General features: G+C 45.8%; 2 protein-coding genes and 1 pseudogene across 5 annotated transcripts in view; 1 reads left to right on the top strand and 2 right to left on the bottom strand.

Annotated features, from left to right (window-relative positions):
• The first annotated feature begins 28293 nt into the window (after positions 1–28293).
• On the top strand, positions 28294–97825 carry SBK1 (SH3 domain binding kinase 1). 4 transcript variants are annotated; one of them, XM_036992481.2, is made up of 5 exons: positions 28294–29098; positions 86127–86292; positions 91559–91791; positions 93222–93424; positions 94250–97825. In XM_036992481.2, the coding sequence occupies exons 3-5, from the start codon at positions 91566–91568 to the stop codon at positions 95063–95065; spliced, it is 1245 nt and encodes a 414-aa protein (XP_036848376.1). In that variant the 5' UTR covers positions 28294–29098; positions 86127–86292; positions 91559–91565; the 3' UTR covers positions 95066–97825. The 4 variants fall into 4 exon arrangements, 3 of the variants coding, with proteins under 3 accessions (XP_036848376.1, XP_036848375.1, XP_017532629.1); XR_001855779.3 differs by lacking the exons at positions 28294–29098; positions 86127–86292 and adding an exon at positions 74334–75146 and having other exon boundaries at positions 94250–96467; positions 96918–97825; XM_036992480.2 differs by lacking the exon at positions 86127–86292.
• LOC108407642 (cyclin-dependent kinases regulatory subunit 2 pseudogene) lies at positions 96459–112139 on the bottom strand (annotated as a pseudogene).
• Positions 112140–142798: 30659 nt separating this feature from the next.
• Positions 142799–144179, bottom strand: part of LAT (linker for activation of T cells) — a 5912-nt gene continuing 4531 nt past the window's right edge. Inside the window, 1 exon segment of the mRNA XM_036992382.2 lies at positions 142799–144036. The gene's annotated coding sequence lies outside the window, so the exon portion shown is untranslated.

Raw genomic sequence — 144179 nt, 5'->3', positions numbered from 1 at the left:
CCTTAAAAGACAGGAAGTACCTGAAGCTATCATCATGTGAGACCACCTCCTATCCAACCCTGAGACACAACCAGGTCTCCCAACTTCAGTGAGCCCAGGCAACCTTCAGATTGGAGGTACTCTAGCCAGAACCCAGCCCCCCACCTTCATCGTTAGCTGCTGCTGAAATGGATTTCTGTTGGCATGGCAAACCTTGGAAGAAATTCTGAAGTGATAAATCAGGGCATAGGTATTATTAAGAGAAAAAAAAATCTGTGAAATTGCACTACCTGAATTCTGAACAGTGAATGTAACAGTTATTTTTATGTAAATTATTTCCCAAACAACATCTAAATTTAGGAAATTCAGTGTTACTGAATGATAATTACTTTTTTAACGGCAAATGAGAATAGAGAGGATAATAAAAGATCACAAATGGATCCAAAAATATAGTGCTGACAAAAGAGAAGGTGAGCAGTGGTCTGTTGACAAATAAACACAAACTGAGTGCAAAATACGTGTATTTTATATGTAGATTAGAATGAATAAAAAATAAATATAAAATGCAGGAAATTTAAAGGACAACTTATTACAAAGCAAATGACAAATGAGAAAATAAACGTAGGGCTGTAATGAAGGAAGATATAAAAAGACTCACTAAGTGATGTAGATGCACTATAATCTTAAATACAGGTGGGACCCAGGTGTCAGCTATTCCTTTGTCCTTTGGCTCCATATGTTCTTTACGCCCCTGCCCTCAATATCAATCCAAGTACAAAACTCCAAACATCTTTTAAGTTTCCAAAACAATCCACTCACACCAAAGCAGTGTCTCTAATGGGGGCACTAGTAGCCTCGTGCAAGAGACATCGCACCAGTTGGCATGATCCTGCTGGTCACCAAGTCAGCAATGACCATGCCCCACCCCCAGTAGTCATTGTGACAGGTTAAACCAGCCCACATGTTTCCAATGCTCCTGGGGACAGTACCACCCTCACCAACAGAGACACCCTGCACCAAAGCTGTAGGGACCCATCATCTTTGCTGAAGATTTAATAAGGATACAGAAGAGAGGACTTAACATCACACATCCCACAGCAAACAACCTAGAACTTTCATTCATGCTTTGCTTTTTCCACAATCCATCAGCTAGGCTGCTGCTAGCTCATTTTTTCCTTAGCCCCTCATCTCTCATAATGCCTGGCTGTCTAATGCATCTCTCCTCCCTCCAGACTTCCTAGAAGGTGGGTTAGCCACCATCAACTGGCTACCTTGAAATCTCACCCCAAGTACTGTATCACCTGTGTTTGCTCTTGAGCTTCTGAAGAATGAAGTTGTCTCTATCTTGTTACTTAGAAAAACTATAGATGATTGTGGATAAAGTGAAGGTTCCTATGACCAGGATGCTCACCTGGGCCTGCGTGTGGGCAATATGTTGCTATTGACTCTATACAAAGAGCTCCACCCAGCACTCTGGGCGACACTGTGGCATGGCCGCATGGCTGCTATACAGCTGCAGGGCTGCAAGGCTGCAGGAGAGCAGAGACTGAAGTGGTGGCAACGCCGAGGACAGACTGAGATGGCTGTGAGGGCAGAGAGGCCCAGAGGCAGAAACAAGCTTGCGACATGCAGAGTCGTTCTGAGTGGACAGTATTCTAGTGATTGACCTGCCATGGTGGGAATAAAGTTGGGTATAACCCTTTCACCCCAAATACATTCCATTGTCATTCCTTGGTCTCACTAAATCCATAGTGAAACTTGCCTGGGGCTAAAACCCACTGGCAAGACAATGATGAAGAGGACATCTATTTTTTTTTCCTATCCCTTCTGATGGCTCCAGTTTTGCTCTGAAGGACCCCTCTCCTCCACACTTAGTTCTTGAAGTTTGGGTGGGGCTGATCCCACTCCTCAGTGTCAGGAGTAAGCATGTATAGTATGGTTTCATTCTTTTATTAACAAAACCAGTGCTGTAAAAAATAACTTTATGCATATGCACACACAAGTGTGCAGGTGTGTCTATAGTATAAACTCAAATTACTAGGTCAAAAGGTAAATGCCTTTGTGCTTTTGATGGACTGTTCTAAATTGCCCTCCATAGGAATTGTCCACTCCTACATGCTACACAGAGTGTTTATTTCCACACAGGCCAGTAGGATATATTGTCAAACTTCTGGATTTTTGCCAATCTGAGAGGTAACATTAAAATATTTTGTGAACCGTTTATGTACTTTGCCCCTCTCTGCTATTGAATTGTTGGGCTCCTTGTCTATGTTTCTAGGAGTTCCTTGCATAATAAGGAGACTAACTCTTTGTGATATTGACTTGCAAATATTTTTCTGAAATTGTCATTTATCTTTTGACTTTGCCTGTGGTTTTACTTTTCCATGAAGAAGTTTTAAATGTTTTGTAGTTGAATTAATCTATCTTTTATGGTTTCTGGATTTTGATGAAGGTGCCTCTATGCCAATGTTTAAAGGAATTTGTATATGCTTTCTTCATGTACTTTTATAGCTTTGGGGGGGAAAAAAAGGTCAATCTTTGATCTAATTGAAGTTTACTTTGCTGTACAGTATGAGGTGTGAATCCCAACTATTGTCTGGAGAAGCCAAACCCAGATCAGGCACAGCATGAGGTGACTTAGTTCTCAGAAGGAGGCCAGACCTGGTGCCAGGATCTGACCAATTAAATGAAAGAAGTGCCCAGAACTGGCCAAGTTTAGGCTTTAGAACAACTGGAAGCATCATCACGTCCTAGCAGGATGATAGCAAGAAGCAGAATCAGATGGCAAGACCAGAGTCCCAGCCAAAAGAGGGACAAGAAGACTAGGAGAAGGATCTGGGAAGCTGCTTTCAAACTCTAGACAAAGCCTGTACATGGCCTGACTTGTGAGATATCCTGTGGCTACAGGCCTCCCAAGCCTCACGGTCATCATTACCCTGAACCCTTTCTAACATGGTACATGGAGACAGATGGAAGAGAGTCCTCATCTTCAACAAATACACATTCTTAAGGGACAGTCACAGGTATCTGCCACCAATCCTAATGAAAGATCCGAAGGAGAATAGAGGTCAAGGGACATGGAGCAATAAATTCTGACCAGGAGGACTTCCTGTAGGAAGTGATAGCAATTTGAGATGAGCCTTAAAAGAACTAGTGAGCTCTAAACAGGTAGACTTTTTTTTATTTCAATAGCATTAATTGTACAGATCAGCTTTGGGAGAAGTGACATCTTTCTTCTGTAGACTTTTCTTTCAAGAATAAGTCTGCCATTCCATGAGTTCAGTCTTCTTTTGCATCATTCAGCAGTATTTTAGAGTTTCTTTCCTATGGATTTTATGCATTTCTTATTACGTTTATCCTAAATGGGGTCATCACTTCCATTATACCTTTTAAGTGGCTGTTGCTGGTATAAATAGGGGAGATACTGATTTCTGTAGTTTAATTTAGACCCAAACAACTAACTGAATATTTTTATTGTTTTTCTTTTGTCAACAGATTCAACTGGGCTTCCCAGGTATAAAACTGTATCATCTGTAAATCATATTAATTTTACCACCTTTTTTCCATTTTCTATAGATGACTGAAAAGCAAGGAGGGCATGCCTCCTGAATTCAAGCTCTGATGTTCATTGAAGAGGAAGAGGAGAGAAATTGCATCTATTTTAGTTCCTCATGGCCTTTCAATCGGTTCTTTCCTTAGCCACCCCTCCTCTCCCTTTACATAGTAGATCCCTATTACTCTTCAAACCCTTTCTCTGAGAAGTTCTTCTTGACTCTTGGCCCAAATCTGGTTCACCTGTACTTCTCTGTCGTGGAGGCCACCCCAGCACACTGCAGCGCCTCGCACCATGGAAGGATGGGATGAGTGGGGGCCTCCCCCAGGCTGGAGTGAAGTGTGCTTATTTGGGAGAACACTTGTTTCAGCCCACCCAACATCCATCTGCTTCTCAATTCTCTTTTGAGGTTTTCCTCCTCTCATTAAATGGGGTTAGTAGGAATTGAAAACAAAGGTTTTCTCTCCCCTAGCCAAAACTAGGCCAACTGGATGCTCACTCTCCACCACCCACCAGGAATTTGAATATCAAAACAAAGAGATTAATATGTCTGGACTATGGTTCCAGATGCATGTCCACTCTATACAACCAGTCCTCCTTTGTAGCCTCTGCAGCTGGCCATTTCTAGGTCTCCTGTTGACTCCATAAGCAGCCCATTTCCTTCCAAGAAATTAACTTTTGCTTAAGTTGGCCACAGCGGATATCAGGGTAGGCTATGGTGCAGTTAACGATCTAAAATCTCAGTAGCCTAACACCGAGGAAGTTCATTTCTTGTTCATGTCACAGTCACAGTGGGTTGGCAGGGAGACTGTGTGCCACAGTCATTCAAAGCCCCAGGCCTTTTCCATCTTGGGTCTCCACCCTCCTTTATGTCCCTCAAGTCATCAAATCTTCTACATCTGCTGACAAACAAAAAAGAAATACTCAGGGAGATTCTGGTGGAGGTGCTTTAGGAGAAAAACTTGGAAATGTCATGTCATACCACTTCTGCCCCAAATTTCATTGGCCAGAACTTAGTTATTTGTCTCCACCCACTGCAAGAGGGCCTAAGAAATGCAGTCTAACTGTATGCCAGAATAAAAAAAGAAACAGGATTTGCCACTATTGTTTGCCACCAAGCAAAGTATATCTCAATTGATCTACTCACCACTGTATTTTCAGCCGCTGGCCCCATGCCTGACACAGAGTATGTGGCTCAATAAATATTTATGGAGTGAGTAAGCAAACAAATGGAATGTTATATTGTTTAGTCTCCACAATAACCCTCATAAAGCTCAGAATAGTTAAGTAACTTGCTGAAGGTCACCCAGCTAGTAAGTGGCAGAGCCAGGATTCAAAGCCAGCACTCCTTCCATTGTCCCCTGGTGCCAACCAAAATTTCCATCTGTGTGCCGAGCCCTGAGCTGAGTAGGAAAAGTACATCAATAAGAGCAAGCCCCTGGCCTGGAGGGGTAACATCAAAAGAAAAGTTGAAGAGCAGCCCAAGTTTGACAAGATTTAAAGACCAGCTCAGGACAACAACAGATGACATAGCACAGATTTCAGTGCCAAATGCACCACACAGACAAATGTGGAAAGCAAAGAGATGCACTTTGGGCTGAACCCAATGGTTCTGGGAAATCCTCAGAGACAAGGCAGAGCTCAAATATCAAAAGAAGCTACATTCACACAAATTCTCCCAGGAACACGTTGGATTCAGGTTCTGGTCAATCATTGCACTGAATCTGACAACAGGCAATTTGAGCTTTAGATGTTAGCCTAGCTGCCTACATGCTACAGTATTTGTCATGGACTAAGATTCTCTAGTCTGTTTCAGTTTGTATAAGAGAAAAACAATTCAAATTGAATTTAACAAAACAGGTATATATTCTTATTCACATATATTAAAAGTGTAGGTGTAGGTGGCCTTCAGACATAGCGTGATCCAGAGGCTTCTACCAAGTCCTTGGAACTTGGCCTCTCTATCTTTTAGTTTTTCCTATGCTCTTGGCCCTAGTAATGGGCCCCAGCTACTCTGGATTATTATCCTCTCAAGAATGAGTCTAATAGAAAGAATGATTTTCTTCCTGAATTGTTCTGGAAAGAGTCCTAGGAATTATTCTACGTTGGCTTGGATTGGACCATCAATTTGAGCTGAAAGGAATCTGATTTAAAGTCCTGGGTGGTATGCATGCTCCACACTCCATCCATATCTGTACTCTGTCTCCCCCACCATTTCCAGGCCATGGTGTCTTTAGATGAGGGAGGACACAGATGGGAGGGACTAGCAAAGGAACTTTTCCTCAGAGAAAGGGAGAGCTCAGCTGGGCATCTCCCATTGGAGCAGTCAGGAACCTGCCCAATGTATCATGACACACCCTTTAGAAGACCTCCAGTATACAGGTCTGAATTTCCTTCAACCTCTCAGTGAATGGAGGTTCTGCTGCCCAGAAAGGGATTTAAAGAGATGTGGTAGGCGGCAAAGTTGACAATAGTTGATGGACTCTCTCCATCCTCCAACCTGCTGGAAGGAACAAGATTTTCTGCTCCATACCCCTGAACAGCAATACATTATCCATGTGACTCACTTTGAAAAATAGAACCTGGCACAGAGACCACCAGGACAGAACTGGTGGCTGGGCCTGGGCTGAGTAGGATGGAGGGCAGTTAGAACTGTCGGGCATCCACATGGTCTCGAAATCAAGACAGTGTCATTGTTTAGGCATAGTTTGTGACAATAAAGAGAAACCATTTATGCTAATTTAAATAAAGTAATAGTATTTACACTAGGAATCCTTTCAGTGGCAAGTAAGGAAGACTTAAAAATTAGGACTTTTTTTTTTTTTTTGCTTAATAGTAAATAAGTGATATTGTGTAGACTCAGTTGCTCAACGATGTCAAGGCATCTCTGTGATTCTCTTAGCCTTGCCCTTGTGATAGTAAGATGGCTGTTGCAGCTCCAGACACTGTGTTCACATTCTAAGTAGGAAGCAGAGAGAAAGAAATGATGCCAGCCACACCTGACCCCTTTTTTTGGACAAAGTAAAAGCCTTCGTGTACACCTTGAGCAGCCTTCTGCTCCCATATTATTGGTCAGAACTGCGAAATACAGCTTCCCTAAGCTGTAAGCAAGGCTGGGCAAGGAAACATTTAGCTGTTCTAGAGTATATAGGGGCAGTAGCAAGAAAGAAGGAAATGAATGCCAAATAGCGTCAGCCACAGAAAAGTTTATTATAAATATAGTAGAATAATATTGTGGGGACATTAACCTATGTTCTTTTCAATTTCCTGATATTTTCTTTTTCTTCCCTGCTATCAAGCCAAAACCTGTGCATATCACATCAACAGAGGAATGTGAGAGGGTGGAAAGGAGAAAAAAGCCATTGAGACAGGGACCTTGGATGTAGTCAGAGTAGGGTGAGAGGCTCCAGGAAAAGCAAGGCAGGATATTTAGAGTCAAAGCAATGTAACGATGTAAAAAAGTCCCTATTGAAACTCTGTGTTAAGCATTATGCAAAGTCAAGGTCACACTACTTCTCTAAGGTAAAGATACCAGACTAGGAATACAGACATCTTCAGTGAGATCAGTTAAAGGCCAAAAGGCCAAGAGCAACTTGGCCTGGAATGTTTGAGTGTTCCGCAAATAAAGAAGGATATCTCAACATAACCTGTGACTTCACTGTAAACAGCCCTAGCATATAGACAACAACCCAGCCCACCTCAGGGGCAGGGCAGGTGGTACAAGTCCACACCCTAAGCCCTCAGTTCCCAAAAATCCTCAACTGCCTGTATATCCCCTAGACAACGCACCACCCCAGGCTCCCTTGTCCCCTCCTGGCATGAGCCAGGAACTCTGTCCTCTCACTGTATCTCTAATAAAAGCCTCTCCCTGGGTCTCCTACCTTGGGTGTTTGCTATGTTCATTCTTCGACTCCACAAACAAGAACCCCAGCATCACCATGAGTCTGAACTTTTTGTTCCAATAACTTAAGTCCTTAATGGAGAAATATAAAGGCCAAAAATAGAGTTTGCCACCTTCAGATCAGGAATATTCACCTTAGGTATGGGGGGAAAGAGATAGGCATAGGAGAGGTAATGATGAAAGAGAGAGTTTGGGAGGTCTTGAGGGTGAGGCCCTGAACCCTGCATCTTGTAGGAGAAGCAGCAAGATCCAGAGAAAGGTCTGAGAAGCCCAAGAGCAGATGGAAAGAACGCTTCACAGAATACCCTTGCTCCCAGGCAGCCTGGGGCAGCAGAATAACCCCTGAGCCTGAGGATGGACCAGAAGAGGCCAAAGGAGTTGGCTGCACAGAAACAATGTGGTCTGTGTGAGCTTATGGCCAGGGACATATGGCTGAGGGCTGATGTCTTGGGCACATCTGCATGGACAGAGGACTTCAGGACAGACCCTGCTCACATAGCTGGGCACATCAAAAGACACCCAGGAGTTAGAGATATTCACACAGACAAGTGCAAGTGACCTCTTGATTTGCAACAGGATTATGCTGAGTTATGGAAAATATTTTAAAAGTCCTTCATGCACCCTTAACTATGAGACTTAAGTCTGAGGTCGTAGTCTGTGGCAGACAGCTGGTTGCCTCTCTCAGCATCCACACTCCCTTGCTCTTTAGGAATAAACCCTTGCTTTTAGCTAAGCATATTTCCCAGATGCCCTTGCAGTGAGGTGTGATCATATGACTAAGTGGTGGCCAATAAGATGTTAGCAAAACTGTTCTATGGGACTTGCTGAAAATCGCTTTAAAAGGTGGAGTTTGGGGGGGTGAAGTTCAAAAAACACCAGGGAGGGACCCACTCTTTGTCCCTTTGTCCTTGTTGCTGCTGGTATAAGGCAGCTCCAGAAGCCATGTTGGTCCAAGAAGTGACCTTGAAAATAGAAAACAGAGCCTGAGTCTCAGTGACATGGGTTTACCATCCTAGTCTGCCCACCTCCAGATATTTTTTTTTTCTGTTCTTCTGAAATAGACTTTATTTCTCTTTCAATTTTTTTTTTGAGAGGGCATCTCTCATATTTATTGATCAAATGGTTGTTAACAACAATAAAATTCAGTATAGGGGGGTCAATGCTCAATGTACAATCATTAATCCATCTCAAGTCTAATTCTCGTCAGTCTCCAATCTTCTGAAGCATAACGAACAAGTTCTTACATGGTGAACGAATTCTTACATAGTGAATAAATTCTTACATGGTGAACAGTACAAGGGCATTCATCACAGAAACTTTCGGTTTTGATCACACATTATGACCTATAAACAATCAGGTCAAATATGAATATTCGTTTGATTTTTGTACTTGATTTATATGTTGATCCCACATTTCTCCCTTTATTATTATTATTATTTTTATTTTTAATAAAGTGCTGAAGTGGTAGGTAGATGCAAGATAAAGGTAGAAAACATAGTTTAGTGCTGTAAGAGGGCAAATGTAGATGATCAGATGATCAGGTGTGTGCCTATGGACTAAGTATTAATCCAGGCTAGACAAGGGCAGCAAAACATCCACGGATGCGGAAGATTTCTCTCAAAGCAGGGGGGGGTGAGGTTCTGAGCCTCACCTCTGTTGATCCCCAAATTCTCACCTGATGGCCCCCCTGTGACTGTGCCTGTCTTAGGTTGTTCCTCCCTTGAGGAATCTTACCCGTCTCTGGCTAACCAGTCATCTTCCGGGGCCATACAGGGAAATGTAAAGTTGGTAAGTGAGAGAGAAGCCATATTGTTTGAAAAGGTTAGCTTTTTACTTCTTTGCAGATTTATGCCCTGTGGCTTCTATGCCCAGCACTTGTCTCGAGGTATCTTTACCACCTGGAGGAATTATGATACTCGGTAAATTCGATATGAGGCACAAATTCTATTTAAGGGTTGTAATTAGGAAGAAAGAAGAAAAGCTACAGATGTAGCATATGGAAGGAAACATGGGAGGATTGATTATTTCTTTGACATATCTTCTTGTAGAGTACCTTAAGTATGTATAGGTTTTAAACTACTAACTAATTTGCACACACATATTAACATAATAGGAATACGGTGACATAAACAAAGCAAATCTATAATTACCATCCATCTCCAGTGAAGCCAAGAAAACCATTTAGGCACCCTAGGCATTTGTGAAAATTTGTCTATGATATGATGGATATTGTCCAACTGTACTTGAACAGTCTGAGAGAAATCAGACAAATTAAAGCAGCCCATTTCTGGGATCTGTTCACATCCCATATGTTCTTTTAACCGTAGATAGTCTACAGTCATAAGATTTTGGAGTGCTGCACCTTGCACGCCTCCCAACTCCTAGTTGAGTTCCAACAGTACAGATCCGGTCAAATTCGTTGTCTCACTGTATGCACATGCCAGCCTAGACATCTCCCTCCTCATTCCTATGGCAAGTCCAGGAGACGGTGGGCTGGATGCAGCCACAACCGCAGCATCGTCCGGATCCCTGTGGAGGCTTTTTGATGATCATCCCCCGGCACAAGTCCTCCAGAGAGTGCTGATGCCGGAAGCTCCTCCTCATATCGTATCTTAGTTCATTTTCTGGGTATCCAAGGTAGGCCTTGATCTTCTGTATAGAAACAAACAGACCCTTTGCCCACACTTTGACATGCCCTCTATACCACTGTGCAGAACTCATTGGAGGTCAGCACACAGTAACTGCTTTTTTTTTTTTTATTAAGAGAAAGGAATATTATCAGAAAAGAGTACCTCCATAGCTGATCATCTGACACCCTTTAAGTGATCAACATTAAGGATATTTAAAGCATGCATTGATCTTTGATTTACCAATAGTTTTATCCTATCAAGGAGTAATCCCCCTTTTCTTTCTTTCTTTCTTTCTTTCTTTCTTTCTTTCTTTCTTTCTTTCTTTCTTTCTTTCTTTCTTTCTTTCTTTCTTTCTTTTTTTCTTCTTTCTTTTTTTCTTTCTTTTTTAATTTTTAATCTATACTTACATGAAGAATACTATGTTTACTATGCTCTCCCCTATATCAGGTCCCCCCTAACAACCACATTACGGTTACTGTCCATCAGCTTAGCAAAATGGTGTAGAGTCACTATTTGTCCTCTCTGTGTTGTGAAGCCCACCCTCCCCTTTCTCCCTCCCCACCATGCATGCTAATCTTAATAACCCCCTTCTTCTTCCGCCCCCCTTATCCCTCCCTGCCCACCCATCCTCCCCAGTTCCTTTCCCTTTGCTACCTGTTAGTCCATTTTTGGGTTCTGTAATTCTGCTGCTGTTTTGTTCCTTCAGTTTTTCCTTTGTTCTTATACTCCTCAGATGAGTGAAATCATGTGGTATTTCTCTTTCTCCGCTTGGCTTATTTCACTGAGCATAACTCTCCAGCTCCATCCATGTTGCTGCAAATGGTTGGATTTTTCCACTTCTTATGGCTGAGTAGTATTCCATTGTGTATATGTACCACATCTTCTTTATCCATTCATCTACCGGTGGACATTTAGGTTGCTTCCAATTCTTGGCTATTGTAAATAGTGCTGCAATAAACATAGGGGTGCATCTGTCTTTCTCAAACTTGATTGCTGCATTCTTAGGGTAAATTCCTAGGAGTGGAATTCCTGGGTCAAATGGTAGGTCTGTTTTGAGCATTTTGATGAACCTCCATACTGCTTTCCACAATGGTTGAACTAATTTACATTCCCACCAGCAGTGTAGGAGGGTTCCCCTTTCTCCACAGCCTCGCCAACATTTGTTGTTGTTTGTCTTTTGGATGGCAGCTATCCTTATTGGTGTGAGGTGATACCTCATTGTAGTTTTAATTTGCATTTCTCTGATAATTAGCGATGTGGAGCATCTTTTCATGTGTCTGTTGGCCATCTGTATTTCTTTTTTAGAGAACTGTCTGTTCAGTTCCTCTGCCCATTTTTTAATTGGGTTATTTGTTTTTTGTTTGTTAAGGCGTGTGAGCTCTTTATATATTCTGGACGTCAAGCCTTTATCGGATCTGTCATTTTCAAATATATTCTCCCATACTGTAGGGTTCCTTTTTGTTCTATTGATGGTGTCTTTCGCTGTACAGAAGCTTTTCAGCTTAATGTAGTCCCACTCGCTCATTTTTGCTGTTGTTTTCCTTGCCCGGGGAGATATGTTCAAGAAGAGGTCACTCATGTTTATGTCTAAGAGGTTTTTGCCTATGTTTTTTTCCAAGAGTTTAATGGTTTCATGACTTATATTTAGGTCTTTGATCCATTTTGAGTTTACCTTTGTATATGGGGTTAGACAATGGTCGAGTTTCATTCTCCTACATGTAGCTGTCCAGTTTTGCCAGCACCATCTGTTGAAGAGACTGTCATTTTGCCATTGTATGTCCATGGCTCCTTTATCAAATATTAATTGACCACATATGTTTGGGTTAATGTCTGGAGTCTCTAATCTGTTCTACTGGTCTGTGGCTCTGTTCTTGTGCCCGTTCCAAATTGTCTTGATTACTATGGCTTTGTAGTAGAGCTTGAAGTTGGGGAGTGAGATCCCCCCTACTTTATTCTTCTTTTTCAGGATTGCTTTGGCTATTCGGGGTCTTTGGTGTTTCCATATGAATTTTTGAATTATTTGTTCCAATTCATTGAAGAATGTTGCTGGTAATTTGAGAGGGATTGCATCAAATCTGTATATTGCTTTGGGCAGGATGGCCATTTTGACGATATTAATTCTTCCTAGCCATGAGCATGGGATGAGTTTCCATTTATTAGTGTCCCTTTTAATTTCTCTTAAGAGTGACTTGTAGTTTTCAGAGTATAAGTCTTTCACTTCTTTGGTTAGGTTTATTCCTAGGTATTTTATTCTTTTTGATGCAATGGTGAATGGAATTGTTTTCCTGATTTCTCTTTCTATTGATTCATTGTTAGTGTATAGGAAAGCTACAGATTTCTGTGTGTTAATTTTGTATCCTGCAACTTTGCTGTATTCCGATATCAGTTCTAGTAGTTTTGGAGTGGAGTCTTTAGGGTTTTTTTATGTACAGTATCATATCATCTGCAAATAGTGACAGTTTAACTTCTTCTTTACCAATCTGGATTCCTTGTATTTCTTTGTTTTGTCTGATTGCCGTGGCTAGGACCTCCAGTACTATGTTAAATAACAGTGGGGAGAGTGGGCATCCCTGTCTGGTTCCCGATCTCAGAGGAAATGCTTTCAGCTTCTCACTGTTCAGTATAATGCTGGCTGTGGGTTTATCATATATGGCCTTTATTATGTTGAGGTACTTGCCCTCTATTCCCATTTTGCTGAGAGTTTTTATCATGAATGGATGTTGAATTTTGTCAAATGCTTTTTCAGCATCTATGGAGATGATCATGTGGTTTTTGTCTTTCTTTTTGTTGATGTGGTGGATGATGTTGATGGATTTTCGAATGTTGTACCATCCTTGCATCCCTGGGATGAATCCCACTTGGTCATGGTGTATGATCCTTTTGATATACTGTTGAATTTTGTTTGCTAATATTTTATTGAGTATTTTTGCATCTACATTCATCAGGGATATTGGTCTGTAATTTTCTTTTTTGGTGAGGTCTTTGCCTGGTTTTGGTATTAGGGTGATGTTGGCTTCATAGAATGAGTTTGGGAGTATTCCCTCTTCTTCTATTTTTTGGAACACTTTAAGGAGAATGGGTATTATGTCTTCTCTGTGTGTCTGATAAAATTCCGAGGTAAATCCGTCCGGCCCCGGGGTTTTGTTCTTGGGTAGTTTTTTGATTACCATTTCAATTTCTTTGCTCGTAATTGGTTTGTTTAACTTTTGTGTTTCTTCCTTGGTCAGTCTTGGGAGGTTGTATTTTTCTAGGAAGTTGTCCATTTCTTCTAGGTTTTCCAGCTTGTTGGCATATAGGTTTTCATAGTAGTCTTTAATAATTCTTTGTATTTCTGTGGAGTCTGTCGTGATTTTTCCATTCTCATTTCTGATTATGTTGATTTTTGTTGATTCTCTTTTTCTCTTAATAAGTTGGGCTAGAGGCTTATCTATTTTGTTTATTTTCTCAAAGAACCAGCTCTTGGTTTTGTTGATTTTTGCTACTGTTTTATTCTTCTCAATTTTGTTTATTTCTTCTCTGATCTTTATTATGTCCCTCCTTCTGCTGACTTTAGGCCTCATTTGTTCTTCTTTTTCCAGTTTTGATAATTGTGATGTTAGACTATTCATTTGGGATTGTTCTTCCTTCTTCAAGTGTGCCTGGATTGCTATATACTTTCCTCTTAAGACTGCTTTCGCTGCATCCCACAGAAGTTGGGGCTTAGTGTTGTTGTTGTCATTTGTTTCTATATATTCCTTGATCTCTATTTTGATTTGTTCATTGATCCATTGATTATTTAGTAGCATGTTGTTAAGCCTCCATGTGTTTGTGAGCCTTTTTGTTTTCTTTGTAGAATTTATTTCTACTTTTATACCTTTGTGGTCTGAAAAATTGGTTGGTAGAATTTCAATATTTTGGAGTTTACTGAGGCTCTTTTTGTGAGCTAGTATGTGGTCTATTCTGGAGAATGTTCCATGTGCACTTGAGAAGAATGTATATCCTGTTGCTTTTGGATGTAGAGTTCTATAGATGTCTATTAGGTCCATCTGTTCTAGGGTGTTGTTCAGTGCCTCCATGTCCTTACTTATTTTCTGCCCGGTGGATCTATCCTTCAGGGTGAGTGGTGTGTTGAAGTCTCCTAAAATGAATGCATTGCAGTCTATTTCCCTCTTTAGTTCTCTTAGTATTTGCTTCACATATGCTGGTGCTCCTGTATTGGGTGCATATATATTTAGAATGGTTATATCCTCTTGTTGGACTGAGCCCTTTATCATTATGTAGTGTCCTTCTTTATCTCTTGTTACTTTCTTTGTTTTGAAGTCTATTTTGTCTGATATTAGTACTGCAACCCCTGCTTTCTTCTCACTGTTGTTTGCCTGAAGTATGTTTTTCCATCCCTTGACTTTTAGTCTATGCTTATGTTTGGGTTTAAGGTGAGTTTCTTGTAAGCAGCATATAGATGGGTCTTGCTTTTTTGTCCATTCTATTACTCTGTGTCTTTTGATTGGTGCGTTAAGTCCATTTACATTTAGGGTGACTATTGAGAGATATGTACTTATTGCCATTGCAGGCTTTAGATTCGTGGTTACCAAAGGTTCAAGGTTAGCTTCTTTAGTATCTTACTGCCTAACTTAGCTCGCTTATTGAGCTGTTATATACACTGTCTGGAGATTCTTTTCTTCTCTCCCTTCTTATTCCTCCTCCTCCATTCTTCATATGTTGTGTGTTTTGTTCTGTGCTCTTTCTAGGGGTGCTCCCATTTAGAGCAGTCCCTGTAGGATGCCCTGTAGAGGTGGTTTGTGGGAAGCAAATTCTCTCAGCTTTTGCTTGTCTGGGAATTGTTTAATCCCGCCATCATATTTAAATGATAGTCATGCTGGATACAGTATCCTTGGTTCAAGGCCCTTCTGTTTCATTGCATTAAGTATATCATGCCATTCTCTTCTGGCCTGTAGGGTTTCTGTCGAGAAGTCTGATGTTAGCCTGATTGGTTTTCCTTTATAGGTGACCTTTTTCTCTCTAGCTGCCTTTAAAACTCTTTCCTTGTCCTTGATCCTTGCCATTTTAATTACTATGTGTCTTGGTGTTGTTCTCCTTGGATCCTTTCTATTGGGGGTTCTGTGTAATTCCATGGTCTGTTCGATTATTTCCTCCCCCAGTTTGGGGAAGTTTTCAGCAATTATTTCTTCAAAGAGACTTTCTATCCCTTTTCCTCTTTCTTCTTCTTCTGGTATCCCTATAATACGAATATTATTCCTTTTGGCTTGGTCACATAGTTCTCTTAGTGTTGTTTCATTCCTGGAGATCCTTTTATCTCTCTCTATGTCAGCTTCTATACGTTCCTGTTCTCTGGCTTCTATTCCTTCAATGGCCTCTTGCATCTTATCCATTCTGCTTATGAATCCTTCCAGGGATTGTTTCACCTCTGCGATCTCCTTCCTGACATCTGTGATCTCCCTCCAGACTTCATCCCACTGCTCTTGCATTTTTCTCTGCATCTCATCCCATTGCTCTTGCATTTTTCTCTGCATCTCTGTCAGCATGTTCATGATTTTTATTTTGAATTCTTTTTCGGGAGGACTGGTTAGGTCTGTCTCCTTCTCAGGTGTTGTCTCTGTGATCTTTGTCTGTCTGTAGTTTTGCCTTTTCATGGTGATAGAGATAGTGTGCAGAGCTGGTACAAGAAGGGAAGAGCTTCCCTTCTTGTTGGTTTGTGGCCTTCCTCTCCTGGGAGAATAGCGACCTCTAGTGGCTTGTGCTGGGCAGCTGTGTGCAGACAGGGCTTCTGCTTCTTGCCTGGTTGCTATGGGGTTTATCTCTGCTGTTGCTGTGGGCATGGCCTGGCTGGGGCTGCTCCTCCAAAATGGTGGAGCCCCATTGGAGGGGGAGCGGCTGGGAGGCTATTCATCTCCGTAAGGGGCCTCTGTGCTCCCTGCTGCCCAGGGGGTTAGAGTGCCCAGAGATCCCCAGATTCCCTGCCTCTGGTCTAAGTGACCTGTCCTGCCCCTTTAAGACTTCCAAAAAGCACTCTCCAAACCAAAACAACAACAGCAACAATGAGAGAGGGAACAGGAAAAAAAAAAAAAAAGAAAAAACACTTGATTTTTTTTTTGTCCTCAGGCCCCGGTCCCAGGCACCCGCTCACTGGTCCTGCTGCCCTGCCTCCCTAGCACCAGGGTCCCTGTCCCTTAAAGGCTTCCAAAAAGCACCGACCCACTGGTCCCGCAGGGAAAAACGCGCGATATTCTTTGTCCTCAGGCGCCGGTCCCAGGCACCCGCTCACCAGTCCCGCCGCCCTGCCTCCCTAGCACCAGGGTCCCTGTCCCTTTAAGGCTTCCAAAAAGCACTCGCCAAAGAGAGGGAAAAAAAAGGGGAAAAACGCGCGATTTCCTCCGTCCTCAGGTGCCGGTCTCAGGCACCCGCCCACTGGTCCCACAAGGAAAAACGCGGGATAGTCTTTGTCCTCAGGTGCCGGTCCCAGGCACCCTCTCACCAGTCCCACCGCCCTGCCTCCCTAGCACCGGGTCCCTGTCCCTTTAAAGCTTCCAAAAAGCACTCACCAAAAAGAGGGAAAAAAAGGGGAAAAACGCGTGATTTCCTCCGTCCTCAAGTGCCGGTCTCAGGCACCCGCCCACCGGTCCCACAGGGAAAAATGCGGGATATTCTTTATCCTCAGGCACTGGTCCCAGGCACCCGCTCACCAATCCCGCCACCCTGCCTCCCTAGCACCGGGGTCCCTGTCCCTTTAAGGCTTCCAAAAAGCACTCACCAAAAAGAGGGGAAAAAAGGGGGAAAACGTGCGATTTCCTCCGTCCTCAAGTGCCGGTCCCAGGCACCTGCTCACCGGTCCCGCCACCCTGCCTCCCTAGCAATGGGGTCCCTGTCCCTTTAAGGCTTCCAAAAAGCACTCGCCAAAAAAAAAAAAAACCGCTCCAGTTTCTTTCCACCCGCCGGGAGCTGGGGGAGGGGAGCTCGGGTCCCGCCAGGCCGGGGCTTGTATCTTACCCCCTTCGCAAGGCACTGGGTTCTTGCAGGTGTGGATGTGGTCTGGATGTTGTCTTGTGTCCTGTGGTCTCTATTTTAGGAAGATTTTTCTTTGTTATATTTTCATAGCTCTATGTGTTTTTGGGAGGAGATTTCCACTGCTCTACTCACGCCGCCATCTTGGCTCCGCCTTCTACCTCCAGATATTTTTGACATGAATGCATGATATTTGTCTGCTCAGGCTGCTATAACAAAGTACTGCAGAGTGGGTAGCTTAAACAACAGAAACATATTTTTGCATGATTCTGGAGGCTAGAAATTCAAGATCAAGGTATCAGCATGCCTCTCTCCTTGGTTTGTTGATGGCCAGCTTCTCCCTGTCTTTGTGGTCTTTTCTCTGTAAGCCTCAGTCTCCTCATCTCCTCTTCTTGCAAGGACACCAGTCATGTTGGACTAGGGCCCACCTTAATGACTTCATTTTACCTTATTACATCTTTAAAGACACCGTCTCCAAATATGGTCTCATTCTGAGGTACTGGGGTTAGGACTTCACCATATTACTTGGAGGAGGAGACACCACTCAGCCCACACAAACACTTGCTAGCAGGAGCCAGACCTACCTTGTGGAGCAGTTCTGGGTAAATAATACCCCTGCCCTTCCTGAGCCTCAGTTTCCTCTTTTGTGAAGCAAGAGGCTTTATAGATTGATGACTACTGCTGTGCATGTTGCTTCTCAGCTCCCTCTGGGACTGCTTTTCAGCTAAATTTAGGGCCAATCTGTCCCCATTGTGGGCTGCTTGGTATAGCTGAAGAAGGGTATGGGTGGACTCACAAAGGACGGCTGCCAGCCTGCAGCCTCACTCCTGGACTTCTTCCCTGCCCCACAGTGAAGCTTGGGACTGGCCCAGGCCCTCCACCAACCACTGACTTACCCCCTAGGATACACTGAGAACAGTTGTGGACAATGCCTTTTCTTGCCGCCCACATCTGCACCCAGCCTGCCCTGGGCCTCAGAAAAGGGATGAGAGTCACAGCTGACAAAAGCCAGTGCTAGGTGCTTTCATGGTTAGCTTGAGAACCCTCATTTTACAGATGGAGAAACTGAGGCAAAGCCCTACACTTATGCCTGGGCCTAGATTCCCACCCCATCCATCTTCTTGAGAATGTCTCTCTTCTGTATTTCAACTACTTTCAACAGGATCCATCCCATTAACTTTTAAGAGTGGATAATTCACCAATTAAAAAAAAAAACCTTAAAGCAAGAATAAAGTCACATTTTTCATTCCTGTTCCCATCCTCCCTGTGCCCCAGCCCCTTTGTGGTAAACATATTTTGCCATTTTTACCCAGTATTTTTTATGCAAATATGAACAAATGCAAATATTTTCATATTTCCCATTTTACCCAAGTCTTACACAAAAGATGGCACACTAAATATACTATTCTTCCTCTGGGTTTTTTTTCACCTAACAGTATATCCTTGTGATCTTTCAATCACAGTACATAAAAAACTTCTTGATTTTTTTTATAGCAGCAAAATATTTCATTTATGTGTGTACCATAGTTATTTAATTGGTCACCTATTGATGGCCTCTTGGGCTATTTCCAGTCTTGTGGATAACTTTTTAAGGTCCACAACACAAATATACACACACACTTCATCCATGCCAGGTAGCTTTTATAGCACAAGTTCCGGAAGTGAGACTGCTGAGTCAAAGGATAATACATTTGTAATTTTGATAGACAATGACAAATTACCAATCACAACAATTTTAGGAATTTGCAAAACCTGTCAGAAATGTATACCCATGCCTGTGCTTCTTTAGCCTCACGAACGTCAAAAGAAAAATGACAAAGGAAAATACATGTATGACTCACTTGATAAATGAAGGTCTCTTCTGCCTAAAACACAGATTTCTTAAAATCAATAAGAAAAAGACCAATGAGCCAATTGAAAAATACATTAAAAACATTAAAAAAGACAGTCTCCAAAGAAAATTTTCCCCTAGACCTGTGAAAAGATGCCAAGTTCACTCATAATTTAAAGAAATGTACATCAAAACCGTACTGAGAGGCTATTTTACCTCGATCAAAGAGTGGAGAAAAAAATCCAGAAGTTTGAGACTTCATCATTGTTTATACCTCTTCAAAGTTCTCTCCCTTGCCTTCTCCAGGTACTATCTTATTTCTCTCCTCTTCTCCATAAGCAAACTTCTAGAAGCAACTATCTAATGTCGCTGCCCTCTGTCTGTATACTTACCCAAAATACTGACAGGGTAGAAATTCTCAACTGGGGTTGATTTTGCCCTCCAGAGGACAGCAGGCAACACCTGGAAATAATTTTGGTTGTCACAGTTGGAGGGTGTGGTGGTACTAGACTCAAGTGAGTAAAGGCCAGGGATGCTGCTAGACATCCTCCAAGGCACAGGACGGCCCCCACGAGGCAGAATTATCCAGTCCAAACATCAACAGTGCGATGTGGAGAATCTCATCATTCAGGGCCCCTCTGACATCAACATTAAGTCCAGCGAACTTTGGCTAAGTCTTCAGCTATCTTGACCCCTTAGCAGCACTCAGCACTGTTGATCCTCGCTTCCTCCTTCTGGAAAAACTGACTTCTGTGACACTGGCTTCCCCTCCACCATTGGTTTTACTGGCTCATCCTCATCTATGTGGCAGTTAAAATGTTGGGATTCCTCAGGGCTGAGTCCTTGACCTTCTTCTTCTCTCTTTTTATACTAACCATAGTGGATGTCACCCACACCCTTGACTCTAATCACCATCTGCCCATGGTTTTGCTTGACTCTAATCACCATCTGCCCATGGTTTTGCAAATCTAACTTCCGGTTTCATGATTCCACCTGGATGTTTCCAAGACTCTGCAGCCCATCAAGCCAGGCTTGCCCTCCTGATGCCCCATACCACCCTTTTTTGGTGTTCCCTATTTCAGTGACTGGCAAAGCCATCAGTGCAGACCAGAAGCCTTGGAGCCCGCAGAACTATTGTAGTACGGGCCACAGCTAAAGAAGCCTGGTGGCTTCAGAGAGAGGCTGGACTCCCAGCCCAGCAGGGTCAGTCCCTGGCACAAGGGACTCTGCCTCCAGGCCTGGGTCCTTATTCCAGAGCGGTGTGTGGCAGGGAGCAAGAACCGGAGAGTGAGGAGCTGGAAATGTCATCTCTGAGTCAATACACCTGGGTGGGCTCAGCTTTGTGAGGAGATGTTCCATGGACTGGGTGAGCTGTGTGCAGATCTCAGCAAGGCAGTCTTGGATCTAAGGGAGCAAACCCCTTTGGCTTTGTTGATCTCTTCTTCTGAATCCAAGTAAGATCAGTTCCAGAATTTCTCTGTAGACATCTTTGGGAAGCAATTTGATTGGAAGAGCAAGAGGAAGAACAGTTGTTTTGAGACAGTGATGGAGAGCAAGGGTGTTGTTGAACTTAGAGTATATTTATTAGGGATGACTCTGGGGGCCACTCATGAAGTGGCAAGAAGACTAAAGATCCTCAGTCCGTCCCTTAGCATCACCATGGCCCCAGGGTCACAGGAGCAGAGCAGGGAGATCCTCCTCAGCCACCAGCCTCGAAATCTAGGGCCCCCTATGGGAAGAGTCTACCAGGGAAGAAAGGTGGTTTGCAGAGCACCTTCCCTCACATTACAAAGGCAAGTATAGGAGGGTAGGTTAGAGCTCATGATGGCACAAGGGCATTTCAAATGAGTGAGGAAAAGATAACCTATTCTATAGCCTTTGAAAACATAAATCAGGATTCTCACTCTTTAAAACATAGGAAACAACAGATAGATAAAAGATTTCAGAGTTAAAAATTCAATTATAGAAGAATTGAAAGAAAACATGAATGAATTTTTTAAACAATCTCAATGGGAAAGTGTTTTCCAGGTGAGAAACTGAATTCATCAGTCATGAATTTGACTTTAAAAGATTAAAATTTTCTACAGAGCAAAAACTACCACAAACAAAATAAACACAAATGGCCAACTATTTTGAAAGTCTGTAATATAAATGACAGATAAAGGCTAATATCTTTAATGCAAAATTAGCTCTTACAAATCATAAGAACAGGACCATGAACTCAATAGGACAAAGAACAGAGGCTGTGAACTGGCAGCTGCAAAACAAATACAAATAGTAAGTTTGTGGGGAAAGATGTTCAACTTGTCTCATTCTTAAAGGGTCTTTGCACTCCCTGGTCCTTTGTCTGGAATATTTCCCCCAGGTAGCAACAGGGGCTTGAATTACAGGATATCTTGGGTGGGAAAGTCATCTAGGACAGGGATCTTCTCTGCCTCTGTGAGATAAGGCTGGCAGGGACCAGGCCATGCCAGTAGGTTAGGGATTTTGATTTGACCCTAAGAGTAAGCAGTGGCAATGACAGCAAGGGAGAGACATGATCAGTATTGTGATTTGAAAAGCTCTCTGTGGCTGCTGGAGGGCAGAGTTGTGAGGAAGCCATGCAGGAGATGGCACGGTGGTCCAGGGTAAAGGTGACAGTGGCCTGGTGCAGACTGGTGGTAGTGGAAATTGGGGGAAGTGGATGGATTAGAAAGATATTTAGGGCCTAAGGACTTGGTGAAGCCTGTGGAAGAGGAAGGGGCACAGGTCACATGGCAGCTGCAGCTCTCTTACTGCATCTGACAGAGGGGCTGCTGTGCACAGGAGAGTGATTCTACTTTCACATGGGTTCCCAAGGCCAGACTTAGGGCTAGCAGGCAGAAGGCACAGGGGCCCTTTCCATTGCCAGCAGTCATCTTGGAGAGTAGTGAGTTTCCCATCCCTGATCCTTTGTCCAGAGTGCTTTACCCCCAAGTATTATCATCACTTACCACTTATCTCCTTCAAGTCTGTGTCACTCAAGTATCACTTTATTAGTGATCTGCAACCATCTTATCTAAAACTGCAAACCTCCCACTCCATCCTTCTTTCCTCTTTCACTTCCTTATCATTTATCATCCTATATTTCATTAATTTATCTTGCTTATTATCTATTTCCCACCATGAGACTATAAGCTCCACAAGGGCAGGGATGTTTACCTGTTTTTTCCATTACTGAATCTCTTGTGTCTAAAAGGGTAGGTGCTCATATTATGAGCACACATAGTAGGTGGTCAACAAATATCTGTTGAACAAATTCCTACAACTGCCTCCAGATATAAATAGTATTTTATCCCCATTTCACAGCAATAGAAACTGAGGCACATAAAGATGAAATAACTGGCCTTAGCAGCAGCCCTGGATTTACAGTCCCAGGCCTTCTATATCCAGGGCCTGTGCAATTAACTCTACATGGTATTGCAGCTACAAAATGCTTATTACAGCACTGTCTGTAACAGAGGAAGCCTGGAAACAACCTAATTTCCAATCAGTAGGGGAGCAGTAAAATAAATTCCAGTACTAGGCATCCTGTAATAGCCTATAAAAGCAGCCTATAAACAAATTAAGCAGATCTATATGCACTTCTTTGAAACAATCTCTAAGATATTGTTGACTGAAAATAGCTAGATGCAGAACAGTATATTACATGTGCTCTTATCTATAAAAAATAAACAGGATAATCTATATACTGTATATATATACCTATATACACATAGGTTGGATATGCAGGAAAATGTTCAGAATGGATACTCAAGAAATTGTTAACAAAGCAAAGGGGAGCTTAGGGGTCCCTAGTAGGAAGAAGGGTTTGCATTCCATTTTGTATTGTTGGGATTTTAAGTTATGCACAAGATTTACTTTTTCCAGCAACGTAATCTCCCATCACATAGTTTTAAAACTCAAAAAAAAGAAAAAAAGCTGCAGGATTTGTATTAAAAATTAACAGCTCCCTACCCTATCCCTTGGTTCTCGAGGTCTATCCCTAAAGGTAGTAAATCCAACTCTTTCAGCTGTTCTGTTTGCCATTCTCTTTTTACGTCAGGGTTTCTCAAACTTTAAAAAGCATGTGAATCAACTGGATCTTGTTAAAATACAGATTCTGACTCAGCAGATTTGGCGTGAGATGGTGGGTGTTCCAAAATTCTGCATTTCTAATAAGTTCCCAGATGATGCTGATGCTGCTGGTCCATGAATCACTCTTTAAATAGAAAGATTCTAACTTAGATGCTAATACATCTATTTCTTTATTTTTCTGTTTTTGGTCATACTTCCTAATATAGGAAGTGAAAATTTTTTCCCCTCTCCCATCACATGCATCCTGTCCTCATCCTCCACTATTGTTATATACCCTTTTTGGTTAAAATAGTTTTTAGTATTATATTAGTATGCCTTTGTAGATGACAGTCACAGCACAGCCACATAGTATACTTACATTACATAGTATAATTACACTTCTCTTCTTGTGCAACTTTTTGTTTTTCCTGGAGTTAATAATTGCTTCAATTTTTTTCATTTCACCTTTATTCATACAATCTTCAACCTTCCTCTCAAAACTGAAAATTCAAATGTATAATAAATGCTTTGGAGCCTCTGTCCTCCTGGCCCAATATAGATTGGTTGTTCCATATAATTCTTCAATTAAAAAGACCCCAAAAATGGGCTGGTAAACAGAATTTATGACTGGAAGCAGAGAGGAGGACTCAGATCTTCAGCTACAAATTAGGCCTTCATGACTAATCCTAATCTCTCTTCTTCCTTTCACATTTACCCTATCCCTACCCTGGGTTTTAGCAATGTACATGGCTGTGCAGATAGAGACTGAATTTCCCAGTCTCACTTGGAACTAGGGGACTAAATACTTGCTGCCAGAATGTGAATGGAAGGGAGGAATGCCACTTCTGCTTCACTCCATCTTTTTTCCTTCTTAAGGACTAAAATGTGAATATGGTGCTTATTAGCCAGCTTCAACCAAGAGGATCACTCACCTCTGGACTGTTACCTGATGAGAAATTAAATTCCACCTGTGATAGAGAAAACTTGGACCAAAGTAGGTTTGACACAAAACTTTTTTTCCACATGATTAGTTCACAAACTACTCCTGGGAAAATGCTAGCATTCTTGACAAAATGTCTAAGCAGCATTTTGATAAACTTTAATTCAAGTAAGACTTCTTCTAGGAAACGAGCTTCCCATCCACACAGCTGTCAGTCAGTCACTCAAGGCACTAATGATTAGGAATCAGATATTCTTTTCTCTTGTGGCTGGTTGAACTAGCCAGGCCTCATGTGTCCTCTTTGAGCCACCTATTGCTGGCCTCTTTGTTACAGCAGCTTAGCTTCACCCTGATTGATAGAGAGAGAAAGTCCTACTCCCACCAGCCCCCACTGGGCAGAAAATCTCCACAGATGGGATCCTTTCCTCTTAGGCTTGTCTGGGTCCCCACATGCACTGCCTAGCCTGTGGGCTGGCCTCAGGTGTCCACCCAGTAACAACTGAATTTGAATTTGAAGTGGAAGCTAGTTCTGTCCATCTTTGCTTCCCCATCAGACTATGAGCACATTAAATTCATCCCATTGATCATTCAGGTCTTTAGTGAAGGACTTTGAAAAACACCAGCCATGCTCAGATGTGCCAAAAGGGAAGATATTTTGTCAAAGCTTCAGAGGCCTCTGGGGAAGAAAGCCAGTCCAGCCGATGGAACAAGACCTTCACTGACCAGTCATTGTGTGCCAAGCATTTTACATGTTCTGTCACTGACCTAGGTGTCATGACTCTGGGTGTTCATATTATTCTCCCAACGAGTCCATGAGGTTGTGTTTGGAGTAAACCTTGATAGCTTTTGCCTGCCCACCATCCATGGGGATAAAAGGGAATAGAGAAATGAATAAAAACAAGGGTGGGATCTTGCATGGACCAAGAATAACAACATACCATGAATTGAAGAGAAGGATTAACCCCACCTTCTGCATACCTGAGTTGAACATGGAAAATAAGGGGATTTCAGGGAGTATCCTCTGGGGCCTGGGTCAGGGAGGGGACAAGGCCAGGCTGTGGACAGGGTAGACGGGACACGTGAGCCTGGAAGTCACCATTCTCCATGTCCTGGTTCCTGGGTTCTGGAGGGCCATAGTGCTAAGCTAAGAACCCAGCAGATAGCTCCTTTCAATGGCCTGAGTGTTTCCAGCCAGCCGGGTGTGGGCCTTGGGTCAATCAAGAAAGGCCTGGGTTCTTGGGGAAGCAGGGAGGGCCTTTCCAAGGCTCCTTTTTTGGAGGCTCATGGTGTTCTAGAAACATAGAAATGACAAAACAGCATTATGAAGACCACAGTGTATCCTAAGTGGTTACACTTGCCTAATTAACATTTTTAACACACATACAAATACAGCGCAATATAGCCATCCATTCACAAGACAATTACAGGATCCATAAAGGATATTGACTCCAGGGAAGCCCATGGAATATTGGGGGGATGTGGTCTGAGATGTGGCATGCTCTTACTATCCTATGAATGTTCTTGGCTCTCAATCCTGTCAGGGAAATGGTCATGCCTTAATGTATAACTGCACACAGAAATAATATCAGAAGCTTACATTTAAACCTCTTCAGGAATGTGAGGCCTGGATCAGATACCCCCCTACTCCTAAGACAGTGAGCTAGGCCTGGGCCCAAGAGGGTGACTGGGGCGGCCCCTGAGCACTGGACAGGGGTAGGCTCGTCCAGGCCACAGACCACTGGGCCCAAGGGTCACAGTTCTGATTCCAGCCCCTAAAAGCTTGTGGGGCTGTCTCTGCTGGCACATTTCTGGCCAGTAGGTCTGGGACAGGAGCCATCCCTCTTGGAGGGGCTTGGCTGGAGGGTGATGGAGAATGGCTGAGATGTAACGGCTCAAACCCTCCAAGATGCTTGGGGCATAGTTTGGAGCTGCCTGGTGACTCTAATCCCCCCTCTCCAGGCTGGAGTCAGAAAGTGAGGAGTATGGGACAGAGAAAGGTAGATTCTCAGGCTCCTGAGAACTGGTCTGAGCCCCCACCCCCACCTCCAGCCCAGAGCCAGGCCCAGCCACCCAAAGAACAGACAGACAGAGCTTCACAGCCACCAAGAATTAAACCTATTGATTTTCCCCATTAGCTAGAGAACGCCATCAAAGTGCATTAAACCCAGGCAGAGCACCAGCCCTGTGAATAATTAACATCCACAAATGACAACCCATGGGGCCCCCAAGAGGGGAGAAGGGGCGCCTAGAGGCCTGGGGTAGCCTGACCCCTTCGACTCCCACCCAAGCGAGACAGAGTATTGCCGGCCCTTTCTTGTTCCTCCCTGAATCCTGTTCCCTCTCATTTCCTGTCCTCTCCTCAAAGAAACACCAAGTCTCCGAGGAAAGCAGCCCAGGATGAGTCAGAGAAGCAAGGACAGAGCACTGGGAAAGAGTTGAAAGTGCTGTGTGGCACGGTGTGACCCCAGCGGATTCCGCCCCTTTCTGGGCTCAGTCCTCCTCTGTGTGGGGAAAGAGCTGTATTACCTGGCCTCTGGCGAAGTCTGCAGGTCTGTGGTTCTAGAGAGGGACAGTGGCTGGCCCAAAGCACACAGCAGGTTTGTAGCAGAGCCCACACTAGAACCTGGGGCCCCAGGTCATCCCCACTGGGGCCTTTGTGCAAACCAGAAAAAGGTCACCCCCTTTTGGATAGACCAGTTCGAAAAGGCACCCCTGTGGATGGACCAATTAGATGAAAGCATGCCATCTGAACAGACCAATTCAAAAGAGGGACCCCTCTAGGCAGACTAATTTTTGAAAAGGCCCTCTTCAGACCGACCAGTAAGAAAAAGGCACCCTTTTGGGTAGACCAATTGGAAAAGAGCGACACCCTCCTTCCCCACCATGCTGTCACAGTTCTAAAGGTTGCAAGGCTTGGCAGAGCAGAGGAAGCACTGGCTATAGGCCCCCACTCACCATCTGCCAGGCTGCCCTGTGCAGCCTGAACAACTCTATGTTGGGGCTGTGTACCCACACCCCCCACCTTTTCTTGGCCAAAGAGGCCCAGATCTGTCCTTTCCACCAGTGGAATTCAATTCAATAATGTAGATGTTTACTTCCAAGTCTCTCTGCCCTGACCCACCTCCTCAGCCTTCAGCTGATGCAAGTTCCCACTTGCATCCTCCTCCCACCCATTCTTCCTCCTCAGAGCCCTGGGAGAGGCAACTCTAGAATGAATACCTCCTATGTCTCTGACCACATCACCTCCACCTTCCTCCTGCCTTGCAGGGCTTCATCCAGCCTTTTGTGCCTCTGAGCTTTTGCATATATATATACTCTGTTCTCTGTGCTGGTACCACCTCCTGAGCCCCCTCGAAAACTCCACTCACTCTTTAAGACCCAGCTTAAAGACCTCCTCCTCTGCTCCTCCTGCTACGCCTCAAACATGCCAGTTAGTTCTTGCCTCTGGGCCCTTGCACCTGCTGATCCCTCTTCCCCATCCTGTTCTCCCTCCAGGTCTTCTGACTGGCTTCTCTTCCTGCAGGTCACAGCTCCAATGTCAGGTCCTCAGAGGTCTTCTCTGAGCACCCTATCAAACTGCCTCCCCATCATCAGCCTCTCTCACATCTCTCTGTTTTATTTTTCCATAGCACTTTTCACAGTCTGAATTTATTTTTTCATTTGTTTATTGGTGCCTCCACTGTGAATGGCTGTGCATGTTGTAAATTGCAGAGGAGTTGTGTGGGGCTGAAACCCAGCCTGGAATCCACACCACATACTGGTGTCCGGGGCTGTCCTTGTCTGGAGGGGGAGGATTTGGTCCCCTGCCATGATACACAAGCCTACCAAGGCAGGAAGTGCCCACCCTGTTCATTGCTGGGTGTCCAGGCACCCAGCACAGTGCCTGGCATAGTCCATCTCTGGGTCCCACCCGGGCTGCATGCAGTTCATCTGGCGGTGGGTTGAAGGGGTCTGACAGGAAGCCAGTGATGGAACTGGACCCAAAGCTAGCAATAGTGACTGTTTGTTAAGGGAACATGGTCGGGGAGGGAGCATCTAGTGAGTTGAGGGGTGGATGTGTAAGCTCAGAGCCCTTCCCATCCAGGGATGTTGCCCTGAGCCTTCAGTCCCACCCAGCTCCCTGGAGATGCCCTTGGCAATCTGACCAAGATCCAGATGCCCAGTGCTGCACAAAGACTCCTGTGAGGAGGTGGCATCTGAGGGTCTTATGGAGGCAGGCCAGGCACAGGTGGGGGCCAGGCTGAGTGCCCTTCCCTGTGCTCCCTGTGGCCACCCACCTGCCCTGCTGGCCTCCCCAGTTATGGCAGTGAAGGAGTTAACTTCCCCGCTTCTCAGCGTGAATGCGGAGCTATTAATACCCACAGCCAAGCCAGTCTGCCAGAGCAGCCACTGGAGTTGGAGGGAGCAGGAGCAGAGGGAGCAAGCTCCAGTAGGAGCCAGGACTCCAGGGGCCAGAAGTTTTCTAGGGAACAGCGTGGATGCTGCACCAGCCTCTTCCGGTTGTCACCCACCTCTCAGCTTCAGGTCCTAACCCTCTCTCCTGGAGGCCATCCATGCCACCTTCCCCAGGAGGGGAGGACAAACTTTCTTAGGGAAACCACCTCCACTGCTGTGCTGGCTGGACAGGGAGGAGCAAACGCCTGGACAGACAGATGAACAGATGGCCGGGGCATCTGCAAGCCTGCCCTCCCAGGCCCAACCCTGACAGGCATGGCTGAGCGGGCAGCCAAGGGGCTGAGTGCTCCATAAAGGACAGCGAGGGGCCCTGTGGGACCTTTGTCCAACAGCAAGCCACCTGAGGCCAGGCGGCTGGAAGCTGCTTTCTGAGGCCCAGCCCTGTGGCTGCAAGTGCTGTGGCCAGGACAGGAGTCCCCATCAGGCAGGCAGAGCCACCGGCTCTTCCACACACGGAGGAGACGGGAAACTTGAGTGAAAAGGCGCAGGTGGCAGGGGGGCAGGCACAGGGCCCCGAGGCCAGCAGGCTGCTGACCCTGGAGCACTCAAGCTCGGGGACTCCTGCCCAGGCTGGGGATGATGCTGCCGAGACCACCAGCAGCCACCCCTGCCCCATCCTGCCGCTGCCCCCAGCCTGGTCCCTGGGCTGCGGAGTGGAGGATGCACCCCCCTTCTGCTTCGTCTGCTTTCACCAGGAGGAGGAGGAGCTACTGCTGGAAGACAGCCCACTGCAGAGGTCAGTGCCCAGGTGGGCAGGGGGAGGGCACAGGGCTCAGACCTGGGGCCCCTCGTTGCCTGGCAGACCTGCTGCTGAGTCTCTCTGTCCACCACTCACTGCCCACCCCCCTGCATCAGACTCTTGGATCTCCCACCTGATTGTCACCAAGGCCTACCCCGTGTCTCTCCCACCCTGGCCCCAAAGTGACCTTCCTATCCTCTCCCACAGTGGTCCCTCTGCTCAGAGCCCTCTGTGATTCCCAGCTCCCACAGGACAAAGTTGACACTCAGCTGGGCATTCAAGTCCTGCTTTATTGAGCCAACCCCACCTACCTCATCTCACTCTGCTCCCCTGTATTCACCCCCACTGAAACTGCCCAGATTTTCCTTCTCCTGGCTCATCTGTGGTACCTCTTCCTCCAGGAAGCCCTCCAGGAAGCCCCCACCCCATCCTAAGGCCCAGCTACAGTGCCTCCAGCCATAGGGCTGGGCCTTGGGAAAGAGCCACCTTTCCCCACTGAGCTCCACTGACACGTAACAACATTCAGTCTTTGTTGAATTGTGAGTCTGCATGTAAATATGCACGTGTGTGTGTGTGTGTGTGTGTGTGTGTGTGCCCACGTGTGTGTGTGAAAGAAAGGGCGAGAGTGGGGGCAAGGGGAGGGAATGGTTTCTGTGGCTGTGCGGGTATTTGGGAATGAGTATGTGTGATTGTGAGTGTGCATACATGTTTGTAGCAGTGGGTGTGAGTTCAGGGTACTTATGTAGGAGAGGTATTGTGCAGTGTGTCGTGGGGGAGGTTCATGCCCTAGGAACCATTGTCCCTTTTGCCAGCTCTCCCCAACCCCCACCTCCAGGGAAACCCAGACTCCAGCCAAGTGCATTACCCAAGCTGTGACCACAGGCTCCAGGAATGGATGGAAAATCTGCAGGGAAGACAGGGGTCACCTCTGCTCTAGCCCAGCCCTCCCACGTCTCCATCAACACCTGAATCAGCATTGCCCTAAGTGAGGAGAAGGGCAGTCTCAGAGCCAGCCCAGTGCCCCCTCCAGGCCCCCTCAGGAGGCTGAGGATGTGGGCTTCTGCAGCCTGGGCCAGATTCCTCCCTGAATTTCTCTGTTGGACCTCAGGTCTATTATTTTCCCTCTGTGAGCCTCTGTCTCCTCATCTGTGAAATGGGGGGATGCTCCGTGCCACAGTTACCGTTCTTTATTCAGCAAACAGTGACTGAGCACCCACCGAGTGCCAGGGCCTAAGCTGGGGGCTGGAGCCCCAGCCCTCACAGGGTCACTGCCTGCTAAGAACACAGACAAGCAAACAGATCAGGTTCCAGAATGGTGGGCACCACGATGGGCGTGGGTGCACTTGCTAGGGAGTCAGGAGGAAAGTCTGCTTCTGGATCCCCTGCTGGGGCTGCCTTAGAGCCCAAGTCCTCTCCCTGGTGGTGAGTGAAGTGGAGGAAAGGACATGGCAGGCGGCAGGAAGGCCAGGAGCAAAGGCCCTGTGGTATGAAAAAGAAATTGCATAAAGATAGGGGAGATGAGGCTGGTAAGGGCCCACAGGGGCCAGACAGCAAGAAGCCTTGGCTACTGAGGCAAGGACTTGATCCACAGGCAATGGAGCAGGCGCTGGGGTTGGGAATTAAAGCAAAACAGAGCTAAATTAGGAGAGTTAATGGGATTACAGGTGTGGAAGTACTTCTTGAACCCCGAAGAATAGACTCCTGAGAAAATCATTTTTGTAGTAGGAGGTAGAAATACTATCGAATAAATGAATGACTATGACATGGGGAGTTAGGACATTGGGATCATCTGAGTTGAGTGTTTAAAAATACATGCTCCTAGGCCTTGCCCTGGAAAGGGGATGGCTGTGTGATTTAACTAGTGCCCCATGTGAGCAGCTCCAGCAAACCAGCATTTGGGAAGCCCCAGAATGAGAGAGGCCCAAGCCTTAGGGTCAGGCACCCAGGAGAGATCCTGCTTTCCTCCCCTCCCACTCGTCTCCCACCTCCGACTTTAGGGAGCCCCCCAATAGGGGATGCTCCTCCACTTCTGCCCTGGGGATAGAGTGGCCTGTGTTTGCAGGAGCCAGCATCCAGCTGGTAGGTGCTGGCCCTTTAAGGTCTGGGGTGGAGACACCACCAGGCTGGGCAGACAGTGACCACAGGTGCCAGGTGGTGAAGCTAAAAATACTGAGTGATGTGGACACCCAGGCTGTGGGAGCCAGGCAATGCTAGCTGGGGAGGGTAGGAGGGAAGGTTCTGGAGCATTCCTTTCCTACTGCAGGGAGGTTTGTGCCCACTTGGGGGCTTAAAGGAAATGACCCTCACTCCTGCCCTCCTCAGCCTTTCTCCAGCCCCTGGAAGGTGCCAGGATTCACTACTAATAGCGGCTTGCCCTGGGTCACTCTGATTCTGCAGCATCTTGTCTCTCCATGACTCCAGAGAAGTGATTTTCTTCTCTTTGCGCTTCTGTCAGATTAAAGAGTTGGACTTTATTGGGCACTTTTAGGGACAGAGAGGCAGTGAGGGGTGCAGGCTACCAGCCCACTCATTTGTAGATTCAACAAGCTTTCCCTGAGGCCCCTTGGATACTGAGGCCACAGAGGAGCATGACACAAGCACTTCCCTGGAGGAGCTTACAGCTTCGTGAGGCCAGGACAGCGTACATGTAGCGCAATGTGCTCTTCCAGAGGTGTGAGCACAGAGCCTTTGGCTTCTGTTGTGGATGAGGGAAGAAGCTGCCCCACAGAGTACATCTGCATTTGATAAAAGCTTGTCAGCCAAAGTGTCACCCACAGGGCTGCTCGCCAGCCACCTACACAGAGTGCTTTGATGTATTAATGAAGATGAGGTGAGCTGTTGTAACAAATAAGCCTGGAAATCACCAGGACTTGAAACAGGAACACCTCTGCCCTGTTTACATAAAGTCTAGAGGGGCCTAGGTGTGGGGAAGGCTCTGCTCCACTCAGTCTTTTGGGGACCCAGGCTCCTCCCATGTGATGCAGTTGTCACCCAGGGCTTCTGAATCCACTGCTGACAGCCACTGGCAGATGAAGAAGAAGGAGAACAGTGATCACACGTGAGGTTTTTATGAGCCAAAGCTGGAAGTGGCCCACTTGGCTTCTGCCCATGCTCATTGGCCAGAACAGCTCATTGTAAGAGAAACTGGGAAATGTAGTCCAATTGTGACAACCTCATAAGTTGTGAAAGTGAAATCTTTGGTATACATGAAAGCACCTGGCACATAATAGGTGCCCAGTGTGTTCATTCATTCACGCATTCATTCATTCCACAGAGGGCTAGCACTAGGGACTATATGGTGAAAATACCATCTCTGCTCTCATGGGGCTTCTCTGCAATGGGGAAGCCAAACAAAATACAAACAAACAAACAAATAAATATGATCATTAATTTTCAAAACCCACTGTTAAGGAAATAACCTGAGGTATGGTCTGGGAGAGACCCTGTTAGCATGAGGTGAACTGAGGAGGTACAGACATTCCATCTGAGACCTAAAGAATGAGAAGGAGCTAGGTGGAGTAGAGCAAGAGTATCCCGGACACAAGAGCAGAGAGTGCAAATGCCCAGAGGCAACTAGAGTTTGGGGAGCGGGAGGACATTTCAGGTCAGTGTGGCTAGAGGATGGAGAGTGATGGAGAGACAGGAAGGCCTGGATCATATTGACCTAGTGGGCCATGGTAAAGAGGATGAATTTTATTCCAGATGGGATTGGGAGCCTTTGGAGGATTTTCAGTGGGGGAAGAGGGTAAATCTGATTGACATTTGAAACGATCTCCAGGGCAGCTCTGGGGAGAATTGATGGCAGCTGGGCCAGAGTGGACTCAGGCTACCAGTGTGGTCCTGGTGATAACGGAGGGGGTCATGGCAGTGGTCTGCACCAAGGAGCACCTAGAGATGGAGGAAGTAGATGCCTTCTAGAAAGAGTTAGGAGGCAGAATTTTCCAGTGGGTTAAAGGAAGAAAGGAATTGAGGATGAATCTGAGGTTCCTGGGTTGGATAAATGCATGGATAATGATGGGAAAGCTCATAGGAGAGAAGGGTATAGTGAGAAAATCAAGAATTCTGTCAACTGAAGAAGCATGTGAGATGTCCAAATGAAGGTGTCAAGTGAGGGATTGATCCTAAGCATCTGGAGCTCAAAAGGGGAGTCCCTTGGCTGGCAATAGAATATCAGAGACATCAGCATAAAGATGGCATTGGAAGCCATGTGTGTACCATCACAGAAACCAAGAGAAGAGTTTCTCAAGGAGGAGGGACAGAGTAGACAACTAGCTTCAAAATGTCAAACAGTCAAGGAAAACAAGAATGGATTTAACAGCATAGAAGGTGAAAGTGACTCAAACATTTCTTGAAGGAGTGGAGACAAAATAGGTGTGAATGGAAACTTCTGGTTAAAGATGGTGGGTTGAATGCACACATTTAACTTCTCTATGTCCTGGAACCTCACTAAAAGGAAATGAGTGGATTTTTTTAAAGGCATTTAATGCATATTAGTCTTCAGTTCTGTCATAACAAATAACCACAAACTTAATTGCTTATGACCAAACAAATTTATATTCTTACAGACCATAGGTCAGAAGTCCCACACAGGTCTCAATGGCAAAAATCAAGGGTTGAGAAGGGAGCCAAGATGGCGGCATGAGTAGTTCAGCAAAAATCTCCTCCCAAAAATATATATAGTTTTGAAAATACAACAAATACAACTATTCCTAAAAGAGACACCAGAGGACACAGTACAACAGCCAGGCTACATCTACACCTGCGAGAACTCAGCATCACACGAAGTGGGTAAGATATAAGCCATGGCCTGGTGGGACCCGAACACCCACCTACCCCAGACCCCAGGGGGAAGAAAGGAATCAGAGCGGGAAGGGAGTGAAAGCCCAGGACTGCTAAACAACCAGCTCTAGAAATCTGCACCAAGAGCACAGACACACGGTGCACAGGGTGCTGGATATTAGAGAAATGGAAAAGCAAAACCTGTGACCAGGTCCCCGCAACTGGCGCCCCTGAGACAAAAGAAAAGTGAGTGCTTTTTGCAAGTCTTAAAGGGACAGGGACCCCACAGCTGGACGAAGTCATCCTGGCACACTCAGCCCAGCACATGGGAATCCCAGGGAACTCTAGGCTACCTAACCCCCTGGGTGGCAGCACATCTCTGAAGCCCTTCATGGCAATAAGCAGCCTGCCAGTCATTCCCCCAACTGGCACAGACCCCGACACACCAGCCCAGTAGTGGGAGAGCGGCAGTGCGTGCCGGGGGTGGCGGTGCCAGAGGGGCCTGGGAGTGGCCTGTGCAAGCCCGTGGAGGCGGTGCCAGAGGGGCATGGGAGTGGCCCATTCTTGAAAAAGAATTCAAATTTGAATTCTTGAAAAAGAATTTAAAATAAAGGTCATAACCATGCTGATGGACCTGAAAAGAAATATGCAAGAGCTAAAGGAGCAAGTAGGGAGGGAGAATACAGAAATAAAACAATCTCTGGAAGGACTTTAAGAACAGACTGGATGAAGTGCAAGAGGCCATTAATGGAATAGAAATCAGAGAACAGGAACGCAGAGAAACTGATGCAGAGAGGGACAAAAGGATCTCCAGGAATGAAAGAATATTAATGCAGAGGGGCCTGAGTGCAGCCTGCACGCACCAGCGGTGGCGGAGCCAGAGGGCCCGGGAGTGGCCCACGGGAGCTGGCAGCAGTGGCAGAGGAGCAGCCCAGGAGCAGCCGTGCTCCCAGCAGCCGCCCAGAATCTCAGCCTGATGCACAGCCACCCAGGCCAAACCCAAAGGCCGCTGCTGGCACACAGCTGCCCAGGAGGGGCGCCACTTTCGCAGGAGAGTGCACCTGGTATGCCTGCCACTCCCCGCAGGGCTCTGCGCCGCTCTTATGGAGACCCTGCCCACAGCAGCTTAGGGGATTAACCTGGAGGCTGCTCCAGGTGTGCAGGTAACCGACACAGGCAGCGGAGAAGGGCAAGTCGACCAGCAAGCAGGAAAGGACTTTGTTCTCCCAGCTGACACACACGCTACCAGCCTACAGCCACTGCTATCACCATGAAAAGGCAGAAGAATTTAGTGCAGTCCAAAATAGTTAAGACAACCCCTGAGAGAGGGCTGGGGAAGATAGACCTAACCAATCTTCCAGAAAAAGAATTCAAAATAAAGGTCATAACCATGTTGATGGACCTGAAGAGAAATATGCAAGAGCTAAAGGAGCAAGGAGGGAGGGAGAATACAGAAATAAAACAATCTCTGGAAGGACTTAAGAGCAGACTGGATGAAGTGCAAGAGGCCATTAATGGAATAGAAATCAGAGAACGGGAATGCAGAGAAACTGATGCAGAGAGGGACAAAAGGATCTCAAGGAATGAAAGAATATTAAGAGAACTGTGTGGCCAATCCAAAAGGAACAATATCCACATGATAGGGGTACCAGAAGAAGAAGAGAGAGAAAAAGGGTTAGAAAGTGTTTTTGAAGAAATAATCGCTGAAAACTTCCCCAAACTGGGGGAGGAAATAGTTGCTCACACCACAGAAGCACACAGAACTCTCAACAGAAGGGACCCAAAGAGGACAACACCAAGACACATAATAATTAAAATGGCAAAGATCAAGGACAAGGACAGAGTTTTAAAGGCAGGGAGAGAGAGAAAAAAGGTCACCTGCAGTCAGACAAAGGAAAACCCATGAGGCTATCATTAGACTTCTCAACAGAAACCTTACAGGCCAGAAGAGAATGGCATGATATATTTAATGCAATGAAACAGAAGGGCCTTGAACCAAGAATACTGTATTCAGCACGATTATCATTTAAATATGAAGGTGGGATCAAACAATTCCCAGAAAAACAAAAGTTGAGGGAATTTGCCTCCGACAAACCACCTCTACAGGGTATTTTAGAGGGACTGCTCTAGATGGGAGCACTCCTAAGGCTAAATAGATGTCACCAGAGAAAATAAAATCACAGCAAAGAAAGCAGACCAACCAAATACTAACTAAAGACAAAAAATAAAATCAACTACCCACAAAAGCAGTCAAAGGGAACACAAAAGAGCACAGAACACCCAACATATGAAGAATAGAGGAGGAGGAATAAGAAGGGAGAGAAATAAAGAATCATCAGACAGTGTTTATAATAGCTCAATAAGTGAGTTAAGTTAGACTGTAAGATAGTAAAGAAGCTAACCTTGAACCTTTGGTAACCACGAACCTAAAGCCTGCAATGGCAATAAGTACATATCTTTCAATAATCACCCTAAATGTAAATGGACTGAATGCACCAATCAAAAGACACAGAGTAACAGACTGGATAAAAAGCAAGACCCACCTATATGCTGCTTACAAGAGACTCACCTCAAACCCAAAGACATGCACAGACTAAAAGCCAAGCGATGGAAAAAGATATTTCACACAAACAACAGGGAGAAACAGCATGTGTTGCAGTACTAGTATCAGACAAAATAGATTTCAAAACAAAGAAAGTAATAAGAGATAAAGAAGGACATTACATAATGATAAAGGGGTCAGTCCAACAAGAAGATATAACCATTATAAATATATATGCACGCAATACAGGAGCACCAGCATATGTGAAACAAATACTAACAGAATTAAAGGAGGAAATAGAATGCAATGCATTCATTCTAGGAGACTTCAACACACCACTCACTCCAAAGAGCAGATCCACCAGACAGAAAATAAGTAAGGGCACAAAGGCACTGAACAACACACTAGAACAGACAGACCTAATAGACATCTACAGAACTCTACATCCAAAAGCAACAGGATACACATTCTTCTCAAGTGCACATGGAACACTCTCCAGAATAGACCACATACTAGGCCCACAAAAAGAGCCTCAGTAAATTCCAAAAGATTGAAATCCTACCAACCAACTTTTCAGACCACAAAGGTATAAAACTTGAAATAAATTCTACAAAGAAAACAAAAAGGCTCACAAACACATGGAGGCTTAACAACATGCTCCTAAATAATCAATGGATCAACGACCAAATTAAAATAGAGATCAAGCTATATATGGAAACAAATGACAACAACAACACAAAGCCCCAACTTCTGTGGGACGCAGTGAAAGCAGTCTTAAGAGGAAAGTACATAGCAATCCAGGCATATTTAAAGAAGGAAGAACAACCCCAAATGAATAGTCTAACGTCACAATTATCGAAATTGGAAAAAGAAGAACAGTTGAGGCCTAAGGTCAGCAGAAGGAGGGAAATAATAAAGATCAGAGAAGAAATAAATAAAATTGAGGAGAATGAAGCAATAGAAAAAAAAAATCAATGAAACCAAGAGCTGGTTCTTTGAGAAAATAAACAAAATAGATAAGCCTCTAGCCAGATTAATTAAGAGAAAAAGAAAGTCAACACACATCAACAGAATCAGAAACAAGAAAGGAAAAATCACGACGGACCCCACAGAAATACAAAGAATTATTAGAGACTACTATGAAAACCTATATGCAAACAAGCTGGAAAGCCTAAAAGAAATGGACAACTTCCTAGAAAAATACAACCTTCCAAGACTGACCAAGGAAGAAACAGAAAAAACAAACCAATTACCAGCAAAGAAATTGAATTGGTAATCAAAAAACTACCCAAGAACAAAACTCCTGGACGAGATGGATTTACCTCAGAATTTTATCAGACATACAGGGAAGACATAATACCCATTCTCCTTAACGTTTTCCAAAAAATAGAAGAGGAGGGGATACTCCCAAACTTATTCTATGAAGCTAACATCACCCTAATACCAAAACCAGGCAAAGACCCCACCAAAAAAGAAAACTACAGACCAATATCCCTGATGAATGTAGATGCAAAAATACTCAACAAAATATTAGCAAACCGAATTCAAAAATACATCAAGAGGATCATACACCATGACCAAGTGGGATTCATCCCAGGGATGCAAGGATGGTACAACATTTGAAAATTCATCAATATCATCCACCACATCAACAAAAAGGACAAAAACCACATGATCATCTCCATAGATGCTGAAAAAGCATTCGACAAAATTCAACATCTATTCATGATAAAAACTCCCAACAAAATGGGAATAGAGGGCAAGTACCTCAACATAATAAAGCCCATATATGATAAACCCACAGCCAACATCATACTGAACAGCGAGAAGCTGGAAGCTTTTCATCTGAGATCGGGAACAAGACAGGGATGCCCACTCTCCCCACTGTTATTTAACATAGTACTGTTATTTAACAGGTCCTAGCCATGGCAATTAGACAAAACTAAGAAATACAAGGAATCCAGATTGGTAAAGAAGAAGTTAAACTGTCACTACTTGCAGATGACATGATATTGTACATAAAAAACCATAAAGACTCCACTCCAAAACTACTGGAACTAAGATCAGAATTCAGCGAAGTTGCAGGATACAAAATTAACACATAGAAATCTGTGGCTTTCCGGAGACGGAGCCAACATGGCGGCGTGAGTAGGACAGTGGGAATCTCCTCCCAAAAACATATATATTTTTGAAAATACAACAAATACAACTAATCCTAAAAGAGAGACCAGAAGACACAGGACAACAGCCTGACCACATCGACACGTGCAAGAGCCCAGCGCCTGGTGAAAGGGGTAAGATACAAGCCCCGGCCGGCGGGACCCCAGCACACCTCCCCCCAGCTCTCGGAGGGAGAGAGAGGGAGCCCAGGACTGCTAAACACCCAGTCCCAGCCACCCACACCAGAGCGCAGACACAGTGCATGTGTAGAGGGCTGGAAACTAGGGAAATAGGACAGCAAGACCTCTGAGCGGGTGCCGAAGCTGATGCCCCTGTGACAAAGAAAAGCCAGTGCTCTTTGAAAGTCTTAAAGGGACAGGGATTTAACAGCTAGACGGAAACAACACAGGTCACAGCCCAGTGGCTGGAAATTACAGGGAAAACTGGGCGCACTAACCCCCTGGGCAACAGCTCTGAGACCCCTCACGGAGGTAAACAGCCAAACAGCCCCCCACCCCAGTCCATTACCCCTCCCGGCGCTGCGAAAGCAGAGAAACAGCCTAAGGCAAAACACGCCCACAGAAAGGCAGAAAGGAAAATTCCTACACTTCAGCCTGGCAAGACACAAAGACCCAGCCTACACGCAATTACCCAACACAAGCCACTAGGGGTCGCAGTTGTCCCAGTAAAGAAAGGCCAGTAGCAAGTGAAAAGTTTGGCCCTCCCAGCTGACAGTCAATAGCACCTGTCAACATGAAAAGGCAAAAAAATATGATCCAGACAAGACTAACCCAGACAGCTTTGGCATCTGCTACATCTTCCCCTGAGAAGGAACCTGGGGAGATAGATTTAGCCAGTCTTCCTGAAAAAGAATTCAAAACAAAAGTCATAACCATGCTGATGGACTTGCAGAGAAATATGCAAGAACTAAGGAAGGAGAATACAGAAATAAAACAAGCTCTGGAAGGACTTCAAAACAGAATGGACAAAATGCAAGAGACCATTAATGGTCTAGAAAACAGAGAACAGGAATGCAGAGAAGCCGATGCAGAGAGAGATAAAAGGATCTCCAGGAATGAAAGAATTCTAAGAGAGCTGAGTGACCAAACAAAAAGGAACAATATATGCATTATAGGAATACCAGAAGAAGAAGAGAGAGAAAAAGGGATAGAAAGTGTCTTTGAAGAAATAATTGCCAAAAACTTCCCCAAACTAGGGGAAGAAATGGCCTCTCAGACCACAGAGGTACACAGAACTCCCATGACAAGGGATCCAAGGAGGGTAACACTAAGACACATAATAATTAAAATGGCAAAGATCAAAGACAAGGACAAAGTATTAAAGGCAACCAGAGAGAAAAAAAAGGTTACCTACAAAGGAAAACCCATCAGGCTATCATCAGACTTCTCAACAGAAACCCTACAGGCCAGAAGAGAATGGCATGATATACTTAATGCAATGAAACAGAAGGGCCTCGAACCAAGAATACTGTACCAGCACGATTATCATTTAAATATGAAGGAGGGATTAAACAATTCCCAGACAAGCAAAAGTTGAGGGAATTTGCCTCCCACAAACCACCTCTTCAGGGCATCTTACAGGGACTGCTCTAGATGGGAGCACTCCTAAAAAGAGCACAGAACAAAACACCCAACATATGAAGAATGGAGGAGGAGGAATAAGAAGGGAGAGAAATAAAGAATCATCAGACCACGTGTATAATAGCTCAACAAGCGAGTTAAGTTAGACAGTAAGATAGTAAAGAAGCGAACCATGAACCTTTGGTAACCACAAACTTAAAACCTGCAATGGCAATAAGTTCATACCTTTCAATAATCACCCTAATTGTAAATGAACTGAATGCACCAATCAAAAGACACAGAGTAATAGAATGGATAAAAAAGCAAGATCCGTCCATATGCTGCTTACAAGAGACTGACCTCAAACCCAAAGACATGCACAGACTTAAAGTCAAGGGATGGAAAAAGATATTTCAGGCAAACAACAAAGAGAAGAAAGCAGGTGTTGCAATTCTGGTATCAGACAAGACAGACTTCAAAATAAAGAAAGTAAGAAAAGACAAAGGACATTACATAATGATAAAGGGCTCAGTCCAACAAGAGGATATTATCATTATAAATATATATGCACCCAATACAGGAGCACCAACATACCTGAAACAAATATTAACAGAAATAAAGGAGGAAATAGAATGCAATGCATTCATTCTAGGAGACTTCAACACACCACTCACTCCAAAGGACAGATCCACCAGACAGAAAATAAGTAAGGACACAGAGGCTCTGAACAACACACTAGAACAGATGGACCTAAAAGACATCTATAGAACTCTACATCCAAAAGCAACAGGATACACATTCTTCTCAAGTGCACATGGAACATTCTCCAGAATAGACCACATACTAGGCCCACAAAAAGAGCCTCAGTAAATTCCAAAAGATTGAAATCCTACCAACCAACTTTTCAGACCACAAAGGCAGAAAACTAGAAATAAACTGTACAAAGAAAGCAAAAAGGCTCACAAACACATGTAGGCTTAACAACACGCTCTTAAATAATCAATGGATCAATGACCAAATCAAAATGGAGATCCAGCAATATATGGAAACAAACGACAACAACAACACTAAGCCCCAACTTCTGTGGGACACAGCAAAAGCAGTCTTAAGAAGAAAGTATATAGCAATCCAAGCATATTTAAAAAAGGAAGAACAATCCCAAATGAAAGGTCTAATGTCACAATTATCGAAATTGGAAAAAGAAGAACAAATGAGGCCTAAGGTCAGCATAAGGAGGGACATAATAAAGATCAGAGAAGAAATAAATAAAATTGAGAAGAATAAAACAATAGCAAAAATCAATGAAACCAAGAACTGGTTCTTCGAGAAAATAAACAAAATAGACAAGCCTCTAGCCAGACTTATTAAGAGTAAAAGAGAGTCAACACAAATCAACAGAATCAGAAACAGGAAAGGAAAAATCACGACGGACCCCACAGAAATACAAAGAATTATTAGAGAATACTATGAAAACCTATATGCTAACAAGCTGGGAAACCTAGGAGAAATGGACAACTTCCTAGAAAAATACAACCTTCCAAGACTGACCCAGAAAGAAACAGAAAATCTAAACAGACCAATTACGAGCAACGAAATTGAAGCGGTAATCAAAAAACTACCAAAGAACAAAACCCCCGGGCCAGATGGATTTACCTCAGAATTTTATCAGACATACAGGGAAGACATAATAGCCATTCTCCTTAACGTTTTCCAAAAAATAGAAGAGGAGGGGATACTCCCAAACTCATTCTATGAAGCTAACATCACCCTAATACCAAAACCAGGCAAAGACCCCACCAAAAAAGAAAACTACAGACCAATATCCCTGATGAACGTAGATGCAAAAATACTCAACAAAATATTAGCAAACCGAATTCAAAAATACATCAAGAGGATCATACACCATGACCAAGTGGGATTCATTCCAGAGATGCAAGGATGGCACAACATTCGAAAGTCCATCAACATCATCCACCACATCAACAAAAAGAAAGACAAAAACCACATAATCATCTCCATAGATGCTGAAAAAGCATTTGACAAAGTTCAACATCTAGTCATGATAAAAACTCTCAGCAAAATGGGAATAGAGGGCAAGTACCTCAACATAATAAAGGCCATCTATGAAAAACCCACAGCCAACATTATATTGAACAGCGAGAAGGTGAAAGCTTTTCCTATGAGATTGGGAACAAGACAGGGATGCCCACTCTCCCCACTGTTATTTAACATAGTCCTGGAGGTCCTAGCCACGGCAATCAGACAAAACCAAAAAATACAAGAAATCCAGATTGGTAAAGAAGAAGTTAAACTGTCACTATTTGCAGATGACATGATACTGTACATAAAAAACCCTAAAGACTCCACCCCAAAACTACTAGAACTGATATCGGAATACAGCAAAGTTGCAGGATACAAAATCAACACACAGAAATCTGTAGCTTTTCTGTACACTAACAATGAACCAACAGAAAGAGAAATCAGGAAAACAACTCCATTCACAATTGCATCAAAAAAAAAATACCTAGAAATAAACCTAACCAAAGAAGTGAAAGACTTATACTCTGAAAACTACAAGTCACTCTTAAGAGAAATTAAAGGGGACACTAACAGATGGAAACGCATCCCATGCTCGTGGCTAGGAAGAATTAATATCGTCAAAATGGCCATCCTGCCCAAAGCAATATACAGATTTGATGCAATCCCTATGAAACTACCAGCAACATTCTTCAATGAACTGGAACAAATAATTCAAAAATTCATATGGAAACACCAAAGACCCCGAATAGCCAAAGCAATCCTGAGAAAGAAGAATAAAGTAGGGGGGATCTGACTCCCCAACTTCAAGCTCTATTATAAAGCCATAGTAATCAAGAAAATTTGGTACTGGCACAGGAACAGAGCCACAGAGCAATGGAACAGACTAGAGAATCCAGACATTAACCCAGACATATATGGTCAATTAATATTTGATAAAGGAGCCATGGACATAAAATGGCGAAATGACAGTCTCTTCAACAGATGGTACTGGCAAAACTGGACAGCTACATGTAGGAGAATGAAACTCGACCATTGTCTAACCCCATATACAAAAGTAAACTCAAAATGGATCAAAGACCTGAATGTAAGTCATGAAACCATTAAACTCTTGGAAAAAAACATAGGCAAAAACCTCTTAGACATAAACATGAGTGACCTCTTCTTGAACATATCTCCCTGGGCAAGGAAAACAACAGCAAAAATGAACAAGTGGGACTATATTAAGCTGAAAAGCTTCTGTACAGCAAAAGACACCATCAATAGAACAAAAAGGAACCCTACAGTATGGGAGAATATATTTGAAAATGACACATCCGATAAAGGCTTGACGTCCAGAATATATAAAGAGCTCACACGCCTGAACAAACAAAGAACAAATAACTCAATTAAAAAATGGGCAGAGGAACTGAACAGACTGTTCTCCAAAAAAGAAATACAGATGGCCAACAGACACATGAAAAGATGCTCCACATCGCTAATTATCAGAGAAATGCAAATTAAAACTACAATGAGGTATCACCTCACACCAGTAAGGATAGCTGCCATCCAAAAGACAAACAACAACAAATGTTGGCGAGGCTGTGGAGAAAGGGGAACCCTCCTACACTGCTGGTGGGAATGTAAATTAGTTCAACCATTGTGGAAAGCAGTATGGAGGTACATCAAAATGCTCAAAATAGACTTACCATTTGACCCAGGAATTGCACTCCTAGGAATTTACCCTAAGAATGCTGCAATCAAGTATGAGAAAGACCAATGCACCCCTATGTTTATCGCAGCACTATTTACAATAGCCAAGAATTGGAAGCAACCTAAATGTCCATCGGTAGATGAATGGATAAAGAAGATGTGGTACATATACACAATGGAATACTACTCAGCCATAAGAAAAGGGCAAATCCTACCATTTGCAGCAACATGGATGGAGCTGGAGGGTATTATGCTCAGTGAAACAAGCCAAGCGGAGAAAGAGAAATACCAAATGATTTCACTCATCTGTGGAGTATAAGAACAAAGGAAAAACTGAAGGAACAAAATAGCAGCAGAATCACAGAACTCAAGAATGGACTAACAGGTACCAAAGGGAAAGGGACTGGGGAGGATGGGTGGGTAGGGAGGGATAAGGGAGGGGGAGAAAAAGGGGGGTATTAAGATTAGCATGCATGGGGGGGTAGGAGAAAGGGGAGGGCTGTACAACACAGAGAAGACAAGTAGTGATTCTACAACATTTTGCTACGCTGATGGACAGTGACTGTAAAAGGGTATATAGGGGGGACCTGGTATAGGGGAGAGCCTAGTAAACAAAATATTCGTCATTTAAGGGTAGATTAATGATAAAAAAAAAAAAGCAGTTCCTGTGTGGTGACCTCCAATGAGTTCTACACAATGATATAAAGGGCATATAAAAGTGTAGGCATAGGGTCTGTTTGTGTTTATACAGAAGATCAAAGCCTAATTTGGCTACCCCGAAAATGAACTAAGATACGATATGAAAAAGAACCTCCAACATCAGCACTCTCGGGAAGACTCATGCCAGAAGATGAACATCAAAAAACCCCAACAAAGATCCATGCACTGCTACAGGTGTAGATGCACTCATCCCACCAGTTCCTGGACTTGCCATGGGAATGAAGAAGGAGATATCTAAGCTGGCCTGTGCATACAGCAAAACAGCAAATTTGACTGGATCTAAACTGTTGGAACTCAACCAAGAATTAAGAGAAGTGCAAATTGTAGCACTCCAAAATCTTACAACTACAGACTGTTTACTGTTAAAAGAACATATGGGATGTTAACAGTCCCCAGGAATGGGTTGTTTTAATTTGTCTGGTTTCTCACAGACTGTTCAAGTTCAGTTGGACAATATTCACCATATTATAGATAAGTTTTCACAAATGCCTAAGGTGCCTAACTGGTTTTCTTGGTTTCACTGGAGATGGCTGGTAATTACAGGTATGCTTTGGTTACGTAACTGTACTCCTATTATGTTAATGTGTGTGTGCAATTTAATTGGTAGTTTAAAACCTATACATGCTGAAGTTACTCTACAAGAAGGTATGTCAAAGAAATAATCAATCTTCCCAGGTTTTCTTTCACCTGCTACTTCTATAGCTTTTCTTCTTCCTTCCTAATTATAACCCTTAAGTAGAATTCATGCCTCATATTGAATTTACCGAGTATCATAATTCTTCCAAGTGGTAAAGACACCTCAAGACAAATGCTGGGCATAGAAGCCACAGGGAATAAAATATGCAAAGAAGTAGAAAGCTAACCTTTTCAAACAATAAGGCTTCTCTCTCACTTACCAACTTAAGATTTCCCTGTATGGCCCCAGAAGATGACTGGTTAGCCAGAGACGGGTAAGATTCCTCAAGGGAGGAACAACCTAAGACAGGCACAGTCGCAGGGGGGCCATCAGGTGAGAAAATGGAGATCAACAGAGGTGAGGCTTAGAACCTCCCCCCCCCCACCGTTCTGAAAGAAATCTTCTGCATACATGGATGTTTTATTGCCCTTGTCTAGCTTGAATTAACACATAGTCTACAGGCACACACCTGATCATCTACATTTGCTCTCTTACAACACTAAACTATGTTTTCTACCTTTATCTTGTATCTACCTACCACTTCAGCATTTTATTAAAAATAATAATAATAAAGAGAGAAATGTGGTATCCACATATAAATCAAGTATAAAAATCAAATGAATATTCGTATTTGAACTGACTGTTTATAGTTCATAATGCATGATCAAAACCAAAAGCCTCTGTGATGACTGCCCTTGTAAGGTTCACCATGTAACTTATTCACTATGTAAGAATTTGTTCTCCATGTAAGAAATTGTTCGTTATGCTTCAGAAGATTGGAGACTGACGAAAATTAGGCTTGGGGTGGATTAATGATTGTGCATTGAGCATTGACCCCCCTATACAGAATTTTATTGTGGTTAACAACCATTTGATCAATAAATATGAGAGATTCCCTCTCAAAAAAAAAAGAAGTACACACTTCCAATTGTAAAATAAATAAGTAACTGGGATGTAATGTATAGCATAAGGAATATAGTCAAAATATTGTAACAACTTGGTATGGTGATAGCTGGTACCTAGAATTATCATGTATATAAATGTTAAATCACTGTGTTGTACACCTGAAACTAATGTAATACTGTGTGTCAACTACCCTTCAAAAAAAAAAAAGAAATCTGTGGCTTTCCTATACACTAACAATGAACTAATAGAAAGAGAAATAAGGAAAACAATTCCATTCACAGTAGCATCAAAAAGAATAAAATACCTAGGAATAAACCTAACCAAGGAAGTGAAAGACGTATACCCTGAAAACTATAAGGCACTCTTAAGAGAAATTAAAGAGGACACTAACAAATGGAAACTCATCCCATGCTCCTGGCTAGGAAGAATTAATATAGTCAAAATGGCCATCCTGCCAAAACAATATACAGATTCAATGCAATCCCTATCAAATTACCAACAGCATTCTTCAGCAAACTGGAACAAATAGTTTAAAAATTCATATGGAACCACCAAAGACCTCAAATAGCCAAAGCAATCTTGAGAAGGAAAAATAAAGTGGGGGTGATCTCACTCCCCAACTTCAAGCTGTACTACAAAGCCACAGTAATCAAGACAATTTGGTACTGGCACAGGAACAGAGCCATAGACAGTGGAACTGAATAGAGACTCCAGACATTAACCCAAACATATATGGTCAATTAATATATGATAAAGGAGCCATGGACATACAATGGGGAAATAACAGTCTCCTCAACAGATGGTGCTGGCAAAACTGGACAACTACATGTAAGAGAATGAAACTGGATCACTGTCTAATCCCATACACAGAAGTCAATTTGAAATGGATCAAAGACCTGAATGTAAGTCATGAAACCATAAAACTCTTAGAAAAAAACATAGGCAAAAATCTCATGGACATAAACATGAGCAACTTCTTCATGAACATGTCTCCCTGGGCAAGGGAAACAAAAGCAAAAATGAACAAGTGGGACTATATCAAGCTGAAAAGCTTCTGTACAGCAAAGGACATCATCAATAGAACAAAAAGGTATCCTACAGTATGGGAGAACATATTCATAAATGACAGATCCGATAAAGGGTTGACATCCAAAATATATAAAAAGCTCACACACCTCAACAAACAAAAAGCAAATAATCCAATTAAAAAATGGGCAGAGGAGCTGAATAAACAGTTCTGTAAAGAAGAAATTCAGATGGCCAACAGACACATGAAAAGATGCTCCACATCGCTAGTCATCAGAGAAATGCAAATTAAAACCACAATGAGATATCACCTCACACCAGTAAGGATCTCCACCGTCCAAAAGACAAACAACAACAAATGTTGGCGAGCTTGTGGAGAAAGGGGAACCCTCCTACACTGCTGGTGGGAATGTAAATTAGTTCAACCTTTTGGAAAGCAGTATGGAGTTTCCTCAAAAAGCTCAAAATAGAATACCATTTGTCCCAGGAATTCCACTTCTAGGAATTTACCCTAAGAATGCAGCAACCCAGTTTGAAAAAGACAGATGCACCCCTATGTTTATATAGCCAAGAAATGGAAGCAACCTAAGTGTCCATCAGTAGATGAATGGATAAAGAAGAGGTGGTACATATACACAATGGAATATTACACAGCCATAAGAAGAAAACAAATCCTACCATTTGCAACAACATGGATGGAGCTAGAGGATATTATGTTCAGTGAAATAAGTCAGGTGGAGAAAGACAAGTACCAAATGATTTCACTCATATGTGGAGTATAAGAACAAAGAAAAACTGAAGGAACAAAACAACAGCAGAATCACAGAACCCCAGAATGAACTAACAGTTACCAAAGGGAAAAGGACTGGGGATGTTGGGTGGGAGGGAGGGATAAGGGCAAGGAAGAAGAAAGGGGGCATTACGATTAATATGTATAATGTGGGAGGAGGCATGGGGAGGGCTGTGCAACACAGAGAAGACAAGTAGTGATTCTACAGCTTCTTACTATGCTGATGGACAGTGACTGTAATGGGGTTTGTGGGGGGGGACTTGGTGAAGGGGGGAGCCTAGTAAACATAATGTTCTTCATGTAATTGTAGATTAATGATACCAAAAAAAAAAAAAATCAAGGGTTGACAGGGCTGCTCCAGGAAGCTCTTCCTGGAAGAACTTTCTGGAAGCTCTGGGTGAGAATCCATTTCCTTATCTTTTCTAAGGTGCCCTTTTCCTGAGGGCCCTTGCACTCCTTGGTTTGTCTCTTCCCTCCAGCAAGGTCATACTTCTCTGGTCCTACTGCTCTCATCACATCTCTCTCTGACCACAGCCAGGAAAGGTTTTCTGCTTTTAATGCCTCATGTGATTAGATAGGACTCGTCTGAAAGATGCAGGATCCTCTATCCTCTCTCCGTCTCTGGGTCCCTTTTTGCCATGTAAGGTAACATACTCACAGGTTCTAGGGATTAGGATGTGGGCATTGTGGGGGGGTCAATAATCTGCCTACCACAATATGACTCATCAAGAACTAATACAGTGAAAAAGAGACAAGATTTTGAATCTAGAAGGCAAATGAACATGTGGTAGGTGATATAGCAGCCTGATGACACTGTGCCTGTAATGAGCCCTAACTGGGAGAGAGAGAGGCCCCAATAGTGCCACCATTTACCCCCAGAACCCCAAAATGCCATGGACTAAGTACCCGTGGAAATGGTAGTAAAATTGGGGCCAAAAATGGGAGAATTGGTCTAAAGAGGGCTTTACTCCTCAGATCCCTTCTTGGCTCAGGCCAGTGGGGCAGCCCCTCCCCAACCCTGACAAAGGCTGAACGTTTATTCTCCAGAGAGGATAAAACATAGGGTCTCTAAACAGGACACAGCATGACAAGGGGTTTGTGCTCAGCCTGCCCAGAGGGCTAATTTGAATGCTCATGAATGTGGGAAGCCCTGCCCCCGTTCACCTTCACCTAGGGCCTTATTCCTCCTTCCAGCTCCCAGAACAGTGACATCAGGACTAAACTCTCCAGGCAGGACACTCCAGAGTCCATCCCTTTCAATCTCTAAACATGTTAGTGATGGGTATTTTATTACTGTCGTTTTTTCCTGTTTGCTTTAGTTTTCTTCTCTGTGCATGGCTCCTATTTCCTCCAAATTGCTTTTTTTTTTTTTTTTTTTTTGAGAGGGCATCTCTCATATTTATTGATCAAATGGTTGTTAACAACAATAAAAATCAGTATAGGGGGGTCAACGCTCAATGTACAATCATTAATCCATCTCAAGCCTAATTCTCGTCAGTCTCCAATCTTCTGAAGCATAACGAACAAGTTCTTACATGGTGAACGAATTCTTACATAGTGAATAAATTCTTACATGGTGAACAGTACAAGGGCAGTCATCACAGAAACTTTCGGTTTTGATCATGCAATATGACCTATAAACAATCAGGTCAAATATGAATATTCGTTTGATTTTTGTACTTGATTTATATGTTGATCCCACATTTCTCCCTTTATTATTATTATTTGTATTTTTAATAAAATGCTGAAGTGGTAGGTAGATGCAAGATAAAGGTAGAAAACATAGTTTAGTGCTGTAAGAAGGCAAATGTAGATGATCAGATGATCAGGTGTGTGCCTATGGACTAAGTATTAATCCAGGCTAGACAAGGGCAGCAAGACATCCTCGGATGCAGAAGATTTCTCTCAAAGCAGGGGGGGTGAGGTTCTGAGCCTCACCTCTGTTGATCCCCAAATTCTCACCTGATGGCCCCCCTGCGACTGTGCCTGTCTTAGGTTGTTCCTCCCTTGAGGAATCTTACCCGTCTCTGGCTAACCAGTCATCTTCCGGGGCCATACAGGGAAATGTAAAGTTGGTAAGTGAGAGAGAAGCCATATTGTTTGCAAAGGTTAGCTTTTTACTTCTTTGCAGATTTATGCCCTGTGGCTTCTATGCCCAGCACTTGTCTCGAGGTATCTTTACCACCTGGAGGAATTATGATACTCGGTAAATTCGATATGAGGCACGAATTCTATTTAAGGTTTGTAATTAGGAAGGAAGAAGAAAAGCTATAGATGTAGCATATGAAGGAAACTTGGGAGGATTGATTATTTCTTTGACATATCTTCTTGTAGAGTACCTTAAGTATGTATAGGTTTTAAACTACTAACTAATTTGTACACACATATTAACATAATAGGAATATGGTGACATAAACAAAGCAAATCTATAATTACCATCCATCTCCAGTGAAGCCAAGAAAACCATTTAGGCACCCTAGGCATTTGTGAAAATTTATCTATGATATGATGGATATTCTCCAACTGTACTTGAACCATCAGACAAATTAAAGCAGCCCATTTCTGGGATCTGTTCACATCCCATATGTTCTTTTAACCATAGATAGTCTATAGTCATGAGATTTTGGAGTGCTACAACTTGCACCCCTCCCAACTCCTGATTGAGTTCCAACAACAGTACAGATCCGGTCAAATTCGTTGTCTTACTGTATGCACATGCCAGCCTAGACATCTCCCTCCTCATTCTTATGGCAAGTCCAGGAGATGGTGGGCTGGATGCAGCCACAACCGCAGCATCGTCCGGATCCCTGTGGAGGCTTTTTGATGATCATCTCCCGGCACAAGTCCTCCAGAGAGTGCTGATGCCAGAAGCTCCTCCTCATATCGTATCTTATTTCATTTTCTGGGTATCCAAGCTAGGCCTTGATCTTCTGCGTAGAAACAAACAGACCCTTTGCCCACACTTTGACATGCCCTCTATACCACTGTGCAGAACTCATTGGAGGTCAGCACACAGTAACTGCTTTTTTTTTTTTTTTTTTAATTAAGAGAAAGGAATATTATCAGAAAAGAGTACCTCCATAGCTGATCATCTGACACCCTTTAAGTGATCAACATTAAGGATATTTAAAGCATGCGTTGATCTTTGATTTACCAATAGTTTTATCCTGTTAAGGAGTAATCCCCCTTTTCTTTCCTTCTTTTTTTTTTTTTTTTTAATTTTTAATCTACACTTACATGAAGAATACTATGTTTACTATGCTCTCCCCTATATCAGGTCCCCCCTAACAACCACACTACGGTTACTGTCCATCAGCTTAGCAAAATGTTGTAGAGTCACTACTTGTCCTCTCTGTGTTGTGCAGCCCACCCTCCCCTTTCTCCCTCCCCCCCATGCATACTAATCTTAATACCCCCCTTCTTCTTCCCCCCCCTTATCCCTCCCTGCCCACCCATCCTCCCCAGTTCCTTTCCCTTTGGTACCTGTTAGTCCATTTTTGGGTTCTGTAATTCCGCTGCTGTTTTGTTCCTTCAGTTTTTCCTTTGTTCCTATACTCCTCAGATGAGTGAAATCATTTGGTATTTCTCTTTCTCCGCTTGGCTTATTTCACTGAGCATAATACTCTCCAGCTCCATCCATGTTGCTGCAAATGGTTGGATTTTTCCACTTCTTATGGCTGAGTAGTATTCCATTGTGTATATGTACCACATCTTCTTTATCCATTCATCTACCGATGGACATTTAGGTTGCTTCCAATTCTTGGCTATTGTAAATAGTGCTGCGATAAACATAGGGGTGTATCTGTCTTTCTCAAACTTGATTGCTGCATTCTTAGGGTAAATTCCTAGGAGTGGAATTCCTGGGTCAAATGGTAGGTCTGTTTTGAGCATTTTGATGCGCCTCCATACTGCTTTCCACAATGGTTGAACTAATTTACATTCCCACCAGCAGTGTAGGAGGGTTTCCCTTTCTCCACAGCCTCGCCAACATTTGTTGTTGTTTGTCTTTTGGATGGCAGCTATCCTTACTGGTGTGAGGTGATACCTCATTGTAGTTTTAATTTGCATTTCTCTGATAATTAGCGATGTGGAGCATCTTTTCATGTGTCTCTTGGCCATCTGTATTTCTTTTTTGGAGAACTGTCTGTTCAGTTCCTCTGCCCATTTTTTAATTGGGTTATTTGTTTTTTGTTTGTTGAGGCGTGTGAGCTCTTTATATATTCTGGATGTCAAGCCTTTATCGGATCTGTCATTTTCAAATATATTCTCCCATACTGTAGGGTTCCTTTTTGTTCTATTCATGGTGTCTTTCGCTGTACAGAAGCTTTTCAGCTTGATATAGTCCCACTTACTCATTTTTGCTGTTGTTTTCCTTGCCCGGGGAGATATGTTCAAGAAGAGATCACTCATGTTTATGTCTAAGAGGTTTTTGCCTATGTTTTTTTCCAAGAGTTTAATGGTTTCATGACTTACATTCAGGTCTTTGATCCATTTTGAGTTTACCTTTGTATATGGGGTTAGACAATGGTCCAGTTTCATTCTCCTACATGTAGCTGTCCAGTTTTGCCAGCACCATCTGTTGAAGAGACTGTCATTTTGCCATTGTATGTCCATGGCTCCTTTATCAAATATTAATTGACCATATATGTTTGGGTTAATTTCTGGGGTCTCTAATCTGTTCCACTGGTCTGTGGCTCTGTTCTTGTGCCAGTACCAAATTGTCTTGATTACTATGGCTTTGTAGTAGAGCTTGAAGTTGGGGAGTGAGATCCCCCCTACTTTATTCTTCTTTTTCAGGATTGCTTTGGCTATTCGGGGTCTTTGGTGTTTCCATATGAATTTTTGAATTATTTGTTCCAATTCATTGAAGAATGTTGCTGGTAATTTGAGAGGGAGTGCATCAAATCTGTATATTGCTTTGGGCAGGATGGCCATTTTGACGATATTAATTCTTCCTAGCCACGAGCATGGATGAGTTTCCATCTGTTAGTGTCCCCTTTAATTTCTCTTAAGAGTGACTTGTAGTTTTCAGAGTATAAGTCTTTCACTTCTTTGGTTAGGTTTATTCCTAGGTATTTTATTCTTTTTGATGCAATGGTGAATGGAATTGTTTTCCTGATTTCTCTTTCTATTGATTCGTTGTTAGTGTATAGGAAAGCTACAGATTTCTGTGTGTTAATTTTGTATCCTGCAACTTTGCTGTATTCCGATATCAGTTCTAGTAGTTTTGGAGTGGAGTCTTTAGGGTTTTTTATGTACAGTATCATATCATCTGCAAATAGTGACAGTTTAACTTCTTCTTTACCAATCTGGATTCCTTGTATTTCTTTGTTTTGTCTGATTGCCGTGGCTAGGACCTCCAGTACTATGTTAAATAACAGTGGGGAGAGTGGGCATCCCTGTCTGGTTCCAGATCTCAGTGGAAATGCTTTCAGCTTCTCGCTGTTCAGTATAATGTTGGCTGTGGGTTTATCATATATGGCCTTTATTATGTTGAGGTACTTGCCCTCTATTCCCATTTTGCTGAGAGTTTTTATCATGAATGGATGTTGAATTTTGTCAAATGCTTTTTCAGCATCTATGGAGATGATCATGTGGTTTTTGTCTTTCTTTTTGTTGATGTGGTGGATGATGTTGATGGATTTTCGAATTTTGTACCATCCTTGCATCTCTGGGATGAACCCCACTTGGTCATGGTGTATGATCCTTTTGATATACTGTTGAATTCTGTTTGCTAATATTTTATTGAGTATTTTTGCATCTACATTCATCAGGGATATTGGTCTGTAATTTTCTTTTTTGGTGGGGTCTTTGCCTGGTTTTGGTATTAGGGTGATGTTGGCCTCATAGAATGAGTTTGGGAGTATTCCCTCTTCTTCTATTTTGTGGAACACTTTAAGGAGAATGGGTATTATGTCTTCTCTGTGTGTCTGATAAAATTCCGAGGTAAATCCGTCCGGCCCCGGGGTTTTGTTCTTGGGTAGTTTTTTTATTACTGTTTCAATTTCTTTGCTTGTAATTGGTTTGTTTAACTTTTGTGTTTCTTCCTTGGTCAGTCTTGGGAGGTTGTATTTTTCTAGGAAGTTGTCCATTTCTTCTAGGTTTTCCAGCTTGTTGGCATATAGGTTTTCATAGTAGTCTTTAATAATTCTTTGTATTTCTGTGGAGTCTGTCGTGATTTTTCCATTCTCATTTCTGATTATGTTGATTTGTGTTGACTCTCTTTTTCTCTTAATAAGTTGGGCTAGAGGCTTATCTATTTTGTTTATTTTCTCAAAAAACCAGCTCTTGGTTTCGTTGATTTTTGCTATTGTTTTATTCTTCTCAATTTTGTTTATTTCTTCTCTGATCTTTATTATGTCCCTCCTTCTGCTGACTTTAGGCCTCCTTTGTTCTTCTTTTTCCAGTTTTAATAATTGTGATGTTAGACTATTCATTTGGGATTGTTCTTCCTTCTTCAAGTGTGCCTGGATTGCTATATACTTTCCTCTTAAGACTGCTTTCGCTGCATCCCACAGAAGTTGGGGCTTAGTGTTGTTGTTGTCATTTGTTTCTATATATTCCTTGATCTCTATTTTGATTTGTTCATTGATCCATTGATTATTTAGTAGCATGTTGTTAAGCCTCCATGTGTTTGTGAGCCTTTTTGTTTTCTTTGTAGAATTTATTTCTACTTTCATACCTTTGTGGTCTGAAAAATTGGTTGGTAGAATTTCAATATTTTGGAATTTACTGAGGCTCTTACTGTGAGCTAGTATGTGGTCTATTCTGGAGAATGTTCCATGTGCACTTGAGAAGAATGTATATCCTGTTGCTTTTGGATGTAGAGTTCTATAGATGTCTATTAGGTCCATCTGTTCTAGTGTGTTGTTCAGTGCCTGTGTGTCTTTACTTATTTTCTGCCCGGTGGATCTATCCTTTGGGGTGAGTGGTGTGTTGAAGTCTCCTACAATGAATGCATTGCAGTCTATTTCCCTCTTTAGTTCTGTTAGTATTTGCTTCACATATGCTGGTGCTCCTGTATTGGGTGCATATATATTTAGAATGGTTATATCCTCTTGTTGGACTGAGCCCTTTATCATTATGTAGTGGCCTTCTTTATCTCTTGTTACTTTCTTTGTTTTGTCTGATATTACTACTGCAACCCCTGCTTTCTTCTCACTGTTGTTTGCCTGAAATATGTTTTTCCATCCCTTGACTTTTAGTCTATGCTTATCTTTGGGTTTAAGGTGAGTTTCTTGTAAGCAGCATATAGATGGGTCTTGCTTTTTTATCCATTCTATTACTCTATGTCTTTTGATTGGTGCATTAAGTCCATTTACATTTAGGGTGACTATTGAGAGATATGTATTTATTGCCATTTCAGGCTTTAGATTCGTGGTTACCAAAGGTTCAAGGTTAGCTTCTTTAGTATCTTACTGCCTAACTTAGCTTGCTTATTGAGCTGTTATATACACTGTCTGGAGAATCTTTTCTTCTCTCCCTTCTTATTCCTCCTCCTCCATTCTTCATATATTGTGTGTTTTGTTCTGTGCTCTTTTTAGGGGTGCTCCCATCTAGAGCAGTCCCTGTAGGATGCCCTGTAGAGGTGGTTTGTGGGAAGCAAATTCCCTCAGCTTTTGCTTGTCTGGGAATTGTTTAATCCCACCATCATATTTAAATGATAGTCGTGCTGGATACAGTATCCTTGGTTCAAGGCCCTTCTGTTTCATTGCATTAAGTATATCATGCCATTCTCTTCTGGCCTGTAGGGTTTCTGTTGAGAAGTCTGATGTTAGCCTGATTGGTTTTCCTTTATAGGTGACCTTTTTCTCTCTAGCTGCCTTTAAAACTCTTTCCTTGTCCTTGATCCTTGCCATTTTAATTACCATGTGTCTTGGTGTTGTCCTCCTTGGATCCTTTCTGTTGGGGGTTCTGTGTAATTCCATGGTCTGTTCGATTATTTCCTCCCCCAGTTTGGGGAAGTTTTCAGCAATTATTTCTTCAAAGACACTTTCTATCCCTTTTCCTCTTTCTTCCTCTTCTGGTATCCCTATAATACGAATGTTATTCCTTTTGTATTGGTCACATATTTCTCTTAGTGTTGTTTCATTCCTGGAGATCCTTTTATCTCTCTCTATGTCAGCTTCTATACGTTCCTGTTCTCTGGCTTCTATTCCTTCAATGGCCTCTTGCATCTTATCCATTCTGCTTATAAATCCTTCCAGGGATTGTTTCACTTCTGTGATCTCTTTCCTGACATCTGTGATCTCCTTCCGGACTTCATCCCACTGCTCTTGCATTTTTCTCTGCATCTCATCCCACTGCTCTTGCATTTTTCTCTGCATCTCATCCCATTGCTCTTGCATTTTTCTCTGCATCTCTGTCAGCATGTTCATGATTTTTATTTTGAATTCTTTTTCAGGAAGACTAGTTAGGTCTGTCTCCTTCTCAGGTGTTGTCTCTGTGATCTTTGTCTGCCTGTAGTTTTGTCTTTTCATGGTGATAGAGATAGTTTGCAGAGCTGGTACAAGTGACTGCTGGAAGAGCTTCCCTTCTTGTTGGTTTGTAGCCTTTTCCTGGAGACTAGCGACCTCTAGTTGCTTGTGCTGGGCAGCTGTGCGCAGACAGGGCTTCTGCTTCCTGCCTAGTTGCTTTGGGGTTTGTCTCCGCTGTTGCTGTGGGCTTGGCCTGGCTGGGGCTGTTCCTCCAAAATGGTGGAGCCCCGTTGGAGGGGGAGCGGCCAGGAGGCTATTTATCTCCGTAAGGGGCCTCTGTGCTCCCTGCTGCCCAGGGGGTTAGAGTGCCCAGAGATCCCCAGATTCCCTGCCTCTGGTCTAAGTGACCTGTCCTGCCCCTTTAAGACTTCCAAAAAGCACTCTCCAAACCAAAACAACAACAGCAACAATGAGAGAGGGAACAGAAAGAAAGAAAAAAAAAAAAAAAAAAGGAAAAAACAAGCGATTGTTTTTTTTTTTTTTTTGTCCTCAGGTGCCGGTCCCAGGCACCCGCTCACTGGTCCTGCTGCCCTGTCTCCCTAGCACCAGGGTCCCTGTCCTTTCAAGGCTTCCAAAAAGCACCCACCCACCGGTCCCGCAGGGAAGGAACTCTCGATATTCTTTGTCCTCAGGCAGTGGTCCCAGGCACCCGCTCACCAGTCCCGCCGCCCTGCCTCCCTAGCACCGGGGTCCCTGTCCCTTTAAGGCTTCCAAAAAGCACTCGCCAAAAAGAGAGAAAAAAAGGGGAAAAACGCGCGATTTCTTCCGTCCTCAGGTGCCAGTCTCAGGCACCCACCCACCGGTCCCACAGGGGAAAACGCGGGATATTCTTTGTCCTCAGGTGCCGGTCCCAGGCACCCGCTCACCAGTCCCGCCGCCCTGCCTCCCTAGCACCGGGGTCCCTGTCCCTTTTAGGCTTCCAAAAAGCACTCGCAGAAAAGAGGGGAAAAAAAGGGGAAAAACGCGCGATTTCCTCTGTCCTCAAGTGCCGGTCTCAGGCACCCGCCCACTGGTCCCACAGGGAAAAACGTGGGATATTCTTTGTCCTCAGGCGCCGGTCCCAGGCACCTGCTCACCAGTCCCGCCACCCTGCCTCCCTAGCACTGGGGTCCCTGTCCCTTTAAGGCTTCCAAAAAGCGCTCGCCAAAAAGAGAAAAAAAAAAAGGGGGAAAAACGCGCGATTTCCTCCGTCCTCAGGCACTGGTCTCAGGCACCTTCCCGCCGGTCCCGCAGGGAGAAACGCGGGATATTCTTTGTCCTCAGGCGCCGTTCCCAGGCACCTGCTCACCGGTCCCGCCACCCTGCCTCCCTAGCAACGGGGGCCTGTCCCTTTAAGGCTTCCAAAAAGCGCTCGCCAAAAAAAAAAACCGCTCCGGTTTCTTTCCACCCGCCGGGAGCCGGGGGGAGGGGCGCTCGGGTCCCGCCGGGCCGGGGCTTGTATCTTACCCCCTTTGCAAGGCGCTGGGTTCTTGCAGGTGTGGATGTGGTCTGGATGTTGTCCTGTGTCCTGTGGTCTCTATTTTAGGAAGATTTTTCTTTGTTATATTTTCAGAGCTCTATGTGTTTTTGGGAGGAGATTTCCACTGCTCTACTCACGCCGCCATCCTGGCTCCGCCCCCCCCAAATTGCTTTTTTTCTGCGTGTTTTAGGTCTGTCTTTTATCTTACAATCTGACTAACCAAGAAAAGGATGCCTAAATGGGTTGGCACCAGGGATTTTCCCATGAAAGAGCCCAGCCAGAAATCTTGGCATTGAACACCGGAGTCAGTCAGCACAGAGCCATTCATCAGCTTGCTTTCCTAAGTTGTATTTTTATACTCTTTAATCAAGGCATAAATGTAATGAAATGCAAATACAAGTGGTAGATCTAATGACTGTATTATATGTATACAATGTGTACACCTGTGTAACCCACACCTCAATCAAAATGTAGGCCACTGCAAGGTAACATTCATAGTTTAATGGTGCCCCAGGCCATACCTCCCCAACACACATACAGAGGCCACTACTATTCTATTGGCTCTTTCAATCTTTTAAATAGGAGCAGATAAACAGGAACAATTAACATTTGAGAAAAACCTCTAATATAAGAAGCAGAACAAAAACAAATAGAAAAATAGAATTTGGAGAAAACAATATGCAGGGGGATAGAAAACGAAAAAACAAAACTATTATTACTATATTCAGAGAGTTAGGAAAATATATTGCAACTGTGAAACAAAAACTAGATGCTATTTTGAAAGAAAAACTACTGTGAGAATGAACAAAACAACTTAGAAATTAAGCATATAGTAGTAGAAATGGAGAACTTATTTAAAAGAATTAGAATAGCGGTCAGCAAACTATGGCTGCAGGCCAAATCCAGCTCTCACCTCTTTTTAAAATAAAGTTTAATTGGAATACAGCTACACCTACACCCATTCATTTATGCACTGTCTATGGCTGCTTCCATATAGAGTTGAGTAGCTGTGATGGGGACCATATGACCCACAAAGCCTCAGATATTTACTGTTGGGCCCTTTATAGAAAAATATTGCTGACCCCTGGGTTGGAAGATAAAGGTGAGGAAATTTTCCAAAGAGTTGAGCAAAAAAATAAAGATGTATCAGCTTGGATACTGCAGTAAACAAATGCTGAGATGGAGTTAGGAGTGCAAGGAGTCCTGGGAGGCTGCCTCTGGAGAATAGAGGAGGAGGAAGCAGGGATGAGCAGGAAGTCCTCAGACCATGATGTGGACACCTGTGAAACGAACCAGGGAAGGAAACAGATCTGGGCTGACAGAGCCTGACTTGGATGCAGATCAAAGTCATAGCCAACCCAGAGGGGGCTCCCAAAGCAAAGACTGTCCATTAGAGGAGTCCTACACGGAGCAGAGATGGCCAGGTCCTAGTGTCCCTGCTGTGCTCCGTCATTGGCTGGGCTGCCCAGGAAGGCCGTGGGCTTGGCTCAAAGGCTATGGCAGATCTCAAAGGACTGTAGTTGGAGGCAGTCAGCCAACTGCACTCCTCATGGCTGAGTGACAAGTTCTTTCTTGAAAGGAGAAGCCAGCAGGGCACTTCCATGGCTGCCACAATGTGGAAAACAGGAAGAAAAAAAAAAGGAGTAAGAAAATCAGAGGGCCAGTGCAGGAATCTAACACCTGCCCAAAAGAGTTCCAGAAAAAGAAAAGAGAGGAGAGGAAACAGTCAATAATGAAATATTTCAAACATTTCTCAGAACAGAAGACTGAGTTTCAAGATTGAAAGGTCCACTGCATGTCCAACCAAAGGATAGAAATAGACCCACACCAAGGCCATAAATTTCAGAACAGAGGGACGAGAACATTCTACAAGATTCTACAAAAATCAAAAATCATGATGGCATCAGGTTTCTCAACAGCAATCCTGAAGCCAGAAGACAATTGAGCTGTTTTCGAAAGTATGAAGGAAAATTATTTTCAGTCTAGAATTCCATACCTAGCCAAACCATTAATAAAATAAGGGTAGAAAAAAGATATTTTCAGATTTACAAGTCCTCAAAACTTTTGTCTTCCATGCACCCTTTCCTAGAAATGGGAAACTACTGGAAGATGTGTTCCACTAAAATAAGGGAATAAACCAAGAAAGAGTAAGAACTGGAGTCCAGGAAATGGAGGAGTCAATACAGAGGGAGGTGAAGGGCATCTCCCAGAGATGTGAAGGGAAATCCTTGGGCAGCACCTCTGGGCAGCAAGCCTGGAGGTCAGGCAGTTCACACTGGAATAAGTCAGAAGGTTCTAAAAAAAATTTTTTTTCAAGGAGATGAAATTGATAGAATACCTAATGTATTTTAATGAACTTTTGGCATATTTAAAGTGGGAGAGAAAGTGGATTGAATTAGACACAAACAGAAAAACAAGCCCTCCCCCCAGAAAGAGTTATTAACCCCAGGGAAAAAAACTTTGGGGCAGAAAATGTTAAGAAGTTTAAAATTTGAAACTTGAACTCTGTAAGACATGGTTAAGAAAATGAGAAGATAAACCATAGAATGGGAGAAATATATTTTCAAAAGACATCTGATCTAATAAAGAACCATTTATTTGATAAAGGACTGTTAACCCAAGTATACAAAAATATTTTAAAACTCAACAATAAAAAATGAACAACCCAACTTAAAAATGGGCAAAAAATCTGGACAGACAACTCACCAAAGATGTCCAGATCTAATGGCGGGTCCATGACATGACAAACACCTGAAAATATAAAATATGCTCAACATCACATGCCATTTGGGAATAGCAAATTAAAACAACGAGATACCACTACACACTTCTTAGAATGGCTAAAGTCCAAAACATTGACAACACCAAATGCTAATTAGGACGTGGAGCAACAGGAACTCTCACTGCTGATGGGAATGCAAAAGAGAACAGCCACTTTGGAAAACAGCTCCTACAAAGCTAAACATAGTCTTACCATACAATGCTGCAACAGTATTCTTGGGAATTTACCCAAATGAGACAGGTCCACATGAAAACTTTCACATGAATGTTCATACCAGCTTTACTCATAATTGCTAGAAACTTGGAAGCAACCAATGTGTCCCTCCACAGGTGAATGGATAACTGTGGCACATCCAGACAATGCAATATTACTGAGCAATAAAACAAAATGAACTATCAAGCCATGAAAAGAACATGGAGGAAACTTAAATGCAAATTGCTAAGTGAAAGAAGCCTTAGTCTGAAAAGTCTGAAGAGGCTACATACTGTATGATTCCAACTACATCATGTTCTGAAAAAGCCAAAACTATGGACAGAGTAAAATGATCAGTGGTTGCCCAGGGCTTGTGCAGAGGGAGGCAGGGAGGAGGAATAGTGGCGTTTTTATTTTATTCTGTACGATACAGTCATGGCGGGTCCATCACACTATGCATTTATCACTACCCATAGAATGTACAGCAGAGTGGCCTTCATGCACACTTTGGACTTGCATTAATAATAGTGTACCTATGGGTTATCAATTGTAACAAGTGTACCACACTAATGCAAGATGTTCATAATGGGGGAAATGGCAGGGAGGGGTACACATACTTTCTGTTCACTTGTTCTGTAAGCCTGAAACTGCTCTAAAATATAAAGTTCACTATAAAGAAGGAAAGAAAGAGGGAAAAAATCATAGCATTCCACATAAAGCTGTGAGTTATGTTGGCACAATATGAAAGCACTACCCATATTAGGATGCAACTGAATTGGGAGGGTGGAAGCAGGAGATGGGTGGGGGTGGGGGTGGAGGGAGATGAGGACTTAGGGCAGCTAAATCGTCACCTTCCTAAGTGGGAAGGTGATAGGTAAAGCCTAAAACTGGTAAGAAGCAATGTAAATATGCTATGTGAGAGACACGGAAAGAAAAGTTACTGGAAGAGCTGAAATGGTTGTCCTTAAGAAGTGGGAATGGTGGTGGGGCTGCCCATGTTTCTTGATTCTAAGCTATGGGCATGTTTGACTTGAATAAAAATTAAAACCGTATTTACAAAAGAAAAGTGGAAATAACAATAAGAATAAAAGAGAAACTGGATGGTGGCAGGGCAGAGACAATTGGAAGCTGTGCTGGGGGGAGCATCTAAGAAATAGATGGAGATGTAGGGTAAAGGAGATGCCAGGGGGAATGGTCCTGGAAAAAGACCAAGAATGGTTGAGTGTGTGTGTGTTGGGGGGGAGTCCTGCAGAGACAAGGTCCCAAGGGTGGGTTGCCCTCAGAAGGAGAAGGGCCAGGCAGGCCTGTGCTCTGGAAGAGAGGGAACAGCATCTGATCCATCTGTGTTCTCAGTGAAGTGGGAGCCACGTTTGAGAAGAGAGGAGGCAGGAAAGGAGATATCTAAGACCTGCCACTCAGAGTGGGGTGTCCGGACCCCAGCATGGGCACCACCTGGGCTGACTAGACATGCAGAATCTTAGGCCTCACAATGATTCACCTGAGAGTCTCAGGCAAACTGAAGTTTGAGAAGCACAGCTGGTAAGGGGCAATGGGGAAGCGGCAGGCAGGCAGAGTGGCTTGTGGGGCAGCAGTGAGTGTCCCTTTGAGACCATGAATTAGGAGGGAAGCTGCCTGCCTGGCATCTTGGAGCAGTGTGGGCTTGCTTGGGACAGGCAAGGAGCAGGTGGTGGCTGGCATTTTGCCAGGCAAGTACTACAACAGGAGAGGTGGGCATATGAGTGAGGGTTTCCAGGAAGCAGAAATGTTGATGGTGTGTGGAGCCCAGACAGGACAGGAAGGACAGTAGTGCGAGTGGGGGCTGACGAGCAGTGAGAACACGATGGGGGGAACGGGCCAGGAGAACATAGAGGGGTGACCAAAGAGAGACCTCAGAGGGTGTGAGGTGGCATAGTTCCAAGGTGTGGGATATGGGCCTGGGAGCGGAAGGGGTCAGGGAGCTGAGAGGTGGCTCTAGCTGCTTGAGCTCTGGTCTGTCCTCCCCTGAAGTTTGCACCTACAAATCTAAAGATGGTAACAAGAGACTGACTTATTTGGTCTTGAGCCTGGCGTGTGCATGGGAGTTTTTGAAAGCTTCCCAGTAGATTATAACATACTGCAGAGTTTGAGGGAACCATGGGTGTAGGCAGAGACCCAGGCTCTGGCAGAGAGAAAGAGAAACCAGGGAGCAACAAGAAGGTACCCTGGGGCTGTCACAGCCGGTGGGGCCCGACTAAGGAGGGGACCAGCTGTGCAGGGTCGCATGTCCTGGGTTGTAGGTTAGCAAAAGATGGAGGTATTGTGGTCTTCCCCTGAAGAACCAAAGAGTAAACAGGCGTGTGTGTATGGTGTGAGTGAGAGATCCCAGCGCCTTGCGGGCCCATCGTCCGTACTGCACTGTGACAGAACAGCCACTAGAGGGAGCGCTGTACTCACACATTGCGGGGACTTTCTCCTGCAGGTCCTGGCTTCTACGTTCAACGTTGGCATTTTGCAGCCTCTTATCCTGGGTGTAACTCTAGGTCCCACTACCCCCAAGGCCCTATGACCTTGGTCAGGTTACCCAACAGCTCTGTGACCCAGTTTCGACAGCGGTAAAATGGGCATAGCAATAGTTCCAGCCTTCTGAGCTCATGGGGAGGATGAATGAAGTCGCCATGCCGCATTGGGAAATGGCTGAACTGAAGTGACGGTGGGGGAGGTTTTGCCAACGCTCCTGTCTCCCTCTGCTTCTCCTGCAGCCCCCCAACCCAGCCCAGATCCAGGGCGGGGAATGGAGGGGGCCTCCTGGGGTTGGGGGAGAGCAGAGCCTGGGGTGGGGGCAGTGGAAGCCCAATTTCCTGTTGAGTCTTGCTGGTTCTTTTGGTCTGGGGCAAACCTTACCCTGTGGCTCATTCCTGGCCATGGTCTCATCCTTCTCCCCCCAACCCCGCACCTTCCCCCCTCCTCCCAGGTACCCAAGGGACCAGTAGCTGCCTTTGTCTGGCAGCCACATCATTCCTGGAGCAATGTCACTGCCTAGTACCCAATGGACACTCCTTTCCAGCCATTCTTCTAAGTGCCCCTCAGCCCTGCTCCTGTCCAGACTGGACAAGAGCTGACCTGTGAGGCCCAACCCCAGGTTTGGAAGTATCTGTGTTCCCAGATTTGCAGAGACCCCAGATATGGAAGTTGCAGTGGGCAGAAGACCCACAGAAGCAGCCCCTCTGTGTTATACTCGGTCCTGCAGAGGGGTATAGCCTATCCTGACTTTTTGTACATGATTTGAGAATACTAAAAATATCAGGGCCTTATATCCTAAGATCCAGTTTTGCAACTTCTCTTGAAAAATTGGAAGCTCTGACAGCCTGAGTCCACATTCCCATATGACAACAGTGGGCCGCAGGGGAGGGGAGGCCGCCATTCAGCTCGACCAGAGCCCTCCAGTTCACCACTGTCCCTGCCCAGGCCATGTCCCACCTTCACATTGCTTGCCTGGCCCCGTCCAGCAGCTCAGTCTGCAACCCTGTGTCCAGGAGGGTTCGTGTGAATATTTACATGTTGCAGCCACTGGCTCAAGGCAGGCAGAGATACAAACGCAGAGGGTGGATGTGCCCCAGAAATAAGAGCAGATCCTCAGAGACATGGGATCCTGGGGACAGAGAGCTGCTCAGTGTCTTCAGCTGCTTATGGAACTTCCTGGTCCAGGTGGCCAAGTCAAGCTACACACATGAGCACGTGCACGCGCGCACCCACACACTGCCCTCCTATCCAAGTTGTCCCCAGATCCCACCACTTCTCACCACCTCTCCTCCCGCTGCCCTGGTTCCAGTTGCTCTCTGCAAGCTAGGTGCAAGAGCTGCCTGGCTTCCACTCTGGCTGCCCATAATCTGTCTCCCCACAGTAGCCAGAGGCAGCCTGATAAAGCCTCAGACACGCCACCAACACCCCCTGCCCTCAGGGCTCAAAACCCTCCAGTGACTCCTACTTCACTCAGAGTCAAAGCCAGAGGCTTTTGGTGACCCTAAATGAACTGTCCTCATTACCTCTTGTCTCCTCTCAGGCTTCATCAGCTTCAAGCTCATTCAAAGCATCCCCAGTATGCTCTGGCTCCAGGGCCTTTGCACTGGCTGTTCCCATTGGCTGGCCCACTGTGCCCCACCCCCATATCTGCACGGCTCCCTCCCTCACCTCCTTCAAGTTTCTGCTCAAATGTAACCTCTATGAGGATGTCCCTGTCGGTCTGTCCCCTCTCTGCTGTCTTCCCTCACACTAAAAGCATAATTGTTTACTTTACATCCCCTGGTGTCTTCTCCCCACAGTAGAATGGATGAAAGGAGGAGTTTTTCTCTGTGTTGTTTGTTGCAAACAGTTCCTAGCAGGCAGGCAGTAAGTCTCTGCCTTACTCACTCTGAATGAGTGAGTAAATAAATAAATATATGAAATGAGGGCAATAACAGTACCACATATGCAGAGTGGCTGGGAGGACTCAGATGGTGTGTGTCACACGGGGTATGATCAGCAGAGTCACACAGGGCCCCAGCTCTGGGGTTCAGTGCTCTGTGGTTGGCATCCTGTCACTCTTACAATTTCTTCTTTGGATTTGTAAGTGAAGTCTGAATGGAGCATGTACCCTGAGCAATCCCACCCTCCCACATGTCCTGGCTGGGTTTCTGGCCGCCCACTCCTTGCCCCCCCACCAGGCACTGCTGCCGTCCTTTGTCTAGCAGGGGCCTGGGTTCAGGAAGGATTGGTGCCAAGTGTGCTATGGGGCAATCCCAGGCACCTGTGAGGGTCTGCACGAGCTCCAGGAGCATCCAGTGCCCAAGGGAGCACATTAAATAGTCAGCAGAGAACACCAGGACAGGCTGGGAGGGAGACCTGGGCAGAAAGGAAAAGCATTTTTCCTGCTTTCTGAGCAAGAGGCCCCACCTTCTGTAGCTGGCCCTGGTGCCAAGTACTCACACCTCACAAATGCTCAGCGCTCTATCCACAGCAGCTGTCGGTGTTATCATAGTTGTTACTCAGGAACCCACAGTTTGAGGGGAGAAGGGCCCAAGTGAGAGAGAGAAAGCCCTCAGGCTCCTGGGACAGGGGGTGACCTTCCAGGCGACTGGCATCGGGCCTGGGAGAAAACAGTCCCTTGTCCTCTCTACAGCCCTGCCTCTGGGGTCTCCACTGAGAAGGCCGAGGAGGAGCCAGGGCAAGTGCCATCCTCCCTGGCCTCAACCACCATGTCTGTGAGCAGGGTGGAGAGCCCACAGGTTCCCCTCTGACAGCCACAGTGCAAGTGCTTTGCCAACTTGAACACGGTGGGAAGTATAGATGGCGGTCATGGTCCCGGCCCAATCATAGGGATTGTTAGGGCTGCTCTGAAGGGTTCCTGGGTCAGGGCTTAATTTATAACCCATCCCCTAAATGTTGAAAAGGGACCTAGCTTTGACCCCCAAGGAGTGGGTGACGGGACCAAGTCTCAATGGTCATTTCAGGCCCAGACGTCAATAGCATCTATGACCCTGGTGAAGGCATCAGACCCTGATGGTAACTTCAGACCAGTGCCTGGGGTTGGCTGCAGCCCTGATGGTTACAACAGGTCTTGGTAGTAGCCTCAGTGCCCTCAGACTGCAGCAATGGCCACAGAAAGACCCAGGCGACACAGGGAGGCACTAGGCATCTCATTCTCCCTCCCTCCACCCTGCCAAGCCCTGTCTCTCCCCAGCCATTCTAGAATTTGAGGCATTCTTCAGGATCCACTTAATTAGCCAAGCTCATTAACTCCCACAGGTTTCTCCTCCCCACCTAATTAACTGACTTAATTAGGGTTTGCAGGCCCGCTCCTACCCCTGCCCACCTCCTTCAGGCTCCTGACTCAGCTAAGCCTCCACCAGGCTGGGAATGGGTCAGGATATGGCCTGGGCCCCTCTGGCACCAGACTTTCACCCTGCATCCTTCCTCTGAGTCCTGGGACACCAGGACAGTGCCTGATCTGGGCAGCAGTCCACAGGCAGGAATGGATCAGTATGGGAGGTGGATAGGGAGAGGGATGGAAATGGGACTGAATGGAATCAGATAAGAGGAGGTGAGGATGACTCTGGATGGATGGTCTGGGCAGCGGGTGGTTAGGGGCCTGGACTCTGTAGCCTTCACTGGTTCAGGTCTCAGCTAGTGTGTGAACTTTAGCAAACTCATCACCTCTCATGTCTCAGATACATAATGACAGTGGCCACACCATAGGGCTCTGTGAGGTCTGAACAGGCTGATGTGTGTGAAATGCTTAGAACCCAGCCTGGCACATCCGTGCTTGCTAAATAAGAGGGCACAGATGAACAAGGGAAAGGAGAGCCAGAGGGTGTCCTAGGAGTCAGGGAGACCCCCAGGCAGGCTCTGGGATGTCAGGCAGAGGCTGTCATCTGGGAGGAATGTACCCTGGGAGAGGTTAAAGGGATAAGTAGGCAAGAAGGATGCAGGTCAAGGTGTCCAGTTCCTACTCTGGAGTGGACAAGGCTGGCCTTGTTAGTTCAGGGCCTCTATACTCTGTGCCTCAGTTTCCCCTTCTAGGGGAAGGCTTATCCTAATGGAAGTGCCTGGCTTGCCCTAGAAGACTAATAAACATCTGGAGACTCGTTCCTGAGAAGCAAAGTGATACAAGGAGCATTTGAAGGGAAGTGCCCTGCTGCCCCTCCCCTCCCCTGGGACCAAAGCAAAGAAAGTGGGCTGTGCTGGCAGCAGGCAGGATGCAGGTCAGACATTAGGCAGGGCTTCCCAGAGTGGAGTACGGTCTTAAAGCTAGGCAGGAGGAACAGTGTGCCTGAGTTGTTGAGGCTGCTCCAAGGGAGAGATAGGTGCTGAGTCCTGAAAGTGAGCAGAAAGTGGAGAGATGGAACCCTTTACGTACTTGGCTCCTTCTCACCCTGCTGATCTCAGAACAGCCATCGCTGCCTCCAGAAAGGCCCTGACCTTTGTGACTCCTTTGTTCTCTGATCTTGGGTACAATAAGTGCAAAATTTATTGTGTGCTTAGCATAGCGTCTCCCCCGACTAGACTGGAAGCTCCTGAAAGCAAAGATTATCTGTTTGGCCCACCCTTTTGTCCTACTGCTCTCACAGAGCAAGTGCCCCTTAACAAGTGTGAATGAATGGATGAATGCATGCCTTAGCCAGCTTAGAGAGAAAGGGGCCCCATGTGGCAGCCAAGCACCCACCCTCTGTGCTCAGCTATGAACTCACACAGCACCTCACATGGTCTCAGGAACAACCGCCCTTAGCAGAGAGGGGCTGAGCTCCAAGGGTTTGAAACTCCTGCTCCTAGGCTGAGCAACCTTGAGAATCCCTTTACATAACCCAGGATGCTGAGGAAATAGTGATTATGGGAGACAGTGGAAAAGTCTTTCATTTATCCTGCATTTTTAAACACTTTAGAAACCAACATTTGCACACAGTGTAAAGAGCTTGGGGATATAAGAGACAGAGACCCAAATTCAACTGGCTAAAGCACAAAAGGGACTTTAGTGCGTCACGTTCCTAAAAAGTCCAGAGTCTTCAGGAATGGCTAGATTCAGGGGCTCAAATGGTTGCACAAGGATTCTGACTGTCTCCATCTCTTGGCTCTGCTGTCTGCTGTGTTGGCTTCATCCTTAGGGAGGGTCTCCCTGGTGCTGGTAATGCCAGGCTTATATCCCACCATCTTTCAGTGCAATCGAAAGAGAGTTCTATCCTATTGGCCTGGCTTGAGGCCAGACCCATCTCAGAAACAGTAAATAGTCACTGTGGCCAGAGTGCACACTGGCTGCTGGGGGCTGGGTCATAAGCTCACCCTTAGAGCCAAAATGGTGAGCCCCATCATCAGAACCCCTAATGAGTAGGGAAGGATATGTCAAGGAATGCAAGTCCCCAAAGGAAAGTTTGGATTCTGTTGTTAAAAGATGGGGACAAATGGTGCTGTATGAGAGTTCTATTCCACAACGAAGAGGTGGGCATCGTGCCAGCCTCAGGTCCCTGTTCTAAGCGCTAGGCATTTGTGACAGACACTGTCAGTTCCCTGTCCATATCTACCTGGGCCCCCTCCCCACTCCTACCTGCCAGCATCCTCATTGCTCTTCCTGAGGGCCTTCTCTGCTCCATCCAGTTCTGTTGCACCCCACCTCCACCTGCCCCCCACCTAGCAGCTCTCACTAACAACTGACAGTAGCTTAGGTAGAACACATGTTCTATGCACATAAGTGCATGTTCTACACTGTCTCTGAGAGCTCCCCAGTTGGGTTCACCTCTGCTTGCCCACATGGTAACTTGCTTGTTAACATACCCCTTGCCACTGCTTTCCTACTTCGCTTCTCCCCTCCTCTACCTGGGATCACCTACCGCATAAATGACTTGTTCTCAAATCCCTGTCTCAGGTCTGTTTTTGGGAAACCCAAACTAGGACATTATTAAAGGCAGACCCCAGGGATGGGTACCAGACAGCACTTGTTTCCTTCCAAATGCCTGCTTCCCTGGCGACGGCTTTGGTGACCCCTTCCCAAGGAAGGGCCTGGGACTGCACTGGCCCTGAGTAGCTTTGCCTCTGTTCTGAGGATTCCAGAGCATGTTCACTGATCCTCTGCAATAAGCAAGGGCGGCAGAGATGGAGACCAATTAGATCTTCACTCTAGTTTCCCAGTGAAACAGCCACACCCAGCCACCGGAGCAGCAGGTGTGGGTGACAAGGGGCCAGAAGCCAACACGCTACCCACTCCTGGATTCCTCAGAGAGTGAGAGGTGAGGTCATTTTAGATGGTTTTTGGGCCTGGTTTTAGAAAACATAGAATCACACAGTAAAAAAGGTCTTTTTTTTTTTTTTAAGATCCCATTTAAAAACACTTCCACTGAATTTTTTATTATTTTGAAAAAAGTGGGGGAAAATACCCAAAACTGCAAACCCGTGCATATCCACAGCTAGAATAAATGTTACCATTTTATCATATTTGTGTCAGATATTTTTAAGAAAAAAAAAAAGGCCTATAAAGATGAATTCCCATTATCTACCCTGGCCACAGGCCCATTTCCTGGATTCCTCCCCCAGGGGCAAACACTCTCATGATTTCAGAGATAGTTTTCTCACATCACTGGACACGCCTTCAGCTACAAGGGACATAGTAGCTACAAGGGCCAATTGCCTTCAAAGCTGCTCCAAGTACAGCTCAGCAGCTCTGAGCTATCAGAAAGAAGTAGGTTCTCCCCTCTCTGCACTGCCACCACACTGTACTTGCTGTCATCAGGGGCACCCTGCTGGCTGCGGTCACAGAGCCGTATTTCCACATGGGAGGTAGGAACTCATCAGGACTCTGGCTGGAACACTGTGTTTCTCACCTCAGAATATATTCTCCAAAAAGGTATTGAGGGAATCAAAGATCCATCCCTGCCAGATTCTGTACACCCCAGGCTGCCCCACTGTCTTCTTTCTGATCTATCTCGGGTTCTGGGGGAACTCCTGGTTTTCCTTGGCAGCAATAAGTTAACCCGTGTCTCCCAGTGGCCCTGAATGCTCCTGCTCCCAGCTGGGAGCACTGTCACCTTTGTCCAAAATGTCATCATCTTCAGCTCTCTAAACTTGATCAGCTCTATGAGCTACTCAGTCACCAATGCCACCAGAGTCCCTGATTGTGCTGATGAGCCAGTCACCAGCAGCAATGGCCTGCCCGTGATGGTGGCCGTCCAGGACAGGGTGTTCTTCCTGCACAACAAGACCATCATAATGCAGACCTACAGGTCAGGAATGCCTTCTGTCTGCCATGACGGGGCACATGAGCATAAGGAACATCATAGAACACACTGGGGAAGTCTCCAAATGCCATCACTGTCCCCAGCATGGAGACTATTAGTATGGCCAGAACAATGCCTTAACAGATCATTTTTGGTACAGCAGGTAGTTACTCCACCTTGTACAATTTGAAACATTATATGCAGGTTCTAGAGGACAAAGACTCTGTTGCGATTCCTTCCCTGTCCCCTCATCCCCACACCCCCTCCCAGCAGTAGCAGGAACTTCTGACACATCAGTGAATATAAAATGCAGCCAAAGGGAAGGTGCATAGTAATCAGAAGTCCTGGGGTTCCTGGCTTCATGTGCTTCCTTGTACAGGGAGCAGCATCTGATTGCCCAGGAGCATGAGGACACGCCAGGGTGGAGAGGTCATGAAGGGAGTGTGGGCTCTGGGCAGAAGAAATCTAAATTGAGAGCTGTTTTCTCATGTCTATTCTGTGTCATTATGGAAATCACACCAAGTTTTATCTTTGTGTTCTGCTATCCAAATCATACCCATCAAGACCGTCTCTGGAAAGGCAGCATTGTGGATGCAAAATTTTGAGCTAGCAAGAGTGGATTATCCTTGGGTGTCAAGGAAAAAGGACTGACTGTAGCATTACAAACAGATGTTTTAGTTCCTCTCTTCAGATATGCCGTTTTAGTTCAGTCCTCCAAGAAGCAAGCCAAGATGGATTTAGATAAGCAAGTGATTTATTGGGGGAAATGTGTGGGAGGGAAAATCAGAAGGGAGCCAGAGGAAGATGAGAGAGTTCTCAGACTCAACAGATCCAATGCATGCAAAAAGGAAAGAAAAAAAGATGAGATAGTAAGAGTCTTAGGTAGAAGTGCAATGTTAAGAAAGTTTCAACAAAGCCAATGGAGAGTGCTCAATCCCCAGTTTCCCATCAGAGAAGCCCTGTGTCTCCAGGGAACTGTGTGCTTTAGTGTGTCTGCTGTGCTCAGTCATTGGCTGGGATCAGCTGGGGGAAGCAATGTGGAGCTGCCTCTGTGAACCCTGCTCAGACTCCACAACTGCAAATCCTCTGCACTCACCAGCCTGCACTATAGTCAGAGATCCTGATGCTGCATTTTCATGGCTCCCATATCCCACCCCTTCTGCCATACAGCCCTTTTGTGGAGCAGTGGAGCCAGGAGCCTCTCTTTCTAAGGGAAAATTCTGAGGAGGGAGGTTAGTGAGACAAACTACAGCCCCTCCATCTTGCTGCACTTGATTTCTGGGTGTAACTGATGCCATCCTTTCCCTACTCTATTATCCATTCTCAATTATCCACACCCTCAACTATCACCTTGATGGGCAGACCTTGATGGGATATAGTGGTATGACCCAATCCTTCAGTCCTAAGGGATCTAAACTCTTGGTTATCATAACCAATGGATCACTGGGTTCCACATGTATTTCTCCCTGCTCCCACTTTGTACAAGCAGCCCTGCTTTCTTCTAGTACCCGGTCAGGGTCAGTTATTACAGCAAGGACAGTGATTCCTCTTCTTGCCAGCTGGTCACAGAACACATGAAGTCCAAGGTGCCCTGGCAGCAGCCATAGCTTAAATCTTATTGAGATCTTTGCTGTGTCCCCAGAAAGGGTGTCCCCAATTTGGGGACCAGGATTTCCCACCCGGCACAGCTCAGGGTTCAGGGATTTAATTACCCACATTGCATTTTGGCAAACCTTTACTAATTACACTGTGGGTAATCAAATTCCTAGCTGAGGAATCAGGGAAGGCTTCTGCAGAAGGTGGCCTTGAACTGCATTACCCTTGATAACTGTGACTGGGAATATTTCACGGCCTGGTTCTACTTCTGCCTCTTCTAAGCCTCAGCTTCCTTACCTGTAAAAGGAGGAACATGGGGTCTAAATTTTAATGTTTTGCAACACAGGAAGACATTCCTTTCCCTCTCCTTCCTCTCTGGTCTCCCTCTATTTCCTGCTCAGTAGCTCAAACTCCTCCATTAGTTTGTTTTTGGCAATCAGGCCTTACTTGGAGAAGATTAGAACAAAGTTAGGGTGAAATTGGAAACTCTGGAAACTCCAGCAGACAGGGATGGGTGAGAGGTCAAAGCAGACACAGAAAAGGTGTTAGAGAGGAAAGATCTTCTAAATAAAGCAAAGCATAAAAGACACAGAGGTATGAGAAAGCAGATGTTCTAGGAACACTGCCTGAGATCAGGGGTAAATGGAGAAGAGGGGAGCTCCATAGGGGGCATGTAGGAAGTCCCAATTCTAAGAGCTTTGAACACCAAGATAAGGAAATTGGATTTTAGGTTACCTGGAAGTAGCAGGGCATCACTGGTAATTTTATGTAGAGGAGAAACCCAGTCCTCTTGGTATTTCCCAGAGCTGATGGTTACATAGGACATGGGTTCTAGAAAAAAAGAGTCTGAAAAGAGGCAGAAAGGAAAAAAGTTGTGAACTAAGGCAATATTCTCAGTAGCAAAGGTCACAAAATGATGGCCCATTGGCCACATTTGGCCCAAAAGCATGTTTCATTGGGCCCATTTAGTATTTCTGAATCTGGGAAACCAATTTCAAACATCTAAAAGTTGGATGATACTATGTTAGAATATAGATTTCCTGCTTCTTTTGAAAAAAATCATCTGTCCAAACAGGGCCCATAATGCTCTGGTTTGCCTCACCTCCACCACTCCCTATCAGCAATTTACACCCAACCCCAGTCTAGGTTCTGTAATCTACAGAATCCCTAGTTCTAAAAGTTCTAGAAATGGTGTAGTTCTAGAAGTTCTAGATATTGGTTAGGAAGAGTATGCTGGGTTGGAGAAAACTGCCAGAACAATGAGAAGAAATAGGGAATGTGCAGGGTCTGATGGGGGGTTTCTTATAAGGAAAATAGTTTGGCTGGGGCTGCATAGACAAGGCTGAGAAAGAGAGAATAGGCCCAGGAGGATAAGCTGTCCCTATCCATCTCCACCTTCATCCATCCCACTTGCTTCCAGGCCACGGATTTCCAGTTATCAAACACACAATCCTCCTTCATACAGGGGTAGTGGCTTCGCACTTGCTTCTCACTCTGCTTTGGAGTCCCGCTTCCTCCCTTTACCTCCCACGACTACTCACAGACTTTACACTAGGGGTCACAAGTGCGACATGGCCCCCAAGGTCCTAGTACACAGCCTCTTCCCTGAGCTGGCTGTTCGTTCTCCAAGGACTCGCTCAAAATAGGATGGATGGATGGTTGGATGGATGGGCGGACGAATGGGACGGACGACAGACTGATGGACGGATGAATGAATGCCTATCCGATTGCAGAGCTTGAAACAAGACACAAAGCTCCGCAATACAAGAACAGACTGGGACGGTCTGGGGCAGTCTGGGCCCGCAGGGGCCAGGAGGCTGGACCAGGTGACTCTCTCAGACTCTCCCGAGTTCTCTCTAACCTCTTTCTCGCACCCTTGTGGGCTCTGACCTAGAAAAGACGGGGGTGGGAGGATGGAGGGGAGTCCAGTAGCGCTAGGACCCAGCGCGGCCGGAAGGCGGGATGGGGGCGCCGCGCGCCGCTCCCTCTAGGTAGGGAGATTCTGCGCCCCGCGGCGCGCGGCGGGAGGGCGAGCGTGCGCCTGGGTTAATGCGCGTGCGCGAGGGCGCGCGCCAAGCGGGGCGGACAAAGGGGCGGGCGGAGGCGCGCGAGCTGGAGGGCGGAGCCCCGGGCCAGGCGGGCAGGTGCGCGCAAGCCAGAGGGTGGAGCCGCGATGCCGCGATGGAGCGCAGCCCTGGCCGGCGCCGGGGCCGGAGCCCGAGCACCAGGCGGAGCGCGAGCCGGAGCTGCAGCCAGAGCCCGTACCAGGCCGGGGTCCGGGACCACAGGGCCGAGCTGCTCGTAGCGGCGGCGACGGAGCTCCCCAGCGGCTGAGGGGCTTCCTCCCAGCTCTGCCCGGTGGCCTGGACGTAGCAAGCCCGAGCAGCCGGGGAGCTCGGGGATCCCCGCACCATATCCAGGATCCAGAGACCCCTAGGAAAGCGGGGACCCCTCCAGGTCCAACACAGAGCGACTCCCCAGCTGGGGAAAGCAGAAGCTTCTTCTGTATTCAGAAGATAGTGACCACCTTACAGTACCGCGAAGACTCCCCCTCTTCAATCTGGGTCCCCCAAGATCTAGAACGCAGTGACCCCCCCCCATCCGGGTTTGCAGGGACCCCCTCTCGAGATCCTGGTCATTACAACTCCACACCTCAAGACACGAAGACCTAGCTCAGAACGCCCCTAAATCAGTGGGTCCTAGACCCCCCAATTCTAGGGACCTGAAGACAGCAAGAAATATCCCTCACCAGCAAGAGGACCCTCTCAAAGCTCGAGGACCAGGGCGACTGAGCCCCTCGCGGCGCCCTTCGCATCCCAGCCCATGGTTGTGGAGCCCTGAGCCCCCCGGGCCAGGCTGACAAAAACCGAGACGGCGCCCAGGCCCCCTGCCGCGGCGTCCTCGAGGCCCCAGCCCAGGTAAGCCAGGCCTTGGTGATGGGCAGCAGGTGAGTGGCTGCCGAGGTCCCTAGCCCTGCAGGTGGGGAAGGAAGTATTGGTGCGCACTGCCCCCTCCCCAGCGTCGCCATAGAGCAGAGGCTGAAGGACGTCTCTTTGTGTCTCGCTTGGAGGAGCCGCCCCCTCCTCCTCGTCCTTCCCCACCCAACACCCCAGCCCTGGGGTTTGGGCGCAGCGCCCTGGCCCCAACGAGGAGTGGTGGCAGAGCATCTTATGCCACGGAACAGGGAAGAGGGTGGAGAGTCTCCCCCACAAAAACTGTGAACCTGGGGCTTTTTGGACCCTTGGTCCTTGGAGTAATAATATACCCCTCCCCACAAGGCCCGGCTGAGTTCCCAAGTGAAGTCGTCATTGTCCTCCCTCCCCAGAAGATTTGTAGATGCCCACAGGTGAAGGGACCTGCAGCATGTGGCCCAAGGGTGATGGCTGGGGCTTTGGGTGTGTGTCTTTGTCTGTGAGAGGGCAGGGCAACTGTGTGTTTGAGAGAATAGGTGGGAATCCCTTATTTTCTCTGTGACTCCTCTGCCCCCACAGTGGGGGATCTTCCTCCAGGCTGTACTTTGTGCTCCCTGCAAGAGGGGAGGAAGCAAGCCCTTTTTAGAGTGAGGCACTGGTTTCTGGGGAGGCAGGTAGTTTGGATGAAGAAGCCATTTCAGGTCAGGGGACCTTTCTGTCCCTATTTGCCCAGGGGCAACAGACCCAAGGCCTTCCTTTCTCTTCCTGACCTCCAAAACACCCAGGACCAACCTCTTGGTTGTCCAGTGTGGTGTAGACAACCAAGGGGCCATTCTAGGTTCTCACTTTAGCTTTCCAAATCATATACAAACTTCCCTCAGGGAAGTTCTGAACCCCAGGCCCTGCAGCTCATGGGAAGATGAGAGGCCCAGGGAATGTTGTACACTGAAATTCTGAATCAGAGATCCTGAGAAGGAACTAGACAGCACTGAGGGGACAGGGGGAACATGCTGGGCTGCTGGGGTTCCCCCAGTCTCTCCTCTCTGAGCCCTCTGCAGGCAAGCAGTGATCCTAAGGAAGGCAGGACTCTGGGTACAGGTAGCCCCCCCAGGAGTTCCTTTGTTCATTTATTTATTCAACAAACCTCTAATTGTTGTCTGTGATACACCAGGTACCAAGTTTTTTTCCCCCCACTTCATCGATCTCCTTTCCTGTTCTCTCCTGTTCATCAGATCCATGGCTGTCTCAATCTTCTTAGGCCACTCTTGGTTAGGCCACTTGAGGTGGGCCTCGTCAGCCCCAGCTGACTACTTCTGACCCCATACCTGAAGAATCTTATCCCCATCCTGCTGCAGACTTGGGGGCCCTGAGCCTGGGTGGCTTATTCCTCTTCTGCTCCCTTCCCAACACCAAGTGTCCCCATACCCACTTGCTGCTGGGGGGAGGATATGACCAGCAGAAGAGGTAGGGGGCACTTCAGGCCAGACCTCTGGCAGCCCCTCCTGCAAATTCAAGGAGAGTTGAGGAAGTCCCCCTCACTCAGCACAGGCTGTGGGGGAATCAGCTGTCCTGGATGACTGGGTGACCTTGGGCAAGTATGTGGCATCTCCCAGAAAGAATGACAGAGTGACATGCGCTCTGCACCCTCAGGGTAGATGTTAGATATATATCGCACTTGGGCCTCAAGAAGTACCCAGGGGTGTCCTCTCTCTCTCTGAAGGAGTTTGTTTCCCCCAGTGGCTCGCAGGAGCTGGGCCTTGTCATATGACAGACAGACAAGGGAGTGGAATGAGAGGCTAGAGTGGAGATTTCAGTCACTGTGACTAGGGGAAACCATCAAGAGACTAGAGAGGGGAAAGGGAGTAAGATCTCCCCTCCTCACTTACCTGTAGTGGCTCCCCACTGAGTCAGGAATAAAGCACAGCCAAAGCTCTTGGCAGTGTGACCCTAAACCTCTTCCCAGGTGTCGTCTCCCACTCCTCATTCACCATCCTCTACATCTGGCTCATCTCCCCCATTCCCTCTGACTCCCTACTCCATCAGGTACTGTACCCTCAACCTGCAAAGTTCCTCATAGCTGCTAAGGAGCAGCCCTCTGCCTCCACCTCCCCTTCTGATCTGACCTGGGCTGGCACAGAGTACTGAGCTAAGTTGGATTGGTTGCTGGTTGGTGGCCTGGAGACAAATGTGCTGTGAGTTTGTTTCTACATCTAGACCCTGATCTCCAGGAGAGGGAACCAGGTCTGTGTTGTCCATGTTGCATCGGCTTTATCTAACCCAGAGTCCAGCATATTGTACAGCACATGTTGTGAAAAACAGCTTCTGGACACATTTTGTTGACCCACACTGTATTTTTCTCATGTTTATATTTATTGCCAGTGCCAAAACAAGATATATTCCACATACAAATATTGATTTCTATATCCTCTTGAAAACTGAGATGATGTGGCAACCTCAGGCTATAGTCAAAAAATGACCATCTTCTACATACATTCACCTTCCAGCTTGCCCTAGGCCCCACCTGGCCTGATCACTCATTTATGTGACCTGCTGGCCTCTCCTATAGGCATCTATCTGGCTTTGCAGGCCTAAGGTGGAACTCAGAAAATGTTTGCTCAGCGGGTGACCTTCCTCTGTGTGTGTTTTGCACACGAGGGTGTTCCCTGCCTCCCCCAAGGCTAAGTTAGAACATGCACAGAGCAGTTTCCCTCCGGGGTTGAGGGCTAAATGATAAAGTGAGCCTGAATTCCTCTAGCCAGAGCACCTCCAGCCTAGTGCTACTTTTTACTCTGGGCCCTGTCTTGTGACCCTACTGCATGCTGGAAGGATTCAGCCACTAAAAACTTGTTTGACTGTCCCACTTGCTCAGGAGCAAAAGTCCAAGGTTCTAGGCCTAGGTCTTGCTGAGAACTAAGGGCAGGACCACTCTTTGTGCTTCAGTTTACTCATGTGTCCAGAGAGGAATTAGACTAGAGGTCCTGTCTGCTATAAGCTTCCTCCATGTTCTAAATTTCTAGGACTGAGTTCAAGCTGTTCTGAGTTTTGATCAGGCAAAAGAGGGGGCCTAAATGCAGGAGTCACTAAAACATATTGACATGCCCTAAACATTAATGGAACCAACAGGCGTTGCCAAGTGGCTGGGCCAGGGACCAGTGCTGGACCCCAGCATGGCCCTGGAAGGGAGTGTGCCATCTTTCTGGATGAAGGTCTACAGCAGCCCCTGATCAAAGGAGATGGCAGAGCACCATGGTTGAAATCACAGGCTCTGGTCTCTGCCTGGGTTTGAATTCCACTTCGCTGCTTTGTGATCTTGGGCAAGTCACTTAACCTCTCTCCTTCACTTTGCTTACATGGAAAACAAGGATAATACCTACCTCAGGGCTCTCAGGGGGATTAAGTGAGCTAAAGCAAGGAAAGGGCCTAGGATAGGGTCTGGCATGTGAAACATGCTCAATGACTACTGGCTCAAAGGGGTGTTGGCAAGTGGGTAACCAGGCCTTGGTGATAATACCTCTTCGGTTTTCCTATAGCGAGTCTGGGGAGGCTATGGGGCTTCTACTATCCCCTTGAAAGGGAAGGAGTTGTTTGAGCAGCAGTAGTGTGTGATGGTTAAGAGCATGAAGCATGCTCCTGCTAATAGTGGGGTATGGTGGGGTTCAATCCTGAGAATCTGTGAGGGCCCTTCCAGAACCTTGCTCTTTGGCTCTAGGGCTGGAATCTGGGGCAGCCTGGCCATAGTCTGTAGCTGAGGTACTCTTCCCTCCCAGCTCTGCATTCTAGGTGAGACTTCTACTGGAGTGAGTCCCTGAGGCTTTCTGTCCCCATGCAGTTGGGCCTCAGGCCAGAGCCAAGACCAGCATGTCCAAAAGACCCTGAGTCCTCCCCAGACCACCCACCCTCATCCCTCCTCTCCCTGTCCCTCTTCCATGTTTCTGGAAGCAGCAGCAGTTAGGCCTAGAGGGGCCAGTAAAAGCTCCGGCCCTCTCCTGTCCCCTGGCTCTCCCTTCTCACAGCCATAGGTTGGCCACAGTCTAGAGAAGGGACAGGTCCAGACTCCCAGCTCAGCTCCCCCAGCCCAGGAGCTGTGTAATAGAATGGTTGGAAGGAAGCAGAGGAACATTTTTCAGCGTCAAGTGCTCCATGTCGGACACTGGATATCGCTTTCTCATCTAGTGCTGAGAACAGCACCACATTAACGCAGAGTGAGGATTTGAATGCCCACCTCTGGGAGCCACCAAAAGGTTTCTGTGAAATATGTCAGACTGCCTGGGTCTGAATTGTACCTGAACCATTTACTAGATACAAGACTTTGGACAAGGCAATTGTCCCCTCAGCCTCAAGTTCTCTTGATAGGGAATGGGGACAGTAGCTCCTACTTACTGGGGTTATGGCAAAGACTAAACAACCCTGTTACAGAAGGGGTTTTTTTTAGCAGTGCCTGCTACTTAAGTGTTTACTCTTATTACTTATGCCACACCCTGCCAGGGAAGTAAATGAGCTGGTCCAGGCCAGAGGAAACCCCTGTGACTCCCCACTGCAGCAGCTGTCCTGCCCTGTTTCTTTAGCTGGTCGTGGGAGAGGCAGAGAATGTCTGGGATGGCCCTGAGGGATGGATGGGACAGGACACAACCACCTCATCCTTCTCTTGGTCAGGCCCAGGAGAAGCAGGTCAAATTCCTGCTCCAGGCAACTCTTCTGAGTCTGTTGGACTTCTGACCATAGCAGCAAGGCTCCGCACTCTCTGGGGCCAGAGCCCACTGCACTGCCAGGAGATCTGCCCAAACTGATAGCTCAGGTGCCCTCCAGCCCACGCCCCAAGTGTCTCCAGGAGGAGTAGCGGGGCTGGCAGTTAACACAGCTGAGTGCCAAAAGCACAACCTCTGGACCCCACTGTGTGACCTTGGGCAAGGTGCTTTCAACCTCTCCATTCCTCCAATCCCTCATCTACAAAAGAGGGATGGTACTAGTACCTGCCTTGCAGGGTTGTCCTGAGGATTAAGTGAATGCATGTTTGTAAAGTGCTATGAATGGAGCTAAGCGCCCACTGAGGGTTTGCTGTTTATGTTAGTCCTCAAAAGCCCAGAGCAGAAAGGGAATGTCAGTCCCACTTTCGAAGGTAAATAAATGGAAGCTTAGGGGTGAAAGTACTCTCTCAAGCCTCCATATCTAGGATTCAGGGAAGATTCTGCCCACCGTTCCATCATTCACTCACCGTTCACAGTGCAAGGCCAGCCAGAAGGACCCCACAGGACCTAAGCTGGGCTCTAGTCAAGGTTCTGAACAAATTGCTTGGCTTTCCTGCCCCCACACCTCTGCTCACGTGAAGCCACAATAGGCAAGAGCCGCAGCCCAGGACTTTTCTGGAAGCTTCTAAGGCTTCCCTCACCCTTCTTCCTCAGTTGTAGTCCAGGGACAGTAGTGGGGCATAGGGAAACCGGACTCTGAGTGCAGACTGGGTTGGGATCATGCTTTCTCTTTGCCCCAGGTCCCGACATATGAGTTGGCTTCAGGAAGGGTTTGCTTAGGTCTGGGATCAGGGTGCATCTCATTCAGAATGAAAGCCAGTTCCTCACTGTGGCCTTCCAAGGCCCTGTACACTGCCACCTGCTCCTTGCCCCATATCCTCCACTCTGTAGGCATGCTGTCCTCACAGCTCCCTGAGCACACTCTCCCAGTCCTCCGTGCCTCTGCCAGGAAAGCTCTTCCACAACATCCCCGTGCATGCAGCTTGTGGCTTTTCCTGCCACCCACAATGTCTACGATATCATTCCCCACCTCTGACATGTCCTTACCTCTCCCTGCTTTGTTTTCCCCTTTAGGACCTCTTACTGTCTGACACTTACTTTTATTATTGTCTACGTCCAATCTAGAATATGAGCTCCTTAAGGACAGGGCTGTTTATTTGGTTCATGAATGTATTCCAGATCCAAGAATGGTGCCAAACACAATGTAGATGCCCAACACATATTGACAGTTCTGGAGCTAGAGAGCCATCTTTAAGCCACTTCCTAACTGTGTGACACTGGACATATCACTTAATTTTCCCTTCTCTGAGTCTCTGTTTTCTGAACTGTAAGGTATGTAATTGGGAATAATAGTAGCTTCTCCTAAGATTGTTATGAGGTTTAAATAAATCACTATATATAAAGAGCTTATGCTTTAAGTGGTTGTAAGTGTTGGCTATTAATGATACCTTAACTTGTACAATATTATTCACGTTTTACTGATGAGTAAATAGAGGCACAGAGAGTAAGTGACTTACCTAAAGCTTCATGGCTAGAAATGAGAACCATTCCGGTTCAACCCAGGAACACCTGAATCTGGGTTCCAGGCTTCTGAGCTAGGCCGTATCCTCACTCCATCCCTCACCAGGGGCTCAGGGCAGAGGTGAGGGCTGTGTCTAGGGAAAGGCCCATCTCTTCAGGGAGCCTCTACTCATACAGCCTTCCCTCTAATGGCCTCCACCTGTCCATGGGTGGAGATCCAGCCAAGGCCCCCAGCCCAGTCAGCCAGTGCCGAACAACCCCTGAGCTCTGCGCCCTCTACTCATATTGACAGCCCTGAATGCTGGGCTGCCCACCTCAACCAGGTGACAAGGCTCCTGCCTCCTACCATTCCCACAGTGGCTGCAAGTGGTCTGGGAGGGGTGAGGCCCAGTGCTCCCAGCTCCTTGGGGCCTGGCTGCAAAAAGAGGCTGGAGAGCCTGTTCCAGCTCTGGTTGCCCGCTGCAGGCAGACAGGTCACAGGCTATTAATAGCCCCCAAGAATGTGCCCCAGGGAAGGGGCAGCATGTGGCAGCTGGGAGGGAAGATCAAGGCAGAGGCTGGAGCCGGAAGCAGGGCCTTGCAGCAAGGGAACCCCAGGCAACCCCTGGCGGAGAGGGCAGTGGGAAGAATGTTGTTGCCAGTTTCTGCTGCTTGATCTTGGGAAAGTCCCAGCTCTTCCTCTCAGTGTCCTCACCTGAGAAATGTAGAAGCTGAGTCAGATGATCTCCAAAGTCTCTTCTGGCTAAGGGAGATTCAGGAGGTGAGATTTGGCAGAACCAAAACAGCCCCCCATTTCCAGCACAAAAAACCAAAGTGTAGTCAGAGTGTGGCCTTACCCAAAATGGTACAGAGTCACACAGAACCAAGGTCCCAGGACCCTATGCCCAGCAAATTCTTACTGAATATCTGCTCTCTGCCAAGCATTTTAAGAAGTGCCTGTTCAATTCATACAGAAACCCACCACATTAAATGGGCATTCTCAGCCCCATTTAACTGATGGGCAAAATGAGGCTTAGATAGATGGCACAGCATGCCCAAGATCACACAGCAAGAAGGAATGGAGCCAGAATTTTCACATGAGGTAAACATGAGGAAGAGATTTGAGAATATTGTCCTCCTTTGAACAAAATAGAATGTTGGATGGCATCTGTATTTGTGCTGAAAGACCAAGAAGAGGGAGATGTCTTATCTGGAGTCTCCCTGGGGCCCTGACCCTCTGATGCTCTATGTAGATGTATATATAGGGTGACTGGGGACCTTTTCAGGGGAAAGGATACTGAGACTTTGGTGATCCATGAAGGAATAAGAACCATTAAGTTGCTTTTTTCATGGTTTGGAAAACTGAAGACAAGGGGAGCCAGGCGGCTGGCCAGGGCTGTTTCTGGGACTATGTGGCCCAGCTCTGGGTCCCCCACTTCCTGCACTATGGTAAACAGATGAGAAAGCTAGGAATACTGGTAGGGAAGGGGTTGAACAGCAAAGAACCAGACTGGGCAACTGCCTTGAGGCTAGAGTGAGGTGTTAGAGGGGCTTATAGGTGCCTCCACCTTCCTGAACACAGGCTGGCCTACATGGGAATTTGGGGCAGCCGAGCTGAGCCATTCCTTCTCTAGCCCCTCTCCGGGGACACCCACCTTGGGTGAAAAGTCACGACCTCCCCTACCCCCACACTTGCCTCTGGCATTGTCTGGACCCCCAACCAACCTGTTTCCTTTTATTTCCTAGACCCAACAGGGTTGTACCTGGTGAAAAGTTACATGGCTGCCCCGCCTCTATTCACTCAGTTCCCACTCTTCTCCTGAGACATTCATTCATTCATTCACCAGGTATTTATTAAGTGCCTACAATGCACCAGCCACTGTGCTAGCTGCCAGGGGATGCAGCAGTCTGTCAGGGGATGCAGCAGTCTGTCAGGGGATGCAGCAGTGAACAAAAGCAGCCCAGCAAAGTCCCTGCCTTCTTGATCTTTAAGTTCTAGTTGGGGGGAAAGACAGACACAATAGATACCACAAGTTGGTAAATTGTATAATACGTTTGAAAATGATACACCCTAGTGGAGGGAAAAGTAGATTAGCATAAGGGACAAGCAGTAGGGTAGCCCTAGTTGAGACAGTGTCATTCGAGCACAACTTGGAGGAAACAAGCCATGTGGATATATGGGGACAGAAGGAACATCCCCCAGGCAAGGAGCTATTGGTATGGGGAACCAGTTAGGAATTTATTGCAGTAGCTGAGAGATGATGATGGTTCAGACCAGTGGGATTAAGTGCTGAGAGTGATTAAGACCTTTATTAATGTCTGGTTTTGATTCCAGAGTTACCTTATGCAAATACAAGCAAATGAGAAACCTATTCTAATTTCTCCTGTTTCAGAGTCACATACTGTATACAGAGGCCCAGGCAGGGCAAGGAGCTGGTGGCAGCTGCTGTGTCCCACCAAAATGTGGCCTTCTCCCATATGGCTGGGGGAGGTCCAGTGGCACAGCCCCGTGGGGGATGTGGAGCACTCTATAGAAATTCCAAACACACACACCCTTTAACCTGGCAACCCATTTCTAGAATAGATCATACAGACACACCTCTGCAAAATGACTTAGCTACAAGGCTATTCTTTGTTTGTAATAGTAGCAAAAGGTTGAATTTGACCCAGGTGTTTTTCAGCAGGAGTTTGGTTAAGTAAATGGCAGTATAACTATGTGCACCTTTCCAGTCCTGAGGACTTGGGCACGCATTCTCAAGCATTCCTCCATCCTGGCTACCTAACCTTCTCAGGCTTTCCCCCTGCCTTGCACTTACTGTTGGGCCTGCCTGGGTGCTGTCCACACCTGTGGTGCTGAAGGCAGTGGGCCAGAGGGAGGCCTGGGCTGCAACCCAGGAACCAAGAGTAGAGAAGTTCAGATAAGCAGCAGAAGTTCAAGGTTCAATTTCTGGCTCTGCCTCTCACTGGCTGAATGACCTTGAGCAAGTTGCTTAACCTCTCTGAGCCTCAGCATCCTTGTCTTGCCAATGGGTTTCAGCCTCAGGCAAGTTTGCTATGGATTCAATGTGACCAAAGAAAATGACAGCAAAATGTTCTTGGGGTGAAAGGGTTATACCCAACTTTATTCTCATAGTGGCAGGTCAGTCACTAAAATCCCATTCACTCAGAGCGAGTCTACATGCAGCAGGCCGGTGTCTGCCTCTGGGCCCCTCTGTCTGCACAGCTGTCCTCTGGGCCCCTCTGTCCACACAGCCATCCTCCAGGCCTCTGCACAGTCGTCCCGCACAGTCGTCCTCTGGACCTCTCTGCACAGTCATCCTGCAGAGCCGTCCTCTGGTCCTCTGTCCTCGGTGCTGCCACCTCTCCAGCCTCTGTGCTGCTCTCCTGCAGCCTTGCAGCCCTGCCACCATGTCGTGCCTAGAGCTCTGGGCTAAGCTCTTTTTATAGAGTCAACAGCCATGTATTGCCCACAGGTGTGCAGTGAGCTAGTCAATCACAGCCTGGTGAGAATTCTGGCCACAGAAACTCTCATTTTATCCACAATCCTTATCTGTAAAATGGGGTTGCTGTGAAAATTGAATGACAGCAGCAATGTAAAGCTTGAGAAAATAAGTGATAATTTTTACTGTATCATTTTAGAGACAGTAAACCGTAGTGGTTAAGCTTTTGGACACTGAAGTGATAATGCTTGGATCTGAATCCTGGCTCTGCCACTTGCAGGATGATCTTGATCAAGTGACACAGTTGCTCCTCATTTTCCTTACCTATAAAATGGGGTGAATAATAGTCTTTGTGTCATAGGACATTGTGAGGATTAGAGAGTTGATCTATGTGAGGCACTTGGCACATGACAGAGGTTCCTTAGTAGTAGCTGTTATTATCACTTTCCTCTCTATTATTGTCCTCATTCTCAGTATAACCTGCAACCTAAAGATTCCAGACAAGTATATGTACCCAAGTGTATGTTCATAGTGTATGTTCTCAGGTATCTCTTTCCTGAGAGCTACAGCAAAAGTCCTAGGGCTAGATCTCAGTGGGTCACCTTTGGTCACATGTCCATCTCTGAACCAGTCACTGACCCGGCAGATGGGATGGATTGACTGGTTGACTAGACTATAGACAACCCTACTGAACCACATGGACAGAGAGGGACCATTCCCCAAAGAAAGGAAAATTGGTGCTGAGCAGGAAAAAAATACCACAGGCTGATTCAAGAAGCCACTGATAATGGCTGAGCAAGGCAGGGGTTAGGTCAAATCTGGTCTTAAGACAATTTACCTGACCACATGGATGGGGGAACTGGAGGGGAGAATGTGGGGATGTGGGGAGCAAGCTCAGCCACACAGGCTAAGGGAATGAAGCTCTAGCCCCTCACTTGACATAGAAACAAAGTCAAAGCAGCTGAGAGGGGCCAGAGGGGCTCCCCGTCTACCTTACAGCTGCTTTTTCACACAGCTTTTAATTACAACATGGACCCAGAGAGGTGACCCACCCAGCAACAATTATCTCTTCAATGGCATCCTTCCAGGCCAGGGCTTTGTTCAGAATACCTTTGGGATCTACCTGTGCTGAGAACATAGCATGGGCCCAGTGACCTGAGAGCGGGTATCTGGGTGTGTGGACAGAGGATCTTAGAATTCCAGAGTGACAGTCAGAAAGACCTGGCTGACCTCACTCAATCAGACCTCACTCACCGATTCCCCAACAAATGGGCACTCATTCTCTGCTTCTCTACCCCCAGTGACAGAAAATGTGCTTCCTTCCTCCTGTGACTGTGAGAACTGCCTCATTTTGAGCTGCTGTGTGCTTGGGTCTACTTTTAGGAGCCTCACACAGCACATAAGGGCATAGGATCTGAAGCCCAAAACTGAGTTCAAATCCCAGCTCTACCAATTATTAGCTCTCAGGTAAGTTACTTAGCCCACTGGTGCCTCAGTATCCCTCTCTGTAAAATAGGGATAATAATAGCAGCACCTACCTCCCAGACTTGTGATTGTTAAATGATTTAATCCACAGTGCTTAGCACAGCACCTGGCATATGGTAAATGCTCAATAAATATTTGCCAGTATTCTTATTCTCCCATAAGACAGGATAAGAGCAGGCCCCCTTATCTTTACAGGCTGGTCACCCTACAGGCAGTTGGACACACTGAGGTTGAAATCCTAGCTCTTTTGCCTGCTTGCTATATACCCCTTGGAAATAGCTGAGTAGCACTGGCTGCTATAACAAATAAGCCCCTATATCTGAGCCACCTAACACACTAGACATTCACTTCTGGCTCACATAAAATGCAAAGTAGGTAATCCTCACCAGCAGGAGGCCTCCCCCACCAGAGACCCAAGCTTCTCCTATCTTCTAGCCCCACCATCTTTTAGGGCCTTGGAATCCTCTGCATGAAGCCAGCATACTGAAGAAGAGAGAACCAAGAAACTACTCACTTAAAAAAGTCCCCACCAGCACTGACACACATCATTTCGACTCCCCATTCCATTGGGGAAAACTGGGCACACAGCCACACCTGGATGCCAGGGAGGCAATGCAGTTCCCTGCTGATAGCCACACTCCAGCAGCCACTCGGTATTAGAGAAGGGGAAACAAAAGTTTGGTGGGCAGTTGGCTATCTCTACCATAACTACAGTCAGTCACCAGCTCCTTGGGTCTCTGTTCTTCGTCTATAAAGTAGAAAGCATTACTCAGTTATGGCAATGGTTGCACAGCTCTATACATTTACTAAAATCATTGAGTTGGGCACTTACTATGGGTGAATTTTGTTATATATGTTATGCCCCTCAATTAGGCTGTTATTTAGAAAACAGGAAGTGTCTTGCCCCCTTTCTCAGGGTACTTATGAGGACTCAATGAGTAAAATTTTGCCAAGATGGCACTGTGTGTATGGTGTGTATTTGTGTGTGGCAGGGTGGTGGGGTGGGGGAGAGAGAAGGGAGGTTCCAAAGTAGGCCTGAGTTGAATTATGCATTGGGTGTAGTTCTCATGAGAGTGACACCCAGCTCGAGCCACCTGACAACAGGAAGTTGTAGGCGTTCAGTCTTGCTTCTTGCTTGGGAAACCCTCCCCCCACCACAGTGGCCCTCCCAGCTTGTGGCAGAAAACCCAGCCCACAGGGCCAGAGCCTTTGTGGTCAGAGGCATGTCTGCTGCTGTGAAAACCTCATGGCTGCTCTGTGAAAGCCTTCGGCAACACAGACAGGAAACAGAGGGCCTCCCTAAGGGCCAGCAAGGCCACACACTTGAGATGCAAGAATGTGGGGTCCCCTGGGCAGCACAGTCAGCTTGAGTGTAGAGAGGTGCAAGGTGAATGGAGGTCAGCCAGGGGCCTCCACCGCCTGGTGCTAGAAAGTTCACAGCTACCAAGGCCATGTCAAGGCCTTCAAGAGGAGGCAGAGATAATGATGAAGATAAAATGCTTTTGGATCAAGTTCCCACTGATGCCAAACATATACTGTGTGTATATATATATATACTTTCAGCCACTCAGTGAGGCAGATATGTCTTAATTTACTCTAGGCTCAAGTCCCCTCCTGATAAAAGGAGGGGGCACACCTCCCACCCCCACTGCTGTGAGCATTGAATTAATACATGTAAATCACCTGGACCAGTGCTGGACACCCAGTCAGCCCTCAGGAGGAGCTGAATGCATGGTTATCTTCGGCTGAGACTCTGCCATCTTCTGGGCCTCAGTTTCCCCACAGACACCAAAGGATCTGGATGAGATGTTTCACCATTCTGACATGGGAAAGCACAGTGGTTAAGAGCACTAGGTCTGGAGGTAGTCCTGTGTTTACTGCACAACCTTGGGCAGACTACTGAGTCTCTCCCTGTCTCCATCTCCTCATCTGTACCACTGGGGTAATAATAGTCCACACCTCACAGAGCTGGGATGGGGTGGGTTCATCCTTAGGACAGGGCCTGGCCCATAGTCAGTGCTGCTACAGTTGTTATTGTCATTATTGTTACTTTCTTCATCATGTGGACATGGAAGCTGAGGCCCAGAGAAGTGATGTGACTTGCTCAAGGTCACCCAGCTAAGAAGTGGCACACGTTAGGATCAAGGCCAAGTCTGCTGAGCCCCAAGGCCCGTGCTGTTTCTGTAGCTCCACTGCGCCTATTAAGTCACATGCATCATAACTGGGTCAGAGGCAGTGTGTACCTGGGGAGATGGTGCCGCAGCAGGGACAGTATATGGATTAAATCCTTATCTCCTGTTGACACCTTACAGAGAACAGGAGGATGGGAAGGAGGGAGGGGATGATAGTGGGGACCCCCAATACTGGACCCTAAGAACCAAGGGACGGGATGAGGGAGAGTTGGGTCTGATATAGCCCCTGTCCCCAGGGACAGACAGGAACACAGATGAGACTACCCCAAGATATTCAACAGGGGCCCTGAGAGAGAGACAGACAGACCCTGTCTGAATCCTAGGACTTGTAGAGGCAGGAATTGGCACCTGGGGAAACAGGGAAGGCTTCCTGGAGGAGTGGAACCTAAGGCTAATGAGACACAGGAGAGAAGGTGTGGGACGGGGAGGTGAAGGCGGTAGCAGGAATGGTGGAAGAGACTTATGCCACCTTATAGCCATAGAGGGGCAGTACAGGGCAGTGGCCAGCGTGGACTGGACCTGAGGTGAGGGGGCAAATGTGTGGTCCAAACCCACCAACTGTGGCCGTCCCTGACCCAGCCTGGTGCCTACCCAGAGCAACTCAAGCTAAAGCAGCAAGGACGAGGCAGGCACCTAATGGTTCCTGGGTGAGGGAGAAGAAAAAAAGGAGGGATGAAAGGCTTTTAGCACTTGCAGAGCCCAAAGTGGGAGTGTGTGCATGGGCAAAAGTGTGTACATGGGCGCCTGCACACACGTGGGCCGCCCATCTCAGCAGCCCTCGGGGTGTCCACACACAACAGGAGAAGTAGGTCAGCAGAACAACCCAGGTGGGCAGGGGGAAGAGGTCAAGGCCATGAGGGCAAGTACGCAGAACCCCCAGGGTTAACCCCACACTGTCTGCGGAATGGGCCTGAGGATACTTGCACAGGAACAGCCTCCTGACTCCCTGCTACATCGGAGCATTCACCTCACTTGGAATCCTTTCCACACCAGTGGTGGGTAGGCCTTTAACAGATACTGGGAGAGGTGACCGCTGCCAGCCCTGAAACCAGGGAAAGACTATTGTAGGGAGATGCCACCCATGTCAGCCTCTACTTGGTGGCCACTGCAAGAGAGGTGACTGCATGGAGACCAGGTGATGGGTGCCACGGCAGGCTTGGTTTCAGGGCACTGAGGATGGCAGAAGGAGGCAAAGCAGAACCAGCTCTCCAAGGGCCTGGCACCGTTCCTCCCTCTGGGGGTCTGTGCAATGGACTGGTCCAGGCTACAGCCTAGGCTCTCTGGGGGCAGCCATGTGGCATTTCAGGTAACTCCTAGCGTGGGTTCAGAAGGAAGGAGCTAGGAGGGGAAGGGCGGGAGCTGTGGTGGGGAAAGGTTCTAGGGAGCAAGGCTTGTTCATGAATGGAGGGGAAGGGAGCTGAACAGAGAAGCAGGATCCTGAGGAAGCAGAAGGAATGGGAGCCAAAGCTGGAAAGGGGAGGAGGGCTCCCTGCTCCCACAGCCATCTGCGAGGACCGTGCAGATGGAGCTCCGTTTGGGGCTGGGTGGGAGGCCAGGAAGTTCCCTCCTGGTGTTCCTCCTCTCCGTGTGAAGTGGGAGGCTGGGTCGTGTGTGCTCAGAGGGAAGGGGAAGGCAGAGGAGGAGAGGAAGGTTTGAGCCTGGAAGGGGAGTGACTGGGCCAGGGTGAGGATTCTGGGCTCACTTGGAAGTCTTTTAACTCATTTTATCCTCCCAGCAGCCCATGGGGAGAAGGTACTATTGGATCCTTCTTACAGACAGGAAGCTGAGGCACAGAGATGAGTGGTTTGCCCAGTGCCTTCCAGCTAGCACATGACAGAGCTGGGATTCAAAGCCAGGCTCTCTAGCCACAAAGTCTGTGCTTTCTCTTGGAGAGCCATGGGGATGGGGGCTGAGGGTATCCGTAGGAGCTGAGTGCTGGGTGATGCACCTAGAATTTGAGGGAAAGGGGAGCGAGTTGAGGTCAGAGGCAGCACCCCAGGAAGCAGGCTCCCAGAGATCAGAGGATATAAGGTCCAGTGCTGGCCAACCTGCCTGTGCACACCCAGACATGCGCACACCTGCTCCTGGAAGCTCAGCTCCCAGTCTAACCCTCCCCCTATCTGACAGACAGGAAATGCCAGCCCCAGATGGGCATTCACTGTCACCTAGCCCTGTATTCTCCCCATTGTTACTCTCTGCCCCCAGCACCATTTGGAGACAAAATCAGTACCTCTGAGGGGTGGGTGCATCCAGGAAGCACCCCCAGCTGAAGGGGTCGGTCAGACTGTGAATGTGGAGGTGAGAGTAGGGAAGGTTGGATGTCCACGGGACGGGCACTCTGCCTTATGTCTGGGGGCCCTGGGCAGGGCCCTGGGACCACCCCTGTAGCTGTGAGCACTTGAGCAGGGTTGTGTTGCCGTCTGTGGGAAGGGAGAGATTAAAAGGCTGTGGTGGGTGTGTGGCTATATCTGTACCATCCTGCCAGAGTTTGTCTGAGACTACGTGGCTAAGGAATTTGATAGTGCAACTCCTGCCTTCACCTCTCGCCTTCCCCAGGCGATTTTGCCTTTTATCATAATGTATAACTCATGTGTTCACTATGTTTATTGTCCATCTCCCCCTAGAACATAAGTCCCATGAGTGCAGAACACTTATCCATTTGTTCAGTGCTGTGTCCCCAGGGCTCTGAAGCTGATCAATACACATAACTAGGAGCACTCATGTGAACTTGGTTTATGGCATTTCTTTGTGTGCCATAAGCACATGTGCCTTGTCTGACATTGTCTGTATGAGAGCATGAGGCAGATAGGCTGGAGATGCCCAAGGGGGTTTTGGGGGGACAGTGACTCTCAGGAGTGCTGGCTCAGGCCTGGCCCTGAAGCTTTGAGACAAGGGAAAGCAGCAAAGATGTTTGTTGCCCCCTTGTGGTCATCTGGAGCCTGGCATCCAGACCCACGAGTGGTGGGATGGCATCCTAGGAGCTGGGGAGGGAGGAAATGAGTGGAGGAGGGGTGCCTGGCCTGATGTCACATTCCATGCCATATCCCCCACAACAGGGAGAAGATGAGCGTGGGCTGCCCCGAGCCCGAGCCACCCCACTCCCTGCCCTGCTGTGGGCCAGAGACTGTGCCTGGGCTGGGTGCAGGCGTGCCCCTCCTCACTGAAGACATGCAGGCGCTGACCCTCCGCACAATGACTGCTAGTGATGTTACCAAGCACTATGAACTTGTCCGGGAGCTGGGCAAGGGCACCTATGGGAAGGTCGACCTGGTGGCCTACAAGGGCACAGGTGAGTGTCTGCAGAGTGGCTGGTTTTAAGGCTGGGGTGGAGACTTAGCTGGGGCTTCCAGATGCTCTCTGCAGAGCAAGGAGGCCAGCAGGGAGACACAGTCAGTTGTCCTGGTGGAAATAATGTGGTCTGCGCAGTCCTAGGAGGAGGGGACATGGGAGGAATCTGAGGGCAGAGTGCCCAGACTGGAGGGTAGGCTGCTTTGGGGCCATCTGAGGTAACTTTAGGACACCCAAGGGGCTACACATAGGACATCTGGAGCTCAAGAGAGAGGTCAGGGATTCCAGTGGTGTTTGGGGACACACTGGCATATCAGTGATAGTTAACCCCAGGGAGGTGGACAGAGCTGAGGGTGGGTCCTTGGGAACAGGGCACCATGCTTATGGAAGGGTGGGAGATGACCCTGTGAAGCTAGTCTGGCCATCTGCATTTCTCAGGGGACGACACTGAAACCCAGAGAGATTCGGTCACTCAGCTGAGTTCGTGCAGCTACACAGGGATTTTTTTTGTGTGTGTTTTTTTAAGCTAGGATGCGACCCCAGTAGTCAGCTCCAGAATCTTCTTAGCCACTCTCAACCACTGAACTTGATGCTTTCCCTATACTCTAAGCTCACAGCAGTGCCCACTCAGCCAGTCAGGGATGGGGGTCTGCATGAGCTCCCACAGCTGCACACATTTGGGGCAGGGGTTCTACACCAACTGAGGACTGAGTGCAGGAGGAGCACTGGACATGGGGTCACCTGAGTGTTACCACTTGCTTGCTCTGTGATCTTGGGCAAGTGACTTAACCTCTCTGTGTCTAGGTTTTCTCTTCTGCATTAGGGTCACCTTATAAGGTCATTTTGAGGAGTGGGTCATAAATGCAACATGCTGAAGGCAAGGCCTGTGGTGTGTAAGTGCTTTGGTGACACATGTGTGTTTTGTGTGTCAGTTTTGTGCCCAGGTGGGTTCAGATGGCTGCCCAAGCACAGCACTGGGGCCTTACCTCCCAATGCCTAGTTCACCCATTTAGCAAACTTGTTGGGCATCTACTATGCACCACACTCTGTTGTAGGCACTTGGAGATATAGCAATGAACAAGAGAAAGGTCCCTGTGCACGGGGAACTTCATTACAGCTGGGGGAGATGGACAAGATAAATAGACACATAGACAACAGGAAGAAAGTGAGAGACGGGGGAGGAAGCAGCATGCCCTCATGGGAGAAAGCTGCAGGCTGGGTGCAGAGACCCAGGTCAACCCCTGAATTGCTGTGTGGCCCTTGGCAAGCCCTGTCCCTGGTCTCAGTGACCTACCTGTAAGGTATGGACAGCCATGCCTGCTGGGACCTCCACATGCCTGCTGGCTGGGACGGGCCATGCAGACAGTCATGGGCATGTCAGGCACAGGAGCTCAGGGAGAAGCATAACCACTGTCGCTGCTGCCCCATCAGGCATGAAAATGGCACTCAAGTTTGTGAACAAGAGCAAGACGAAGCTGAAGAACTTCCTGAGGGAGGTGAGCATCACCAACAGCCTCTCCTCCAGCCCATTCATCATCAAGGTCTTCGATGTGGTTTTTGAGACTGAGGACTGCTACGTCTTTGCCCAGGAGTACGCACCTGCTGGAGACCTGTTTGACATCATTCCTCCTCAGGTACCGGGATGGTGGCATAGGGAGGGGAGATGGTCTTCCGGGCCCCAGAGCAGGAGAGCTGAGGAGGAGTCAGATCACTCGCTTAATCAGCAAGTATGTTTTGAGTGCCTTCTCTATGTCAGTCACTGGAGAATTAGGGATACATGGTGAACAAGACAAAAGTCTGCTGTCTTCCTGGAGGAAACACTACAATAAGCCAGGTAACAGGCTGAGCTAAGCACTCAAAGGAAACAGCCAGGGTGATGGGATGAAGTCCAACAGCACCCTTCTCTGCAGCTGCACGGGAGCAGGTGGGGACACAAGAGGGGAGGTTAGCAGGGCTTCCCAGAGGAGGTGCCAGGATTTTAGGCTCTGGGATTTGCAGTTGGCCAATGCCAGGCTGAATCTGCTCTGCCCTTACTGGATAAGTGGCAAGGCCTCTCCGAGCTTCGGTGTTCCTATAAAGGAAATGGGCATAATAGCAGCAGCTGTGAAGAGCTGATGAGACCCTGCAGGGTAGGGTGCTTAACAACAGCACCTGGCCCTCGAGTAGATGCTCAGTACCTGTCGCTGCACTTACTAGGGAAAACGATAGGCGATGAAAACCACCGGGCCAGAGGAGGAAAAGGACAGGTGTCCGGGTGGGTGAGATGGGGAGGGCAGCTGGCACCCAGATTGGGGGTGGAGACCAAAGGAAAAAAGGCAGGCCCAAGCCAGGGCAGTAGGAGATGGCAGCACCCTGAGTGCAGAGCAGCCCAGGAAATGGAGCCAGGACACAGGCGGGGGCAGCAAGAGAACCAGAAGCGGCCCCCTGAGCGCCGCTCCCGTCCCATCCCCGGCCTCCAGGTGGGGCTCCCCGAGGACACAGTGAAGCGCTGCGTGCAGCAACTGGGCCTGGCGCTGGACTTCATGCACGGGCGGCAGCTGGTGCACCGCGACATCAAGCCCGAGAACGTGCTGCTGTTCGACCACGAGTGCCGCCGCGTGAAGCTAGCCGACTTTGGCATGACGCGCCGCGTGGGCTGCCGCGTGAAGCGCGTCAGCGGCACCATCCCATACACAGCACCCGAGGTGTGCCAGTCGGGCCGCGCCGACGGCTTCGCTGTGGACACGGGAGTGGATGTGTGGGCCTTCGGCGTGCTCATCTTCTGCGTGCTCACCGGTAACTTCCCGTGGGAGGCGGCGTCGGGCGCCGATGCCTTCTTTGAGGAGTTCGTGCGCTGGCAGCGGGGCCGCCTGCCGGGGCTGCCTTCGCAGTGGCGCCGCTTCACCGAGCCGGCGCTGCGCATGTTCCAGCGCCTCCTGGCACTCGAGCCTGAGCGCCGCGGGCCGGCCAAGGAGGTCTTCCGCTTCCTCAAGCACGAGCTCACGTCCGAGCTGCGTCGCCGGCCCTCCCACCGCGCGCGCAAGCCAGCGGGGGACCGGCTGCAGGCCTCCGGGTCGCTGCGCCTCGAGGCACCTGGGCCGCTCAAGCGGACGGTGCTGACCGAGAGCGGCAGCGGCTCCCGGCCCGCGCCCCCCGCGGTTGGGCCCGTGCCTGTGCCGGTGCCCGTGCCCGAGGCCAGCCTAGCGCCTCCGGGGCTCCTCGGCAGGACCGATGGCCGCCCGGACAAGAGCAAAGGGCAGGTGGTGCTGGCCACGGCCATTGAGATCTGCGTCTGAGTCGCCCCTGCTGTGTGGGCAGGGGTGCTGTGCACGCAGCCAGGCCGGGGCGCGGGGAGCCGCCCTGGGCCCGTGCCAAGGCAGGCGCAGCAGCCGCAGCAAAACCGACCAGCCCCCATGGGGGCAGGAGGGAGTAGTGGTAGATTAGGCAGGATGGTGGGCCCAGGCGTCCTGTCCACAGCAGGCTGCTGAGATAGGCACCAAAAGACCTCTTGCTCTACCTTTGGGGTAGGGGCTTGGCCCACAGGAGCCAAGCCTCACAGACCCGAGGATTCAGAGGCCCCCACACACACCAGAAGCAAGGGAGCTTGCAGGCAGACTCCCACACACAACCCCGAACCTTTTTGCACCTGGCCCTTTGTACCCCCTGGCAGATTTTACCCACAGTCCCACCCCTGGTCCTGCCTCCTGGCCACCCTAACCTCTGCAGTCCCTCTACCCACGGGCACAGAAAGGGACTGAAATGCTGGGGCAGAGAAGGGGCTTAGGGCTCCTGGACACTGGCTGGGAGGAGGGCGATGAGCCGAGGGCAGGGGAGGTCAAAGGGGAGAGGCCAAGGCCCCTGCAAAGTGTAGCAAATGTCTGGATGTAAAAATGTGTGTGTGTGTATACGTATGTGCACATGCAAGCTCAGGCCCCCAAAGTCTAATGACTCCCCCACAACCCATTCGCATGATGAAGACACTGAGCCCCCAAAAGGGCACCTTTCCATGAGGCTCACAGTCACTGAGCGGTAGAGCTCTAGTAGGCCTCCCCTTCCTCCACAGGGATTGTCCTGACACCTCCCTCACAGAGGGCTCCCAGGGCAGGGGCCTCAGTTTCCCCTGCATCCCTAGGCATGAGTGAGGAGCCCAGAGCCAGGCTCAGGGAACCTCTCAGACCTTGCCGCCCCAGTCCAGACACAATGGCTGGACTTCTGACTGGTGGCAGGGTGATTTGTGCCAGGAATTTCTCCTGGGGTCCAGCATGTCAGCCTGGGGCTGACCCCATCGCCACATCTTCCAAGTTTCTGGAGTAGTGGAGTGTGCCACTGTTGGTGTGAGAATGCTGTGGGTTTAAGAATGGAGGCTGTGGAAATGTGAGGGGGTGCATGTGTGAATAGGTGTGTGTGCGTTGTGACTGCAGAGTGCGCATGTGTGCATGTAGTCTCACATGTTAAGTGACAGCATCCAGACATCTCAGTAACTGCCCCATCCCAGTATTCTCACCAGGCAGCTGCCAGAGGGTGTCCAGGCCTGTGCTTCATCATACCCCTCAGGGAATCTGGCAAGGAGGCACCTGCAGATTGGTTCAGGACCCGAGGCAGCAAAACAGAAGAGAGGAACCCACCTTCTGGCAGTGCTCTCCCATGACCCCTGCACTCTCTGTGGAGGCCTGGGACCCCGCAATAACCTCAACATGGGTGAGGCTGCTCCCTCTGCTTGGCAGTGCCCATCCTCTGCTGCCCTGGGCCACATCTACCAGGGTCCTCCTGGGCTTCTTGGTCACTTGGGGGGCTCCCTGATGGGCCAGGATGATCAGAGGGGGGATAAGAACCCTCTGGCCTGGAGCCTGTGCCCCCCTCATCCCTCATTCCCACCGCGCAAAAGGGCTATAGGTCCCCCTGCCCTGCCCGGGTCCAGTTTACAAACAATGTGCGGCTGCCCCAGGGCCTAGCCCCACTCTCCTTGGTGTGCCCCCTCCCCCTTGAGACCCACCTCTCCAGTGGACACAGGGGCCCTCCACATGCCAGGTAAGTAGCAAACCCCTCCTCCCACCAAGGGTCATGTCTGTGAAGGCCCCCATCACTGCCCCCAACCCACCTGGAGCCCCTGGCTGCCTCTCCCAGCCTCAACTTCTCTTTTTGCCTTAGGCCTCTTGACATCCTGTCTCCTGCAATAACGAGGAAGCGAGATTCCAAGTAGATGTCCCTCACCGTGCACCCTCTCTCTCTTTCTCTCTGTGAAGATCCTGTTCGGGAGTTTTTCCCTCATCGTAGTATCTAGGATGTTAGAGTTGGGAAGGGACTGTAGTTATGTAGCCCAGCCCCCATGTTCAGAGGCACAGAGGGGCAGTGACGGCCTGATGTGGAAGCAGGACTGAAACCAGGTCTGCTCCTTCACTGTCAGGACCCTGCTGCCACCACCTCCGCCTTTACTGGTTGGTTTGGGACCCTTTGCCCTTTAGGAGAGGTGTTGGTCACAGATGTTTACCTCAGTATATGTCACTGTCGAAGAAACGAAAATAAATAGCAAAAAATTAATAACACCATAGAATGAAGACTTAGAGAAGACAAAAAATCCCCCTCCCATGCGAGTCTTCTGTGAAGGTTGTGTGTGAGTGTGTGGTGTGTGCGCATGTGTGTCTGTCCAACCCCTGGCAGGCTGGGTCATCCCAACCTCTGTCCCAGCCCCTGTGCCCCCACACCGCCCCTTGTCCTTCGGTGCTTCCCAGAGGCCCTCTGAGCTGGCCTGTGGGGCATGGGGAACCTCCTGGATGGAAGGCAGGGCCACGGGTTAGCTAGAGGGTCTCCCATCAGTCCCGTTGAGCAGAGCCCCAAGGCTGCCAATATTCCCTGAGTCCATGTTGTGGCAATCGGGACAGTCATGGTGGCTGGCATCAGCATCAGCCCCCTAGCCCCAGACCTTCATGTATTGCCACCCCACCACCACCATGTGTTTGTAAATACTCTGGTATCCTTTGGCCCTGAGAAGGTTTTTAAATGTGTTATTTACTTCTCTAATCATGACAATTGCTATAAAATAAAGTTTAGAAAAATTACCACATTTTGATACATTTTGTGTCTGTCTGGTCTCAGATATGGAGTAGGGAGGGGGACATGCAGAATTACTCTCAAAACCTACAAATGTTCTAAGGTGGGACCTACAGAGTCTGAGGGCAGCTCCTCCAGGCCTCCTGTGACCTCTCAGTAGGCCTGAGTAGGACCCGAGGGCAAACGGAACAAGCACCCAGGTTCTAGGGGAAGGGGCAGGGAGTCGGCCCCGGCCTGGAGTCCAGCTCCTGTTTGGAGCCTTTCAGACTGGGCAGAAAATAGAAACAAAAGCCCAGAGGAATAGAGTAGGCCAATTCATCCAGTTCCACTCAGCAAATACTCACCAACCACATTCTATGTCCTGGGCTTCTGGCTAGGGACCAGGAACATGGCAGTGAGCAGGCAGATGGGATCCCTGTCCTCGGGCAGTCAACAATCTGATGATGGAGACAGACACATAAGCCTGGGTGCTGGGAATGTAACCGTGAAGCCCATCACATTTGGAGGTGCCAGGAGCACCCTGGCGACAGAGAGCAGAGGATTAGGAGTTCTCTGAGTGCCAGGGCCTGCCAAGGTGGGATGAAGCTGAATGGGCAGTGCCTGAGACTTAGAGGCAACAGGCAAAGTGGAAGTTTTAAAGCCAGGGGAGTTGGCACAAGCTGTAGGGGGTGTCAGCATTCACCCTTCATTCAGCAAATATTTATTAATTTATAATCAATGGAACAATTCTTCAAATCCAGGTCTACCCGCTCGCTTCCTGCATTGTTCCCTCTGGACACAGCCGTCCCTGCCTGGCCTGCAAGAGCTCCTCACTGGCCTCCCAGCTCTCTCACCTTAACCTCTTCATGGTATAGCAGCCAGAGTGGGTTTTTCATACATAAGATCTGTCACTCTGTTCAAAACCCTTCACCTGCTCCCTATATCACCCCAAATCAAAGCTGAAGTCCTTACAGGTCTCCAAGGCCACTTCCCCTCCTCCTCTCCCCTGTGCTGCCTCCAAGCCATACTGAACCCTCAGATAGCCAAGCATGCTTTCCCTTCAGGGCCTGGGCTTTCCCAAATCTCCCTGGAGCCCCCTTCCTTCAGGTCCTTGCTCAAAAGCCAAGAGATTAGAGGAAACTTCTTGGAGCAGAAGCCCCTTACCCTGCTTCATCACACTTAAGGCTCACCACCACTCACAATGCTATGTTTTTGCTTGCTCTCCATCTTCCCCACTATAATGGAAGTTCCATAAGAGCAGAATTGTGTTTGGCAAACTGCTCCTCCACCTCCCACCCCCCATGTCTGGCACATGACAGGAACTCTAGAATGATTTGTTGAATGAATGAATGCTCAATATTATTTAGGGGCCAAGGATACAGCAGTAGACAAGACAAGCAATCTCTTTCCTCTGAAGCTCACTTTCCATAGAGGAAAACTGGCATTAAGTAGGTTACATAATTACCTATGAAATGGGGGTAAGGGGAAAAAAATAGGGAAAAAATAAGGAAAGAAAAGGTGGGGGGTGGGGAATCCATCCAAACTAGGTCAGAGGGAAAATGATTCCTACCCAAGAATTTGGTTAAGAATATTTTAGGATCACGGGAAGATGGCGGCATTAGTAGTTCAGAGGAAATCTCCTCCGCAAAACATATATATTTATGAAAATACAATAAATACAACTATTCCTAAAAGAGACAACAGTGGATGCAGTACAACAGCCAGGATACATCTACATCTGCGAGAGCTCAACATCACACGAAGGGGGTAAGATAAAAGCTGCGGCCAGGTGGGACCCGAATGCTCCCCCACCCCAAAACCCAGCGGGAATAAAGGAGTCGGAATGGGGAGGGAGTAAAAGCCCAGGACTGCTAAACAAACAGCTCTAGAAATCCGCACCCGAATGCAGATACAAGGTGCACGGGGTGCTGGATATTAGAGAAATGGAAAAGCAAACCCTGTGGGCAGGTCCCTGCAACCGGCACCCCTGAGACACAAGAAAAGCGAGTGCTTTCTGCAAGTCTTAAGGAGACAGGGACCCCATAGCTGGACAGAGTTGTCACGGCTCACATAGCCAGCAGTTGGGAATCTCGGGGAAACTTAGGCACCCTAAGCCCCGGGGAGGTAGTGCAGCTCTGAAGCTGCTCACGGCACTAAGCAGCCTGCCAGTCGTTCCTCCAACTGGTGTGGACCCCGACACACCAGCCCAGTAGCGGGAGAGTGGGAGTGCGTGCTGTGGACGGCAGCGCCGGAAGGGACCAGGAGCAGATCCACATGCCAGCGGCGCCAGACGGACCAGGAAAGGTTTGTGCAAGCCCACAGAGGTGTGACCCAACAGCCCGGATGCGGCTCATGTGCACCAGCGGCAGTGAAGCCAGAGGAGCCCAGTAGAGGACCGCGCACACCTGCAGCGGAGCCAAAGGGAGCAGACACGCTCCCAGCAGCTGACCGGAATCCCAGCCCAATGAACAGCCACCCGGGCCAGACCCAAACACCGCTGCTGCCACACAGCTGCCCAGCAGGAGTGCTGCTAGCACGGAGGAGTGCACCTGGCGTGCCTGCCACTCACCGCAGGGCTCCGTGCTGCTCTGACGAAGACCCCACCCACAGCAGCTTAGGGGACTAACCTGGTGGCTGCTCCAGGAGTGCGGGTAACCATCACAGGCAGCGAAGAAGGGCAAGGTATCCAGCAAGCAGGAAAGGACTTTCTTCTCCCAGCTGACACACCTGCAACCTGCCTACAGCCACTGCTATCACCATGAAAAGGCAAAAAAATTTAGTCCAGTCCAAGATAGTTCAAACAACACCTCAGAAAGGATCTGCAGAGGCAGACCTAACCAGTCTCCCTGAAAAAGAATTCAAAATAAAAATCATAAACATGCTGACAGAGCTGCAGAGAAATATGCAAGAGCTAATGGATGACGTCCAGAGGGAGATTACAGAAATGAAACAAAGTCTGGAAGGATTTATAAGCAGAATGGATAAGATGCAAGAGGCCATTGATGGAATAGAAACCAGAGAACAGGAACGCATGGAAGATGATGCAGAGAGAGATAAAAGGATCTCCAGAAATGAAACAATATTAAGAGAAGTGTGTGACCAATCCAAAAGGAACAATATCCGTATTATAGGGGGACCAGAAGAAGAGAGAGAAAAAGGGACAGAAAGTGTCTTTGAAGAAATAATTGCTGAGAACTTCCCCAAACTGGGGGAAGAAATAGTTGCTCAGACTACAGAGGCACACAGAACTCCTGAGAGATGGGACCCAAAGAGGACAACACCAAGACACATAATAATTAAAATGGCAAAGATCAAGGACAAAGACAGAGTATTAAAGGCAGCCAGAGAGAGAAAAAAGGTCACCTATAAAGGAAAACCCATCAGGCTATCATCAGACTTCTAAACAGAAACCTTACAGGCCAGAAGAGAATGGTATGATATATTTAATGCAATGAAACAGAAGGATCTTGAACCAAGGATACTGTATCCAGCACGATTATCATTTAAATATGAAGGAGGGTTTAAACAATTCCCAGACAAGCAAAAGTTGAGGGAATTTGCCTCCCACAAACCACCTCTACAGGGTATCTTAGAGGGACTGCTCTAGATCGGAGCACACAGAACAAAACATCCAACATATGAAGAATGGAGGAGGAGGAAAAAGAAGGGAAAGAAATAATCATCAGACTATTTTTATAACAGCTCAGTAAGAGAGTTAAGTCAGACAGTAAGGTAGTAAACAACCTAACCTTGAACCTTTGGTAACCACAAATCTAAAGCCTGCAATGGCAATAAGTACGTATCTTTCAATAATCACACTAAATGTAAATGAACTGAATGCACCAATCAAAAGACACTGAGTAATAGAATGGATAAAAAAGCAAGACCCATCTATATGCTGCTTACAAGAGACTCACCTCAAACCCAAAGACATGCACAGATTAAAAGTCAAGGGATGGAAAAAGATATTTCACACAAACAATGGAGAGAAAAAAGCAGGTGTTGCATTACTAGTATCAGATAAAATACACTTCAAAATAAACAAAGTAACAAGAGATAAAGAAGGACATTACATAATGATAAAGGGGTCAGTCCAACAAGAGGATATAACCATTATAAACATTTATGCACCCAATATAGGAGCACCAGCATATGTGAAACAAATACTAACAGAATTAAAGGAGGAAATAGAACACAATGCATTCATTCTGGAAGACGTTAACACACTACTCACTCCAAAGGACAGATCCACCAGACAGAAAATAAGTAAGGACACAGAGGCACTGAACAACAAACTAGAACAGATGGACCTAATAGACATCTATAGAACTCTACATCCAAAAGCAACAGAATACACCTTCTTCTCAAGTGCACATGGAACACTCTCCAGAATAGACCACATACTAGGCCACAAAAAGAGCCTCAGTAAATTCCAAAAGATTGAAATCCTACCAACCAACTTTTCAGACCACAAAGGTATAAAACTAGAAATAAATTGTACAAAGAAAGCAAAAAGGCTCACAAGCACATGGAGGCTTAACAACATGCTCCTAAACAATCAATGGATCAACGACCACATTAAAATGGAGATTCAGCATTATATGGAAACAAATGACAACAACAACACAAAGCCTCAACTTCTGTGGGACGAAGCAAAAGCAGTCTTAAGAGGAAAGTATACAGCAATCCAGGCATATGTAAAGAAGGAAGACCAATCCCAAATGAATAGTCTAATGTCACAATTATCGAAATTGGAAAAAGAAGAACAAATGAGGCCTAAGGTCAGCATAAGGAGGGACATAATAAAGATCAGAGAAGAAATAAATAAAATTGAGAAGAATAAAACAATAGAAAAAAATCAATGAAACCAAAAGCTGGTTCTTTGAGAAAATAAACAAAATAGATAAGCCTCTAGCCAGACTTATTAAGAGAAAAAGAGTGTCAACACATGTCAACAGAATCAGAAATGAGAAAGGAAAAATCACAACGGACCCCACAGAAATACAAAGAATTATTAGAGAATACTATGAAAACCTATATGCTAACAAGCTGGAAAACCTAGGAGAAATAGACAACTTCCTAGAAAAATACAACCTTCCAAGACTGACCCAGAAAGAAACAGAAAATCTAAACAGACCAATTACCAGCAACGAAATTGAATCGGTAATCAAAAAACTACCCAAGAACAAAACCCCCGGGCCAGATGGATTTACCTCAGAATTTTATCAGACATACAGAGAAGACATAATACCCATTCTTCTTAAAGTTTTCCAAAATATAGAAGAGGAGGGAACACTCCCAAACTCATTCTGTGAAGCCAACATCACCCTAATACCAAAACCAGGTGATGACCTCACCAAAAAAGAAAACTACAGACCAATATCCCTGATGAACGTAGATGCAAAAATACTCAACAAAATATTAGCAAACCGAATTCAAAAATACATCAAGAGGATCATACACCATGACCAAGTGGGATTCATCCCAGGGATGCAAGGATGGTATAACATTCGAAAATCCATCAACATCATCCACCACATCAACAAAAAGAAGGACAAACACCACATGATCATCTCCATAGATGCTGAAAAACCATTCGACAAAATTCAGCATCCGTTCATGACAAAAACTCTCAACAAAATGGGCATAGAGGGGAAGTACCTCAACATAATAAAGGCCATATATGATAAACCCACAGCTAACATCATACTGAAAAAGATTTTCCTCTGAGATCGGGAACAAGACAGGGATGCCCACTCTCCCCACTGCTATTCAACATAGTACTGGAGGTCCTAGCCACAGCAATCAGACAACACAAAGAAATACAAGGAATCCTGATTGGTAAAGAAGAAGTCAAACTGTCACTATTTGCAGATGACATGATATTGTACATAAAAAACCCTCAAGACTCCACTGCAAAACTACTGGAACTAATATCAGAATTCAGCAAAGTTGCAGGATTCAAAATTAGCACACAGAAATCTGTAGCTTTCCTATACACTAACAATGAACTAATAGAAAGAGAAATCAAGAAAAGAATTCCATTCACAATAGCATCAAAAAGAATAAAATATGCAGGAATAAACCTAACCAAGGAAGTGAAAGACCTATACCCTGAAAACTACAAGACACTCTTAAGAGAAATTAAAGAGGTCACTGACAAATGGAAACTCTTCCCATGCTCCTGGCTGGGAAGAATTAATATCGTCAAAATGGCCATCCTGCCCAAAGCAGTATACATATTCGATGCAATCCCTATCAAATTACCAACAGCATTCTTCAATGAACTGGAACAAATAGTTCAAAAATTCATATGGAACCACCAAATAGCCAAAGCAATCCTGAGAAGGAAGAATAAAGTGGGGGGGATCTCGCTCCCTAACTTCAAGCTCTACTACAAAGCCACAGTAATCAAGACAATTTGGTACTGGGACAAGAACAGAGCCACAGACCAGTGGAACAGAATAGAGACTCCAGACATTAACCCAAACATAAATGGCCAATTAATATACGATAAAGGAGCCATGGACATACAATGGGGAAAGGACAGTCTCTTCAAAAGATGGTGCTGGCAAAATTGAACAGCTACATGTAAGAGAATGAAACTGGATCACTGTCTAACCCCATACACTAAAGTAAATTCGAAATGGATCAAAGACCTGAATATAAGTCATGAAACCATAGAACTCTTAGAAAAAAACATAGTCAAAAATCTCATGGACATAAACATGAGTGACTTCTTCATGAACACATCTCCCTGGGCAAGGGAAACAAAGGCAAAAATGAACAAATGGGACTATATCAAACTAAAAAGCTTCTGTACAGCAAAGGACACCATCAATAGAACAAAAAGGTACCCTGCAGTATGGGAGAATATATTCATAAATGACAGTTCTGATAAAGGCTTGACATCCAAAATATATAAAGAGCTCACAAATAATCCAATTAAAAAATGGGCAGAGGAGCTTAATAGACTGTTCTCTAAAGAAGAAATCCAGATGCCAACAGGCACATGAAAAGATGTTCCACACTGCTAATCATCAGAGAAATGCAAATTAAAACCAAAATGCGATATCACCTCACACCAGTAAGGATCACCATCATCAAAAAGACAAACAACAACAAATGGCGAGGTTGTGGAGAAAGGGGAACCCTCCTACACTGCTGGTGGGAATGTAAATTAGTTCAATCATTGTGGAAAGCAGTATGGAGGTTCCTCTAAAAGCTCAAAATAGAAATACCATTTGACCCAGGAATTCCACTCCTAGGAATTTACCCTAAGAAGGCAGCACTCCAGTTTGAAAAAGACAGATGCACCCCTATGTTTATCGCTGCACTATTTACAATAGCCAAGATATGGAAGCAACCTTAATGTCCATCAGTAGATGAATGGATAAAGAAGATGTGGTACATATACACAATGGAATATTACTCAGCCATAAGAAAAAAACGATCCTACCATTCACAACAACATGGATGGAGCTAGAGGGTATTATGCTCAGTGAAATAAGCCAGGCAGAAATGGACAAGTACCAAATGATTTCACTCATATGTGGAGTATAAGAACAAAGGAAAACTGAAGGAACAAAACAGCAGCAGAATCACCGAACCCAAGAATGGACTAATAGTTATCAAAGGGAAAGGGACTGGGGACGATGATGGGTGGGAAGGAAGGGATAAGGGCGGGGAACAAGAAAGAGGGCATTATGATTAGCATGTATAGTGCGTGGGGGGCACGGGGAGGGCTGTGCAACACAGAGAAGACAAGTAGTGAATTTACAGCATCTTACTCTGCAGATGGACAGTGACTGTGAAGGAGTATGTGGGGGGAATTTGGTGAAGGGGGGAACCTAGTAAACATAATGTTCTTTCTGTAATTGTAGATTAATGATACCAAAATAATAAATAAATAAATAAATAAATAAATAAATAAAAAGAGTGTCTTATAGTTTTCAGGGTATATGTCTTTCACATCCTTGGTTAGGTTTATTCCTATGTATTTTATTATTTTTGATTCGATTGTGATTGGAGTTATTTTCCTGATTTCTCTTTCTATTAGTTCATTGTTAGTGTATAGGAAAGCCACAAATTTCTGTGTGTTAATTTTGTATCCTGCAACTTTGCTATATTCCGATATCAGTTCTAATAGCTTTGGAGTGGAGTCTTTAGGGTTTTTTATTTACAATATCATGTCATCTGGAAATAGTGACAGTTTAACTTCTTCTTTACCAATCTGGATTCCTTGTATTTCTTTGTTTTGTCTAATTGCCATGGATAGGACCTCCAGTACTATGTTGAATAACAGTGGGGAGAGTGGGCATCCTTGTCTTGTTCCCGATCTTAGAGGAAAAGTTTTCAGCTTCTCACTATTAAGTATAATGTTGGCTGTGGGTTTGTCATATATGGCCTTTATTATGCTGAGGTACTTGCCCTGTATTCCCATTTTGTTGAGAGTTTTTATCATGAAGGGATGTTGAATTTTGTTTAATGCTTTTTCAGCGTCTATGGAAATGATCATGTGTTTTCTGTCCTTTTTGTTGATGTGGTGGATGATGTTGATGGATTTTCGAATGTTGTACCATCCTTGCATCCCTGAGATGAATCCCACTTGATCATGGTGTATGATCTTCTTGATGTATTTTTGAACTTGGTTTGCTAATATTTTGTTGAGTATTTTTGCATCTATGTTCATCAGGGATATTGATCTATAATTTTATTTTCTGGTGGGGTCTTTGCCTGGTTTTGGTATTAGAGTGATGCTGGCTTCATATAATGAGTTTGGAAGTATTCCCTCCTCTTCTGTTTCTTAGAAAACTTTAAGGAGAATAGGTATTATGTCTTCTCTATATGTCTGATAAAATTCAGCTGTGAATCCATCTGGTCCAGAGGTTTTGTTCTTGGGTAGTTTTTTGACTACTGATTCAATTTCTTTGCTGGTAATTGGTCTGTTTAGATTTTGTTTCTTCCTTGGTCAGTCTTTGGAAGGTTGTATTTTTCTAGGAAGTTACACACTTCTTCTAGGTTATCCAACTTGTTAGATTATAATTCTTCATAGTATTCTCTAATAATTCTTTGTATTTCTGTGGTTTCTGTAACGATTTTTCCTTTCTCATTTCTGATTCTGTTTATGTGTGTAGAATCTCCTTTTTTCTTGATAAGTCTGGCTAGGGGCTTATCTGTTTTGTTTATATTCTCAAAGAAGCAGCTCTTGGTTTCATTAATTCTTTCTTTTTTTTTATTCCTCTCAACTGTATTTATTTCTTCTCTGATCTTTATTATGTCCCTCCTTCTGCTGACTTTGGGCCTCATTTGTTCTTCTTTCTCCAGTTTCTATAATTGTGTCTTTAGACTATTCATTTGGGATTGTTCTTCCTTCTTTAAATAGGCCTGGATTGCTACATACTTTCCTGTTAGAACTGCCTTTGCTGCTTCACCTAGAAGTTGGGGCTTTATGCTGTCATTGTCATTTGTGTCCATATATTGCTTGATATCTGTTTTAATTTGGTCACTGATCCATTGATTATTTAGAAGCATGTTGTTAAGCCTCCATGTGTTTGTGAGCCTTTTTGTTTTCTTTGTACAATTTATTTCTAGTTTTATGCCTTTGTGATCTGAGAAGTTGGTTGGTAGAATTTCAGTCTTTTTTAATTTACTGAGGCTCTTTTTGTGGTCTAGTATGTGGTCTATTCCACTAGTGTATGGAAAATGTTCCATGGGCACTTGAGAAGAATGTGTATCCTTCTGCTTTGGGGTGTAGAGTTCTGTAGATGTCTGTTAAGTCCATGTGTTCTAGTGTGTTGTTCAGTGCCTCTGCATCCTTATTTATTTTCTGTCTGGTGGATCTGTCCTTTGGAGTGAGTGGTTTGTTGAAGTCTCCTAGAATGTATGCATTGCATTCTATTTCCTCTTTTAATTCTGTCAGTATGTGTTTCCATATGTTGGTGCTTCTGTATTGGTGCTATATCCTCTTGTTGACTGATCCCCTTATCATTATGTAATGTCCTTCTTAATCTCTTGTTACTTTCTTTGTTTTGAAGTGTATTTTGTCTAATACAAGTACTGCAACACCTGCTTTATTCTCCCTATTGTTTGCATTAAATATCTTTTTCCATCCCTTGACTTTTAGTCTGTGTATGTCTTTGGGTTTGAGGTGAGTCTCTTGTAAGCAGCATATAGATGGGTCTTGCTTTTTTATCCATTCTGTTACTCAGTGTCTTTTGATTGGTGCATTCAGTCCATTTACATTTAGGGTGATTATTGAAAGATACGTACTTATTGCCATTGCAGGCTTTAGATTCGTGGTTACCAAAGGTTCAAGGGTAGTTTCTTTACTATCTAGTCATCTAACTTCACTCTCTTATTAAACTATTATAAACACACATTCTGATGAGTCTTTATTTCTCTCCCTTTTTATTCTTCCTCCTCCATTCTTTATATGTTAGGTGTTTTATTCTGTACTCTTTGGGGTTTCTTCTGACTGCTTTTGTGAGTAGTTGATTTTGTTTTTTGCCTTTAGTTAGTATGTGGTTGGTCTGCTTTCTTTGGTGTGATTTTATTTTCTCTGGTGACATCTATTTAGCCTTAGGAGTGCTGCCATCTAGAGCAGTCCCTCTAACATACCCTGTAGAGGTGGTTTGTGGGAGGCAAATTCCCTCAACTTTTGCTTGTCTGGGAATTGTTTAATCCCTCCTTCATATTTAAATGATAATCGTGCTGGATACAGTATTCTTGGTTCAAGGCCCTTCTGTTTCATTGCATTAAATATATCATGCCATTCTCTTCTGGCCTGTAGGGTTTCTGTTGAGAAGTCTGGTTATAGCCTTATGGGTTCTCCTTTGTAGGTGATGTTTTTTCTCTCTCTGGCTGCCTTCAATACTCTGTCCTTGTCTTTGGTCTTTGCCATTTCAATTATTATATGTCTTGGTGTTGTCCTCCTTGGGTCCCTTGTGTTGGGAGTTCTGTGGGTTTCCATGTTCTGAGGGACTATTTCCTCCCCCAGTTTGGGGTCATTTTCAGCAATTATTTCTTCAAATACACTTTCTATCCCTTTTTCTCCCTTCTTCTTCTCCTTCTTCTTCTTCTTCTTCTTCCTTCTCCTTCTCCTTCTCCTTCTCCTTCTCCTTCTCCTTCTCCTTCTCCTTCTCCTTCTCCTTCTCCTTCTCCTTCTCCTTCTCCTTCTCCTTCTCCTTCTCCTTCTCCTTCTCCTTCTCCTTCTCCTTCTCCTTCTCCTTCTCCTTCTTCTCCTTCTCCTTCTTTTTCTTCTTCTTTCTTCTTCTTCTTCCCCTGTAATGCGAATATTGTTGCGTTTGGATTGGTCACATCATTCTCTTAATATTCTTTCATTCCTGGAGATCCTTTTGTCTCTCTCTGCCTCAGCTTCTCTGTATTACTGTTCTCTGATTTCTATTCCATTAACAGCCTCTTGCACCTCATCCAGCCTGCTCTTAAGTCCTTCCAGAGATTGTTTTAGTTTTGTATTCTCCCTCCCTACTTGCTCCTTTAGCTCTTGCATATTTCTATGCAGGTCCATCAGCATGGTTATGACCTTTATTTTGAATTATTTTTCAGGAAGATTGGATAACTCTATCCCCTCAGGCCCTCTCTCAGGGGTTTTCTGGGTAATTCTGGACTGGACCAAATTCTTCTGCCTTTTCATGGTGATAGAGGTAGCTGTATGCAGGTAGTGCATGTGTCAGCTGGGATAACAAAGTCCTTTCCTGTTTTCTGTTCCCCTTGGCCTTCTCCACTGCCTGTGTTGGTTACCTGCACTCCTGGAGCAGCCTCTGGATTAATCCCCTATGCTGCTGTGGGCGGGGCTGCCATCAGGGTAGCCCAGAGTCCTGCGGGGAGTGGCTGGTGCACCAGATGTGCTCTCCTGCAAGAATGGCGCCCCTTTGCACCTTACCCTGGTTTTCTCTGCCTGCACCAGGCAGCTGTGTGCTGGCAGCAGCCTTTGGGTCTGCCCCGGGTGGTTGCACACAGAGGGAGATTCTGGGTGGCTGCTGGGGGCACGGCCACTCCCAGGCCACTCACCACCACTGCGGGCTTGCGTGGCCACTCTCATGCTAATGCGCCACTGTGTCAGGGGCTGCTCCAGCCAGGGGAACAACAACAGACAGGCCGCTTATCACTGTGAGGGGCTTCAGAGCTGCACTGCCACCCAGGGGGTTAGGGTGCCTGTAGTTCCCTGGGATTCCCAGCTGCTGGGCTGAGTGTGCCAGGATGATTCTATCCAGCTGTGAGGTCCCTGTCCCTTTAAGACTTTCAAAAAGCACTCTCTTTTCTTTTGTCCCAGGGTAGCCAGTTGTGGGGAACCACTCACAGATTTTGCCTTTCCATTTCTCTAATATCCAGCACACTATGCACTGTGTGTCTGTGCTCCCAGTGCAGATTACTAGAGCTGATTGTTTAGCAGTCCTGGGCTTTCACTCCCTCTCCACTCCAACTCCTCTCCTCCTGTCAGGGTGCTGGGGTGGGGGGAGTGCTTGGGTCCTGCCGGGCCATGGCTTGTATCTTACCCCCTTCGTGAGATGCTGAGTTCTCACAGATGTAGATGTAGCCTGGCTGTTGTACTGTATCCACTGGTCTCTCTTTTAGGAATAGTTGTATTTGTTGTATTTTCAAAAATATATTTGTTTTGAGAGGAGATTTCCACTGCTCTATTCACACCACCGTCTTGGCTCTTCCTGCCATGTTAATTTTTTTAATGCAACATACAAACTTTCAAAAAATAACATATAGAGTCAAACAGACACTTATATTAAGAGAAAAACCCACTGGAAAAAATATGTCTGAACACTTTACTGTAACCTACTTGTAGCTGCATTTAACTGAGCTCTGTTGCTCTGAAGAATACAGCTCATGCACAGGTATGGATGAATGATTTGTACATTTTTCAAGTATTCATCAAATACTACCTTATATACACATATACATTACATTTGAAAAAGATTTAATTGACAATCCCCAGGTACACTTCATTTTTTTTTTATCTTTTGGAAGGAGTCATCTAAAGAGAAGACTATGTTGTTCTGGCTCATGAATCATGTAACAAACCCAGCCAAGACTCTGTTGGACACCAAGTCTTCTCTGGTCCTCTTCAGACATCAGATGGGTTTTGAGTACCTGTTTGGAAAGTTCTCTGGGTAACATGACATGCCAGTACTTGTAGTCCTCGTTGAAGTACTTGTCCAAGTAGTAGATCTGCTTTCAGGCCGTCCTGTGGGCAGGCGGCGCAGAGCAGGAGCAGTGAGGCTGATGGCCACATGGGGCCAAGGAATGACGACTCGACTCGCCATGCTAATTTCAAGTGCGATATTAGTGCACTTTGTTCAACCATCTCCTTTTGGAAGGAGATTCACTTTGCTTCTAGTTTTTGCTGCTGTAAACCCCGCTACAATAATCATCCTTTAGCAATTTTCTAGGGCAGGAAACAATCTGAAGAGTAATGGCTGAAAACTTCCTAAATTTGATGAAAAACATTAATCTGTCCATCCAAAAATCTTAGGGAAGTTATGACATGTAAACTCTACTCAGAGCAGAGCCATGTGGTAAATTATTACCTTTCCCTTCTGCAAAACTTTAAATTTTCTTTTTTATTTGCTTAGAATAATCTATATATTTATTATTAATTAAACCCCCAAATCTCCACCAGTGGTTTAAACCATTTCTCAAGATGTTCAGTTGGATTAAGCAGTTAAGAAATGTAATCTTCTTGAAGAAAATCTCGGTTAGAATCCCCTAGACTGCTCCATATGAACCCACCACTCTTTGGACCTTCTACACAGTATCATCTGAGGGTCTGTCCCCAATAGGAAAGAGAGCAGGAAGAGAGGAAGCCATTTCCCTGAGGAGTCCTTCCTCCTCTTTTCTATCCTGGAGCTCCTGTTCCTGCATTGAATTAAGCTTCTCTCACTTGTTTTACTCTCCTGTTTTGGTGGCCCACATTCTCCTGGCATTGCCCTACAAAGGGTGCCTAACAAGTAAAATTATTGAAATCTTGCAAAAAATATTATGGGATATTGCCGGATTGCCCTCAAAAAGAGATGTTAGCAATCTACATTTCCATCAGCAATATATGAGAGTATGCTTTCCCCCAAACCCCGCCAATTTTTGCCAACTTGCTGGGTATAAAGTGCTACCTCTTTGGGACTTTAATTTGCCTTTCCCTAGTCACTCATGAGGTTGCACATCTTTCATTTATTTATTTGGTGTTTGGATTTGCTTCTCTTTTTCTTCATTTCTTCATACCCTTTGCCATTTTTCTTTGGGGCTGCATATCTTTCTGCTGTCAGTGTGTAAGGACTATCTGGGCAGCACAGGCATCAGCCACTCATCTGCCATATTTGCAAAAAGAAATCATCCTTTAACTTTGCGTAGGGATCTTCCCATAATTTTCCTTCTGATTTCAACAAAGAATCATACAAAAGATTTTTGGTGGCCTCTGGCTTCTTTTCTTGGTCTAAAATGTTTTACCCCTGAGATCAATTCAAGATGGTGGCATGAGAGGTGAAATGGAGAACTCCTCTGAAAATCACATATAGGACAAAAATATAGTTAATACAAGTAAGCCTAAACCAGCAACAGTAAAGAAGGTTGCACCAGACTGCATACACCTGGAGAACAGAGCAGACCTCATGAAACAGGGTAACAAACAAAAGCCTTAATCTGGCAGGACCCAAGCCCTTCCCCCACCCCAGCTCACTGGCAGGAGGAAGAGAAAAGGAGCAGGGAGAGGGTAGAAGCCTAAGTCCACTGAACATCCAGTCCTGGAGTTCTGCTTTGGAACACAAACCTACATTGTGTGGTGCTCTGGATGTTGATGGGGTTGGGGAGCTGGGACAGGAGGAGTGCTTGAGAGACTGAGATTCAGCCATTTGTGGAGGACAGGGATCCAATCTGGCCACTTTGGGACAAAGGAAAGGCGGGCAGTCTGAGAGGCTTCCTAGCAGTGAGAGGGCTGCTGAAGGGGTGGGGTTTGCATGGAGCTTGCTGCATGGGAGACGGAATATATGGACAAGGTTGTCTGGGCATGCTCTGCCAAGCAGGTTGGGAAATTTGAAGAGCTTCAGGCCCTCCATCCCCTCTACCTGGCTACTCAACTCTGAGGCTCCAACTGTGATATGCAGCCTTCTGCGCCTTCCTTCTGGCCTGCTGGTACCAGCCTGCAAACCAGCAGTCACAGCACTGGTGTCAGGGCAGCCAGAGGGAGGCCCCGCCTACAACAGCTAGAGATGCAAAGCACAGAGGCTTACACCTGTGTGCTCAGCCAACTGGCTCTGATAGGGAGGCAGGGCCTGCAGCTGGGAATCAGTAAACAGATCTTTCCTCCCCCCAGGCACCAGCACCACTCCCCTGCAATGATCAACCTCACTCCAGGGGCTGAGCAGCTCCAGAGACTAGAGCTTCTGGGCACTAGAGGGCGCCACATACAAATATGAAATGTCAACGGAACCTGGTTCAGACCAAAATCTCACAAACCCCAGAAAATGGGTCAAATGAAACTGAACTCACTAATCTTCCTGAAAGAGAGTTCAAAATAAAAATCGTAAACGTGCTCATGGAGGTGCAGAAAAATATTCAAGAACTCAAGAACAAATTTAAGATAGAGATTCAATCATTAAGAAATTCTGAAATGAAACATACAAGGGAGAGATTCAAAAGCATATTCGATGTAGTAGAAGAGATGGTGAATGGAATAGAAATTAGAGAAGAGGAATACAAAGAAGAGGAGGCACAGATAGAAAAAAGGATCTCTAAGAATGAAAGAATATTGAGAGAACTGGGTGACCAATCCAAACAGAACAATATTCGCATTATAGGGGTACCAGAAGAAGAAGTAGAGAGAAAAATGGATAGAATGTGTCATTGAGGAGGTAATTGCTGAAAACTTCCCCAATCTGGGGAAGGAAATAGTCTCTCAAGCCATGGAGGTGCACAGATCTCCCAACACAAGGGATCCAAGGAAGACAACATCAAGACATATAATAATTAAAATGGCAAAGATCAAGGAAAAAGACAGACTTTTAAAACAGCTAGAGAGAGAAAAAAGATTACATGCAAAGGAAAACCCATCAGGTTATCATCAGATTTCTCAGCAGAAACCTTACAGGCCAGAAGGGAGTGGCATGATATATTTAATTCAATGAAAAAGAAGGGCCTCGAACCAAGAATACTCTACCTGGCAAGGTTATCATTTAAATTTGAAGGAGGGATTAAACAATTTTCACATAAGCAAAAGCTGAGAGAATTTACCTCCCACAAGCCACCTCTACAGTACATTTGGAGGGACTGCTATAGATGGAAGTGTTCCTAAGGCTAAATAGCTGTCACCAGGGGAAATAAAACCACAGCAAAGTAGAACAATTAATTACTAAGCAGATGCAAAATCAAATCAGCTATCCCCAAAGTCAATCAAGGGATAGAAAAAGAGTACAGAATATGATAACTAACATTTAAAGAATGGAGGAAGAAGAAAAAGGAGGGAAAAAAAGAACCTTTAGGTTGTGTTTGTAATAGGATACTAAGTAAGTTCAATTAGACTGTTGGATAGTAAGGGAATTACCCTTGAACGTTTGGTAACCATGAATCTAAAGCCTGCAATGGCAATAAGTACATACCTATTAATAATCACCCTAAATGTAAATGGTCTGAATGTACCAATCAATAGACATAGATACATTGAATGGATAAAAAAAGCAAGACCCATTAATATGCTGCCTAAAGAGACTCACTTCAAACCCAAAGACATACACAGACTGAAAGTAAAGGAATGGAAAAAGATATTTTATGCAACTAATAGGGAGAAAAAAACAGGAATTGCAGTACTGGTATCAGACAAAATAGACTTCAAAACAAAGAAAGTAACAAGAGACAAAGAAGGACATTACATAATGATAAAGCGATCAGTCCAACAAGAGCATATAACTATTATAAGTATCTATTCACCCAACACAGGATCACCTACATATGTAAAACAAATACTAACAGAATTACTGTTATGTAATAGACAGTAGAAATAGAATGCAAAGCATTCATTTTAAGAGGCTTCAACACACCACTTACTCCAAAGGACAGATTAACCAGACAGAAAATAAGTGAAGAGACAGAGGCACTGAACAATGTATTAGAACAGATGGACCTGATGGACATCTACAGAACACTCCATCCAAAAGCAACAGGATACACATTCTTCTCAAGAGCACATGGAACATTTTCAAGAATAGATCATATACTAGGCCACCAAAAGAGCCACAGTAAATTCAAAAAGATTGAAATTGTACCAATCACCTTCTCAGATCACAAATTTATGAAACTAGAAATAAATTACACAAAGAAAATGAAAAAGCCCACAACACATGGAAGCTTAATAACATGCTCCTAAATAATCAATGGATCAGTGACCAAATAAAACAGAGATTAAGCAATATATGGAGACAGATGATAACAATAATTCAACAAAGTATATTGCAATACAGGCCTACCTCAGCAAAGAAGAACAATCCTAAATGAACAGTCTAATCTCACAATTAATGAAACTAGAAAAGGAAGAACAAATGAGGCCCAAAGTCAGTAGAAGGAGGGATGTAATAAAGATTAGAGCAGAAATACATAAAATCAAGAAGAATAAAACAATAGAAAGAATCAATGAAAGCAGGAGCTGGTTCTTTGAGAAACTAAACAAAATAGATAACCCCCAGCCAGATTTATCAAGAAAAAAAAAAGAGTCTACATACATAAACAGAATCAGATGTGAGAAAGGAAAAATCACTATGGACACCACAGAAATACAAAGAATTATGAGAGAATACTATGAAAAATTACATGCTAACAAACTGGATAACCTACAAGAAATGGACAACTTTCTAGAAAAATGCAAACTTCTGAGTTTGACCCAGGAAGAAACAGAAAATCTAAACAGACCAATTACCAGCAACAAAATTGATTTGGGAATCAAAACACTACCTAAGAACAAAACCCCTGAAAAAGATGGTGTCACTGCTGAATTTTATCAAACATTTAGTGAAGACCTAATATCCATTCTCATGAAAGTTTTCCAAAAAGCAAAAGAGGAAAGAATACTCCCAAACTCATTCTACAAAGCCAACATCACTCTAATACCAAAAACAGGCAAAGACACCACAAAAAAAGAAAATCACAGACCAATATCCCTGATGAACATAGATGTAAAAATACTCAACAAAATCTTAGCAAACCCAATTCAAAAATACATCAAGAGAATCATACACCATGATCAAGTGGGATTCATCCCAGGGGTGAACGATGGTACAACATTCGAAAATCCATCAACATCATCCACCACATCAACAAAAAGAAGGACAAAAACCACACAGTCATCTCCATAGATGCTGAAAAAGCATTCGACAAAATTCAACATCCATTCATGATAAAAATTCTCAATAAAATGGGTATAGAGGGCAAGTTCCTCAAAATAATAAATGCCACGTATGACAAACCCACAGGCAACATTGTACTTAACAGTGAGAAGCTGAAAGCTTTTCCTTTAAGATTGGGAACAATACAAGGATGCCCACTCTCCCCACTTTTATTCAACAAAGTTCTGGAGGTCCTAGCCATGGCAATCAGACAACACAAAGAAATAAAAGGCACCCAGGTTGGCAAGGAAAAAGTTAAACTGTCACTATTTGCAGATGGCATGATTTTGTACATAAAAAACCCTAAAGGATCCACTCCAAAACTGTTAGATCTAATATCTGAATTCAGCAAAGTTGCAGGATACAAAATTAATACACAGAAATCTGCTGCATTCTTCCTATACACTAACAATGAACTAACAGAAAGAGAAATCAGGAAAACAATTCCATTCACAATAGCATCAAAAAGAATAAAATACCTAGGAAGTGAAAGACCTATACTCTGAAAACTACAAGATACTCATGATAGAAATTAAAGAAGATACCAATAAATGGAAACACATCCCATGTTCATGGATAGGAAGAATTAATATTGTCAAAATGGCCATCCTGCCTAAAGCAATCTACAGATTCAATGCAATTCCTATCAAAATACCAACAGCATTCTTCAATGAACTAGAGCAAATAGTTCTAAAATTCATATGGAACCACAAAAGACCACAAATATCCAAAGCAGTCCTGAGAAGAAAGAATAAAGCAGGAGGAATCATGCTCCCTGATTTCAAGTACTACTACAAAGCCACAGTCATCAAGATAATTTGATACTGGCACAAGAACAGACCCATAGACCAATGGAGCAGACTAGAGAGTCCAGATATAAACCCAAGCATATATGGTCAATTAATATATGAAAAAGGAGCCATGAATATACCATGGGGAAATGACAGCCTCTTCAACAGCTGGTGTTGGCAAAAATAGACAGCTACATGCAAGAGCATGAAACTGGATTATTATCAAACCCCATACACAAAAGTAAACTCAAAATGGACCAAATACCTGAATGTAAGACATGAAACCATAAAACTCTTAGAAGAAAACATAGGCAAAATTTTCTTGAATATAAACATGAGCAACTTTTTCTGAACCATCTCCTCGGGCAAGGGAAACAAAATAAAAAATGAACAAATGGGACTACATCATGCTATAAAGTTTCTGTACAGCAAAGGACACTATCAACAGAACAAAAAGGCATCCTACAGAATGGGAGAATATATTTGTAAAAAAACGTATCTGACAAGGGGTTAACATCCAAAATATATAAAGAACTCACAAGCCTCAACACCCAAAAGCAAATAACCCTATTAAAAAATGGCTGAAGAATATGAACAGACACTTCTCCAAAGAAGAAATTCAGATGGCCAACAGCACATGAAAAGATGCTCCAGATCGCTAATTATCAGGGAAATGCAAATTAAAACCACAATGAGATATCACCTCACGCCAGTTAGGATGGTCAACATAGAAAAGAATAGGAACAACAAATGCTGACCGGGGTGCAGAGAAAGGGAAACCCTCCTACACTGCTGGTGGGAATGTAAACTAGTTCAACCATTGTAGAAAGCAGTATGGAGGTTCCTCAAAAAACTCAAAATAGAAATACAATTTTAGCCAGAAATTCTACTCCTAGGAATTTACCCTAAGAATGCTGGAGCCCAGATTGAAAAGGACATATGCACCCCTATGTTTATCTCAGCACTATTTACATTAGCCAAGAAATGGAAGTAACCTAAGTGTCCATCAGTAGATGAATGCATAAAGAAGATGTGGTACATATACACAATGGAGTATTTTTTATTTTGGTTTTATTAATGTACAATTACATGAGCAACATTATGATTATTAGACTCCCCCTATTATCAAGTCCCCACCATTATACCCCATTACAGTCACTGTCCATCAGCGTAGTAAGATGCTATAGAATCACTACTGATCTTCTCTGAGCTATACTGCCATTCCCGTGTCCCCCCACCTACATTATGTGTGCTAATTGTAATGCCCCCCTTTTCCCCCTTATCCCTTCCTGCCACCCATCCTTCCCAGTCCCTTTCCCTTTGGTAACTGTTAGTCCATTCTTGGGTTCTGTGAGTCTGCTGCGGTTTTGTTCCTTCAGTTTTTGCTTTGTTCTTATACTCCACAGATGAGTGAAGTCATTTGATACTTGTCTTTCTCCACCTGGTTTATTTTACTGAACCTAATACCCTCTAGCTCCATCCATGTTGCTGCAAATGGTAGGATTTGTTTTCTTCTTACGGCTGAATAATATTCCATTGTGTATATCTACCACATCTTCTTTATCCATTCATCTACTGGTGGACACTTAGGTTGCTTCCATTTCTTGGCTATTGTAAATAATGCAGCGATAAACATAGGGGTGCATCTGTCTTTTTCAAACTGGGCTGCTGCATTCTTAGGGTAAATTCCTAGGAGTGGAATTCCTGGGTCAAATGGTATTTCTATTTTGAGCTTTATGAGGAACCTTCATACTGCTTTCCACAATGGTTGAACTAATTTACATTCCCACCAGCAGTGTAGGAGGGTTCCCCTTTCTCCACATCCTCGCCAACATTTGTTGTTGTTTGTCTTTTTAAAGGTGGCCATCCTAACTGGTGTGAGGTGATATCTCATTGTGGTTTTAATTTGCATTTCTCTGACGATTAGCGATGTGGAGCATCTTTTCATGTGCTTGTTGACCATATGAATTTCTTCTTTGGAGAACTGTCTGTTCAGCTCCTCTGCCCATTTTTTAATTGGCTTATTTGCTTTTTGTTTGTTGAGGTGTGTGAGTTCTTTATGTAATTTGGATGTAAACCCCTTATTTGACATGTCATTTATGAATATATTCTCCCATAGTGTAGGATGTCTTTTTGTTCTACTGCTGGTGCCCTTTGCTGTTCAGAAGCTTTTTAGTTTGATGTAGTCCCATTTGTTATTTTTTACTTTGTTTCCCTTGCCCGAGGAGATGTGTTCAAGAAATAGTTGCTCATATTTATGTCCAAGAGATTTTTGCCTATGTTTTTCCTAAGAGCTTTATGGTTTCATGACTTACATCCAGGTCTTTGGTCCATTTTGTTTACTTTTGTGTATGGGGCTTGACAATAATCCAGTTTCATGCTATTGCATATAGCTCTTCATTTTTGCCAACACCAGCTGTTAAAGAGTCTGTCATTTCCCCATTTTATGTCCATGGATCCTTTATCATATATTGATTGACCATATATGCTTGGGTTTATATCTGGACTCTCTAGTCTGCTCCATTGGTCTATGGGTCTGTTCTTCTACCAGTACCAAATTGTCTTGATGACTGTGGCTTTGTAGTAGAGTTAGAAGTTGGGGAGCGTGATCACCCCCACTTTATTCTTCCTTCTCAGGATTGCTTTGGATATTCGTGGTCTTTTGTGGTCCCATATGAATTTTAGAACTATTTGCTTTAGTTCGTTGAAGAATGCTGTTGGTATTTTGATAGGGATTGCATTGAATCTGTAGATTGCTTTAGGCAGGATGGCCATTTTGACAATATTAATTCTTCCTATCCATGAGCATGGGATGTGTTTCCATTTATTGGTATCTTCTTTAATTTCTATCATGAGTGCCTTGTAGTTTTCAGAATATAGGTCTTGCACTTCCTTGGTTAGGTTTATTTCTGGGTATTTTATTCTTTTTAATGTGATTGTGAATGGAATTGTTTTCCTGATTTCTCTTTCTGCTAGTTCATCATTAGTGTATAGGCATGCAGCAGATTTCTGTGTATTAATTTTATATCCTGCAACTTTGCTGAATTCAGATATTAGATCTAGTAGTTTTGGAGTGGATTCTTTAGGGTTTCTTATGTATAATATTATGTCATCTGCAAACAGGGACCATTTGGCTTCTTCCTTGCCAATCTGGATGCCTTGTATTTACACAATGGAGTATTATTCAGCCATAAGAAGAAAACCAATCCTACCATTTACAACAACATGGGTAGAGCTGAAAGGTATTACACTCAGTGAAATAAGCCAGGTGGAGAAAGACAAGTACCAAATGATTTCACTTATCCGCGGAGTATAAGAACAAAGCAAAAACTGAAGGAACAAAACAGCAGCAGACTCACAGAACCCAAGAATAGACTAACAGTTGCCAAAGGGAAAGTGACTTGGGGGGGTCGGGGGAAGCGGGGAAAGAAGGGGAATAAGGGGCATTACAATTAGAACACATAATGTTGGAGGTGGCATGGGGAAGGCAGTAGAGCACAGAGAAGACAAGTAGTGATTCTATAGCATCTTACTACGTTGATGGACAGTGACTGTAATGGGGTATGTGATAGGGACTTGATAATGGTGGAAATCTAGTATCCACTCTGTTGCTCTTGTAATTGTATATTAATGATACCAAAATAATAAAATAATAAAAATACATTGTTTCCCCAGTCCCTAGATCTTCCTTTGACAAAACTAAAATTCCACTTTTGTCATGACTTAAATTTCCATAAATAATAGGATATGTGTCTGGGTTGTCTACTTAGTTGCCCTGGGTGCAGGTTTTTTACATTTCCCCTGTGAAATTTAATATAATGTCATATAATTTTTAAAGTCCACATAGGTGGTTTCTCACCTGGGACCTTCATGTTCTTCTGATGTTTTAAGTCATCCTGTTACCAGGCAGCTGCATCTGGGAGGTCTCTCCCTGTGCACTAGGTGAAACCTCATACTGGATGGGGGAGGGTTCTTAACTCTGAATGAAAAATAATTCTTGTACAGATCTCACAGGTGTTGAATGCATTAAAGCAAGAGTAGCAGGAAATGACAGCTGCCTTGCAGGCAGCAGAAAGCAAGGAAGTGCAGAGGGGAAGTTCTCGGCCTAGGGAAGATTCCCTTGGCAACTCTTAAAGCTGGGGTCACCTGGCGTCGTGTGTCTGTTTGGATCGACACGGCATGGGGACTAGTCCCTACGACCTTAGGATTTGGGGGAGTCATGGAGCATGGATTGGAGTGAGATTATGTTCTGAGAACTTCTCAAAGAAAGGAGATTTTCAGGCAGGCTGCTAAAAGCAGATCACACAGCTGCAGTTCCGTCCAGGTCACTCAGGTGATGGGAACTTGCAGGCCCAAATCTGAGCTCTCAGCAGCTCCTCCCTACTTATCAGGAATAAAGTGAGACAGAATGAAGACTTGGAAATAGAATGAAATAGCAAAAAGACAAAACGCAATTAATTTGAGCAGTGAGAAAACTATTTAAAAGTACGCACTTAAAAGGAAAGTGTGGACATCTTCAGGGAGGAGGCGTCCTGAAACGCTGGGAATTCTGTCTTTTAAGGCTTTCAAGAATGGGGCAAAGGGCAGTGTGGCAGTGGTGGGGTTGTTGTGTGTAGGCTTGTCTTGTGATCTCATGATGTCCCTCTCCAGTGAAAGACATTATGTTACCATCCACAGTCAGTTCCTCTAAATAAGTCTGTAAGATAAACTTAACACAAGGAATTTACTGATCTGGTTCCTCTCCAAGATAATGATTACCCTCAAACAGTGGGGAAATGTCAGTTAAGACTGCTTGCCCTGCGTTAAGATTGGGTGGGTTATTCTCTGATTACCAAAGAATATGTTAGGAATCTTACTTCTTAACTCTCTGATTTTTAAAAGGGAATCTTAGCCTTAAGAGAGGTCCCTCCTGTTCTTAGTATACTGTTTATATCTCAGCATTTTTCATCATAGGCAGGAAAAGTTAATCATAATGCTTGCCTCATGTCCCTGCCCTACCTCAGTCCCATTTTCTGATGTTATCTCTTTCTCTTTGTCCTTCTCTTACTGAGTCCAAGTTCATGCCACTCACACACAACATGGCAATAAGTCAAGAAACAAGGTGTTGGGCAAGGAAAGTGACTTTATTCATAAAGCCACCAGACCAAGATGATGGACTAGTGTCCTAAAGCACCATCTTAACTTAGGGTAGACTTCAATCTTCCTTTATATTAGGGAAGAGAATGCTGGAGGGGGCTGAGGTCAGGAAATGCACACATTTAAACATCAGCAAGGGTCTGTGGAGGGTTGTGAAACCCCTTGTTCTTGGTTAGTTGACTCCAGTCATTTTGTTGACATGGGTCTGGCCAAGATGTTCCTAAGTCCTTGACAGTTCAGTCATCATTTTTGTACATAGAACTTCTTTATCTCCTCAGGGGAGGTGAGTTTCAGGTAAGGGGCTGGTTGCATAAATCTTTAAGTCATGAGCAAAATTCCTTTTGATGATTAACAAGCCTATGTGCAAGGCTACAGGGCTGAGCAGAAGCTTGTTGACCCAAAGATTAAGGCAGCAAAGGAGATGGATACAATATCTTCATTGCCAGAGATGGCAAGCTTTTTCACTCTGTTACAATTCAACACATTTTTCACTTCAGAGAGGTCCAGCACTTTCTCTATTAAATTTATCTTCTAATAATATAAATGTGAATAAAACATTTTCATATTTTCATTTCAGCCAATTATTTCTTTTTTTTATTAAGGTATGATTAATATACACTCTTATGAAAGTTTCACATGAAAAAACAATGTGGTTACTACATTTACCCATATTATCAAGTCACCACCCATACCCCAATGCAGTCACTGTCCATCAGTGCAGCAAGTTGCCAGAGATCCACTATGTCCTTTCTCTGTGATACACTGTTCTCCCCGTGATCCCCGACACCATGTGTACTAAACATAATACCCCTCAGTCCCCTTCTCCCTCCCTCCCCACCTGCCCTCCCACACCCCTCCCCCCTTTGGTAACCACTAGTTCATTCTTGGAGTCTGTGAGTCTGCTGCTGTTTTGTTCCATCAGTTTTGCTTCGTTGTTATACTCCACAAATGAGGGAAATCATTGGCATTTGTCTTTCTCCTCCTGGCTTATTTCACTGAGCATAATGTCCTCCAGCTCCATCCGTGTTGTTGCAAATGGTAGGATTTGTTTCTTTCTTATGGCTGAATAGTATTTCATTGTATATATGTACCACATCATCTTTATCCATTCAGCTACAGATGGACACTTAGATTGCTTCCATATCTTGCTATTGTAAAAATTGCCGTGATAAACATAGGGGTGCATATGTCTTTTTGAATCTGAGAAGTTGTATTCTTTGGGTCTTTTCCAAGGAGTGGGATTCTGGGGTCAAATGGTATTTCTATTTTTAGTTTTTTGAAGAACCTCCATATTGCTTTCCACAATGGTTGAAGTAGCTTACATTCTCACCAGCAGTGTGCATCCTCGCCAGCATTTTTTGTTCTTAGTCTTTTCGATGCTGACCATCCTTACTGGTGTGAGGTAATAGCTCATTGTGGTTTTAATTTGCATTTCCCTGATGATTAGTGATGTGGAGCATCTTTTCATGTGTCTGTTGGCCATCTGAATTTCTTCTTTGGAGAACTGTCTCTTCATATCTTCTGCCCATTTGTTAATCAGGTTATTTGCTTTTTGGGTGTTGAGGTGTGTAAATTCTTTATATATTTTGGATGTTAACCCCTTGTCGGATATGTCATTTACAAATATATTCTCCCATACTATAGGATGCCTTTTTGTTTTGTTGATGGTGTCCTTTGCCATACAAAAACTTACTATGTTGAATAGAAGTGGGGAGAGTGGGTATCCTTGTCTTGTTCCTGATCTTAAAGGAAAAGCTTTCAGCTTCTCGCTGTTAAGTATAATGTTGGCTGTGGGTTTGTCATATATGGCCTTTATTATGTTGACGTATTTGCCCTCTTTGGAAAACTTTAAGGAGAATGGGTATTAGGTCTTCACTAAATTGATAAAATTCAGCAGTGAAGCCATATGGTCCAGGGATTTTGTTCTTAGGTGGGTTTCTGATTACCAGTTCAATTTCGTTGCTGGTAATTGGTCTGTTCAGATTTTATGTTTCTTCCTTAGTCAGCCTTGGAAGGTTGTATTTTTCTAGAAAGTTGTCCATTTCTTCTAAGTTATCCAGTTTGTTAGCATATAATTTTTTGTAGTATTCTCTAATAATTCTTTGTATTTCTATGGTGTCCATAGTAATTTTTCCTGTCTCACTTCTGATTCTGTTTATGTGTGTAGACTCTCTTTTTTTCTTGATAAGTCTGACTAGGGGCTTATCTATTTTGTTTATTTTCTCGAAGAACCAGCTCTTGCTTTCATTGATTCTTTCTATTGTTTTATTCTTCTCAATTTTATTTATATTCCTGAGTTCTTGGATATCTTTCTGAACTTCCATTAGCGTGTTGATGATTTTTATTTTGAACTCCCTTTCCAGAAGAGTCATAAGATCCATGTCATTTAAATCTTTCTCCGGAGTTATGTTAATTTTACTCTGGACCAGGTTCCTTTGGTGTTTCATATTTGTATATGGCGCCCTCTAGTGTCCAGAAGCCCTACTCTGGAACTGCTCAGCCCCTGAAGCAATGTCAGGGGTCGCAGGGGAGCAGTATTGGTGCCTGAGGGGAGGAAAGAGCTGTTTCCTGCTTCCCGGCTGCTATGGCTGTCTCCACTGCCTGAGCCAGTGGGCCAAACACACAGGTATAAGCTTTTGTCCCAGAGCAGCCAGATATGGATTCCTGCTTTCCACAAGTGGCTGGAATCTCAGTCTCTCCAGGAATTCTGTTTGTATTAGCTTTCCAGCCCCATAATCACATGAGTATCATGAAAGCACCATGAAATGTAGGTTTGTGCTCCCAGAGCAGATCTCTGGAGCTAGGTATTCAAGAGTCCCATACCTTCCACTCCCTCCCTGCTCCATTTCTGTTCCTCCCACCAGTGAGCTGGGGTGGGGGAAGGGCTTGGGTCCAGCGGAGCCACAGCTTTGGTACATTACCCTGTTCCGTGAGATCTGCTCTTTTTTCCAGGTATATGCAGTCTGGCGCCATCCTCTTTCCTGTTGCTCTTTCAGGATTAGTTGCACCAAGTACATTTTCTAATTGTATACGGTTTTAGGAGGAAGCCTCTGTCTCTCCTCTCACACCGCCATCTTTAGTCCTCTCTCCTGATTTCTTACAATATCAAGTTAAATCATCTCTTCTTTTACAATAATGAGTAATCCATTTTTTTATCTTGGCATATTTGGCAGAATCTCCAAAACAGTTTTGTTTTGGTTCTAAGGAAATGGCTTTAGTATTTAGAAAGACGTTTGCTGTTAAGTTTTGGCAAGGAATATTTATCGTACTCAAATAGTTTATTCCTTTTTTATTAGGTCTTTTTTAAAAAAGAAAAAAGAAGCTATTGAAGTTTTTCAACTAACTTTTCAACATCAACTGTTTGACCACCTTGTTATGTTCCTTCAGTGTGATGTAAAGAATTATGTTGATCAATTATTGGTGTTGAACCTGTCCTATTGCATTCCTGAGATATGCTCTGTTTTCTCAAAGTTATTCTTTTGATATGTGATTGTGTGTTTCTTTTGTTGTTAGCATCTTGTTAGGAATGTTTGCCTTCAAATCACAGAGAGATTCATCTATGATTTATTGGCTTGTGTTTTGTTTTTTGTTCTTGTAATTTGTTTGTTGGTTTACTATGTTTAAGTTTTTGTACTAAGGTTATGCTGCCTTCATAAACTAAACTGGAGAGTTTCTCTTTTTCTATTACCTAGAATAGCTTAAAGAACATTGGAACTGCCTTTATTTTTATCAATTTAAACTATCTGAAGATAGGTCAAATTCACCTTTGAATTTGTCAGGACCTGGTGCCTTTACAAATAATCTTAAACATACAGAAAGGTATGTAACATGAATGTAAGTTAGGAGACATAGAATGAAGACTCAAAAGCCACATGCAGATACCTTTATAACTTACTTATCTGTGCCACCAAGGTTTGGGTTGGCTTAAAGGATGGGGGAGAGGGTGACACCCAATGCCTTCTCCTAAAAGCAGTTCTGGAGTGGGCCAGACCTGACGTAGTGTCCTGGGGAGGTGGTGAGAGCCTGTAGGGCTATTCATGGTTTTCTCTCCCTTCTCTTAGTTTTTTCTTTGTAATTACCATGTACCCACATTTAAACTCCTGTTTTATTGACTAGGTGAAGCTATGTAGGCAATAGAGAGAGGGATTGTGGAGGAGGAAGGGGAGATGAAGGTGTGAAACCCCAATCTGGCCTGGGCAACTTGGGCACCTGTGCTGAGCTAGTTTCTCAGCTGTAAAACAGATTCATGTGAGGTTGAAATAGGGCAAAGGCTGTGCATAGTCTGCAGATATTCCATAAACATCCTTGTCTCCCTCCCACCCTACTCCTAACAGAAGAAAGTTGCACTTCATTGTGTAGGCGAGTGGGAGCTACTGCAAGTGAGGTGGGGAGTCACCAAGATCCAGTAAAGCACAATAGGAAGAGTTTAGTGCTGAGAGGTAGATTTAATTAGCCTAATGTTACAGGTGGGGAAACTGAGGCACAGAGAGGAGATGTACCTTGCCCAAGGTCACACAGCTACAAAATAATGGACTGGAATCCAAACCCAGGTCTTTCTGTCCCTGGTCCTCCTAGTCACAGGGTCTGTCCCCGCCTCCCCCAGAATCTGGGAGACATCCCCAGTCCACCGTAGCCCACTGTGCAACCAGCTTCTTGAGAGGGACAGGCATCCCCCCTTGTGGCCCCATACCTTCCATACCTGCCCCCACATGAGTCACTCACCAGAGCCAGAGTGAAAGAGCCCAGCTCCTAGGGGTGTTCTCTATGTGAGTGCATTTTGGTTCCATCTTAGTCACCACTTAGAACCACTTTTGGTTCCCACCCCTCCCCCGATGGCAGGGAGCCTCCATGTCCCCAGCCAGAGCCACCTGTGCCAGGAGCTCTGGCCTGAAGTGTGGTGAGGGCATGGTGGTGGGGCTGGTGAGGTTGGGTCCTGACACTGAGCAGAGTGGCTGGGGGCACAAGGCTCTATAATCACCAGTGGCTTCCCTCAGCCTAAGTGAGAGACGTGCACCTGCCAGGCAAGGGCAGACTGAGTCCCAGTAACAGCTGACACTTGGAGAGTGCGCAGTTCAGTCAGGCCCTGCTCTGCACCCTTTGCACTTATTAAGATGTTTAATCCTCATAAAAGCCCATGAGGTGCTACTGTCCTTATTTTGTAGATGAGGTAACTGAGGCTCAGAAAGAAGTGACTTGTCCAAAGTCACAGAGTCAGCAAAGGACAGAGCAGAGAGGAGAGAGCAGGGAGTCCAACTCAAGCAGTCTGTGGCCCAAGTCTGTGCACAGATGCACTCTTTGCCCTGCTGGCTGCCCCAGCCCACCCCTCCATGATGGGTATTCCACCACCGACCCGGTTGCAAGGGCCAGCAGGGCTGGGGCCCTGTCTTGGGCCTCTCCTGCCCCTCAAGCCCAGCCCAGCCAGAACCCCTGAAAATGGTGAACAGGGGCCACCCTCTGGGGAAGGCACTGTCTTTGCTCTGCACAGGTGAGCTCTTGGCCAGGCGCCATGCAGCTCCCCCAAGTTGCCAAGCCTTCTTGGATGGTTTCCTTTGCCTGGAACACCACTTCTTTCTTTCCACTGGACCCATCCCCTCTCCTATAATTACTCAAAGGGCAGAAGCACCTCCTCTGGGAAGCCTTCTGAGATGTGCCCCCAAAGAACCCTACACTTCCTCCAGTGAATCCCAGATCTGCCACTTGCTTGCAGTGACCACTTGCAAATTACTGAACCTCTGTAAGCTTCAGTATACTCATCTACAAAATGGGGCCAGTAATATCTCAAGCAGTGTTGTGAAGATGAAGAGAGAAGCTGGGCAACATGCTTATCACAGGGCCTAGTCCACGGTAAATGCTCATTAAGTGGGTTAATCTTATAGCATCAATCTGTGTACACTGGGCTGCAATTGTGTCTGTCCCTCCCACTGGACCAAGTGCTCTGTGAGAACAGAAATGGTATCTCATTTCCATACTTGGCCCCAAGCCCAGCACACAGCCTACCCTGGAGGACATTTCAACACATACTCTATTTGTTGAATGGATGACCCAGGGCCCCAGGTGAACAGCAGCTGAGGGCTAGGGCCTCACACTTGCTGAATGGTCAGGCTGTGCTGGGCCTGGACAGGGGGCTGCCCCTGCCTGGATGTTGACATTGGGCAAGTCACCTAAATTAACCTCTCTGCATCTCAGTGCCCTTATTGGCCAAGTGGGGATACCAACAGTCCTACATCCAAGGGCTCTTATGAGGATTAACTGAGCTGAGATTTATAAAGCACTTAGGACAGGGCTGGCCCACAGTCAATGCTGTGGTACAAGTGCTGCTGACATAAAAATAAAAGCAACTGCACTTCCTTCCAGTGGCAGCCTTTCTGTCCACATTTGGCCAGCTCTCACTCCCCGCCAAGGGCCCGGCGTCTAGGTCACAAAGAGCACGGCTCCAGGCACCTTCTTCTTCGTGCCATGCCCCAGTTGTTCCAGGTGTATGCATGGCCCTGCTCACAGCTAAGTCCCTCATCCTAGCTTCTGAGCCCTGGTGTCCTGCACCCTGACAGGTGCTCCACAGAATCCATGAGCAGAAGAAAACAGCACAACCTTATTTTCTGGGCAAACATAACCTTCTTGACTCTGACCTACTTCCTCTGACAACATATTTGAGACATGTTCAGGGAAACTCAGTCCAAACTGGTGATTTTTCAGTCACGTTGAAGATTCTGAGTCCCAACCGCTTTTATGACAAGGGTCATGTGTTCTTCCTCTTCACTTGCTCTCCTGGCCCCAGGCTCAGGCTGGCCCCTGAACCCCAGGGGTGAGGAGGAGCCCGCCACAGTGACTGCGTGGGCTGAGCTGGGGCTGGCTGCTGCCCCGCGGTAGAGGGTGGCAGGGGCGCTGAGGTTTCCCCCACAGCGTCAAGGCTTTCTTCTTGTTGTTCACTGTTGCTGATGCTTCTCAAGTTGCCCACTCGGTGCCCGGTTGGGCACCAGCCTTCAGCTACAAGGTCACATCACCCTTGACACCAGCCACTCCTCCCAGCCCCCTTCCGTGTCCCCTTTAGAGCCTGCAGAGACTTCTGGAGGCCCTCCTTACTGTGTGAAACCATGAGTGCCTTCTCGCAGAAATGCTCTCCTGTCCCCTTCATGCCCATGGATAGGCTCATCAGACCCAATGTAGGACACCCAGTTAAATTTGAATTTCAGATAATCAATAAATATTTTGGTATGATTATGTCCCAAATAATGCATCCTGAATTATTTGCTAAATTTGACAGTACAACTTGTGGGGCTGGATTTGTCTGTAAGGACTTGGTTAGGGAGAGAGTTGTTGGTCTCCTTCTCTCTGACACCAAACTCCTCAGGGACCCTTTTCCTGCATTTCCTTCCTTACTGTCTACCTTATCCCTCACTGTCTCAAACTCTCCCTTTCTCTCCCCTTTCCAGCTCAGATATATTTTCTCTCTTGGTGGCAGGAGAGACCCTGTTCTCCCACTTGGTCTCCCTCCCTGGTACTCTTCTGTCACACACCGGGCACCATCCTTTGAACTGGTAGTTTGGGCTCTCCGTCTCCTGTCCCAGCTGCTTTTGCAGGGGGTGGTAGGAAACAGAACAAATTTTTTGATGTCTTAAGTCAGCGGTCACGAATCAGCCCTCCACACCATCTTGCTGTACACATATCCTCTCCTTTGAGTTCTGCTACAACCTGCCCATATGATAGATGTGGACACCAAGGCTCAGAGAGGTCAGAGCCTCACAGGTCACACAGCTGGTGAGCAGCATGTGTGGTCTCTTTTGAGGGCCTTGGGGCTGCCCAGAGGGGGCCCCACTTCCTTGAAGACCTGGGTTCCCTGCAGCAGCTCAGCAGGCCCCATAGAGGTCTTTTCACGTGGGAGCTGGAGCTACTGCCACGTGGTGAGGCCTCATCCCCCACACACACCACAGCTGAGGCCTCATGTGACATTTCCTCTCTGAGGATCAGCCACAGCCCTGCTGGGCTGGGGGACAGGGAGGGAAAGGAGGCCCCGCCCACTCATGGGAACTCGAGGCAGGCCAGTTGCTTGGGATGGCCAGGCACATCCTTGTGGGGCTCAGGAATGAGCAAGGCCCCTGTCAGAACTAGTACCACTACTTTGGGGGCCCATGCAAGTCATTTCAGGGCCCCAAGTCTCTGTTTTCTCATCCAAAATTATGGTCAATAATACTCTCTACATCACAAGGCTGATTGAAGGATTTTAAATGGCCTTCAATAATAAAAATAAATGGTTAGCACTTTTTATATGGGTGTAGCACATGTCAGACACTGTTCTAGGCACTGTACATAATACATCAAATCAGTCAATCTGTTCCCAGCTGAGATGCTATTTTTCCCAGGATCCTGTCTCAGAGGTGATGAAGATGAAGCCAGCAGATAAGAGTGCGGAGCAACCAGCAAAGTTTTTAATGAGGAGTGAAAAGGAAAGAAGAAAACTCCTGCTAATTGGGTGGGGCCCCAAGGGAGGATAACATTAGGGCTGCTGTGTCTAGGGTTTATAAGCATAAAAATGGAGTAAATCATGCAAGTGGCTGGGAGTTGTTGCTAGGGCCTGCTGCTAGGGCCAAGCTAGGATAAAAGGAAAACTCTCTTTTTTCTCAGGCTGAATTTTCCCAGATGTCCAGAATGAGGCTTCTTGTTTACCGCAAAACTTTAACCCTGACTGGAACTTACCGGGGCCTTGAGCTCTATATGCCTGTGTCCCACTAGCACCTGCCTCAAATCCTCCCTGCCACTCTATGAGGTAGGAATTATTATCCCCACTTTATAAATGGAGAAACTAAGGTAGAGAGATTAAGTCATTGCTCAGGTTCACACAGCTGCCCTAGTCAGTAATTCTAACTGAGGTCTCACAAGTCCAAGCTGTTAACTACTACAGGTTAAGTGTAAAACACACAGCGTAGAAGTGCTCAGTAAAACTCCAAATCAGGGCTCACCAACTGAAATCACCCATGAATAGACAGATGTTAACAAATAGACCAGAAAATCCAGAAACAGGCCAAGGGAATTTAGAGGGTATGGTACCATTTCAGATTAGTAAAGAAAATACAGGCTATTCAATAAATGGCTTTGGGGCAAGGTTTAATCATCTGAAAAAAAGTTAAAATAAGGCTGCTTCATCCCTCTTGCCTTATACCTGGATAAATTACATTAAAGATTTAAATGAAAATAATAAGATAGCAACAATGCTAAAGCAAACCATGTCAGATTTTTTTTTTAATTTCAGAGTGGTAAAGGTCTAACTATGACACAAAACCTAGAAGTCATAAAAGGTTGATAAACTCAACTATTTTCAAAATAAAAAGCTGTTCATGGCAAAAGCCTCTGTGATATAAACAGTGATAAAAGACAAATGACACAGGTGGTTCACTTTGTGAAGACTCATCAAGCTGCACACTTGACACTTCGGTGTGTATGTTATGCTTCAGATGGTTCTTTTTTAAAGGGCCAAAGTGGGAAAATACATTTGCCCCTCATATCACAGATGAAGAGTTAATTTTCCTAATATATAAAAAGTTCCTAGAGATAAATAAGGGAAAGACTAACTACTCAAACAATGGCATTGGACACAAACAGAAATAGGTCACAGAAAAAGAAATACAGATGACTCTTAAGCACATGAAAAGATGTTCATCTTTTCTCACAGTAAGAGAAATGCTAATTAAACTATAGTTAGAAGCCAATTTTTATCTGAGATTGGCAAAAGATAAAAGAGTTCAATAACACTCTGAGTTGGCAAGGATGTGGGAAGACAGGCACTGTCAGCTATTGCCAAAGGGGAATTTGGCAATATCTATCAAAATCACACATGCTTGTTCACTTCGACCAAATGACTACACTTCTAGGGATTCATTGTACAGAGATACTCCCACATACGTTAAATGATTTATGTATAAGATTGTAAACTGCAACTTTTTTTTTTGTAAAGTAAATTATTGGAAACATCTAAACGTTCATCACCAGAAAACTAGTGAAGGTACGTACATCCATATAATGACAAACTATGCAGCTGTAAGAAAACAATGAACAGAGTTTTGGGGTATGATACAGAACAATCTCCAATATATCATTACATTAAAAAAACAAGATTCAAAGAGTGTATAAAATTATACCTTTGTGTGAAAAGGGAAGGGCAGAGAAAATGAATATATATGTACTTGCTTATATATACCTGAAAACTGGTAACACCAATTCCTGTGCTTTGGGACAGGAATTTGGTAGCTGGGAGCACTCGCTGGGGCTGGCAGGGGATAGATTTTCCACTGTACATACTTTAGCACCTTTGGAATTTTGAGGCATAGAAATGTAATCCTTTTTTTTTTAAGTATTAAGTTTTAATTTTAAAACTTTGGAAGTAAAATAAATGGGGCAGGCTCTCTACACAGCTCTGGCCAGTCATCACCACATGGGAGTGCAGACCCAGTGTTACCAGATCATTCATGTTTTCAGGAGAAACCAGAACTGGAATTTCACTAGAAATTACCTGTGTTCTTAATGTCCGCAACAGTCGGGGAGGCTGCAGTTGCCTTCTCCTCACTTGTTTCTTTCTTAACTAAGAACTCTTTATTCTGTATTTGAAGTGGTAATGTGCTCCGGTAAAACAATGCAATTCCTAGCCTCCCCTACAGGTAGGAGTGGACAGTGAAAGAGAAACTGTGGTCTCCCTGAATGCAGATGCATAAAATCCCTCCAGTGGGGCTTTCAGTTGGTGGGAGAGTGGCCATTCTGCACCACCCCCACCTTCTTCTTCTTTCTGCCAGAATCCACACCTGAGCATCAGCAGCCATCTTGTGACTCTAAGGATGCAGTTAAGAGCTCACTAAACAGAAATATAGTAGGAAGCTGAGTTCTTGGTGCTGCTGTGGAGCTAGCACACCTCCCTGGACTGGGAGCAGGGGTGCTGCTTGCCTCACAGGACACTGTGTCTGTAGGCACAACATTCACATGGTGGGTGTTGCAAATTTATATATGGATTGTGACTATTTTCTGGAATATAGCAATGGAATGTCTCATTTAAACAAAATCAACATATTACAATTTACTGGGAGATGGATATAAAGTCTCTGAAGAATGAGGTGTCTTTTTCTAATTTGCACAAAATCCCCAGCTGCCTCCCTCCAGGTTTATTTATTTTCACACCGAAGAGAATTAGACTATTATTTCACCTGAGCCACTGTGGTCAGGTATCTTAGAGTCTCTTTACTTACAGTCAAATTTAACTGTAACTGATTCATCAACTAATTTCTAAAAAATTAAACTTAAAAAGCCCATCCTGAAATTCATATGGTGTCTCAAAGGACCCTGATTAGCCAAAATAATCTTGAAAAAGAACAAAGTTAGAAGACTCACACTACCTACTTTCAAAACTTATCACAAAGCTACAGTAATCAAAACAGTGTGGTATTGGCATCAAGACAGACCAATAGATCAATGGAATAGAATAGAGAGTCCATAAATAGGCCAGTACATATATGATTAAATGATCTTAGACAAGGGTGCCAAGACCAGGGGTTGATATCCAGAATATATAAATAACTCATACAACTCAACAATAACAATGAAATAACTCAATTTAAAAATGGGCAAAGAATTTGAATAAACATTTCTCCAAAGACAATATACAAATGGCCAACATCCATATGAAAATATACTGAACATCACTAATCAATAGGGAAATACAAGTTAAGACCACAATGTATCACCCCATACCCATTAAGATGGCCACTATTAAAAAAAAAGAAAGAAAATAACAGGGGTTGGCAATGATGTAGAAAAATTGGAAATTCTGTGCACTGTGGGTGGGAATGTAAAATGATGCAGCCACTATAGAAAACAGTATACCAGTTCTTAAAAAACTTGAAAATATTGCTACCATATGATCTAGCAATTCCATTTTGGATGTATACTCAAAAGAATTAAAAGCAGAATCTTAAAGAGATATTTGTGCATCCATATTCATAATAGCATTACTCACAATAACCAAGAGGTGGTAGCAAACAAATGTCCATTGACAGATGGATGAATGGATAAACCAAATGCAGTATATACAATGGAATATTATGCAGCCTTGTTAAAGGAAGGAAATTGACACGTTACAAAATGGATGAAACCTGAAGATAGTATGCTAAGAGAAATAAGCCAGTAACAAAAAGACAAATACTATATGATTCCACTTATATGAGGTCTCTAAATTAGTCAAATGCTTAGAAACAGAAAGTAGAATGGTGGTTGCCAGGGCTAGGGGGATGGGGAAATGGGGAGTTGTTATTTAATAGACACAGAGCCTCAGTTTTGCAAGATGAAAATGTTCTGGAGCTTTGCTGCACAACAGTGTGAATGCTTAGCTCTACTCAATTGTGCTCTTTGAAAGGGTTAAGATGGTAAATTTGCTGTTATGTTCTTTTTTACCACAAAAAAAAAAAAAAAAAAAAAAACTTAAATACTGCAGTGGGCCACCAGTTTGCAATCTCTCCTTTAGATAGTGCCTCCCCAAGGCTGGCCATGCAGCACATGCTGGGACTGCAAGGACTCCAGGGAAATTGTTACATGGGAGGGGGGGTCACATGTTTGTCTTCAGATCTCTTTTAATTCATTCATTCAGTAGTACCAAGCACTCACTCTATGCCAAGCCTGAAGTGACAGTGACAAGAAGCAAGGAGCTAACAACCTAGAGGGGACAGACGACAAGCATCCAGCTGCATAAAACAATCAATATTATGAGGCCCATTCAGTAGGGTTACAGGATACACCTGACTGGGAGGGGACAAGGTTACATGGAGCAAACAGGGAGGGCCTTGGAGGAGGGGACTTCATCTAGATCCAAATAACAGAGGCCGGCAGCCACTGTGAGGATATGGGAGAACTCCAGGCAGTGGGCACACCAAGTGCAGCAACAACCTGGAGGCAGCAGTGAGGCTGGCCTGTGTGCAGGGCACAGGAGCAGGAGGGCCAGAGTGGCTGACGGGCCCTGTGGAGGTGGACAGCTGACACCCTGGCAGTGCCCTATGCACATGAAACAGATAAAAGCCAGGCTTTTATCAGCATAAACTTGTTTTGTGAGTTCAAATGTGTCATTCTCTTTTATGTAAAAAACAAATCATAACAACAAATTGTATTGTCCTAGAGAAAGGCTGGGTCAACAGATGCCCCTCAAGGTCTCATGTTTGCCTCAACACATCCAGTGTCTTCTGAGTCCCTGAATCAGCGCTTTGGGGTGGCTTCAAATCCACTGCTCTGCTTGGGTCACATCATTCCCATCCCCACTCAGCCGGTGGGCGTGCTGAAGCCCAGAGCTGCAGAGGGACTCCAAGCAAGACCGGAGCAGAGCAAGAGTTAAGGCTGGAGGTGGGGTGCACCTGGCCCCTAGGTCAGGGGTGAGGAGGCCTGGGGAAGGAGGCTTTGCACTGGAGGCCCTGGCCCCACTTCCCTCATGGGGAGAACCCCCAACCCCTGACCCCTGGGCACCCGGGGCACTGGTGTGGGGCCTGTAAGGGACAGAGGGCTGTGGCAATCCAGCAGCGCTGAGGGCATGGGGACGCAGGGCGGCAGCCACCTGCTCAGCACTCAGGACAAGCGAGAGCTCCTCTCCTCACTTCCTGCCTGCCCTCCAAGCTTGCTTTGGCCCTCTGCCTCCATACTCTGGGCCGGCGAATCTCTGAATCAAGCAGCCCCGGTTGGTTTCTGTTGCTCTGTACCAGGAACCTGAAGGTGCTGGCTGGTCTCTCAGACTCCAGTGCCTCCACAATCACCCCGACAGCCCCTGTGAGGGCTATGAGTCCAGGCAATGCCGCTCACTGGCCGTGTGGTCTCATGCTGTGATCGTGGGCTCTGCCGAGCTGGGAGGGGCATGGCTAAGCCAGTAAAACTCAGTCTCTCTGGGTTTCCTAAAATTCAATCCTGAATCCACGTGTAAGACTTTTCACCATATCCATAACTGCCTGGACCAATTTTCTTACTACTTTTCTTGAAGATGACTTCCTTTTTAAACCTACGTTCACTTAAAAGGCAACCTATATGTCACACTCCTAAATGGAAACCAGTGTTGCTTGCCCTAAATAAAAGGAAACCCTAGAAAACAAATCCAGAAAATCAAAACAAATTGTTAGACTCCATAAAACTGCCTGCTAAGGGGCTCTGAGCTTACAGCTTCCTCCCTCTGTGTAAAAAGGAGAGATTCGCAAGTGTCTGAGGGTATCAAATAGCAGCACCCGAGAGCCTTTCTCTGTAATTATAATAGAAGCTAGAAGAAAATGATTCTCTCCCCAGGACTGAAGATGAGTTAATGCTGCCTCTGTTTAACACGGGCACGAGTATGGCACACCAGACTTTGGCAATGACCAGTCTGATCCAGAGTCCCGTCACATCAAGGGTTCCCGCCGCGTGACCTTGGGCAGTGCACTTAATGGATCTATGCCTCAGTTTCCCCAACTGTAAAATAGAGCTAACAACAGTACCCACCTCATAGGCATGTGGTGAGGATGAAAGCCATGAATGGTTGACTGACCTGTGACACAGCAAATGCTGCCAGTGTCTGTTAAATAACAAGCACCCTTGGTACAGAGGAGATCGCTGAGACTCAGGAAGGAGAAGGGACCACCTCCTCCTCTCAGCCCCTCCCAGCCCCTGCCAGCCTCCCAGCAGACACCCCAGCTCCTGCCTTCCCTCCTGTCCCGCATTCCCCCCTCCCACTGAGCCCTTCCTCTGGCAGGCTGCACCATCTAACCCTCACACCAACCCCGAGGGCAGTGGGCCCATAAGCCCAGGCCACAGAAGGGAGGACTGAGACTTAAAGAGGTGACATAATTTCTCCATTTGCCTCTGCGTGTACCAGGGCCCAGAGGAAGGCGCGGTGGATTCTGGGATTCCCCCCACCCCAGGCATTATCTCTAGGTGGCAGCAGCCGAGCTTCCCCCTCCCAGTATCTCTCTGATCCCCCAAATTTCCGGTTCCCTAAAGACAGCTCAGGATGTGGGGAGGGAGGGGCAGGGAGAGGAGGTGGGAGACAGAGAACTAGAGAGAGATCACAGAGAGAGACAGAGAGGCGAGGAGAGATGAGAGGAAGAGAGAGGGAGGGGCAGAGACCATCCAAGACAGAGAGACACACAAAGGCAAAGACAGTGAGACAGATGAGAGAGAGCCTCCAAGACAGAGTGACGAGCTGACTGAGGCCAACAGAGATGGAGAGACGAGGCAGAAGAGACAGAGTCCAAAAAGGGAGGGGTAACCCAGAGACAAAGGGAGACAGGAGGGGAGCCGGAGACTGAGATGGCGCCAAAAACAAGAGTGGCGCGTGGGACAGGGAGAGGGGGCCAAAGTCAGGGTGCAGGGCATGGGGTGGGGGTGTCGGCTGTTGGGGGCATCCAGAAACAGAACAAACATTGGTGAACCTGAAAGCCAGGTGGGAGAGGGTCAGAAATGCTGAAGGCCCACCCAGGTGCCCAAGGAGGCAGACAGGGACAGGGAGCCCAAGCGTGGAAGGGGAGATCAGGGGCCCCACATCCCCCTCTTGCTTGGAGCTCCAGGGGGCCCCCCACCCCCATAGGGCCACAGATGCTCCCAGCGTCCACCTCTCTGTTGCACAGCCCTTATGTCCTGGAGGAGAGGGACTCGGCTCAGGCCCAGTCCTGGAGCCGCCCAGAGCCCCAGAGCCAGCAGCCCCAGTTTGAAGCCCAGTGGGCCTCAGCTGCCCACCAGCTCAGGGACAGAGGTGGACAGAGATGCCTTAGGAGGGACTTGGTGGGCAGGAAGGAGGCACCTGGGAGAAGGGGCTGCCTTGGTACCTAGGAAGAGAGCACTAAAACGCTGCTTGGTCTGGCCACTTGCTCTCTCTGAGCCTCAGTTTCCTTATTTGTGAAAGGGAGATAATGCAAAGAACTTAGGCTCACTGTAAGGACCAGATGTATGCGAAGTGCATGACACTGCGCCGTTCGAAGTGCATGACACTGCGCCGTGGCTTTTGTAAGTGCCAGAAGGTGGCCTGTTGAAGGTCGTTACTCCACAACATCCTGTCTAGATGAGTCACAGCCCTTTCATTTGCAAATGACAGAAACCCAGACGGAGCTGAGTCAAGTGAAGGAAGGGAGTGAATTAACCCATGGAACTGAACAGTTCTTGGGTGGAATCCTGCAGGAACAAATGGATCCAGGTTCTCAGGAACCTTTCACCTTTATGCTGCCAACTGTCCCCCAGGCACCATTCTCATGGCAAATTTGCTTTTTGGTTTGCTTTTTTGCTTTCTCCACACACTTTGCATAAACTTTTAATCAGTATATAGCCTCCCTGCTCCCACTCCAAAGTAGGCTGTGCTTCCATAAATAACTTTGGGGTTTGCTGTGTGACCTTAAGCGAATGGCTTAATCTCTCTGAGTGTGTTTTCCTTTTCTACAAATGAGGCTCCTCATGCCTTATAGACAGGAGCTTTGTAAGGCTCAATGAAATGGCAGTTGAGTATGGAATAAATGCATCCCAACAGTCATCCTCCCTTCTACCAGCAATAGCCTCTAATTTTCTTGGGGTGCCTTCCCCATTTCCAGTCTCTTAGAGTTGCGGGGTGGAGCATGTGACACTGGCCTAAGTCGGTCAGCACATGGCATTCTCCTGGCCAATGCCTGTTCTGGGGAGTCCTGTGTCCCAAGCTTAGGCAGTTAGTGAGCTTAGGGCTTTTGCTGGAGCTGCTGAGACATTTTGCACCCCCCAGGATGGGAACCTGAAAGAACATAGTCCCTGGAGGTGCTAGAACCATCATGTGACTGCACAAGGAGAGACTGAGAAAGAGTCAATAGAGAAAGGAGAGCAGGCTAAGAAGAAACTAGAAGCTGCTGCTAATGTTTAGGCCTCTGACTCCAGGTACATCTGAGTATTTCCAACCTTCTCAGCAATAAGAGACTATCCTTTTACTTTCAGGGACAATTTCTGGAGCAAGGGACCCCAGAATGAGAAGGTTTTAAAACTTAACTCCAACATCCTCAAAGATCCCCAAAATCCAGGAATCTAGTTGCAGAGTTAGGACTGGTCTCCTCAAGTGTATTGCAGTGCTCTTGCTACCAAACACAGTCGTCTTCCTGAAATTTTTGTGCATCAGCTCCAAGACTGATAATAACACGTTAAAAAAAAAAACAGCAAAAGGAAAAATAAAATAAAATAAGGAAAACGCAGAGATTTTTCCCTGTGGAGATTGAGGAAGAAGTTGGAACCCTACAAGTATGTTAGGGAGGTATGTGGGCAGCCCTGTGTGCCCAGGACAGATGGGGTCCTGGCATGAAGTGTTCACCCTGGTGTCTCGGAGGGGCAGCACAGAAGACAGAGAAGGAGATAAGAAAATGAGTCTGGAAGTTTCTCACATTGGTTACTGAGGGCACATCACCAGCCCAGGATGGCTTGACGGTGGTTGGGATTTGGTGGCAATGAGAGCAGCCACGGGATCCATTAGCGATCTTTTTGCTGCAAGTGACAGAAAACTTGGCTCAAATTGGCCTGAGCTAAAAAAAAAAAAAAAAAAGGAAATTGATTGGCTCATCAAGGAGTAAAGGTTTCAGGAACATTCGATCTGGGTGCTTGGGTTATCAGTACTCAGCTTTCCTATTTCCATTTGTTGACTGCTTTCCTCCTAGGTGCCCTCATTCTCAGGCAGACTGTCTGCAAATGGAAGTCTGCAGAAGCTCCAGGCCAATGTCTTATGGCTTAGCACTCCAGTGAATAAAGAGCTTCTCTTTCCCAGGAGTTCTACCAAGAGTCTCAGGAACGTGTCTCATTGGCCTGAATTGGGTCATGGCCACTGTATCAACCAATTACTGTGGCCAGGGAGTGGGATATAATGATTGGCCAGTCCTGGTCACATTCACAAGTAAGAAGGCAGTCCTGCCTGAGCCACATGAACATCTCCTGAGCAAATCCTATGGCGTCACTGAAAGGAGAAATGGAAGCTAAGAAAGCAAAAAAAAGATGTTCTCTATATATGTTAAAAGGTGGTCTACAAAATGCTAATAACATTTTTTAAAGGTTCTGAATTTCAAATAAATTTAGGGTATACTGGGTTAGGCAAAGAGATACATCACAGCCTCTGTCTGAGCTGTTAACTTATTAATGCACATTTGACTCTGCAAGGGAGGGTGTTAGAGAGCACCCCTTTCCCCAAACTCTCCTGACCACAGAATTCTTTCTGGAGGAGTTTCTCCCCCGACTCATGGACCACATAGTGCACCTGAATGCCACCAAGATCCCAAGCTCTTGTAGCTGTCAGTCAATGCCTCATCCTCCTCTCATTTCGGTGTACACTGGCCTGCACAGCTGCCTTCCCCGACTCCGGGCTTGCTCTGGCCACTGGAGCCCACTGTGCCCACAGGAGTGGCAGGGCAAAAGTTCTGAGAATTAACACCCCCGATGCATCCCTCAGCTGGTGACTACCAGGAAGGGATGTGTAAATACGCCAGCTCCCTCCCTGGGACAAGGTGCCTCACACCCACATACTCCACGCTGGTCCCAGTGTGCTTTTCACAGGACTGCACCTATTGCTCACAGTGATAAGTGGCTCTATAATGCACCCTTTGTTGACTGCCTTCTCTTTCCTGCCTCACATTCCCACCCCCATGCCAGTATTTTGGGGACCATCTCCCAAATAAAATTAACTTTTGAAAATAACTCAAATTTGGAGAGTGCATTTGAGTAGAAATGTAATTTAGAGCAAATCACTTTCCTGATTTCTATTTAGTAAACAAGTCTTATTTTTTCTTTCCATGGCTAAATAACTGCCTGCATCCTCAATATTCTACTTTAATTGATGCAATAGGTTACAACAATTAAAAGCAAATGCTAATGTGAAATATATATATATACATATATACATATAAGTGTATAATTTCCCCCTTGTTAATAAAATGTAGCATACTATTAAAAAAAATTAACTACTTTCACTAGGACCCTCATCTCCAGGACTGCTTCTGAGAGAACCCAAATCGAGATAGCTGTTGCCTCCTGATGGCTTTTAGAAGAACCCAGATGTCTCCCCCAATTCTAGAAAATTCTCTCACTTATCATTGAATCTACCTTTCTCCACCAGCAGACTTCAGGGAAAAAAAATCTATTTTTGCTCACCAGCTTCCATCTGCAGAGATTTCCCTCTACTGACCACCAATTGTGCAAAGAAACCCCAGCTCCAGCCCCATAGACCTCGTTGCCCTGACTTCTGTCCTACCTGGCTCATCAACTGGCTCAGCGACTGGTGGAAGCAAAACCACATCCTTTTGCTGGTCCAAAAAACGCAAATGGGAAGCTTCTTGGTGCTCAGGGATGCCCCACCCCCAGTCCACCAAGGTAAGGACCAGAGTCATGTTGGACTTCTCCATGCCTCCCAGCCCACCACCGACCTCTCACCACGTCCCTTGCTTCTACCTCCCAAACCCTCTCTCCACTGCCTCTACCACTTCTTGGGCTAGTCCACCACTTATTATTCCAACAGCCTCCTCACTGCTCCCACCTCAGGGACTTTGCATATGCCACTCCTAAGGCTCAAGTGCCATATGCAACCAACCAGCTAACACAGACATACCAATGACTCTCAGCCTGTTTACTCTGTCCTAAAGCTGCCCTGCCTCCCACCCTGACCCATTCTGCCTTTGGCCCTTGTCTTTCTTATTATGAGATTAGACATGTAAACACTTAAGAAAATCAGGTATCAAACATTTATTGCACATATTGAGGTCTTCCTGAACTCCTTCCCAACCATCCCACCCCCTCTGCCCTGCAGTTCTCACTCTCCGAATTTGGTATTCCTCATTTGATTGCTTATCTTGAGGTTCTTATATATATATATGTGTGTCTATCTCTAAACAATGTTTAATTTTCATTTTTAACATTATATAAATAAAAACTTGTTTTTTTCTCGCTCCATATTCTGTTGGTAATATGCATCTGAGTTATAGGCACTGTCCCAGAGCACTCATTTTGCCTGCTGTGGCGTATCCACGGCGTGGCTGGAGTTGCAGCCCACTCTCTTAATGATGGCCCCTGCTGTTTCCAGCTGTTGACCACTCAGTGCTGCTGAGCCTCTTGTACCCACCCCATTAGCTCGTGTGCTAGTTCGTCAGTTATTCCCAGGATTTTACTAGGTGAAGGGCACACTATCCTCAACATTACTGATGTTGCTAGGTTGTTCTCCAAGGTGTTTGTACCAATGTATCTTGCTGGTAAACTTTCTCTGTCCTTCAGCCAAGGCACAAAGGTGCCTCTGCCCTTTTTTATTTCCTCCAATAAAATTATTTAATTCCACCTGTTTATGTCTAGCTGGCATGACCCCCTCCCCACCTCTCGCCTTCAGTTCTCCAATGGGGCCTCTTACGAGCTTCCCTGTTTGGGGCAGCTGGCACTTTGTACAACACTCAGCGCAAGGATGTTGGCAGCAGTGACTATGGAGGCTAACAGCCACAGATGCAATCCGATTTGCCCCTCTGGCTGTGTACCTTCAGACAAATCACTTCTCCTCTCTAAGCCTGTTTCCTCACCTGTGAAATGGGGACACCCCAGCAACCAACAATAGGGGAGTGATGATGATTAAACAAGATGAGCATGGAAAACGTGCAGATGTTAAGAGAGAAAAGCTGTTATTTTACCTTTAGAGCCCAGAGGATGTTGACTTTGTGTATCACTCAGGACTACTTTGGTTACATGTAACAGAAACCCCAAGTCAAGCCAGTTGAAGAAAACTGGTAATTCATTGGCCCATATAACTGGGAAGTCTGAAGGGATGTTTCACTTCAGGTGTTACTGTATCCAGGAATTCTGACACCATCAGGAAGCTGGCCCTGCCCATCTCTGGGCCATTCTGTCTTCCATGTTGGCTTCATTTTCAGGCAGGCCCTGCAAGTGGGAACTCCAAAACTACATTCTTCTAGCTTACTAACTGCCAGAAATGAAACCAGCTTCTCCTTCGTCGCACTTTCTGCCCCAATCCCAGGGCTGGTCCTCATTGGCCCCAGTTAGGTCACATAACCACACCAGGGCCAATCACAATGACCAGGATATCTACCAAAAGCTGCCACTCAAAGTGTAGTTCTTAGAACGCCAGGATCAGCACCACTTGGGAGTTCCATGGAAATGCAGCATCTCAGGCCCCATCCCAGCCCTAATGAATCAGAGTCTGCTTTTTAGCAAGACCTCCAAGCAAGTCATCTGCACATGAAGAGTCAGAAAGTGTGCTGCACATCAACACTTATAGTTGCTTAGACAATTTTTAAGTTGTTTTATTGAGAACCACAAAAGGTAAGGGCAAAGAAAGCCCACTGAGGTTAAGTCCCCACCCCTTGTTCTGAAGTCAGAGAAACAGGCCAGCAGGGAACAGTCCTGCTGAGCCGTTCACACTGTGCCCAGTGCTTCCCCATGCCCTGCCCTCCCCTCATCGCAGCCACTGTTTCATGGACTCCCTCATGGGGAGATGCCTCTGAGCCCTAGAAATGCCTGCCTGGGTCAGATTTGCCTCACTCAGAAGATGACATGTCCTAGCCACCATTCACACAGTCATGGACACAGCACCTGGTCAGGACCCTCGGGAGCAGGAGGCCCCATGCAGGATGGAGACACACACACTCCCCTGCAGGCCTTCAAACACAGTCCACCCTCACCCTGACTCCCACCTGCTGGGCCCCCAAAGCCGAGAGCACTACAGACCATACTAGTCTTTCCTCTATTACAGAGTGGGGCTGAGGCCAGGGTAGCTCATTTCTCAGGCTGTGTCAGAAGATGCAGAGTGTTGGGGGTACACAGACTGGACCCCAAAGTGACAATAAGTTAGGGGGAAAATACTCAGGCTGTTGTCAGGCTGGGCCAGGGTGGGGTGCCAATGGAACCTCCCAGAGCCACTGCCCAATGCCCAGCTGGGCACTCCCAGGCAAGGACAGACATGGCCTCACTCTGAAACACAATAAGGGGAAGAGCTTAGGAGGTTAGTGGGAGTCAGAGGGGCCCCCAGAGTCAGAGAGGTTGGGGCTGAGATGGCAGAGAGGGATCGGGGAAGGAGGGCTTCAAGCGATAGGGGCAGGGCAGGGAGGTGCATG

Source organism: Manis javanica, chromosome 10 (assembly GCF_040802235.1).
Source record: "Manis javanica isolate MJ-LG chromosome 10, MJ_LKY, whole genome shotgun sequence".
In the NCBI taxonomy this organism is placed as follows: domain Eukaryota; kingdom Metazoa; phylum Chordata; class Mammalia; order Pholidota; family Manidae; genus Manis; species Manis javanica.
Note: the sequence above shows the minus strand (reverse complement) of the source record. Positions and strands in the feature narration are given on the sequence as shown.

What these genes read in the sequence shown, in the direction of transcription:
- SBK1 (XM_036992480.2), top strand. Translation starts at nt 91,566, where the DNA reads ATGAGCGTGGGCTGCCCCGAGCCCGAGCCACCCCACTCCCTGCCCTGC. An exon ending in GGTGGCCTACAAGGGCACAG is followed by an intron (nt 91,792 to 93,221) that starts GTGAGTGTCTGC and finishes CTGCCCCATCAG; the next exon opens with GCATGAAAATGGCACTCAAG. An exon ending in TTGACATCATTCCTCCTCAG is followed by an intron (nt 93,425 to 94,249) that starts GTACCGGGATGG and finishes CCCGGCCTCCAG; the next exon opens with GTGGGGCTCCCCGAGGACAC.